The following is a 144,179-nucleotide window of genomic DNA, read 5'->3' as shown; positions in this document are numbered from 1 at the left end:
ATTTTTTTTAAACCTCAATTCATGCCAGAACAGAGCAAATTTCTTTCTGTATTCTTGAAATGGAACATTGCTTTAAGGAATACACAGGAGTGTCCACTTCTTTGTAACAAAGTAATGTTGATGCTCTATTAGGGAATGCTAACAAGGTTTTCTTTCTGGAGATTCTATAGAGGGAACATATTCTATAAAATTAATAATGTTGTGATATTTATTGGGACCTGTCCAAATCTAACCCTTTTACATTGTACTTAAACCTTTAAAGATGTTTGAATGATTTTGTTCATTTCTGGGAATTACAATTACACAAAGATTTATCACTAAAAAAATTAATAATGTTCTCTAGACTATTTGACATGTTTTTCTTGGAAGATTTTTGGAATGGTTGAATGCCAGGGTAGTGGTAATTTCTTCCTAAGTAGGTTTCCCAGGAAGTGTCTGACAGTTCTCAGATGTTACCTTACATTAAATGACCCTTTATTAGAGGTCATTTATATAATTTAATATCGGCACCCAGAAACTAGGGATTTAAAGAGCCAACATTAGAAATCAATTAACAAGAGATAATATAAGACAAAACCACAACAGTATGATTTCTGATAGGAAATCCCTCAGAACTAAATTAGGAAAGTAACAAAAGCCCTATTTTATGGAGGAAATAAAAGTATTAAAAAATTGGAACACAGTTGGAAACTGGGACATTTCATCAGCTTTATTTCTGATGCTTTTAAAATGGTTTATGTTTATTTCACTTAAGTTATATCAAGCATTTTTCTTTGTAATTAAAATGTCACAGAATAGCATTAAGGAATGTGCAGTTTCCTATCTAGATGGCCACAGTTACAACAAATTATTCCTCTAAAGCTGAACATCAGACTATTTCTGCTATGTTTGTCCTTATTACGTGCCAGTGAATGTCTGTGCATGAATCTTTGTCCTGTTGTGACTTTAAGATGGATTCCTTCAGAGGAAATTGGTAGGTCAAAGGCTGTGCGTATTTATGACTGTCATTACAAATGACTTCCCAGAAAGACTGTAGCTATCTGTGCTCTATCCACCTTTCGTTATGTATCTTACCCATTTTCCTCTAGGATTCTGAGATTGGGAATTGGTTCACAAACTGATTGACAGCTCTGTTTCCTGGCAGCCATGATATGAACTGTTCTATTGTACCCTGCGCTCCTTACCATGATGGATTGAAACCTCTGTATCCTACTTAAAGGCGGGAAGGCCTTCCCACTTCCAGCTCTCACCGCTACACACATTTCTGTGAAGATGGACGAGGAGTTTCTGAAGATTCAATTTAGAAGTGTTTGCACTTGAAGATTTGTCTTCCTCTGTTACTGACTCAAGTAAAGAACTTTATTGGAAGCTCATTCCTACAAAGTAGCAGTGATACATTAACTTTTTAAACAATTGAAGTAACTCAATGATTATTAAGTAAGTCAATGATTATTGTAAAAATTCAAACATGTGTCCCTCCATGAAAAATGTTGCATGATTCTTTTAAATTGTCACCAAATATATAACACCACCACTTACAAACATAGTGAGTCATCAATGGCTATATTCCAGTAATCTTCTTCAAGTTTTAAAAGCATTTCTTTCACAGAACTGTAGTGTAAGCTTGATAATTATTTATGTTAATTTACATTGAAGGTGGTTTATTCCAAGTCTTGCAATTTATTTCCTAATCTCATAATACTTTAAAAATACTTCTGCTGTTATTTTGCCTTGGGAGTTATTTATGTATAAATCATTCTCTTTTCCCTAAGCTGTAATTTCAAATGCAATAACTATCCTATTTCTTTTTCTGTGTCTTCAGCTACATTATGCATAGAAATTTAACTTCTCTATATTAAACTTTTGATTTTAAGATAGTTTTGATTTGAGATAATTGTGTTAGATTTGCATCTAGGTCAACACATAGTTAAGAGAAAGTTCATACACCTATTGCCAGTTTTTTCCCCACACCAGTAACAACTTGAAAAATGATAGTGTAAAATTATAACCCAGATACTGACATTGATTCCAGCAACAGGAAGATCATGTCTTGCATGGGATCCATCTTGATGCTCTTTTGGAGCCATACCCTCCCTCTCTTGACCCATACTTTCTTAGCCCTTGTCAATCATCAATTTGTTCTCCATTTCTGTAAATATATCATTTCAAGGATGTTATGGAAATGGACCCATGCAATATGCAACCTTTGGGATTACATTTTTTTTGTCACTCACATGAAGCTCTGTAGATTGTTGTATAAATCATAGTTCATTCCTTTTTATTGCTGAATAGTATTCCATAACACAGCAAAACATAGCCTAACATAGCGTAACTGTTCACCATTTACAGTTCTGGGAAGTTGCAATTAAAGTTACTATGAGCAGTTTTTTCGCAAAGGTAAAGCAAACATATGCACAAGCAAGCACACCTCCCCCAATAACTTTAAAAAGAAGTCAACATTTGCGTGTAAGATAAAATTGTTGTGTCACAGAAGGTTGAGAAATTAAAAATAAAACTTTCTGTCATACATTTTTGTGAAGTCCATTGCTCCTGTGTGGAAGGAATCATTGTGCTGGGCAGTGGGCAGAGGTCAAGGGATTCATTGGCAGGGATATCATCAGTTTAAAATTTGTGAACACCTCCTTTCTGTTTATATAAGACTATACTAGGGGATGATGCAAAGTGTTTACTTACAGGGCTTGTATCCCAGGGCCCAATTCATCAACAGGGAAGAATTCTGTAAACATAAGTGCACTCAACAGCAATCTCTAGGAACTGTTTGGTGTTTCTGGGGAAGGATGGATCAGGACACCCAGCCAGGCAGGAAGAAAGGCTAGCTTGTGGTCATCCCAGGACACTTGGTAAAGGCTCATTAATCTATGAATAGCAAGCATTTGAAAAAGGTGATGCTATCTATCCAGTGAAATCAGATATAGAAAAGGTTTGAAGTACAGCTAATAGTTTAAAACTTTGATGTAGACATGGGAGAAGGGGCTACTCTGTTTTCCACATAAGTGTGACATTAAAGATACTTTGTTAGCTTAGGTTTTGTTTTGTTTTATTTTTTGTAGTGCCATTCCTTGTGGATAGTAGGCAAGAAATCTATCATGGGGACACACCCTCAGCTCAAGAAAAAAGCTTAATTAAAAACATTTTTTTAACTCAAAATCCTCCTGCCTCAGACACCAGAGTACTGGAATTATAGGCATGCACTGCAAGGACAAGAAATTTAAAAATTTAAAATATGAGACAAGCTGGGCACTGGTGGCTCACACTGTAATCCTAGCTACTCAGGAGGCTGAGCTCTGAGAATTGAGGGAAACCAGAAATAGAGTTGTGGCTCAATGTGTAGAGTACTATTGCTATTATTGCACTCAGTATTTTATATACGTTACATAAATTGCATATAATAGTATGTGATTCCAATAGTATATACACATATAATGAGTGTATCTATCCAAACACACACATATATCCATCCTCATACCTGTCTATGCTATTTTTTCTTCTGAATTTCTTTGTTTTGAAGACATTTTGTAATATTTTGTACATACAGAGGAATATGTAACAATATTTTTGTACAGTATGATGAATGTTTATATAAAGTAAATGTGTATCGTACAAAATTAAAAAGCACAGGGAAGAGGTGGGTAGGGGAGGAATGGGTAAGAATGTTGAAAAGGGTGACATTGATCAAGATATACTGTATTCATCAACTGCTTTGTTAATTGACAACTCATTTGTACAGCTAAAGATAATTGTTGAAAATAACTACAAAACAAACTAAGCATTTGTATTTATTCATGTTGTCTATATGAAATTGTTTTTCATAAAACATCTATTATTTATGCAAGATGAGGACTGCTGGAGATTTGTATGACATAGTGCTTAGTATTTATGTTAATAATATGGTTCTGTGCACTTTTACATATATTTACAGTATAGATCTCATGTTATATATTCTTACTATCAAAACAAAATACAAATATTATGAGGAAGCTTTTGGAAGTGAAGGATATGCTTCCGATCTTGATTGTATGGTGGTGTTGCAGTCTATACTTCTGCCCCAATTTATCACCAAATATGTATAGTTATACCTTAATAATGCTTAAAATGAAGAAACTTAAACATCAGGCAACGAAATGAAGATCGTTTCACTTCACTCATCCTTATAATATTTTGTGTGTGCGCACATGCATGCGTGTGTGTGTGTGTGTGTGTGTGTGTGTGTGTGTATGGAACCCAGGCTTTGTTCAGTCAAGACAAGTTCTTTATCCTATCAAAGATTCTTCTTTATTCAAGACAGGTCATTCCTTATAAGAGTAGAAGTACATATGTTGTTTACCTTGGCTATGTGTCACAAAGTTACACCATAATTCTAGCTATTCGGGAGTCTGAGATCTTAATCTTGAACTTCTAGTTTTAGTGGGGTCAGATGTAGCATTATGCTATCTGGTCTGTGGTACTAGTTGTTTGTTTGTTTGTTTCTTTTATTTTTTGGAGACAAGGACTTGCTGTATAATAGCCATGTTGGTTTTAAACTCACGATCCTCTTGGCTCCGGAGTATTGGGATTACAGGTGTGCACTACTATGTATAGCTTAGTCAGTGGTATTGTTTGGGCACCTGTGGCTGACCAATTTACACCTATCTATTCATCACTATGCTAATCTATAGTGACTCCTTTTGGAGATCTTGGGACATATTTAATTTTTATCACTAATATCAGTGCTATTGAAAGTTTCTTTCCATTGCCCATGTTTACACAGAAATATTGGGAAAGAATGATCCATTTGGCCTCCTATCAATCTCCTCGGAAACTACATTTCCTGTGGCTTCTCTCATGTTATTATGTACTATTTCATTTCTTCCTTGATAGCAATAGCTTTTATGTCATCTGTCCAATGGACCTGTAGCTTGCATGCAGCAGGTGATTATATTCTATAAATCCTGTCCTGAACAAGGCTGGTGCTTAAAAAAAAAGTTAAGTGGTTAGTTGATTGACTTAAATCTTCAGACTGCATTTGGGAACACAGTGACCTTGATTGTTTGTTTACCAGATTTACTTATAAATTCAGAGTTCATGAAGAAGAGAGGGGGACTCGTGGCCTTCTTTCAGAAAATGTGAATTTCAAGATAGGGACACAAACATCTTTTTTCTTTCTTGCTATTGTTTCTAACGTATGTATAATGTAGCATGTGATTTTTTTCTTTGTTTATTTGTATGTTCCTCCCCCACGGTATAACCCCTTCTTTCACTGTATTTGATGTCTGTGCCCTGCATCTTGTGTATACACTTCTCTAATTTGGGGAGGGGAAGGGAAAAAACAAAATGCTTAAATAAAGATACAGGTTGACCCATTGTAACAATGAGATGTACAAGACACTATGTTGAAAATGAACTTTACAACTTCGGCTGGGGGAGAAGGGGAGAAGGGTTAGTTGTGGAGGTTAAGAGGGAAGGGATGGTAGGGAGAAAACAAAGGAGGAGGCAACAATGCTCAATAGGAAATGTACTCATTACCTTGCTCATGTAATTGTAACCCCTCTGCACAGCATTTTTACAATAAAAAAAGCACACAAAAAAAGAGAATGTGAATTTCAGGAGTCCCTGGTTCTGAGACATGATATTCTGGCCTGTTGTTTTCCTCTGGGATCCAGAGGTAGATGTAGACAAACAGCAGGTGAAGAGGAAGAAGCCAGTGGAGCAGGCCACAGAGTTGTAAGCAACAGCTGCCTTGCTGTAAACAATGGAGCTATATTAAGAAAAGCATCTGCAGCATCTATTTCCGTCCTGCCGCCTAGTGGCCTTACTCCTGAACTTTCGCTGGACAGTGATGTGACATGATGTAAAACAGACATGAGTTCTTAGACATATTACTGTGCAGTTTCTCATGGTCTTATTGTGACATGTGAAATGATTTCAAATGGCTCAGAAGATGATATTAAAAGAGGTGAGTACCCATCAACACAAATGGACAAATACTGACACTGAACATTATTTCCAAAATTCTCTGAATCTTTTTAAGTTGGGATGGAGAAAGTATCTGTGGCCTTTGGTGGGCATTTCTGTGTATGATCCACAGCCTTTCCTTTTAACAGAGAACATACTTCTCTTCTGCACTGTATGTCTGCTGCTACCATTTGATTTTCTATTAAAGTCTTTCTTAAATTAGGGTCTTTCTTTTCTCAAAATGGGTCCCTTTAAGAAAAGATAGTATGGGAAGTAGCACTGTGGCTCAAGTGGTAAGCACTAGCCTTGAGCTGAAGAGCTGAGGGACAGCGCTTAGGCCCAGAGTTCAAGTCCCATGACTGACAAAACAAAAAAAAAAAAGAGAAGCAGAACAAAATTAACCAGCAAGAAAAGATAGTACAGTTGATATTTGAATAAAGAGAAATCTGGGGAAGGTGGTACCTAGAGGGATACAGTGCCTACTTCAAACTGTCTCCACTGGTTTTACATAGAAGAAACTGAGGCCCTTTAGGGAATGTTGTGCTGAGAGGCTGAGTTGTGAGACTTGGAACACTGACTAGTGACAATCTTAAATGACCTGGAAGGGAGCAGCTGTTCCAGAGACTGACCCCATCTCCCTCAGAAGTGGCTGCCCCAGAGAGATGATCTATTCTACAGTCACAATGATGCCTGATGTACAGGGAGGGTCTCTGATGTGTTATCCTTTTTGTGGTGAACAGAAGGCAACACGAAGAGCAGTATGCATTGGAGAACTGGGAGTGTGGCCTCCAGGACATTGATTGGAGGGTATAGGGAGCAAGATACTTTCAGTCACATCAAAGACAACCTGTCAGAAGAGAATAAAGCTTGACTGGGATCTCCCCCTTTTTAAATGCCATTATTATTATTATTATTATTGGTGGCACTGGGGTCTGGAGTGAGGGTCCCCACACACTTGCTTTGATCACTTGGCTGACACACTATCATTTGAGTCATACCTCTAACCTAAGTTTTTGCTGGTTAATTTGTTTTGTTTTTGTTTTTGTCAGTCAAGGGGCTTGAACTTAGGTCCTGCACTCTGTCTCTGAGTATTTCTGCTCAAGGCTAGTGCTCTATCACTTTGAGCCACAACTCTATTCTGGTTTTCAGGTGGTTCATCAGAGATAAGAATTTCATGGCCTTTCCTGCCTGGACTGGTTTTGAACTGCAATCCTCAGATCTCAGCTTGCTGAGTAGCTAGGATTAGTGATGTAAGCCACTAATGTGTAGCTACTGGTTAAATTTTGAAGGTGGAATCTTTCTGACTTTTCTGCCTGGGCTAACTTTGAATATCACTGCTCTGGATCTTAGGTTCATACTGAATAGCAAGGATTTCTGATATGAACTACTGGCTTCTGCCTAGATCGTTTTCTTGAAATCAATCAAATTACTATTGTTACATGTATTATATACCTTTAGAAAAATAGAATAAATTCTTGTCCCGTATCTATGGGGACTGATTTCACATACACCCTTACAGACACCAAAATGCATAGATACTCAAATCTCTTATATTGAATGGTGTAATATTTGCTCACAACCCAGTTTACCCTCCTATGTATTTTAAATTCTCCCTGTTTACTTATAATCCCCAATACAGTGTAAGTTTTATGTAAATAGTTGTTGCAGTGTATTGTTCAGGGAATAATGACAAGAAACGAAAGTCTGTACATGTTCAGTATAGACATGTGAATTTCAAGATAGGGACACAAACATCTTTTTTCTTTCTTGCTATTGTTTCTAACGTATGTATAAGGTAGCATGTGATTTTTTCATAAAACATCTATTATTTATGCAAGATGAGGACTGCTGGAGATTTGTATGACATAGTGCTTAGTATTTATGTTAATAATATGGTTCTGTGCACTTTTACATATACGTTTTTTTTTTCCCCTCCTGATTATATTTGTTCTGTGGTTGGTTGAATCCTGGGATGCAGAGGCTGTGGAATTGTAGCCAGACTGCATGTGAAATTCACAGACAAAGCAGTGAAAATAAGCGAGTTTCTTCATTTTCACGAGCCAGCAGACTCTATTAGGAACCATCGCTGAACTTGAGAGCAAGAGAATTAATCTAATCAACACCCAGTTTTCTCTGTCATTTCAGATTAATCATTCCTGGAGTTTCCTTTCCCCTTTCTCTCCCTCCTAGGGGCTCTTTCACTTCTATGTTACAGCTGGAAGATTGCAGGTGGGGCCTTGTCTGGCTGTGGGAGCTTAGGTATGGTCCGGATCATACTTCAGTCCCTGTGGGCATCTCTCTTTTTCATGACTGCATCTCTGCCTCTTTCTCCCTGTGTCTTGTGAGGTAAGGTTTACTCTCACCTTTCTGCTTCCTCTTCACCATTCCAGTATCAGAGGGTACTCTGTGGAGTGGGCTGTCTCTATTCTGTTAAACCTGATCTTCACCTGTGGCAATACCTGTGATGAAGGCCTCATGCTAGAGCAGAACTGTGGGATTTTCCTCACTTTCCAGACTCCAGCTTTTCTATCCTCAGGTTCCTAAACTGCTTGAGAAGAGCTCGATGGTAGCCTTGTACTGTTTTCCTACATTGTGCTGCTCCAACAAAATATCATAGATGGTATAGCTTAAAAAGAACAGGTATTTCTTTCTCCTCCTGTTCAGGAGGCCAAGAAATCCAAGTTCAAGCTGCTGGTATCTGGTGAGGGCCTTTGTACTGTGATAGAATGTCATAGAAGGCAACAACATGGGAGAACATGAAGAGGCTGAACTTGCTTTCATAGCACACCACTCTCATGATAAGGAAGACCCTTCCAGGAAAACGATAATTCACTTATAGCTACATATGGTGGCTAACACCTGTAATCTCAGATATGTGGGAGTTGTAGGTAGGCGGATTGCCAGCTCTGGGCAAAAAGTCTAATATCCTATCTGAAAATGAATCTAAAAGCAAAAAAAAATTGGAAGTGTAGATCCAGTGGTGGAGTGAGCATTCGTGATGCCCTGAGTTTGAACCCTAGTATTAGACACCCCCCCCATTCATTCGTGAAGGCAGAGCTCCTATGACTTAATGTCTGAATTTTTTGTTCTGTTTTTGTGAGATAGGGTCTTCCTATGTAGCCCATATAAGTCTCAAACTTGTGAACCTCCCGACTCAGAGTGTTGCGATTACAATACTCAGCCAAATTTTCTCTTAAATGCATCACCACTTAACTCAGTTGCATTGGACAAATATTTTCTAACTCATGAAGCCTTAGGGACAGCACAGGGCTGAGCACAGGGTCCCTTTCCACCAACACTGCTCTGGTCTGGCTTCTCTCCTTTCCTCCATTTTTCCTTCCAAGACCCTTCTCCATTCCCCAGGAAGACTTCATTTCTACAACTTGGAATGGGATGGTTTGATTTTGCCCAAATTTATTATTTATGGGATGCACTAAATTCATAAAGCACAGGCTAAGGCAAATCAAAATTTCTTTCACGTTTATTTTCTGAGTAATGAGTTTCAACACGCTAAATTAGAAGCTGATATAAACATTAGTATACAAGTTTTTGTGGTGACACAGCTCTCATTTTTCTGGGATAAATGTGTAGTAGTTCAATTACAGGGTCATATGGTACTTAGATGTATAGAATTCTCTGTAAACAGACTTTAAGAGAGAACAGTTTCAAGTTAGCAAAGAAATGGAGAAGACTGTCCTGAGAATTCTCACATACGCTCCACTTATCTCCTTCTCTTGCAAACATCTTATGAAACATTCACACAATTCATAAACCAACTTTCCTTTAGTCATCCTTTTAGGATGAGAACTGTAAGCTGAATAATGGACCTGAGTGATATCAGGTCCCAATCTCTGGGACTAGAAAATGTTACTGTTATAGTAGATAGAGATTTTGCAGATCTGAACTACTTACAGATTTCATTATGGCTGTATTATCTTGGATCAACCAGATGGACCCTAAAATTTCAGCCATGATAAGAGAGAAGGAATCTAAATGCTGGTGGCTCATGCCTACCAGCTCATACCTACTCAGGAAGCTGAGATCTGAGAATTGCGGTTTGAATCTAGCCCAAGCAGGAAAGCCCATGAGACTCTTATCTCCAACAACAAAAAAACTGGAAGTGGAGATGTGACTCAAGTGGTAGAGTTTCAACCTTGAGCAAAAGAAGCGAAGGGACAGTACCCAATCCCTGAGTTCAAGCCCTAATACCAGCACAACAAACGAACAAAGGCAATGTCTTCTTGGAATAAGGTTATCAGTCTGATGGAACAGAATGTAATTCTGTAGGCTTGTGTAACTCTATAGGCTCAAGAAGTAAAGATTTAAAGGCTAAAGGCATGGCTCAAGTGGTAGAGTGTTTGTCTACCCAGTGCAAGGTCTGAATTCAAACTCTAGCACCCTCCCCCACCTCCAAATAGAAGAATTTAGTTCTGCCCACGAACCTTCCAAAATTTAAAAGATGCCTGAGGAAGCTCAGAGCTTCACTCTATCCAGTTCTATTCCTAAAGGCATCCAGCATTACAAGGTTTTCACATACCTTTTTAGTGAGGCTTGATCAAGCAAGAGCAAGCAACTATATCTTTATGTATTTCCTTCTTTTCACAGAAATGATATTAAAAACAGAAGATCCTGGGTAGGCAAGCAAAATAAGGACCCACCCTGCCTCCCTTAGTAATCCTGTATTTGTTATGTCATAGCCTTGATATGTCCTGAATTAGAGCCTCTGGGCATCATCATGTCATGGCCAATTTCCCTGGGACTTGCAAATGTACAATGGACTTTTTGGATTCCAGAGGTGGGCAAAATATGGGCATCCAGTCAGAGGGGCTAAACAGTGCACAGATAGCTTGTGCTTGAGCCTCTGATTGGGTCTGGGGAGTGATATGACTCATGGGCAGTCCACTGGCCTTGAGCCACATAGCTTTCTCCTAGACACAACTTGTAAACCCTAATACAATCTACTACAGGCAAGGCACTTGCTTGGGACCCCTCTTTTCTAACAGAAGCTCTACTTAATCTTTTTCTTCAATAAATCTTAGTCATTTTGCTTCTCTTTGTCCTAGGATACATCCTTAGAGGTCATCCAGATGAAAAAATTTCAGTATTGACATTGTCTTGTATCCTGCTTTTCTCTCATTAGCAATAACTCTTGAAGATTGCTCTACATTGTTTTCCTTTTTTTTGATAAGGTTTTTGTTTTATTTCATTGAAAGGATGGATTTGAATCCGTTTATCCAATAACAGCCTGGGATTTACTGAGTAAGACTGTGTATATGTAATTTTGTTTGTATTTGATCTGAGTATTCTTAGTGTAATTTAGTAATCACACAAGTGTAGTGTAGGCAGTAAGTGGAACTCTTTGACTTTCATAACAGACTTTAATATCAGATTTCATTGGATCCCAGAGTTTCAACGTTATTCCGTTGTTGTTATCTTCCTACAAATAATGAATGTGGGCATTGAACTTTGTCTCCTCAAAATTTACATTTTGAAGCTCCAATCTTTATTGTGACTGTATGGGAAAGCAAAATCTAGATGATGTTAAATGAAGTCAAATGGAGTAGGCTTTGACCCAGCAGACTTGTTGTCTTTATAAGAAGATACACCAGCAAAGAATGTGCATAAAGGAAAGATCATACACAGACACGGAGAGAAGGCAGCCAGCAACACGGCGATGAGAATTTGGCTCACTAAAACCAGTCCTGATGTGGGGCACTGGTAGATCATAGCTATAATCCTAGCTACTCTGGAGGCAGAGACATGGAAGGTGATGGTTTGAAGCTAGCCTTGACAAAAAAATGTCCATGAGACTCCAACTCCAAAATAATCAGTGAAAATGCTGGCCTGGAGGCATGGCTCAAGTGGTATGAGCATCAGCCAAGCAAACAAGTTGAGAGAGATAGAAAGGGAGGAGAAAGAGAGAGAGAGAGAAAGGGAGAAAGAGAGAGAGAGAGAGAGAGAGAGAGAGAGAGAGAGAGAGAGAGAGAGAGAGGAGAGAGAGAGAGAGAGAAAGAGAGAGAGATCCCTGAGGCCAAACCTTGGTATCATTAAAAAAAAATAACCAAACAACTCCCCTAAAAAAAACCCCAAAACAAGGCTGAAGCCCAATCCTACTATTACCTTTATCTTGTATTTTAGTTGTTAGAACTGTGAGAAAACATATGTCTGTTATTTTAGCCACTTAGTTGGTGTATTTTGTTATGGATATCCTAGAAGACTAATAATAAACAATTTTGACAACTGTTGGAAAATTGCTGTCCAAACAAAATTGGAACATTTTGTTTTTTTTCTTCAAGCCACTGATCTTCTATGAATGGATTTGTAATGTTTTGTTTTTGTCCTGGGCTTGATCTGGGTGCTGTCCCTGAGCCTCTTTGTGCTTAAGGCTACTGCTCTACCATTTGAACCATAGCGCTACTTCTGGCTTTTTGAGTAGTTTATTGGGGATAACAGTCTCATGGATGTTTCTGCTTGGGCTGGCTTCAAACTGTGATCCTCAGATCTCAGCCTTCTGAGTAGCTAGAATTACAGGCATGAGGCACCAGCTCCCAGCTGTAAGTTATTTTTGACTGTTAACAACAGTGTGTCAACAAACTTTTAAAATCAGAATTTTAGTTTTGCTTTCCAATTAGCAGTTATATACATGATCAAAATGTACTTTCCAACTAATAGTTGTACACACAATAGCAAAATATAAACCCAACAAGATATCCACTGTAACCAGAATTTGCTTTAAATTTGACTTATGCTAAAAAAAAGATAAACTTATGCAGAGCAACCGAAGATACTTTAAATGTACTGTGGGTTGAAATTTTCCTTATGATGTTATTCCACATTTTCCAGAAGAATCATAAGGGCAGAAGAAAGGATCTTTGCATATTGTATCCAGAACTTGCTATGATTTTGAAGGATAGAAAGCCAAATTCAACCCAATGTGAACAGTAAATGGAACTCCTGGGCTTTTATAACTAAGAAGTCTGTAAGGTTGGAGTTAATTTCAGGCATAATTGGATTCAAGAGTTTACAGATTGTCTCTTTCTTCCCTTCTTTTCCTTCTCTTGTCTAGCTTCATTTTATTCTCATCCCCCCTTCCCCATTAGTTTCTAGTATTAGAAGCCTTTTTTGGAATGCAATAGTAGAGACAATAGAGTCTCCTCTCCCCTCTGAACTCTCCTCCTTTCTTCCTTTCCTCCTCCCTCTTCCATTGGTTCTGTTTTTTATGGAAACCTTTGGCTAATGCCCAGTGTCTGCTGTGCTATGCAGAGAGAGCTCAGCAAGAGGGTGCACATCTGGACCTCCCTAGGCTCATCAGAGAGGCCCGTGTGGCTGCAGTGGGGTTGGAGTCAGAGATGTAACATTCCTTTCTGGCCTTTGGCTGTTGCTTAACCAAGATGGAGAACCAGAAAGGGCTTTGACCCCACAGAAGTTGAATAAAATCGGAACCTGTTGACTGACTGTATGTAAGGATTTAGAGAGTAGAATAAAGGACCCTATGACTTTTCCTTGAAGTATGGAGTTGTCATCACACAGTCTGAAAAAGACTGCAAAAGGAGTGTGTTTTGGATGAGTCTCAGGGGTTTTTGAGGCAGTGCTGTGCCTTAACTACTTTAATTACCCTAAGAGGGTTACCAAAGCTAGTGTGATTCCCACTTCCAATAAAGAAATGGAATCAGTGAGTTTACAGAACATTTTTTTTTAATGTCACACCGGTTGTAAGTGATGGAAAATAACTTAAACTGAATGCACTCACCTCTCCCTCCTCTCCCCCTTGACAGCCATAGCTTAGAAATGTCCTTGTTTACCATCCGGCTGTATTATCTCCCCTCTGTCTCCCCTGAGCACACATAGCCTGCGAGCTTGGAAGAGAGCTTGAGACCAAGGCTATGTCTCATGCTCACATCCCTGATGAACACAGATGTTGTTGAAACCTTGAAACTCCTCAGTCAAAACAACATTGCTCTCCTTCCCTGCCTCCATCTCACCCCGCTTCCATCTGTCCTCCCTCCTCTGACTCATGTTTTCCTAATAGTTACAGGAACCCTAGTCGTAAGGAGGGTGGACCATTTCCCCTTTAGCCGGGCTGAAGGACACTCAGCTGACTTTCCCAGGTTTTCCTCCCTCAATAAAACCTGTTGGACTGCAAAGTTCCTTCTGCTCTTTTTCTTTCCTTATAGTAAGAGGTGGGGCTAGAATTTAACCCAGGGATTATATTACCTCCAGAGTCTGGGTTTTGAACCAGTAGACTATACCGCAACCTAACATTAGATAGGCCAGGACAGCCACACCTGCTCATTAAGGCTGAAGATCAGTGAGTATTCTCCAATATGATTCTCTGCTTCCTTGATGGATGCATAAAGACAACACCTAAGACAGCTGTATTAGCTCCAGCTGACATAATAAAGGATAATGCACCTAGCAGCTCAAACAACAGAGACTTATTCTCTCACAGGGCTGGAAGCACAAGGTCAAGTATCAGAAGGTTGGCTTTTCTTTAAAGCCTCTCCTCTCAGTGTGCAGATAGCTGCTATCTCTCTGTAGCCTCACTTTGTCTTCCCTCAGTACATGCACACCCTTGTTTTCTAGCTCTGTGCATCCAAATTGCCTTACCTTAGGAGAACACCAGTGGGCCAGCCGCTGGTGACTCACACCTGTAATCTTAGCTACTCAGGAAGCTGAGATCTGAGAATGGGGGATCAAAGCCAGCCCAGGCAGGAAAGTCCATGAGACTCTTATCTCCAAAAAACTACTCTGCAAAAACTGGAAGTGGCACTGTGGCTCATCTGGTAGAGTGCTAGCCTTGAGCAAAAACAGTTCAGGGATAGCACCCAGGCCCTGAGTTCAAGCCTCAGGATCAACAAAAACAAACAAAATACCAGTGAGACTGAATGAAGGCCTCCTTAATGGGCTTATCTGAGCTGAGTCACCCCTGTGGAAGCTTATGATGGTTAACTTTATGTGTTAATGTAATTGGGCTATGAGATCCTCAGGTAGCTAATGAAACAGTATGGGCTTGTATGTGAGAATATTTCTGGAGGCACTTAGCACTTGAATCAGTAGACTAAACAAAGGTCACCTTGATCATGGCGGGTGGCCACCATCTATCTCCTGTCCTTGGATGTTGGTGTTCCAATGTTCCTGGTTTTCTACATTTTGGGCTAAGATTGAGTTATGCCATTGTCTCTTCTTGCTCCCTAGCTTGCTAGCCATCGTCCATTCTCTCTGTCTCTGTCCCTGTTTCTGTTTCTGTCTGTCTGTCTGTCTGTCTCTTTTTCTTCTTTGGGGAACTCTGATGAATTTAAGGTTCTATCTCCAAATATCATCACATTCTGAGGCTTTGGGTACTAAGGTTCAAGATACATATTTTGAGGAAATACGAGTCTGCATGTAACACTCACCTTTAGGTTAATATGCATAAAACATAAATTATTTCAACATTATACTATTATTTATCATTACTAATGAGAAATGTCTTTGTTAGAAGAAGGAGGTTCAAAGCCAGCCCAGGCAAGAACATCTGTGAGACGCTTATCTCCAATAAACCACTCAGAAAACTGGAAGTGATGATGTGGCTCAAGTGGTAGAGCACTAGCCTTGAGCTGAAGAGCTCAGGGACAGCACCCAGGCCCAGAGTTCAAACCCCACAACCCAAAAACCCCCACCAAAAACACAAAAAAACCTTAAGTGCTCCCAAACCTAGTAAACCTGGAGCCCATTCTGGTGTCTTATACCAGGGTCTCTATATGATGGTGATGACAAATGACAAACAGAGGCCACAAAGAGGTTCAGCAGGTCTGAAGACTCTTCATACTGTCTTGTCACCTTAGTGTATTCCTTTCCTGGCATTAGAAATGTAATATCTTGTATGTATCAGTGTTTTATATCTATAACAAAACACTCGAGGCAGACTAGTTAACAAAGATAAAAGGTTGATTCTGGCTCATAGCTCTGGATATGCAACTTCAATGTGTTGGGTGATTTCTTGCTGGCTTAGTCCTGCAGATGTACAGAACAGCTCATTGCAGGAGACAGTAATGTGTGTCTACTTGTGTGTGCCTGGTCTCTCCCACTTTTCATAAAGCCACCGGGATTCGATCACGTGGACGCCATCTTAATGACTTATCTGATTTTAATCACTTCCTAAAGGCCTCAGCTCTAAGTACATAATTGGGTTACGTTTCTGTCCCCTTAATGCTCCACAATGAAAGTTAAGTTTCAGCTCTTGAGGTCTTGAGGGCATTCCAGTAATATCCAAATTGTATCAGGGTGCTAATAATTAATGATGACCTTGTGTTTTTATTGTAGGTGGTGACTGAGTTGGGATGAGGGAACATGGGAGGGACTGGAAAGATTCAGAAGAGTGTGAGGCAAAGGTTCATGAAGGTAATTCCTTTTTTTTTGCCAGTCCCAGGGCTTGAACTCAGGGCTTGGGCACTGTCCCTGCACTTCTGTTTTGCTCAAGGCTAGCACTCTACCAGTTGGGCCACAGTGCCACTTCCAGCTTTTTCTGTGTATGTGATACTGAGGAATTGAACCTAGGGCTTCATGCATGCTAGGCTAATACTTCACCACTAAGCTACATTCCCAGCCCAAGAAAACTCCTTTTAATAGAAGCATAAAACAACAACAAAATATCCCTATGCCCAACTCAACTAGTACCTCTTCATTCATCATAAAGTAATGTTACCTTTTAAAAGGCTGATATGTAAATGGAAATGAAATATGTAAATGGACCTTTAAGTATATGATACAATAAAAGGAAGCATTACAGGGCTGGGAAGGTGGTTCAGTGGTAGAGCACTTGCCTTGCATGCCTGAGGCCCTGGGTTCGATTCCTCAGCATCACATAAGCAAAAAAAAAAAAAAAAAAAAAAAAAAAAAAGCCGGAAGTGGCACTGTAGCTCAAGTGGTAGAGCGCTAGCCTTGAGCTGAAGAGCTGAGGGACAGTGCCCAGGCCCAGAGTTCAGGCCCCACGACGGACCCTCGACTCCCAAAAAAGGAAGCATTACAGATTGAATACCCCTTATCCAAAATATTTCAGCTTCTGGAAATATTTTCATATGCATAGTAAAATGTCTTGGAGATATTTCATACATGCATTGGAACTTATACTGGTAGGTAATTTCATACAATGTTTGTGGAAATTTTGAACATGAGACAAAGCTTCATGGTTGCAGTATTTTACACACAGTACTATGTTAATACTTCAAATAATTTGGATTTTGGAATATTCTAGATTTCTGATGTTTGGATTTGTGATGCTCCACCTGTAGTCTATTCATTTTCTGGGACCAGTCAAAGGTAGCAAAACAGCAAAGTTGGGGTTTCATGTTGGACCTGTGACTTTATTGGTGTGGGATCTTTAGGAAGTTTACTTTGACCTTTGGAGTTTTTGGTGTTGTTTCTCAGCTTATTCAGGAATCATGGGGGATTCTGATTAAGACAGACAGTGTTAAAACAAAAAAGACAGACAGACAGTGTTGAAAGGATAGGTAGAGGGACCAGAAGTTGAGATATGAGGAGGAGAGAAAGGAGAGAGAGAGGATAAAGAGAAGAGAAGGAAAAAGAATGGAGGGAAAGGAAAGGGAAGGGGAGAATAGGAGAGAGAGAGAACAGAGGAGATAAGAAGAAGGGAAAGGAGGGGAGGGCAGGATGAGGAGGAGAGAAAGGAGAGAAAGAGGATAGAGAGGAGAGAATGGAAGGAACAGGACGGGAAAGGAAGTAAACACATGATTCCTTCTCTTAAAGGCTAATTTTAATTATGTTCTTAGGTTCTTAATCTTTGGTATTTTAAGTACGATAGTCATATTCCAGTTAGTAATTAAGAAGAATTCAACAATTTCTAACCAATCCAAGAGTTCAATAGCATTTTTTTTTTTTTTTGCTGACATTTTCCAATTATCCAAAGATGAGAACTTCTTTATTTTGCCCACACGGTGGCACTAGTTGTTTGGAAAACAGTCTGCCTATTGCAGAAAACCCTCTGAGGCTCTCCTGAATGTGCGGAAATGAGCGGCAGTTGATGTTTACAGTAATTAATAACGCATTAGAAAATTTACTAACAGGGATAATCCACGTCGAGTTAATTAGAAAGCAATTGGAAGGCTAGAAAAGTAGGGGAGAAATGAGCCAGTGGAGATATTGACTCTTCTGTCTAGATGGTGTGGGGATTTTGCAAGATCAACCCAGGCAATGGCTTGGGGAATCTCTGCTCCATTCCCAACTCAAGTTCCTTTCCAGGCAAAGTGCGGCAAGATGGCCTTGGGGATCTGGGTAGGAGAGGAAGAGATGGCTCCTTTGTGAAATAGTACAAAAATTCATGTGTGTGTGCATGTGTGTATGTGCATGCGTGAGTGCGAGTGTGTCTGTGCATGCACGTGCACCAGTCCTGGAGCTTGAACTCGGGATCTGGATACTGTCCCTCATCTCTACCACTCTATCACTTGAGCCACAGCTCTACTTCTGGTTTTTGGGTTGTTAACTGAAGAGTCTCAGGAACTTGCCTGTCTGGGCTGACTTTGAATTGTGATCCTAAGATCTTTGCCTCCTTGAATAGCTAGGACTATGGTGTATGTGGGGGGGAGGGAGGGGGGATTCCAAGTGTGTGGCAGCAGAGAGACTCTTACTCTGGGACTGCAGAGATAGTGTTTAACATGTTGTCACTGCAACTCATTCCCACCTGTGACACTGAATGGGACACTTTGCCCTTCAGGTACCTTTTGGCACTTGGAAAATGCATGCTCTGGGCCAGATAACCTCCAAGTGCATTTTTAACTCTGGCTTTCGATTTGGGGGATGTTAGAAGACAAGAGTCTTGCTAGTTGGAGATGTATAGATACATGCTTGTGTATGTAATCACAGCGTTGGCCACCACATCTGCTGGATTATGATAAGAGTGCCAAAAGCAATGTTCACACACTCAGACCAGGGCTACAGGAGGAGATTTTGATTGATATCAGCAACTGGAGTTTCATTGCTGTTTGGGAAGAAATTGAATTTGAAAAGGTCTTTTATGAGGGCCTTTGGGGAGACACACGGAATAAGTGTACACAACATGCTAAGAAGAAATTGGGTCTTGGATGGAGAGGTGAGTGAAAAGGACAGCAGGAGCTAGTGCCTGGAGGATCCCGGACACGGAAGGGCCTGTGGACATTTTCAGGATTAGCCACAGCTAATCAATCACTCAGCCAGCCAGGCTGTACTGAATGAAGGCTGGAACCGGCAGGGAATTGTCCAGGCTCTCGTTTGCCCTTTTCATTGCTTTGCCTCCTACAAAATGTGTCCAACGCCTGTCAGCAGTGCTTTACTTGTAATTTGCTTGACACAACACCAGAGCCTAGGCAGCTTGGACTTAGCGATTTTCATGATGAACGTCAAGGATTGCTCCAGGTGGGAATGTTGCATGGAAAATATTTGAAAGGATCTTGGGTGGAATTTCTGTTCCTATGCAACAAACAAACAAACAAAGTAAGGTCAATGGCTCAGCTTGTTTTCTCAGGTGGTCTAAATAAAGTCCCAGCTCAGCAGGGTCAAGTTAGGATTTAAATTCAAGATAGGATTTAAATTCAAATGCTGGTGAGAGGCTGTGGGGTGACACAGGGAAGTAGGTAGGAAGTACCGGTGACCCTTCCCTTCAGTACCTGACATATACAAATCCAGACTTCCAAAGAACAACACAGTCATGAATTTATCCTTGTGTATACAAAACATTCTTCTTCTACTCACTTTTCTCCATTTGCAGATCAATGTGAATACTTTTATTTGTAATTTAAGATGTTTTTTCCCTACATTTATAAAAATGAGACCTGTCTGATAACTTACTCAAGACAGAGATCAATGGTAAACATGGTGCAGAGATGGGCTAAAGAGAGAGAGAGAGAGAGAGATCTTCCAAAGTTCAGTACTGACCCTCCCATTTCCACATCCTCCATCTTCCAAGGGCATGGTGCATGCTTTGGTGGTTCTGTTTGGCCAGGTAACTTTCCCCCCAAGAAAAACTTAAAAGGATTCTGCTTATAAATATCTGAGCTAGAGGCTGGGAAGGTGGCTCAGTGGTAGAGCGCTTGCCTTGCATGCCTGAGGCCCTGGGTTCGATTCCTCAGCCCCACATAAGCAAACAGAAAAAAGCCAGAAGTGGCACTGTGGCTCAAGTGGTAGAGCGCTAGCTTTGAGCTGAAGAGCTGAGGGACAGCGCCCAGGCCCAGAGTTCAGGCGCCATGACCGGACCCCAAAAAATAAATAAGTAAATAAATATCTGAGCTCAACTTTTCTCATTCTGATTTGGAGTCCAATGGTGATCAACTAACCCTGCCTTGGACTCTCAATGCTAAGCCCAGGTGAGCCCAGGGCCAGCAGGATGGTTTAGTCACACCAGGTTCAGTTACTCTCCAAGTGAACAGAAAGAACTGAATGAAACCTGATCCTAGGGGATTTGAGATCTTCCTCCTTCCTCCTCCTCCTCCTCTTCCTCCTCCTCCTCCTCCTCCTCCTCCTCCTCCTTCCTCCTTCCTCCTCCTCCTCCTCCTCCTCCTCCTCCTCCTCCTCCTCCTCCTTTTCCGTGAGATAGTATTTTCTTTATCTTACAAGGTAAAGCATGAATATCTGATCCTTTCTGGGCCCAGTGGAAATCAAGGTTCTGAAGAGTAGGAGGATGGCTGGGCAGCAGTTTCCATGTGAGTCATGCTGTGACTCCTCTGTCTTTGACCCCATTATAGGGGAACATAAAAGCTAGAAAGCGCCATACAGGTTGAACATGCACATCATCTTCAGGAAGTGCTCAGCTATGGCCTTTCCAGTTTTACAATGTCATCTCAACTATTGGCCACGGTTTAAGGCTCCATCCCCTTGGGCATAAACACACTGAAGTTTCCAGAGGCCATGGGTCAATTTGGCCTCTCTCCCAACACTGTACTGCCGTGATTTTTTAAGCCACATCTCTAACACGGCAAGCAGAGCTCTATCTCCAGGATGGTTGTGTGGTCAGGCAGGTGCAACTGCAAAAGATCCCAGGATATGAGAGGATGTTAAACAAGGGCAGCATAGAACAAAGAAATCCTTGCACCTGTCTGCCTGGCAGTTTTTGCTGAGGATCAAACAAACAAAAAGCAATTTCTCATTGTACTAGTACAGAGGTACTTTGAGAATAAAGCTGGTCTAAGACCTTTAAAAGAGATTTGAAACAGCCTGTACAAGATACATAATGCCCAAGCCGTCCTCAGGTTGTTACTGCCAAGTAGTTTTCATTATTCTCCGTTTTCAGCAGGGGAGTGAACTAAGAACGCAGGTTTGCCATCTCGTGCTAGCTTCCCTATTTGATGGCTGTGACCATGTGCCGGTTCCTCCAATACTTGGAAATTCTGTTGCTTCCCTTTAGATATAATACCAAGTGCATATGATTATTGCGAGAGTTGAAGAGTACAGAAATCACTTAGACGCCTGCTTCATTATGTTTAATAGTAGAAATTGGTATTATCAATTTTAGACTGATGATGAGATAGAAACTCATAAAGTTTGAGTAATGGATGACAGACAGGTCTGAATCAAAATTAAAATCCAGGTCTGTTGTTCTCAAAACTCTAGTTCATCGTTCAACTTAGTTTAATCTCAAGGAGGATCAACCTTTCCTGGCTAAGAGTTAAACAGGTAGAAAAGTTCTGGAAATGTTTACATAGTAGTTCAAAATAATAACAAAAATTCATAGCATTGTTTTTATTTGGTAAGTGTTTAAGAGCCAGGTTCACAGTCCAAGAATTTTTCTGTCATAATTCTCACTGTATAAACTCACTGATTCTTTGACCTTTAAAGGCATTTCCCTCTTATAGATGCAGACATAGAGGCAAAGAATTGTGCTAAGAATTCAGGCAGGCATCAGAAACTATATTGGCAAGATCATAAGATCATTTCCCACCCAATCATCTGGGAGACTAAAACACGTAGCCAGTGCTCCAGCACATAGCCATGCATGGTTGCATGCTCAAATCCCCCAGCTGAGCTTCCTGAAGGGCCAGGTGCCATCTGGAGTTAGGGGGCTTCTGGCCTGTGATTGGCTATCACCATTTGTGGTTAGCCCCTTGTGGTGAAGTAGGCTGGGAAGGACAGTAGGGGCTGATAAATAACCCAGCAGTATGCACTGACAGACAAGAGAGCAAGGAGGGGGCAAACACACTTTGCTTTCTCTCTGGTATCGAGTGATATCAAGCAAATTGCAGACATCCCAAGTCTTTGGCCAGGCAGCCTGCGGAGCAAGGTAATGCTTGTACTTCTCATGCCTTGAGCCAAAATATTTATTACATTTTTATGTTTCTAATCAAAACGACTTGAACTTTATTTTCTTTCCCCTAGCAGGCAATGAGGGGAGGGAATGAGGAAAGTTGGCATCAATTTTATTTCTCTTTCTAAATAGAAAAAGATATCGGAGGCCATCTATAAAGGCTCAAAGAAAAGATGCAACATATTTAAGTTAGCATAAACAAATGTTATTGCAGAAGGGAAGTTAAAGGAGAGTTTCTTAAAGGAATAGGTAAGTGAATCATCAGAGGGAATGATGTAAGACTTAGGGGAGAAATACTGGTAATCAGGAGCAAAGAAATTTCAGGGAGAGAGCAAAAGCATGGTTTGTTGGGCAGTGCCAATATTGTCAAGCATTCCCTGAATTTTGGTAGACCGTGGAGGAAATCTGTGTTTCTGTAAATGTTACTTGTGTGCCATTACACCAGGGTCACTACAATTCTTGTTTTTTAAAAAAGGCAATTTCTGGACTCCATCTCACTCAACCAGTCTCTCTGAGAGCTGATGACCTGCATTGTGCAAAACAATTTCTCTAGCGCTTCTGGTTTGTGCTAATTTTTAGAATTGCCGTGGAAGGGAGTCTGATTGCAGTTACATTCTTGAGTTGGAATGTCTGATCCCAGTGTGACTGTACATTTCTTTCTAAAGTGATTCAAGGAAGAATTTGTGTGGGAGAAAGGCAACAATCTTAGGTGATTTTGTGGATGCCTGAGACTTGCATTAAAAAAAAAAGGACTTTGATACCATCTACATTTTGATGTGGTAAAATAGTAGACAATAGGATTTTTGAAGTGAATCTTGGCACTCCACAAATCTTTGTAGACTGTGGCATTTGGGTTCAATCTGGTTTCTCAGAAGTCATGTAATACTTATGACAAAGTTAAGAGAGGGATGGTGAGCCAAGGACTAGGAGAATGTGTATGTCAGGAGGTGGGAAGCTGGGATGGGGGAATGGCAGTGGTGCTGCTTTCGTGGTGTAGCCTCCTGACATAATGATCATACTTAACTGCAGAGCTGTCCAAGCCAACCCAGGCTAGTGTGTCAACACGAGCCCGTGTCTTGTGGAGCAAGGGACCCTTCAGCCATGAGAGAAAAGGCAATGCTGAGATGATAGTTTCCATGGGATAAGACTGAGCCAGCAGTCCTAGATTCTGAGGTTGGCCTTTGTTACAAGAGAAGAGAGAGAGAGAGACTGAGAGAGACACAGAGAGACAGAGACAGAGACACACAGAGAAAGAGAGGGAGAGAGAGAAGGAGAGAGAGAAGGAGAGAGAGGGAGTAAAAGAGACACAGAGAGACAGAGACACAGAGAGAGAGACAGAGAGACACAGGGAGAGACAGACAGACAAAGAGACAGGGAGAGTGAGTGCAGTTGCAGAGGGTCCAAGCCAGATCACTCTTGCATAACCTTATATTCCTGCTAACTACAGGTTGATAGTTCAGTTCCCCTTCTACATATTAACAGAAAAGGAAGATTAGAAACTTAACCAGGTCTTTTTTACTGTTCTGGGGAAAACTTAAATGATGGAAAAATGACTTCTATTTCAAACAGTTTTATCCAAAATGAATTGATCACAAAATTTGAAAATGCACATGTACTGTGAAAAATCCAAATAAAATAAAATAAAATATTTTATTCCACTTACCGTTAATTCTATGTCTTTCCATATGGGTGTTTTTCTGTGTGGGCAAAGCATATATAAATCTAACTTTCTATGTAATTTTTCTTTGTATATCTGGACTGCAGTTTATTTAATAGTATTCTATTGCTAATTATATTTTCCCTGTTTTTTCTTATTTTTCAAAGTGACAAACAACTTTCCAGCTAAATCTATCTCCACATAAATATCAGTCTATAATCATGGGACTATGTCTATAGGATAACTATAGAATATCTACTCAAAGGAAGTGTATGGCACTAACGAATGTAATTTAACCTTTAAAATATGTATCAAAGCATCGACAATTTATAACAATTAATACTCCTCCCAGGACTCTAGAAGGGTATCTTAATTTTCTCATGCCTTCACTAATACTGAGAAGCATCAATAGTTTTAATCTTTGTTAATGGGATTGAGTAAAATGTCTCACTAAATCCCCAAAAGTAATATATATTCATTTTAAAGAATGAAGGTCATACATAGGGATGAAAGTATGAACCATTCTGCATCTTCCATGAATAGCTACCATCATTATATTCTCGTGTGTTTTCCCCTAACTTATCCTTGCCTTTATCTTCTTGTTTTTAGTTTGCATAAAATTTTGCCAGTTGAGAAATAAAATCTGCATGCGGTAGATGTCATCAGTTAATAACTACTTGGTGATGACACTCTTTTCTTTCCGTGAGAGTATTTAAATGAACATATCTTGGTAATTTTTTCATAATGTACAGTTAGTGGAGAAAGTATAGAGGACCTGCCCACAGGGTTGACTTACTCATTGTGAAAGGTCATTATTTAACTTGATGAGTTCCACAAATGACCATACACATTTTTTAAAGTAACTACTCAAAATATGATTTTAGAATGTCAAAGACAGTGCTTTAGTAAAAAGGCTAGGCAGTGAATGCTAAATAGGAAAAAAAGGCATTTGGGATGGAGTTTAAGCAGAAGAAGGGAAGACAGGGAACAGCCTACCACCTGCCAGAGGAGAGAACTAGGAAACAACATAAATAAACCATAAACAATGTTGAGGTATTTTTTGGGTTACATTTGAAGTACTTTTGAAGTCTCTGAGACCCTTGAAGTGGTTTTTCCGGTTCTTTAACTCTCATATAGCATAGTGAACAGCTCTGCTGGCTTCCCCTTCAATCAAGTCTTAGAGATTTGCTTTTAATTTTTAATAAGAAACACTAGGCATAGTGCACATAAGGTAGAATAGGTTAGATCATCGAAAGGGAAGATTTTTTGTTGTTGGTAGTGGTGGTCATGGGGCTTGAACTCAAGCCTGGGCACTGTCCTTGAGCTATTTTGCTGAAGGCTACAGCTCCACTTCCAGTTTTCTGGTGGTTAATTGGAGATAAGAGTCTCACAGATTTTCCTGCCTAGGCTGGCTTTGAACTGTGATCTTTAGATCTCAGCCTCCTAAGTAGCTAGGATTAGCATGAGCCACCAGCGTCTGGCTTAAAGGGAAGATTTACAAAGGAACTTTGGTAACAGGAGCCAGGACTAGACCTGGCCCTTCTCCCTCCTCAGAGCCCAAGTCCCATCCCTGGTCAAAGTATATTCTTTCAAGTTTCTCTCCATTACTATTAAAAGTAATTAAATTATTAAATTAAACTATTAAATTATTATTAAAAGTAATTTCATCTACCCTGTTAATTAATTGAGAGGACAACCAATGATGCTTGAAATAGCTAGTAGGTCAAAAGAGTTATCTGAGGAAAGTTTGGGAAATGTGGTTAGTATGGTATACTGAAAATACAGTGCTGTCTTTCCAATGTAATGAAGAGTTTTGCAAAGATGAATCTAACTAGGGCTGGAGAATACTCAGATGTCACTGTTAGATCTGCTCCCCTCCCCATCTATTTTTTTTTTGGTTGGTTGCGGGGCTTGAACTTGGGGTCTGGGCTCTGTCCCTGAGTGCTTTCACTTAAGGTTAGTGCTCTATCATTTTGAGCAACAGTGCCACTTCTGGTTTTCTGGTGGTTAACTGGAGATGATTCTGAGCCTTTCTTGCCTGGGCTGGCTTTGAACTATGAGCCTCAGTTCTCAGCCTCCTGAGTAGCTAGGATTAGAGGCATCAGCCACCAGCCCTTGCCCACAGCCCCCATTTTTGCTGACATGTATAAAACAACACAATTTGATTGGTTTTACTTGTGTATATAATTTTTATTACCAGAAGAAAACCATTCTCCCTTTTTTAAAAATTGAAAATGGTATTGCTAATGGCCAATGACTTTCAGAATGACCCCTGCAAGTTTTTATCCAAAGCCACTTGAATTTTTTGTTTAAAAGTCTTTTAGCATCTGAGTATGTGCAGACTCTGGCTTGTTGCAGGTTTCAAGAGCTCTGTGGTCTTTGTTTCTAATGTAGATACAGCCTTATAATTTACAGCAGCTCTCACTAATTAAAATTGTAAGCATAATTACTATCCATGATACTTATTATTAGGTTGCATCCATAAAGCTCAAAATTCACTTCATCCTTTCAAGTAGTGAGTAATTAGTTTCTTTGGGTTTGTAGCTTTATCATCTCTTTATGACCCATTGGGAGGAAATAAACAACCAACCTCCCAAAAGACTGTTTTAAAAAGCCAGAAATATATTGTCCAGCTCGTTCAATGAGGCTAATACAATGTGGAAAATATTGCTTTCCTTTGCTTTAGTAGCTACTTTATCTTCACATTTACTAAAAAATAATTACTGAGCATGCAATCCTAATATGCAATATTAGGAAGATAAGATCAATCACTCAAATATTCTGTCTTAAATGACATTAAAGTCTTTCTAGAAGAATTATATCACACACACAATTTTAAATTATACATCTACATGATATAAATGATCCTAACCATTTGTCAGGACAGGGAATGACTTTTTTTTTTTTTTTTTTTTTGCTGTATGATCAACATCTAATTCCCAATAGTATATTAAAACAAGAGATCTAGCTAAGTTACAGAAATGGCCCAGATGCCCTACAATGGATGAGTGGATCAAGAAAATGTGGTATGGCTCTTTCCCTCTGACGAGGTGAAGGCCACGGCAGCTACTTGCAGTTATGGCTGAGATTCAAGCTTGGGATCTGCGCGGCAAGAAGGAGGAGGAGCTGCTGAAGCAGTTTGGACCACCTGAAGATGGAGCTGTCCCAGCTGCCATCGCTAAAGTGATGGGTGGCGCACTGTCCAAACTGTCCAAAATACAGTGGTACAATTTTGAATTCCTTTGAGAACTTCTGTGACTCAGAATCTTCTTGGAAACAAAGGGCAACCTCAAATAAAAGCTTGGATACAATAGGATACAATAGGAAACAGAACAAGGAAAGTGAAGGAGTGAAAAGTTAAAAAGCCAGCCAGGTTATGGGTGGTTCATGCCTGTAATCCCAGTCCTAAGGAGATTGAAATTTGAGGATCTAGGTTTGAAACCAAACCCGGGGAAGAAAAGTCCATGAGATTCTTATCTCCACTAACTACTAGAAAACTGGAAGTGACACTGTGCCTTGAAGTTGCTAGTCTTGAGCAAAATAGCTCGAGGACAGCACTCAGGCCCTGAGTTCAAGCCCCACGACCAAAAGAAAATAGTAAATATTACTCATATTGGATGGAGAGAGGAGGAAGACCTTGAGAAAAGGATGCCAGGCATAATGCCCAGCACAAAGGAGGTAGGGCGATACTTGCAAGTGGTGAAAAGTTTGTCACAGGAACTTGGTGGAGCCTCTGACTTGGGCTGAGATCCACACATGTCTGGTCTTGGCAGTGACAGAGCTCACATAAGTTGATGCTTGGAGGGGCCTTCTGTTCTGTTTGCACAGATAAAGCATTTTCTGTGGTGGATGTTGTTGAAAAATGAGTCTTAGTAAGTTGTTCCAGACTCAGAGGGTTAACTGTGCCTTGAATCAGGGTTGGATGCTGAGCCTGAAATCTGTATGGCTGTGGAAGTGTCACCTCAGTGAGCTTTGGAGGAAGAGTTCTAATATTCTTCAGGATGGCACCAGGTACAGTCTTTGTATTTGTTGACAATGGCTGATAGCCTGATGTTGGAGGTTTAGCATCAGGCTCCAACTGTGGTTGTGGGGGCTGAGTTGGGTCTTCCATGGAGGCTGAGTTAGAGTCTTCCAGTTAGGCTGACTTAATGGCTTCAAAAAAGGTTGAGTTGAGGTCTTCTGCCAAGGCTGAGTTGAAGTCTTCAGCTGAGGTACAGTTGGGATCTCCTGCAGATGCTGAGTTGGGATCTCTTGCACAGGCTGTGCTGAAGTTTCCTGCTGAGCCTGTATTGCAGTGTCCTGCTAAGGCTGTGCTGGAAGCTCATACAGAGGTTGTGTTAGACTTTCCTGCAGAGGCTGTGCTGGAGTCTGTGTTAAGTTCTCCTGTGGCGAATGAGTGGAGATCTGTAGAAACTGAGTTAACGAGTCTCCTGCAGGGGATGAGTTGGGATCCCCGGCAGAGTTTGTGCCGGTGTCTCATGTACAAGTTTTGCTGGAGTCTCATGCAGAACCTGAGTTGGAATCTGCTGCAGTGTCTGTGGTGGGGTCTTTTGCAGAGGTTGTGCTGTTTTGGTCTCATGCAGAGCTTCGATGGGGGTCTCCTGCAGACACTCAGTTGGGACTGTCTGCATATTTGAAGAAACTAATAGGTTGCTGATCTTGAAGTGGATTTGTTAATTGTGGAGGAACTGTGGTCTTCTTCAAGGATGGAGAATTTTCACTCTGTAGTAGGTCCTGAAGTTGTGGAAAGCAGTAGGCATTGGTTGAGATGTGACCTTGTGTGTCATTGGAGTCCAGGTTGGAGTCAGACCTGTGATGGAAAATGGGGCTTGGGTTGGAGAATCCCTGGGTGGTGCTGAAAGGTCAGTTAAAGTCTCCTGTATGGTTGGAGACAGTGCTACCTCCATATTGGATTCTGGAGTGAAGGTAATTTCCACATCAAAAGGATGAACTGTGACTTCAGTCAGATGGGGATGCTGAGACTGAATCTTATCTGGGGGTAGAAAGGTTACCTCAGGTTCTTCTGGAGAAGTTGTTGTCATCTTCAGAGCTGAAAAATGTTCATGCTCTATGGTGGAGTCTGGAGTTTCTGTAACTGCCAGGTCAAATTGTTGAAATATTACATTGGGCAATGCTGAATGCTGTTTCATTCTGACCTGTGATGAGAACTGTCACCCCCTGATTTTCTTCAGATTGCCCCACAACCTCCATAGGTGGCTTTGTAGGCAGACCTGGGGCCTCATCTACTGTTGGAGGAAGTTCATCTTCAACAACAGCTTGCACAGTTACAGTCCGTTGGATGTGTACAGGTTGAAGTGTTATCCAAGGGCACTTTTTTAGGTCCTTAGAATGTTTGGCTGTAGTAGAGATTTCTGGAGTGTGAGTTTCAGGTCCACAGGTTGAGATGTGACACTGGGCAATACTAGATTCTGAGTTACATCTTGATTTGGAGTGGGAACTGTCATCTCATAATGCACTGGAGGTTGCACTGCCATCTCATGAGGTGGCACTGGAAGCTGAGCTGGATCTTCATCCTGAGTTGAGGGAAGTTCTATGTCCACCGGAAGTACTGGAACTACTCCACCTTCTCAGGGAGTTGAGCAGGCAGAGATGAAGCCATTAGAGAAGTTGTAGAAGCAGTTTGCTGCTTGTGAGAATTCGGAGTCTGAGTTGTAGTCTCTTGATGGACTGAGGAAGATCCAACATTTTCAGGGCCTTGAAGAGTCTGGGAAGGGAGACCAGACTGGGTTGGAGAAAATTCAACTGGCTCATTAGTCTGTGGAGTTATGGTCATCTCCAGATCCACATGTTTCACTGTGGTTTTAGGCAATGCTAGTTCATTAGATCTAAAGGTGACAATCCCCAGCTATCTGACAGCGGAGGAATACAATAATCCATACTGGGTATTGGTGATAAAACTGGAAGTCCTTGCTGGCTGGCTGGAAACTCAGTACTTTCGGAGGGCTTGGGGGAGCAGAGAAGTGCTCTATTGTTGGCTTGGAGAAGATTCTTCAGGAAGCTCTTGGCATGGTGAGCTTGGACCTCTCGTAGAGATTGAGCTGTCAGCTCATGGTTTGGGAGACTTGCGTCTATGTTCTCCATTGGGGCCTCTGGAGCTTGAACAGGAGCCTTCTGCTCACCTGGAGGTGTGACTCCCTCAAAAGGTTTTTCAGGTTGAGCTGGGATTCTAGATGGCTTTCAGAAGCTTATCCAAACTCTGGGAGCTCTGAAGGTGGAGCTCACACCTCTTGTTTGGTAGGTGACAATTCTTCCTCCAGAGGTCTCCCTGGAGGATGGGCTGCAGTCTGTTGGTGACAGGGAGTAGTGAAGGTAATCTGCACATCTGCAGGATGAACTGTGGCATTTGGCAATGTTGAAAATTGAGTTTTATTTTGCGAATCATTGACTAAGGGGAGACCATGAAGATACCTTCTGGAAGTGATAAAGTGTGTTCTGTACCTTTGAGTGCTGTCTACACAAACCAACATTTTTCATTGAGATAAAAATACTTAGGATTTGCATACCCTGTTGTATATTTGTTACTTCTCAATGAAAAGCTTTTTTTCTAAATTATCATTCCTAGGTTGGAATAAAGAGGAAACAAATACACAATAGTAGGAAATTCTAAAATAAACATCTGGATACGTTAAAAAAAGAAAATGTGGTACGCATATACAATGGAAATTTACTAATTCATTTAGAACGAATAATACTATTTCATTTGCAGGGAAATGGATGAGCCTGGCAAAAATCATGTTACATGGAGTAAGCCAGGCTCAGAGAGACAGATGGAGCATGTTTTCTCTCAGATGTGCAAGCTAGATCTAAAACACAAATATGAACGATAATATACACAGGCTTAATACATTATACACAGAAACAAACTGATTAAAGGATGATTAGTTTGAGAAAGAATCAGAAGGTGTAATTCCTCAGAACAACTAATGTAGTGTTTATCAAAATGACTATCAAGAAGTGGAAACAGATTTTTCGTGGGTGAGAGAAGGTCAAAAAGGGGGGACACATGAATGGAAGGAGGCAGGGTGAGCAAACACAGCCATTATATTCGATGTACATTATGTAAAGCATGAACTATGTAACTTGAGGGTAGGAATAAGAGAGGGGAAATTCAGGAGAACAAAGGAAGTTGACACTGACCAAGAAGCACTGTACTTGTAACCTGACTTCTGGAATTGTAACCCCCTTTTACAACTCCTTATTAATAATAAAAAATGAAAAAAAAATGAAAAAAGATAATAAAAAGCACTGGCAGAGCACGTCAAACATGTATAAAAAAGGGATGAGTGAGTAATTAAATGTTGCATTTGCTTTCTTTGTATGACTCTCAATTGCATCTGTAGAATATTGACGTGTTTCCTGACCTGGCTTGTTTTCACTATCCCAGGCACCTCCATCAGCATGGCTGCCTCCTTGCCACCCACCTTGGGATTCAGTTCTGCTCCTGATGAAATTCAACATCCACATATTAAATTCGCAGAGTGGAAATTTAAGCTATTCAGGGTGAGATCTTTTGAAAAGGCACCGGAGGAAGCCCAAAAGGAAAAAAAGGAGGAGGCATCTGAGGGGAACCCTGCTTTAGAGCAATCGCCATCAGTCCCGGAAAAGGCTGGAGTTCAGAAGGCAGTCCTGATTCAACCAGCCTTGAAGGGCCACCCTAAGTTTTCAAAGAAAGTCCACGATGATGAGAAAATAAGAGCCAAAGCCATCCACCAAGCCAACCTCCGACGCTTCTGCCGCATCTGCGGGAATTCTTTTCAAACTGATAAACACCGGAGGAGATACCCTGTCCATGGGCCGGTGGATGCGAAAACCCAAAGCCTGTTACGGAAGAAGGAAAAGAGAGCCACTTCCTGGCCTGACCTCATCGCCAGGGTTTTCCGGATTGATGTGAAAGCAGATGTCGACTCGATCCACCCCACTGAATTCTGCCACAATTGCTGGAGCATTATGCACCGCAGATTTAGCAGTGCTCCTCGTGAGGTTTACTTCCCCAGGAACACAACCATGGAGTGGCACCCCCACTCACCATCCTGTGATGTCTGCCACTCTACCCGGCAGGGGCTCAGGAGGAGGAGACATCACACCCATGGGCAGCTCAGCAAAAGAATCAAAATGATGCTTGATCGAGCCAGACAAGTCCGGCAGCGCAAGAGAAGAGCTCGGGCAAAGGTCAGCAGCAAGGCAGTCATGAAGCAGATTGCCAGCTGCAGTAAGATACATCTCAGCACCCAGCTCCTGGCGGTGGACTTCCCCGCCTACTTCCTGAAATCCATCTCCTGCCAGATTTGTGAACACATTCTGGCAGACCCGGTGGAGACCAGCTGCAAGCACGTCTTTTGCAGGGTCTGTATCTTCAGATGTCTCAAAGTCATGGGGAGCTATTGCCCCTCGTGTCGCTATCCCTGTTTCCCTACTGACTTGGAGAGTCCAGGGAAATCCTTTCTGAGCATCCTGAACTCTCTCCTAGTCAAATGCCCCGCCAAAGAGTGCAACGAGGAGGTCAGCTTGGAAAAATACAACCACCACGTCTCAAGCCACAAGGAGTCGAAAGAGACGTTGGTGCACATCAATAAAGGAGGGCGACCCCGGCAGCATCTCCTGTCCCTGACCCGCAGGGCTCAGAAGCACCGACTGAGGGAGCTCAAGCTGCAAGTGAAGGCGTTTGCCGACAAAGAGGAAGGTGGAGACGTAAAATCCGTGTGCCTGACCTTGTTCTTGCTGGCGCTGAGGGCGAGAAACGAACACAGACAAGCCGACGAGCTGGAAGCCATCATGCAAGGCCGGGGCTCGGGCCTGCAGCCGGCCGTTTGCTTGGCTATCCGGGTCAACACCTTCCTCAGCTGCAGCCAGTACCACAAGATGTACAGGACCGTGAAAGCCATCACGGGCAGGCAGATCTTCCAGCCGCTCCACGCCCTGCGCAATGCCGAGAAGGTCCTCCTGCCGGGCCACCACCCTTTCGAGTGGCAGCCACCTCTGAAGCAGGTGTCATCCCGCACCGACGTTGGCATCATCGACGGTCTGTCGGGGCTGTCCACCTCGGTGGATGATTACCCGGTGGACACCATTGCCAAGCGGTTCCGCTACGACGCGGCCTTGGTGTCAGCCCTGATGGACATGGAAGAAGAGATCTTGGAAGGCCTGCGATCCCAGGATCTCGAGGACTACCTGAGCGGGCCGTTCACCGTGGTGGTGAAGGAGTCTTGCGACGGCATGGGGGACGTGAGTGAGAAGCATGGGTCGGGACCAGCCGTCCCGGAAAAGGCCGTTCGCTTCTCCTTCACCATCATGAGGATCAGCGTGGCCCAGGGCGCACGCGCGGCGAAGGTGTTCAAGGAAGCCAAGCCCAACTCGGAGCTGTGCTGCAAGCCCCTGTGCCTGATGCTGGCGGATGAGTCTGACCACGAGACCCTGACGGCCATCCTCAGCCCTCTCATCGCCGAGAGGGAGGCCATGAAGAGCAGCGAGTTGAGGCTGGACATGGGAGGGATCCTCCGGACTTTCAGGTTTATCTTCAGGGGCACCGGGTACGATGAGAAACTGGTCCGGGAAGTGGAAGGCCTGGAGGCTTCGGGCTCCGTCTACATCTGTACCCTGTGTGATGCCACCCGCCTGGAGGCCTCCCAGAATCTCGTTTTGCATTCGATCACCAGGAGCCACGCGGAGAACTTGGAGCGCTACGAGGTCTGGCGTTCCAACCCCTACCACGAATCGGTGGAAGAGCTGCGGGATCGCGTGAAAGGCGTCTCCGCCAAGCCTTTCATCGAGACCGTCCCTTCCATCGACGCCCTCCACTGTGACATTGGCAACGCCGCGGAGTTCTACAAGATCTTCCAGCTGGAGATCGGAGAGGTGTATAAACACCCCGGGGCTTCCAAAGAGGAAAGGAAACGCTGGCAGGCCACGCTGGACAAGCATCTGCGGAAGAAGATGAACCTCAAGCCCATCATGAGGATGAATGGCAACTTTGCCAGGAGGCTCATGACCAAAGAGACGGTGGAGGCGGTCTGCGAATTAATCCCCTCCCAGGAGAGGCACGAAGCTCTCAGGGAGCTCATGGACCTTTACCTGAAAATGAAGCCCGTGTGGCGCTCCTCATGTCCAGCTAAAGAGTGCCCAGAGGCCCTCTGCCAGTATAGTTTCAACTCGCAGCGCTTTGCCGAGCTGCTGTCTACCAAGTTCAAGTATAGGTATGAGGGCAAAATCACCAATTACTTTCACAAGACCTTGGCACACGTCCCTGAAATTATTGAGAGGGATGGCTCTATTGGGGCTTGGGCTAGTGAAGGAAACGAATCTGGGAACAAACTGTTCAGACGTTTCCGGAAAATGAACGCCAGGCAGTCCAAGTGTTATGAAATGGAAGATGTTTTGAAGCATCACTGGCTGTATACGTCCAAATATCTCCAGAAGTTTATGAATGCTCACAAAGCATTAAAAGACTGTGGGTTTACCATAGATTCTAAGGTAACCGTCGGGGACACGTCAACCCCAGAAGACTATCTGGAAAGCCAAGATTCAATGGAGTTTTGAGTAGGAAAATCCCTCAGGAGTTGGTATTTTTTATCTTGTTTGGGAGGGCAGCTCAATCTTCCTTTGGGTTGCAAGGAGGCCTTCTAGCATCCTTTACTTCGGTGTGTGTGTGTGGAGGAATCACCACCCCAGAAGTTGGAGTGAGAGGCCACAGGTGCTGTAACCAAGGTCAGGCACGGATAACAGATGAGCCGATTGCCCGAGCCACTTTAGTAAGCTCAGAAAAGCAACAGGAGAAATCAGTTATTTGAAAGCTCAATAGCTCAGCGCAGAACTAACTGCAGGGGACCCGAGATGAACAAAGGTGTGTGCGTGTGAAGCTTGAGCATCCTGGAAATCAAAGCCAAGGTTGTCAAAGAGCAGCCAGCAAGGCCAGGAAAGGAATTTGTCTTGTTGTCTTTTTATTTAAGTCTCAATTTAGTATTTTTTTTGTATTGAGAGAAATGTTTTTTTTCTATTTCATTTTTTGGTAAAATTCTTTATTTTATACATTTCGAACATCTTGATTTATTCTATAAGATTAAAACGCGCTTTGAAGGTTCCTTTGACAATAGCTCACATTTTGAATGGTGCAAATGACACCTACAGAATGCTCTCTCAGGGCATTTTTTTTTTCATTCATTACATATATGCAGAAATAACTTACATTCAGAAAAGTTTCAGGAAATCAGCACTTTTCTGAGTTGAAGTGGTATTTCTATTGCCACCTTTGGAGTTTAAGAGGTCATCTACTGCTGTCCTGAATTTTTCAATAATGAAGTTAGACAATACATTTCTTCCCCAAATACCTGTTTCATTAGCTATCAGTAGTCAAGTTTGATTGTGTTTCCTCTTGGATTTCAAGTAATTTAGAGTCTAAGATTTTTTTCCCCATACAGTCACTAGGTTATAGAGTCTTTTTTTTTTAAAGTTTGCTCAGTGTCTAAAATCACATTTAATGTCATACTGAAATTTTCTGCTAGATTTTTCTCTATATAAAATTTGGGACAATTTTAGTAAAATATAGGTTTCATAGGGTCTTCCCCCTTTGTTATGTGTTATTCCTTCAGTTATGATCAGTTAAGTTTCAGTATATTGAAATTTTCATAGCCATATTAACTGCACTTTTCTCCCTTGTTGAGTTTAGCTGACTACTCATAATGCAGTGGAAGAATTAATATTTGTATATTGTTTATTTTTTCCATGTTGCTATTCTTTTTTATACTTATTTTGCCTCACAAGAATTCTATGGTGTAGGCAGTATATTGTATTGGATGGAAAGTTCAATAATTTTCCTGAAGTTACAGGGATGATCAATACCTGATCTTGAATTTGAACTTATTCTTTTTGTTTCTAATTTTCTTGGTTTTGGTTTTGTACCACTAAAATTAATCACTAGTTTGGTTTATAAATCAGCATCAGAATCAGGAGCCACAACTGTCATTACAGTTTATAACTCTGAGATGACATCTTTCAGTGGCAGGAGTGAGTAAATTGTGTGTGTGTGTGTGTGTGTGTGTGTGTGTGTGTGTGTGTGTGTACTGGTACTTGAATTCAGGGCCTCCAGATCTTTGATTAGCTTTTTTACTCAAGACTTGGCATTCTACCACTTGAGCCACAGCTCCACATCTGGCATTCTGCTGGTTAATTGTGGATAAGTTTTATGGACCTTCTTGCCTTGGCTGATTTCAAACCTCTCAGTTCTCAGATCTTAGCCAGCAGAGTAGCTATGATTACAGATGTGATATACCAGTGCCTAGCTTAGAACTGGGTGAATTAAAAAAATTATTGTAAAGGCGATGTACAGAGGGGTTACAGTTACATGATTCATATAATGAGTACATTTCCTTCTGAATAGTGTCAACCCCTCCCTTAATCTTTCCCAGTTTTTCCCATCCCCCCCCCCCAAGTTGTATAGTTCATTTCCAACATAGTGTGTCTAGTGGGTTTCACTGCTGAATTAGTTCACCCTTTGTCCCACCATTTCTGTGTTTGCCCTTCCCTTCCCCAAATCAGATAAACTTATATATAATGCATTTGTATGTATTGAACTTTCTGACAGAAGAAAGTAATGCTATACATCTAAAGAGTCAGTGAGAATCTCTTCTGGCTCCAGTAATTTGAAAACCATTGTCTGCATCCTTAGGAATTTGGGATTTTCCAGTTGCTAGCAATTAAGAGCAAGCATGGAATTTTATGTTTTAGTGAGTCATAATGATATGTTAGTGTTAATTAGTTTTTTTCTTCCTTTGATTTTATTGGCCATAATTGCCACTCTTTATGCACAGTATATCAAAGAGCTTTGTAATTTAGTTGTCAAACATGCATCAGTGACATTATCTTAAATGGTATGCATTTGGTGCTTTTTACAGGGATTGAACTCAGTGTCTTCCATTAAAAATGCATCAGTTTTCCTTGCTTTTTACATGGAGAATATCAAAGACATTCATAACTTAGTTGTCAAAACATGTACATATGTTAATATTGCTTTTTTCTGGCTAACTCTTCATTTTGCATTTTGGAAATAAATGGGCTTTCCAAGACACCACTCCCTTCCTTCCCTTCATCCTGACTTATCCATACAGCATGTCTGTGCACTAATAAGCCACTAAATTCATATAATCATCCTGCTCCTTGAAGCATGCTGTTTTGTAGACACCCAGCCTCTTGTTTCTATCTGTTACTCAACTGGTGGCACTGTAAATACTTTCCAATATTAAATCCCCGTTTTCTAGCATTGTAGGAACTATTTCCAATGCATGTGACTAAGAACATGATTTATAGGACAACCTTTCCACTGGTTCCTTAATCAGATCACATTTTTGAGAAACCTCAAGAACATCTGGCCACAGGAATTTCAATATGAATAAATGACTCCTATCGTTATATATCCTAAACCCTGGGTTTATATTTGAGTTTTATTTTTTAACAATGTTCATTGTAAGTGCAGTCACATGCTTCAGGGAAATTCACCACAGTGAATGGAGTATTATTTTTTGAAGTATAGACTGGGACTTCTGAAGTGCAATGTGTTCTGTTTTTCTTTTTCTTTCTCCTGTGAAACATGCTTCTGCAAGTTTCCCTGCCAACCCACTGAGGTGCACTGCAGGGACCAGTGAGAGTTGCTGATGAAAATTGATGAATAGTTGGTATGAGGTTAAGAAGAGCTTTGGGACTAATACACACGCTCACAGATGCCAGAGCAGTAGGGAAAGATGTCTTTTTCTTCCAAGTGAACTGGAATTTTGCTTTGCCTGAATTTGTTTTCACAGAATATGGATGGAGATAAAGATTTGCTTGGCTAACAGTGGGGGACTCATTTACATCAAAGAGAATTCAAATTTCATAAGCCAGAAGGCAGGATTTGTAGGTACCACTGCTGGTTTTTGATTATAAATGTTTGTATCGTTAGTTGTTGTATGACTGATGTTTTATTCTTTCTATGCTAAGAGATTTTTAAATGAAAGTAGACATTTTGTACCCATCTCACCTTTCCCCCATCAACTACAGGAATCTACTATAAGTACACTTCAGAATTAATTTTTTATGAGAGTTTTCTTCTGATGGAATCACACTTCATTTTACTTTCTTGCAAATAATCATACATTTTGTTTAATGATTTCCAAGAGTTTTTTTTTAATTCTTTTTAAGGAAATTTTGAGTACCAGAATGCAATGGTTTTATTTCATGTATAGAACCTGTTAATTGTTATTGTTAATTGTTTTCAAATTAAAAGGATTGACTTTCAACTTATTGTTTTGATATTTTCATTCATTAATAATGTCATTATTGTTCAGTTTTGAAGTTGTGTTTGAAATAAAAGCTTAATATTTGAAAAGAACTTTGATTTATATTGTCATTACATTTTTGCATTTTAGTAGCATTGAGTACAATACTTAAAACACCTTTGCCTTGAAAGAAATACAAATATATTTGTTATTCTTTGAAGTAAAGAATATTAGCATACTCATAAAGAGCATAATTTATCCTAAAGTCAGAGGAGGTAATTTGTTTCCAGATTTAAATAATAAACCTTTCATTTGTTTTTCAATTTTTTCCAAACCTGGTGAAGATATAAAATCTTCTCCAGCAAATTATCTTTTGAAAGTCTAAGATTTTACGTGTTTATAAATAAATTATTGGACACAAAGATAGTTGGCCCAACTACATCACAAAACCACAAACTCAAGATATGCAAATTGCATTTTATTAATCAAACAATCTTCACATAGAACTTCAGGTGAAGTTGAGAGAACAATGTGCTTATAAGGTTGCTTTATAGATGAGCATTGTGTTTACAAAATGCACCAAATGCCAGAGCTTTTGGGATATTGTTTCTTTTCATATACATAATGCAAAGTCTGGATGCTGAGATTCTGACATCACCTGCAATCTTTCTATTTATGTAATGCAAACAACTTTCAAATATTTCAAGTGGGAGACCTTCTATATTATGTCCTATCCTCGATCTATTTCTCAATCTTGGACTTTTAATAAATGCTTATTGCTAGATACTGTCCAAAACACTACTGAAAGAAGAATTGAACTGTAGATTCAGCTCCCAAACTACACTTACTGATCAACCTTCAAAAGGCATATGATTATACCTTTCCTCCTTATTCAAGTTAATTGAATACATGTTTGTTAGAGTGATGTTTGGAGACAGGATGAAGAATTACTTCTCTTAGAAGTGACTGTGCCATGTTAGATTCTTCTTGACAGAATTAGGTTTGGGAAAAGATGGTGTCTTTTATGGTAAATTCCAAGTCAAACAGCAATTTCCATACTAGTGTGAAGTCGGATAGCGTATAAGTAGTTTGGAATTCTTGTCACTGGGGATTATAATGGCTGTCTGTTCTTTCTAAATTTACCATGATAACTATTCTATATCATCTGCTTCCTTTCAAGTAGAAAAATAATAAATTTAACTCAGGACCTAATTTTCTTCTGTGAGTTTTGCTGTACTTTTGTTTTCCGAGTTCCGAGGTATTATGATTGATCAAAGTATTACTTAGAACAATGAATTTATCTTGACAGTCCATCATGCATTTATCAGAGTCATAAAAATCACAAGACAACCTCAGAAGTGGCTTCCTTTCTGTCTATATATAATGAACACAATTCAAGCCAATGAACATTTATTGAACAATTATAATGAACCTCAAATTATGCTTTCTGTTGGGCATATAAAATTAAGAAAGAAACTGTGGTTTCTTTATAGAATCCCACTGCCAGAAAAGACAGATAGATAAATAATTGCTATGTAAGTTGATTGACACTATAAAGAGAGATAGTTTGGGTGAAAAGGTGAGTGTTAGAATCTTTTAGGCTAAAGTCTTCCTGGAGAACATCATTATTGAATAAAGCTTGAAATGGATGATAGGGGAAGGATTTTTCCATTTGGAGGATATGCAGCATTGATGGGGATCAGGTATAGAGTATAGGAAAGGGGAAGGATGGCTCTGAAGAATCATGCCATGCTATAATAAAGCATTTGGATTTTAACCCAAAGAAAATGAAGATTTTTTTAGGTACTGTGCTTTGAACTCAGGCCCTGAACTTTTTTTGCTCAAGGCTAGTTCTCTGCCGTTTTAGCAACAACTCTACTTCTTTTTAAATTTGATTTTATTGCAAAGGTGATGTACAGAGAGGTTACAGTTACAGAAGTAAGGTAAGGAGTACATTTCTTTTCAGTGTTACCCCTTCCCTTATTTTCTCCTGCTTTCCCTCCCCCTGACTTCCCTTCCCCCAGGTTGTAAAGTTAATTTCTTGCATAGTGTCTAGTGAGTATCACTGTTGTATTGGCTCATCATTTGCCACACTGTTATGTAACAAGACTTAGTAAGAGATTATACTAGAGTTGTTTAGAGAAACACAAAATAGACTGTTTAAAATTGTGAGTGGACTTAGATTTGGTCACATACACACAGCACTGAATAGAGAGTAACCAGGGCTAGGATGTAAAAAATAAAACAAAACAAAAACCCCACACAAACTAGTAGCTGTTTAGTTCAAGAAGCTGGACACCTGAGAACATGAGAACACCATCTGCTCCACAGGAAAATGTCTCATGTTTGACCTTGGACACAGGCTGCCTAATAGGCCTCTCTCACATTCTCAGCTTTTTTTTTTTGATGGTGAATTGGTGATAACAGTCGCTCAGACTTCCCTCCGGGGAAGACTTCAAATTGTGATGCTCAGATTTCAGTCTCGGGTGTGACTGACCAAAACTTTGTAAAGTTAATTTCTTGCATAGTGTCTAGTGAGTATCACTGTTGTATTGGCTCATCATTTGCCACACTGTTATGTAACAAGACTTAGTAAGAGATTATACTAGAGTTGTTTAGAGAAACACAAAATAGACTGTTTAAAATTGTGAGTGGACTTAGATTTGGTCACATACACACAGCACTGAATAGAGAGTAACCAGGGCTAGGATGTAAAAAATAAAACAAAACAAAAAAGTTTTGGCTGATGGTTGTATTTTCAGAAAAGTCAGAGGTGTAGGAGGATGGAGGAGGTTGGGATACCAGTTGAGAGCTGCTTAACATAGTGTAAGCGAAAGGTAGTAAGAGAATGAGTAGCTTTTCTTAGTTCAACACAGTTACACTGGTACTGGTTATTACTACTTCAAGGTAAATAGCTCTACCTCTCTGGGGTGGTTAGATATACTCTGCACTGTAGCTGCTGCTGGCTAAATGCATGCATCCATTTCTCCTTTTTGGGCATACAATTAAGCTCCATTCCAACTTACCCTCTCAATGGTGAGGAGGCAACTCAAACTCTGGTGATGAGGATTTGCCAATGGTGAATCATTTTCAGATTGTAATATTTGGTTGGGCATACTTTCTCCATGTTTTGTTTTTCTTATCATTGTCTCTGAACTCTTGAGGACATAAGATGATAAAGATAGAAGACTTACTGAACAGAAAAAGCCTGACAAGCCTGAAATGGATTTTGGAAGAGAGCCACTCAGGAGAATAACTTGATATTTGCATAGGCAAGAAATATAATTTAATTGTGCAAATTCATTGGATTATTTTGGACTGTTTTGGTTTATTGCTTATTATGCTAAGACTTATTTTTCAAACTTCACCTGTGCAGTCAGTCAGAGGTTAATTGGTTTCATCTTTAGTTTACTCTCTCTCTCTCTTAGTAGATACTGAAGAGTCAATAACAAACTAATAATATTTCATGGTGGAATTGAGTCTACATGAGGAAAAACATAAGCAATAAATAATTATTATAAAATAAATTTTACTTGCTCACCCACAATGGAAGGTAGATGAAATTCATTCAAGCATTTGGTTCAATGGAGTCCAACAATGTGCCAGGCATTAAGTATCTAGAAATTACAAGGACTTTCTTCTAGTCCTGGGAGAACTTATAGCTGGTTGGAAAAGTCAGATATTCACCATAGTTACCATCCGGTATTTTGTTGGTTTAGACACAGTGGCAGAAGTCATTAAAAGGCAACATGGGCAGTGACAGTGCTTATATTAAATAGGTGGTTTTGCACGGGCTGAAGCATGTTGGACTTTGAATGCTAGAATCTTGGAATACAACACCAGACTCGTTTTCCTCCTAGTTCTTCCTTTTATTCTAACATGGGGGGACAGAAAACTACTGAAGCCATTAGTGCTATACTTTGAAGAATATCTAATAATTTTTGATGGATTATCCCTTCAGTTATTCATCCTTCATTCATTCTCTATTTATTTTGTCTTACATGACTAAGAACTGTTTCCGTGATGACATAAAAGATTTCTGTAGGGAAAGTTAGAAAGAAAGATGGAATGAGCAGACATTGGGAGTTTCAGTACAAGGAGTTTTTGTGCCCTGTGCTGCAGAATTCAGGAGGACATTAGACACTTCAAGTAAGTTTACAGGAGTCAGGAACAAGGGGGATGTGTATCTGTTCCATGGCAGAACTCCGGGAGACAGGGATGAACTAATAGTGACATCTGTTTAACTGAACAACAGTGAGATTTTATTTTTGCTTTTTGTTTTTATTTTATTTACATATTTTTTAGTGACAATCAGGAAGACCAGCAAGAGGTATCTGAGAAAATTAGTATGGAAAGAGACAACATCTAGATGATTGCAAGGAAGGCATGCTGTTTAGCTTGGGGAGAAAGGGACAGAATTATTTCTTTATGTTCAGGTGAACTCACCAGGGGTCTGGAAGCAGCGAAAAGAGAGAGGGAGAGACAGACAGACAGACAGACAGACACACACACACACACACACACACACACACACACACACACGCAGAGAGAGAGAGAGAGAGAGAGAGAGAGAGAGAGAGAGACCTAGTGAAGTCTGGGGATTAATACATCTTCAAAGACTGATAACAGCGAGGCAGGAAGAAATGCAGACATTATAGCAGAATGTAGTATAGAAGGGTGATGGCACAATATATATGATGTTTTCTAGAAGTCATAGAAGAGTCATTCTGAAAATATTCAAACTTCACCTTTATTTGGGTAATTATAAATGGTAATAATCTGAACAAATCCATACAAATAGAAGACATTTTTTACATTTTATTATTTTACACACATAATAGACATAAAAGTCTATACACCCACTTTCCCCAAAGAAACATTTATCAAGCAATATTATCAAAAGAGAATACAATTTTGTTCATCAAAGTTATTCCAGAATCAGGAGTTTATCTCCAGGGTAGAGTTCAATTTATTAATATTACCTTATTTTTAGCTGAGTGAGCTTCTATAGCTAAACATAAGGAAGTACTTCAGGAGGCAGGATGTTTGTTTCTAAATTTGTCTAGTAATCAAATGATGACTTGTAGCTTCAGTATTTTCTTTAAACATGATCCAGCAAGTATCTAGTTGAATCTTGGCAGGTTCACTGATTTTATAATATTTAGCAATAACAAACTCTACATGTTAACCAGAAAAATACCCATTCATATACATTTCTCCCCAACTTCAACCTCCTGCTTGCTAAATTTGAAACCTATTATTTTGGCAAATAACATAATTCTTTTCCATTAAGTTTATTTGGTGCTAATTTCTCAGCATAAGCTCATTTCCCTATTTTTCTAGAATTCTATATTGCAATGATTTCTGTTGTCTTATGAATACTCACTCACATGATTAACACATCATCAGGGTATCATGTCATAGAAAGAGGGGAGTTTTGAAGGAAATACATGATGCATTAAATTAAATGGTACTAAATTTAATGTCTAGTCTTCCATCATGTTAGAGGAAATCATACATACATATGTATAATTATATATATGTATATATATGTATAATTTGTTCTTTTCATATGGGTATAAGCCAAGAGATTGCCAAAAGTTATAAAAACACTAGAGTGAGATATATACAGTTAATCATTTTTAATTTTCAGCCAAACTGCTATGTTGAGCAAAACAATTTGACTTCTTTGTGTATTAGTTTTTTTTGTGTGCTAAATTTGCATTACCTATTCTACAGGTTCTTACCAAAATTGATATAAGGGCTACACATGCACTTTAATTATTATTACATCTTTCCTGAGTGAAAAACAATCAGATAAAAATTCTCCTTTAAAACTTCTCTGAGTAAAATACTTAAAAAATGTATCTGACGGTAGTTAGCTTGCATTAAAACACTAGCACTTAATTCACATAACCAAAATAAGAATTTTAAATAAAAACCAGAATTTAATTTTATTATTGTTATGATTTTCAAAAATAGGCCTAAAACAATTAAGGTTGAATATGAAAGGTTTTTCGCAAAACTAATCAAACAACCTCCTAACGAAGGATTTCTTGGCAGGAGTCAAGAGTTTCCCAGATCCTTTTTTGCGGTGAGCTTTCATTGGAGGCCGTTTTAAGGGTAAGACTCGTTTGGGAGTTTGTAATGCTCGTGCTATCTCCACATGCTCATTGCAATAATACTTGTTGCTTCCTTCTGACAAGTTTATGAGTGTGTGTTCTGCCAGATCCATGCACTGGGCGTGGACCCAGTGTCCATCTCCGTGAGAACAATAGATCATGGCAGGCTTGTTGAGCTCAGTTGAATAAAATGGTACCCATGTGTTGATATCTACATCACAAGTAGGGCAGCACGTTATCCAGTAGCCTGTCACAGATTCATCTTCTTCGTCCTCTTCATTATAGGTGTCAAATTCATCATCGCCATCAAAATTATTTGCTTCTGCACTGAAACAAAATTCTTCTGAATCCTCAAAGGGAGTAGAGTCCCCTGGATCTTCTGTTGAAGTCTGACTGTTTGTGAGTATTTTCTGATCTTCATTCACAACATCTTCAGAGCACTTCAACATATAGAAATAGAAAGCATCTGAAGTAGCCTGCTTATTATCTCCTGGGATGCCAAGGAAAATAGTTCCATTTCCCATGTTACTTCCAAACCATATCTTGCTATGCTTAATGTCTGGTGTCCAATCGGGAGTTTCCATCTCATGAATTTCTATCTTGTTGTCCTCTAAAGAGACAATGTTGCAGACCATTCTTTTTTGATTTTCAAGCTGATAGCCACCAAAAATAACAAACTCATCACTGTTTGTTTGAGTTAGTATTGCACTGGAGACAGAGATTCCTCCAGGCAAGACTGTGCAATTCACAGCTGGGCTACCCAAAGGGAGGTCAACCTTTATTCTGTATAGGTTGGCAGGTCGAGTATTAGTGGCAAGGGAATGTCCTCCTAAAATATAAACAGTATCATTTCTGGCAAGAGAGACATGGAAAGACAGTCCATCCTGAAGTTCAGGGAGAATGTATGATGTAGTACACCCAAATTCAAAATCCATCAAGAAAACATAAGGCAGACAATCAGCTACACTGTTCCATTTTTCTGTGGTTCTTTGAGTAAAAGGTATATATGACCTCCCTCCAAACAGAACACCCATGCTTTTCCCTCGACTATATACCACATCAATGGAATGGCCATATCTGGCTTCAGGAACATCTCCTACTAAGTCTTTCTCAGTGCACTGGAAAGTCACTTTTTTGTTGTTCTTGCAAATAAGAGACATACTGTAAAACTTATCTGAAAGTTCATTGTTTGGTGTTTTTCCTCCATGAATGATATATTGATACTTTTCAGAGTCAAAGCCACTTTTAAATGAACAGATGGCTGGGTACCGAAGAGGAGGTAGGTAGCAGGAATCTTTGGAGAAAACAGCAGGTTTCAGTTTGAGACAGTTATGTTTTACATCAAAGTGGAAAACTCCGGTGGGGCAGGACCTCTTTGGCCAACCTTTTTGGCCAAAGAAAAAAACTTGCCCATCAAAATTCATCAGTGAGAAGCCTGGTTGAATTAAGGCTATGTTATTGCTGACTGTTACCATTTGCAGTGACATATTTTCTGACTGAGAGCAGATCTTCTAGCTGAAAGAATTACAAATTACATGATTTAGAATATTTCTTTATGTAAATCGCTATACTTAAAGACTCTTTTTTTTTAATCTTGAGCATTTGGGGAGCATTTGGTCAAATTATATTTTATGCACGTATAGCAATACTACAATGAAATCTTACTATACAATTAATATATCCTCAAACTAACAACAAACAAACAAGCAAGCAAACAAAAAGAACAAGTTCAGGCATTTGGCCAAGCAATAAGCAGCAAAACCTTCCCACTGGACACAATCTGAGCAGCCGGGACGTGTTTTCGAGCTGTACCGTCTTTCCTTTAGACTTCTGGGAGTTGTAGTCCAGTTTTCCTAAAGCGTCCTCACAGGTCGGCCAAAAGAACTACACTTCCCAGGAATCCGTTCTCGGCGGGAAGTGCATCTAGGATAATTTGCCTTTGTTGCTCTTGGAGATGAGACTTCTAGGATGTCTGTCTGAATGAGGGCGCCAAAAGTGTGAAGTGACTAGATGGGAGCCGAAACAGACAACTAGGGAGTAGGAGGTGAGAGCTGGCTGACACAGACCCAAGGTTGGGGTAGGGACAGGCTTTAGTGGCCGGAAGGATGCCTGGCAAGGCCTGGAATTGCCAGATCCTCCTGGGATGACTCTAACAGGTGCGCCGGTAGTAGTGGACCTAAGTGTGCAGTTGCCTGGCAACCGCGGTCGGAAGGACGTCAGGGCTCGGAGTGCCTGTGCGGATGGCTGCGTGGACTTTGTAGCTCCATTCAATTGCACCCTTGAAGATCCGTGGGTTGCTGGGCGATGGGGGTGGGGTGGGAGTGGGGACGGGGCGTAACTAAGGAGCGGGTGAAGTTACCCCAGCAGTGACTGACTAAAGCAAAAGTTCTGTGAATTGCCTGATAATGTTACCACTCCTGTATTTAGTAATGATGGAGATACAGTAACTTTAGACGTTTGAAACTGCTGGTGTAAAGCCTCTCTCCCGCCCCCTTTTTATTCCTTAGCTGCTTTTCGTGCTGTTTTTAGGAAGCACAGACGTTCTTTCTCTCCCGGCCTAGGAGAATAGTTATTTCAGATCTCTTTCCAGCCCACCATTCGAGGTAATTCTTTAACGATTCTGTACTAATCAGGACCTAAGAGGTTCCGGATTTTCAGCGTTTTATATGAGTTAAACAGTTATTTACCAGATAATGTAAGCGTGCTAGATTTTTATTGTTACCCACCTTAGTGAGATTCAAAATAGAACTGTTCCCCATTTACAGAATGACGTTTTAGGCACTAAACGTTAGAAGAAACAAGACAAATACATTGACTTTTTCCTTTTTTTTCTTTTTTGGTGCCAGCATTGGGGCTTGAATTCAGGAGCCTAGGCACTGTCTCTTAGCTTTGTCACTGAAGACTAGTTCTCTACCACTGGAGGGACAGCTCCACTTCTGGCTTTTTGCTGCTTAAGTGGAAATAAGAATCTCATGAACGCTTCTGCGTTCTGGGATCTTAGATCTCAGCCTACTGAGTAGCAGATTTATTGACTTTTAAAAGAGTAAATTGTTAATCTACTTAAAGACATAGTAGAGTGGCAGCTAAGAGTATGGACTCTTAGTGCTGTATGGTTAGATTAGAGCCTGGCACTGTCCCTTAGAAGGTACATGCCTTTAGGCAAGCTATTTAATATGTCTGTGCTCCAGTTACCTTATCAGTAAAAGCAGATAAATTTATTTATATCTTGTGTTGATGTCAATTATGAAAACACTTAGAACACACAATAAATCACGGTTATTAGGATTGTCCTAAAATTTATCAAAAGTAAGATTATTAGTGTATAATTATCTACTAGTAATGAGAGCAGGTATTTATAATGAATATTGGAGATGATTGGGAGGGCTTTAGGACATTGGAGTCTGGACCATGAATACAGAATATTTTAAAATTAAGAATTATATATACACACAATCACACATTTATGCATGCATATTTTATATATTTATATACTTGTTTATAATATATTTCATATACAAAATGGAGATAATATTAGTGCTTATTTATTTGATTATTTGGAAAAATTAGTGAGATGACACAGGTAAGTCACATTTTATGTGTCTGACATATAATAAGTAGTCAACAAATGTTAGTTGATATTATAATTTATTTTTACTCCCCCATGTAAAATTTCCTGGGACCGTGTAGAGTCTTGCCACTCTAATAAGATGTTTTATTTGAAGCACTTCTGTAGATACGTGTCACCTATCTCCAAACATTATCTTGTGCTTTTAATTTTTTTGTATAGTAGGGAGAATCTTTAAAGCATGATCTTTCAATAATCCACTGTGAGTTATTAATGAAATGAGGAAGAAATGGTGCTTGAGAATGACTTTTAGCAAAGTTGTGTTTGCAAGCCTCTCTCTTCCTCCGATCACAGTGGGGTGTAGTTCAATAATTTGCCTTGCTCATAAAATAACCTGGGCAAATGTCCTATGGGCTGTCCAAATATGCAATAGATAAGACAATTAAGACAATCTTATCTATAGGATGTAGAAGAAAATATCTTTGACCCTCACTTCAGTCAATAACAGCCATAGATTAGTACATTCATGACAAGGAGTGATTGTTCTAAGAGAGTTTTCCCATTTTGGGTAGAGAGAACACCCAAGACAAAGCTTACTTATTTCACTCATGAAAACTGATGCTGGGATATAAAGAAAGCCATAGAGGGATAGTAGCTTCTAGATTGAAAGAAATTTTCAAAAAAATGATTACTTTTAAAAAACAAATTTAAAAAATGTTGTCACTGTAGCCTGTCAGCTTCATCTTGAGATTTTCAGAGGTTTTGGCTTCATAAACTAAGTCAGGATTATTGTGGAATAAATAGAGACATTATCTTGGGCAAGATGTAGGGAACATTGTTCGTTTTTAAAATATCTTTGTTCAGATTGTTAAAAACAGGGGTAAAATTTATTCTTGTGAATACTTATCTCTTATAATCGTCAAGTATTTCTGTATTTGATTTGTAGATTAGCCATTTTAATCTGATGACTTTTGTATTTAAAGAATAAACAAAACATTTAAAATATTTTTGACTTTTTTGTCACACTGACTTTTTGATAATTTGGTGAGTTGGTTTTGACTTCACTGGAGTAGACTATTGTACATCTCCGATGGCTTTCATATGATTATATTAGTCATATCTTAGTTTTAAAAAACTTTTTAAAAGTTTTTTTTCCTACCAGATCCAAAATAACCTACTGAAGGAGTTTTCTTTAAATAGACTAGACAAAAACAGGTAGATTTTTAAAAAAGAGAGTCACAATTATTTAATGAAGGGAAATTTCAAAGTCAACACATTAAAGAATCTTTTTTTAAAGGCAGAAAATACAGGAACGATACACTTATACAATTTTTCCAGCCCCATGATAGCATTTCTCAGCAGGGAGATTTTCATTTATTCACTTTGAAGCAGGGCATAGTTGAGTATCAAAAGAGGACTAATGGTATGCGGTCCGGGTTTGTAGTTTCCTGAGTGTGAACTGACTTATTTCTCTTTCCAAAGAAAGCTAGTGTACTCTGAAGCATGACATCTTAATGACTAGTGCTGCGCAGGCTTCCTGATTTCTCCAAAATAACAAGTAAACTCATGTAACTCCAGCCACTTAGTACAAATTAACACTCTTTTTAACCACGGTGGAGGCATACATTATTAGGGTTTTGCTGGCAGTAAAACCAGGAGTTAAGGGTTTCTTATTCTTGTGTCAGAGAAGAATTTGTGTGCTAAGGTGAATAATAATGCTTTGGCAGCATAGAAATTATTTATTATCAGAGCCTGAGAACAGGAAGGCCCATTTCCCAAATTCTGCATCACCCAGTCACCATCTGAATACCTCATTGATCTGTAATTAACACACTGCTGAAGTGTGGCATGGTTATTCCCTTAAAGTTTGCAGACATAGGTTCCCATTTTTTAGCTTTGGTAAAAATGAAGGTATATTGGACCTACCTGAAGGCCAGAGGGGCTTGTTCACCCTTCTCTGAATCTTTGCCGCTAAGCCAGGTACTAAAATCAGCACTTGGGGGAAGAGTCACTGACTGCCTACTATGAGTGGCAAGCCGAAGCTGGTGCTTCAAGAGTGAGTATATGCCTGCAGATGTTCTAATAAACACTCATCTAAGGGGAGCAACTGACTGTGACCTTCTTCTTCTTTTTTCTCTTTGATGATCGAGGGAGATATCTAGCAAGGTTTACCTTCAAGATTTAACCCTTTTGTTACTAACAATAAGGGAAGCACAAGTCCACCACTGGCTTCCCAAACAGAAACAGAGTTTACAGAATTTGATTAAAACTTTTTTTTTTTTTTTTTTATGCTGGTCCTGCCAATTGAACTCAGGGCCTGGGCACTGTCCCTGAGCTCTTTTGCTGAAGTTAGTGCTCTTCCACTTGAGCCACAGCTCCACTTCCATCTTTGTGATGTTTAATTGGAGATCAGAGTCTCACAGACTTTCCTGCCTGGGTTGGCTTTGAACTGTGATCCTCAGTTCCCAGCGTCCTGAGTAGCTAGGATTACAAGAATGAGACACTGGTGCCCAGCTAAAAACATTTTAGAAAAAAAACAGAAGAAATTGAATGTAATTATTCTGGCTTAAATAAATACTGCTGTGAGTGAAAAGGGAAATGATTTTTTTCTGAAACAGACCAGAATTGCTTTTCTATGGTCTCATATTCTTTTTTTTTCTGGCCGGTCATGGCCTTGAACTCTGGGCCTAGGCACTGTCCCTCAACTCTTCAGCTAAAGACTAGCGCTCTACCACTTGAGCCACAGCACCACTTCTGGCTTTTTCTGCTTATGTGGTGCTGAGGACTCGAACCCAGGGCATCATGCATGCAAGGCAAGCACTCTACCACTGAGCCACCTTCCCAGCCCGGTCTCATATTCTTTAATACAGTCTCAGAGGAAGGAGTTCTAATTATTGGAAGGAGTTCTACTATTGGATAATATTGTACAGTATAATGATAATAAAAATAGAGTTTGAGAGTATTAACTAAAGAATGGTATATACACAAGAGAATTCTAAAAAAAGACTTACAGAGTATAACATAGTGAATACCAGAAAGATAGAACTTGAAGGATCTGGGACAAGGGTTTGAGGTCAAGAGGAGGAAGGTAGATCAATGAAGAGAAGGGTGGGAGAAGACAGTCATAATATTCATTGCATATATGTGAAAATGGCACTAGGAAAATGAAAGGGATGTTGGGGTTGGGAGAGATAAGAGAATGATAAAAGGGGTGACGTTGATTATGATGCATTGTATTCATAAACTGACATGTTGAATTGAAACCCCTTTGTTCAACTACTTGAAGATAATAAAAATAAAGAAAGTAAAATTACAAAATACAGTGTTTGAGCTAAGCTGACCTGTTTTTTTTTTCTGCTAGATCTGCCATTTCTTTAGGTTGAGTCATTTTAACTCTCAAGCCTATTTCTCCATATATGAAATGAAATAATAGAAATAGACTATTTCTTAGCCTTTTGGCTGAGATTAAGTATAAAAATGTATCAAAGAACTGTTGAGAAAAGAGTAAATAATGAAATAATATATGTAAGGCCTTCATCTTAGGAAGATGTCAGAAATTCACCATGGCCTTACTAACAAAACTACCTTTATAATTTTTAATATTGCATAGAATTCCACTAAGTGAATATAACATTGACTTAGTCACCCACTTTTGTTTGTCATTTAGTCCATTATGACGTAGCTTTGCTGATAGTCTACGGTGATCAGAATTAGATAAATCTGGATTTGAGTTTTAGTTCTGCCAGTTGAGTAACCTAGCTTCACTTTTCTTTTCTGGAAAATGGAGATGATACCTGCCTTACTGTAATGACTAAGATACAGTGTCTGGTATATATCCTGAACACATACTTTCTTGATAGTTCTTCGAAGTTCATCAAGAAATCACAGTTGTAGGCCACTCAGCCCATTGTTAAATCTCAAGGCAGAATCAAATCCTATTTGAACATATTGGTGATCTTTCTTTAAATAAATAGCAGTGAACTAAAGAACACAAGTCAATATAATTACAGGATAAAATGCCTTTATTTTATAGGAGACATAATAGTATATGTTGGTATAGTAATTGGGAAAAAAGTTGAAAGACAGCTTCACACCCATATAATCCTAATGATGATGGTATTATAGATATATATGTGCATAAGCAGCTGCTTATTTTCTTGTTCTTTTTTTTTCAAAATTTTAAGATTAAGTTTTTTTAGGTTTGCCTTCTTTTTGGTGCTGGTCCTGGGGCTTGAACTTGGAGCATGGGTGCTATTCCTGAGCTTTTTTTTTTTTTTTTGCTTAAGTCTAGCACTGTACCACTTGAGCTTTTTTGGTGGTTAATTGCAGGGAAGAGTTCCATGAACTTTTCTGCCTGGCTTGGCCTCAAACCACGATCATCAGTTCTCAGTCTCCTGAGTAGCTAGATTACAGACATGGACCACCAGGATTGGCTAGGATTGACTTCTTTTTAAATGTGTAACTCAGTTGCTTGCTTGGTTCTTATAATTTGACATGTTGTCCAACTTTTTTTTTTAAAAAAGTATCATTTCTTTTAATAACTTCCATGATTTTTTTTTGTCTGCCAAAGAACATTTGATTATTTATATAACCCGTTAATGGTATTATGTCATGGTAATGATTTTCAAAAGAGTAATGATTTTCTCAAAGAGTTGATACATTTGATATCTCTGTAATCTATACTTAATAGAATGCATGGGTAGGTTTAGGCAAGTGTTTTAGACTGGGGTAACTAACGTCATAAAACAGGTAATTTTAGCACAAGAATGTGTTGCTTAATTGGTTAGTTGTTTCTGGAGGCGACTAGAGATTATATAGCAATCCTTTTTTAAATCTCTGGTCTTTACATTCCTTGGTTTCAGTTATCTGTGGTTAACTGTGGTCTGAGAATATAAAATGGGAAATCCATAAATATATATATTGTAAGTTTTAATTTGCATGTGGTTTTTTAATAGCATGATAGAATCTGTTTTCCATCCTGTCCAGGACTTGAATTGCTTTTTTCCAGTGTATTTATGTTGTGTGAACTACCCACTTTTTAGTTGCTTATTTTGACCTTCAGATTGACTGTCTTTGGCCTTATTTTACTTAATAATGGCTCAAAGCACAAATGTTATGATATTGGCATTTCAAATACAACAAAGAGAAGCCATAAATGCTTCCTTTCATGACAAATCATCACAATAAGAGTGAGTACAGTAAAAGAAACTATTTTGAGAGATACAGAGACTACATTTATATAACTTTTATTACAGTATTTAGAAGTTCTATATTATTATTTTTATTGTTAACATTCTTATTGTGCCTAATTGCTAATTAAGCTTTATCATATGTATATCTGCATAGAAAACAAAAACTTACTATGTGTAGAATTTAGTACTTTTCGTAAATTTAGGTATCCCCTCCCCTGCCAGATCAGATTATTAACTCATGTGTATTAAATATTAAATAAATAATGATGAGATAAAGAACTCAAGTCAAACTAATTACAAAATAAAATATCTCATGGGAGAGATAAAAGACTTAGTGACCAAATATAGTAATTGGAGCAAAAGGGGAGTATAATTGGAAAAATGAGGACAGACTACTTCAAGCACATATAAGCCTTTATTTTCACATTCAGCCACAGGATAGAAAGTTAAATAACTTGCCAAGAGTAACACAGGCATTGATGTACATATGAGCTGGGGAAGGGATGGAGAAGCACTGTTTTAGAGCTCTTGAATATGCTTTGAAAAATGCAATGTGCCCTTCAAGCATTTCTGTTCCCTTTTTGTAACTAGAGGAACAACTTAAACTGTACTTTTGCTTCCTGAAGTTAGAAGTGTTGAAATCAGATCAGCATCAGCTTCTCAGTGTTAGGAAAGGCACAGGTGATAATCAGTTATCAGGCACAGATAGTCAGTTCCCTGACTATTTGTCAGGGAAGTAATATAAATAGTATTAGAAAGGGAGGTGTTTAGCCTGTTGGATGGATGCCTCATTAGGAGCCACAACTGAAACTGGTGAAGAGAAAAGAGGAGGACAAAGGAAATGCAGAGGCGGAAGCAATCTATAGTTATTGTAATGGATTGTCAAGAGCAGAACATGACAAGTGACTTGTCATTTTTATTTACAGTAATTAAATATGGTCACCTGGCCAGAATAACTGGTGGTTTCCTATAAAAGTTTCATGTGCTCTGATTTAAGGTGGACTGTTTGCTTTAAAAGAAAGAGGAGAGAAATGTCAGAGGAGTTTTGCAAGGTTATGATAGAAAAAAAAATCACTAAAATTTTTATTTTCAGAGAGATAGGGAGTTTTTATTCTTCACTTTCTTCCTTTCCAGAATAGAAATGATATTGGCAAAAGGAACTTTATTTATATGTATAGGTGTATGTTATGTTGTTTATATTGAAAGAAAATGACAGCTACAATTCTGAGAAATTGGAAGCTTGGGAAGCATTGTATTATTTCTTAAAACCCACTTATTATTCCATAGCCATGTGAATTTAGAATTAAAAATACCCAAGGAGCACATCTCCGAAATCTTACTTCTTTTAAGAGAATGCCAAATGAAAAGGTCGATTTTATTTGCAAGCTCTGGCATTTTGAAACACTTAGAAATGCATTCCCACAGGCCATGTTGATTTAGTTCAGTTGGTTTCCACCTGCTCCTAGCCAACTGTGTGGGTTTTGCTTTTAAGTAGGCTTTTTGCTATTGTAAAAGTGCTGTGCATTATGCAGGTGTCTGACAGGCTCAGGAAGTTGGAGAGAAAGGGATAACTTTAATTAATCCTGGAGACTTTGTATTGTAGTTCTTATGCAAAACAGATAGAATAGGCATTAATGGGACATTGCATAGCGTGTGAGGGAGGAATTATACTTGAGCTAGTAAATCTTTTATGATTGAAACATTAGTGCCTGATTATAAAGTTATATAGTTAACTCAGAAACTGTAGTACCTTATGGATTAACGGCTTTATCCAGGGCCCTGAGAAAACATTCACACTGTCACCATCCCCAAGCTATTGATGTGGTTGATAACATTTCTGAGACATAGAGATCAGTTCTGAACACTGTTGAAATGTAAGGCAATGTTTTCCTTGATAAGCAGACTAGTCGAGAGGTTAGAATGCAAGTAAGATTTTTTGTTAGCCAGTCAAAGGGTCAGGTGTTTATTTGTGATTATACACAGTTGTGGAATTTTCAGCAGGGGTAGGTGGATGAGTTATGGAAGAGGCAAATCTAATCAAGTTCCTTGTATGAACATATGGATATATCAAAATGAGCCCTCTTTGTACAACGAATTGATGCTAATAAAAATGTGGACAGAAACAGTAATGAAAGTGAAAGACAGTTTTATTGGATGTGTCTTATCCATATCTCCAACTGATTCCCTGTACTTTTTTTTTTTTTTTTTTTTGTCATGGGGATTGAACTTGGGGCCTGGAAACTGTCCCTGAGCTCTTTTGCTCAAGGCTCTTACCACTTTGAGCTACAGAGCCACCTCTGTATTTTGAGTGGTTAATTGAAGAGAAAAGTCTTGGGACTTTTCTGCCACACTGGCTTTGCACCAGAATCCTCACATCTTAGCCTCCTGAGTAGCCACTGGTGCCTGGCTTCCCTGTACACTTTTAATCTGTTCCTTTGTTAAATGATAAGAAAGGAATGGGAAGAGAAAGTTCAAATACTCAACTGTCTGCATTTTTATTTAATGGAATTGATAATTGTGAATTAAAAGCAGCTTAATACGTATCTGACCTGCGTCAGTGATACAATGCTGACATTTGTGGACTGACTTAAGTGGCTGGGAAGAAGAGCATATTTTGGGGAGATAAACTTGCTTTTATATAATCTGCTGATAAACAGAATGGCTTATAAATGATAGGCTCAAGAAACCTCATTATAGTAGCTTGGATGGATGAACAGGAAAGGGAAGCAGGATTTTCAAGAGAAAAGTTTCTGATTAAGCATGTAATTTTATAGATTAGTGTTATTTCCTTGGGCCTTATGCAGGAGGAAAACAATCAACATACCTGAGTTCCAGCACTTCTTTGTAAAATAAAAAAGTGGTATTTTCCTGTTCCTAAATTGCCTTTATCTTAATTGATATATATCTATATCTATAGATATAGATACATATACATACATATGTATGTCTATATATATATATATATATATATATATATATATATATATATATGTAGTCTTGTTGTGTTATGGATCTGTGGCCCAGTTTTATCACATTCAGTCCTTGATAACCACACTGTGTGAAGACAGATGTACTCAGACCACATTACCCCTTGAGATCCATCACTAGCCCCCCCTCTCCTCCCTCACCCCTGCAGCCTTTAGTGTTTTCTCCATTGATATAATTACATTATTTCACAAATTTTATGTAAGTGGAATCTTAGGATGTATACATAGCCTTTTAAGGTTGCTTTGATTTTAGTCAGCCAAATTTCATTTGAGCCTTGCTGAAGTTGTCATGGGTATTGCTAATCATTCTTTTAGAACTCAGTGGTGAACATGTAACCATTCACCAGTTAAAGGGCATTTGGATAGTTTCCAGGTTTTTTTTTTTTTTTCTTCTGGAAATAGATCTGCTGCTATGAGTGATTTTGTACAAGTTCCTGAATGAAAATGTTTTTCTTTCTCTGGGATTAAAAAAAGCCCAAGAGTGAAATGTCTGGTTGTGTGGGATGCTCATTTTTAGTGTTGAAAGGAACCTCCAAACTGTTTTCTGGCGTGGCTGAATCAGTTTATGTCACCATCAGCAATGTGTGATGTATGTAGTCCCTCTGGATCCTGGACACTGGGTGTTGTCATGATTATTCAGTTTAGCCTGTTCAATGAGTGTGTAGTGCTATCTGAGTGATGTTTTAATTTGTATTTCTTTAGTGACTAGTGAATTATATTGAACATCCTTCTATGTGATTATTTGCTGTTTCTATAGCCCCTTCGGCTAATGTCTGTGCGTGTCTTTTGTCCTTTTTAAGTTCGACTTAATGTTGAGTTTTATATTATGTGTACATTTTAGTGTTAGTCTTCTGTTGGATATATGATTTATTAATATTTTCTCCTAGTATGGGTCATTTTATTTATATATATGTTTTTATTGTAAAATTACTGTACAGAGGGGTTACAGTTACATGAGTAAGGTAATGAGTACATTTCCTATTGAGCTTGTTACCTCTTCCTTTGTTTTTTTCACTTACCATCCCTTCCCTCCCCACCTCCCCAACTACCCCTCCCCCTGCAAAGTTGTAAAGTTTGTTTTCAACATAGCGTCTTGTACATCTCATTGTTACAATGGATCAACCTGTATCCTTATTTCAGCATTTTGTTATTTCCCTTCCCCTCCCCAAATTAGAAAGATGTATATACAAGTTGCAGGGCACCAAAATCAAATACAGTGAAAACAGGAGTTATAAGGTGGGGTAAGAACATGCAAAAAGAAACAAAAAAAATCACATAGTACATAATAAATACATTAAAAACAATAGGAAATGCCCCTCAGTAGATGAATGGATCAAGAAGATGTGGTATATATACACAATGGAATTCTATGCCTCCATCAGAAAGAATGACATTGCCCCATTTGTTAGGAAATGGAAAGGGTTGGAAAAAATTATATTAAGTGAAGTAAGCCAGGCCCAAAGAAACATAGGTCCCATGGTTTCCCTTATTTGCAATATCTAGTATAGGTATGAGTCAAGCGGAAAAAGTCAGAGAATGTGATGTTAGGAAAACGAACCCTCAAATATGTATTTTAATGTTTTTGTTTCTTTCATGCATGTGTTTCTAACGCATTTATAAGATTATTTCTTTGTTGCTTTGTATGTCCCTCCCCCACAGTGTAACCCCTGCTTTCACTATATTTGATGTCAGTATAACATGTGGAGGAGATGGGGACAAACAAGTCGTTTAAGGATTCAGGTGGACCTGTTGCAACAATGAGAAGTACAAAATGTCATGTCAAAACCAGCTTTACAATGTCGGTGGGGGGGGGGGAGGGGGGGTATGATTGGGTAGGGGGGAGGGGGGAGGCTGGGAAGGGAGGTGAAGGGTAAACAAAGGAGGAGGCTGCAATGCTTGGTAAGAAATGTACTCATTATCCTGCCCATGTAATTGTAACCCCTCTGTACAGTATGTTCTCAAATAAAATAAAATAAAATTAAAAAAAAAAAAAACAAAAACAATAGGAAGCAAGAAAAAAACCACTTGGGTCCCTATCTTGGGCTTCATTTCGCTTAACATTATCTTCTGTGGTCATATGTACATAGCTTTTGAACTTTTCTGCTTGTCCTAGACATGTACTAGTTATTGCAAATAAGGGAATCCATGGGACCTATGTTTCTTTGGGCCTGGCTTACTTTACTTAAGATAATTTTTTCCAAATCTTTCAATTTCCTAACATATGGGGAAATGCCATTCTTTCTGATGGAGGCATAGAATTCCATTGTGTATATACACCACATTTTCTTGATCCATTCATCTACTGAGGGGCATCTGGGTTGGTTCCATATCTTAGCTATGGTAAATAATGCTGCGATAAACATAGTTGTAGTTTTAGTATAGCCTTGTTTGTGATCATTTGGGTAAAAGCCCAAAAGTGGGATTGCTGGGTCATAGGGGAGCTCTATGTGGAGTCTTTTGAGAAACCTCCATACTGCTTTCCAAAGTGGCTGAAAAGTTTATACTCCCACCAACAATGCAGTAGGGTTTCCTTCTGTCCATATCCCCTCCAGCATCTGTTGTTATTAGAGTTCTTGATTATAGCCATTCTAACTGGGGTGAGGTAGAATCTCAATGTTGTTTTGATTTGCATTTCTTTTATGGCTAGAGAGATTGAGCATTTCTTCATGTGTCTATTGGCCATTCTTAATTTCTCTTCAGAGAAGTTTCTCTGTAAGTCTTTAGCCCACTTATTTATTGGGCAGTTGTTTCTTTGAGGATTTGTTGTTGGGGGATTTAATTTTTTGAGTTCCAAGTATATTTTAGATATGAGACCCTTGTCATTGTATGGCTAGTGAAGATTTTCTCCCAATCCATGGGCTTTCTATTGATCTTGCTAGCTATGTCGTTTGCCATGCAGAAGCTTTGCAGTTTCATGCAATTAATGAGTCATTTTAATATTGATAAAGTTAGTTTATCAATTTTTTTTCCATATGGATCCTACTTTTGGGGTCTAAGGACTATTTGCTTTGTCCTGTATCATAAAGATTGTCTTTTTTCCCTTCTGTTTCCTTTATACAGCCAGTTACCTTGATATGTTTTCAGTTTTCTTATTCATATAACTTTCTTCATTTTAAAATGCTTCCCCTCTGGTTCTTATTGCTTTAATTTAATGTGATTCCGAAAGGTTCAGCAGAGTTGTTCCTGCTACTGAAGTGAGTCATGTTTAGAATGTGTAAATTATACCTGCTCAGGGAGGGAACTAGACTTGTGTTTGTTTCGGCAGTCATTATAATATTGATGTTTACCACAGGCATCTACTGAACCCACATGTTTTAAATTGCGTGTTTTTTAAAATATGGTTGTATCCTTTTTCTCCTTTCCTGAAGGTGAGATTTTTGTTAAGGAAAACTGTATAGTTATTATGACATATCTACTCCTGAGACCTCTGCATAGAAGACAATTCATTTGTCTTCTACAGCTTTGTAGTCAACAATAATCGCAAACCTTTTCTACTTTCCTCCAGATACCTCTTTTAGTATATGCTGAAGAGCATTGTGTATTGGAGAATTTATGTAGAAACATAGATGCTTTTATTATCAACTGTTTTGGTAGTAATAAAGAGTTCTATATGATTTTTATGAGTTAGGCTGTTGCCGGGATTGTGTGTATTTAAAAAATTATCTTGATAACTTTGTATGCTTTTTTATTAATCCTGGTGTAAAATTTTAGGTTCTTTTCCATTGTATGGAATAGATTTATATTTTTGCTTTTCCCTCATAGATATCTAAAATAATGGCATATGTACACACTTAGCCTTAATACATTTTGTATATTGTTAGGGTTTAGAATGTAGTTGGAGGCCTGAGTACACCTATCCAGGGTGAATTTGTTGCAGTGTCTGAGTTCCTCCTGGCTTCATGTATAGCTTAAAGTTCATTCACTCATAGTTTAAGGTCCATGATTATGAGATCTCATTACTGTATATGAAATGAGACTCACCTATTACAGTTCACCAGTAGAGTCATAGTTGTCAAAAACCATGTTCATGTGAATTTTGTTTTCAAGAGCCATTAGTTTTATTCTCTAGGATTAGATTAGATAAACTACAGGTTGCTCTCAATTCAGAGAATATGAATTTCTGTCTTTTTAATTTATAAAAGACATAAAAAAATCAGAAGCGGCAGAATCATTGGAGTTCATTGGAAATCAGGTCTGGCCTGACCTCTTTTTTTAATCATATAAGTAAATCTGTTTCATTTTCAGTATAATTTTGATCTTTTGAAAGTTTAACCATTTATACAAATCTGAAAGAACATCCATTCTGTGAAGTGCTAAGGTTGATGTTTCCATTTTCTGAGACAAGGTAAATTAGTTTGATTAACCCCCTCATCTCCCATTTAGAATATCAATAGACTTCTTGTTCCGACAATTGTAAAATTGGAGAGAGTACACTTTAGACAGAAGACTTTAAAATTGTGTTAACAAACCTTAGTTTTTCTGAAACAAAAAAATCTCTTTTGTAGACATACAGTCTCTGTACCTTTAAAAAGTACCAGTATCTTTTGAGAGAAGAAGACTAATTCTTAATGTTTACCACTGCTGTTGTATTTTGAGTAAATTCATTAAGCAGGGATTTGAAGATGTAAGCATCAAGGACATGTTAAGTCAGTGGTGATAATTCCACATACCGTATTTCATAATAATATTCTTTCAGAGTGTGTAAACATGAAATAGCTTAGATGATTGTTGGTATCATTATAACAGAGAACAAGACTTCTGGGAAATTGTGTGACTTTTCTCCCCAGTTCTCAGTGACAGGGTAAGAAGAGAGTCTAGTTCTTAACGAGGCTTGTGATCTCCCAGTGAGCAGAGTCACCATGCTCTCTGTGTTGCCTTCTGGGAGGCTGCGATTGTGAAAGGGCAGCATATGACTTACCAGCAGATATTTATACACATCTATTTATCATCACAGTATGTTTTAGGTCTTTCATGTGGCACTCAAAGTCTTACAGCAAAATCCAAACCTAACGAAAACAAGGACTCTTATTATCAGCAAATGTATGTCTTTTTCTTTTAGAAAAAATACTTCATGATAAAAACAGAAAAGTTGTGTGAATGCTAACTGAAAAAAAGTATTACTTCCTTCTAGAAAACCACTGTGATTTGCATAAACCACTGGCCTGTCTGGTAATTGAAGATTTGCTTTGTCAGTCCCTAGAGATAATAGGTTCTAAATTTGAAGGTGGATGGTGGTTACACTCTTCAATTTGTGAAATGATATCCTGAAGGATTTTTTTTAAAATTAATCAATTACCTGTATTATTATAATTACAGAAAATTAAAAGCTATGTTGTGCTATGAATTGCCTGTTGTTTTCTTTTGGTACCACTGAGATGTGTTAAGAGTGAGTACTCAACATATACCATTTTGAGCATTGGAAAAGATGTTTAAAGGAATTACTCTTAAGACTCTTAAAATATCCCCAAGAAGATATCTACAGAATAGAAATCATAACCTGGCAGCTTCTGTTAGGTACTTGTATTCATTGAAATAAATCAACAGGGATGACTTGAGGAAGATAATTGGTATAATACGTTGTTGGAATTTTTCTTGGCTAAAATTCTGGAAAAATAGATTGATATTGGAATTCTTGTAATTAAGTATATGCCTTAGTAATAATGAAATAATGGTCACTGTTCAGGTTATTTATCCACATTTGTTATTTAGCATCTAAAAGCACAAGAACTTGTCACTGATTAATGTGTATAAACTGATTTTTTTCTACACATCCAAAATTTCAGGTACAAATAGTTTGAAAAGTTTCTCCCATTTTAAGTTGTTAACCAGATACATACTTCCTTTTTTATTGTAAAATAAAGGTGGTATACAATCACATATGTCAGGTAATGAATACATTTCTTTTTGAACGGTGTCATCTCTTCTCATTTTCTCCCATGCTTTCCCCTCCTGGCCTCCCTTCCCCAACAAGTTGTATAGTTCGTTTTCAACATAGTATCTAGTGAGTATCACTGCTCAATTACTTCACCCTTTGTCCCACCTGTTTCTGTGCTTCTCTTACATACAAAACAAAAAGTACAGAAATCAAAAACAGCGACAAAAGGAGAAAAACAAAAACAACTAAAACCCCCACAAAAACCCCACAAAAAATAAAACAATAAAAACTTGTGTCTCCTACTTCTTTTTTTTGGGGGGGAGGGGGGTCCGGTTGTGGGGCCTGAACTCTGGGCCTGGGCGCTGCCCTCAGCTCTTCAGCTCAAGGCTAGCACTCTACCACTTGAGCCACAGCGCCACTTCCGGCTTTTTTCTTTTTGCTTATGTGGTGCTGAGGAATCGAACCTAGGGCCTCAGGCATGCAAGGCAAGCGCTCTACCACTGAGCCAACTTCCCAGCCCATCCTACTTCTTGAAGTTCACTTCAATAAATATCATTTTATATGATCATATGCACATAGCGATTGAGCCTTCGTGATCCTCTTAGGATATTCTCCTAAGAATATCCTCCTTTGGTCTCACTATGTGAATGCTTAGAGTCCTGTTTAATTTGTCATGTCCAAGTGTAGTTTTTTGTCTTTTACCACCCATTGTATTTACTTGTAGATTTATAGGCACATTCTAGTGACTACAAATGGGGGACAGCATGCAACCTATGTTTCTTTGGGTCTGGCTTACTTCACTTAATGTACTTCACCCCCCAAATCTTTCCATTTTGTTACGAATGTTGCAATATCATTCTTTCTAATGGAAGCAGAGAATTCCATTGCAGATATTTCTATTCACATTGTACACATTCAGATTTTTAGAGCACCATGTTTTATATGGGGTTGTGATATACCAGGAGTGATCATGATTTATCTTAGATATCATTAGTGTGCTCAAAGAGTGGCTATAGTCCTAGGAGATCTTTGTATAGGCATAGGGCAGAATAATGAGATGGATCCCCGTTTCCACTGTCATCACCATTATCTTCATCATAGTAGTCCTGTGAGGTACATGCAGCTACACAACTCCATACTTAAGTTTAGATGTCTTTCAGAATTCAGATGTTTTTGGAGTCGAGAGAGGTAATTGGTGAATATGGCATATATCACAAATATCCAGTGGGGTCTGGGAAACTACCTCGTGTTCAGGTCTATTAGTGTTTTTGCAGGGAAACATGAATAGTCATACTGAATAGAACAAATAAAAGCCATAAATGCTCTCACATTAATTCAGATCAGGTCTCCCCTAAAAGAGTCAGAACTTCATCTTAAGAACACCCCCCTGTTTTTTTTCTCTCCCTGAGCTTTTTGCAGTTGAGTATTTGGGGACTGAAGTTAAGGAAATAATAAGGCTTCACTATTGTAATATTTTATAGATGAGAGGAAACTGAGGTCCAAAGAAGTCAAGCATCTTGTCCAGTGACACATAGAAAGAGGCAGAGCTGGTCTGTGATGATGTAGCAGTTTGAAGGAAAGTAAATACAAAAGTAGTGACATATCCATAATAATTAGTTAGATTGAAAAGCTATTCAATTTCTAACTCCCCTACAGGAAAAACACCCACTTGAAAAAAATAACACATATTGTCATCCCATTTGGGACAATTTTTTAAAAATTCCCTATGCACATTATAGAGAAAGATTTAGAAATATATTCACTAGGCTCTTGACAGAGTTGATTTCTGGTGGATGGGACTGGCAACTAACCAAGAGGATCATTAAATGTTTACCTAAGTATATCGGTGTCTTTTGTGGCTTGAAATGGTGGGCAATTCTATATAGGAAAAGTTATTACTCTTGCTTCAGAAAAATAGAAGTTTGGTGCTCACTCTCTGTCCTGTGGTATGGAGACCCTTTCCTTCTTGTTGTCCCACGTTGTGTTACACGGGCTACTTAGGCAGTAACTCCTGTTTTCTTTAGTCAGTTTCCTCAAAGCTGTGTAAGAATAATCTTTTCTACAGAGTGAATAGAGTTTCATAAGATGAAATATCACAAGTGAAGGTGAAGTTGAAGCTGTGCAACAACTGAGGCATTGTGCCTTGGCTGTCAGACAGCTAGATAAACAGTGTGCTAAGTAAATTGACCACCGGAAGGGGCCACAGAAATGTGGCATATAATGAAACTACAATATTTACACTGTGAGAATTAGTTAAACCTCTCCATGGCCAGCTCATCTAAGTCATTTTGTGTTTGGCTTTGGATGTCATCTTTGAAAGGGATGCAGGCAGTATAATATCTTTTCCAGGTAAATTGATCAGACCAGAAACGATGTCAGTCAGTACAGGCAAAGGCAAAGTCAAATTTGTGTTTCACAGGCTTATAGCCGTGTTTGACTGTTGTGCCTGCTCAAGGGAGTAAGTTTAGTTCAGTCTTGATAGACTACCAGCTCTGCACTACATCCTGAGTGTTTAGAATACACAGATAAAAAAATGTATACTCTGTCTTTTGCAGCTCTGACTATAGCACAGGACAGGGAAATGCACATATACACCTTCAGTGTGCTAAAATTAACACTACTCAGCGTAGAGGCAGCACAGAAAATGTATAGCTAACTTTTCCTGCAATGAGTGATCAGAGGTAGGGCTGAGGGTGGTGGGTTAGGCTTTCAGAGAGAATCTCAACTCTTGAGTTTGGTTTTGAGGGAAAAATAGCACATCAGTGAATGGAATGAGAAGGTTGGAGAACCGCGTGCTCCTTTTGGAGGATTTGAAAAGGTAACAGGCACAGGAAGAGTATTTGGTACACTCGCATGGGCCCAGGGACCTGGGAAACAGACTTAGACTGTTTGTGTAAGTTTTTAATAGAGTGTCCAAAGGCTTGGGAATGCCTCCAGGTGAGTTAAAACACAGTGAAGTCAGTGGTGTCAGTCACAGTACAGAAGAATGGGTTGCACAGTGGATAGAGTGACGACACATCATGTAGTTCTTGAGGGCTTGAGTTCTAGGACAGGGTCACAACTTGCCAGCCCTGTGACTTTGGCTAAGCTTAGGGGGCATTATAATGGTCAGAACAGCACCCTGTGCACATTTAAGTGTTAAATGATCCACTAATAAATGTTAATTATTATTATTATTATTGTGTCTACTTGGGTGTTAGTGTACTCTTAAAGAGCCTCTCAGCTTGACAGACTGAGTTGCTAATTGAATATTACAACAATATTCTTGTGACGTAAGATGGTGATAACAAAGAAACGAATGCAAACCGTTAACCGTTAATAACTCAGCAGCAACAATAGGAGCAAAACTTCAATCTGAGCTAGAGATTCCCTGTTCTCCGAAATGTCTTCATCTTCTACCACCTATCCTGGGTATTTTTCTGGGGAGGCTGGGATTGTGATAGCACTGTAGTTGATGGGTTTTTCTTTGTCTCATAGATAAAGTGGCCTGGAAAATAGGAATGCCTGCCCAAGTGTTGAAATTGAGGATAATGGATGAAGATCAATTATTTGAAGAAGTCCTGGATAAGTTTATTAATTGTCATGAGCAAACATATGAAGAATTTCTGAGCACTTTTACTCATCTTTCAAAAGGTAAAATGGAAAGAAAAGTAAACTCTATTGTAGTAGAGATAAAGGATTTTATTTTAAGTTTATGTCTGCTGTCTTTTTCAGAAGACCTAAGTTATTTAATTCCTTTGACCAGGCAGTTCTTACTAGTGCATTCATGATGGATGCATGTAAATCTCAAAGTCTTTATACATCCAAGAGTTGTATCATAGAGACATTTGATTTGATAGCCCAAAATGACCTGAAAAGGTGACTGAATTCATCCTCTTCATTTTACCTTATTTTAATAATAATTATTATTGTTTTTTGTGCCAGTCCTCCTGAGGCTTACACTCAGGGCCTGGACAATGTCCCTAAGCTATTTTGTTCAATGCTAGCCACAGTTCCACTTCTGGCATTTTTGCTAGTTAGTTGTAGATAAGAATCTCATGGACTTTCATGCCTGGGCTGGCTTTGAATTGTGACCTCAGATCTCAGCTTCCTGAGTAGTTAGGGATTTCAGGTGTGAGCCACTGGTGTCTAACTTCTTGTGTGTGTGTGTGTGTGTGTTTTAAGAAATGCAAATTATGCAAAGAGTGGAAGTGATGAAAAGCATATTTAAAATTTAAAAACACTTTACGTTTTTAGGTTCTGACATCACTACCTGGTCAAAATGGCCATGCATTAAAATCATTGTATAAAGTTACTTTCAGGTGTCTATGAAACGTAAGTGAATTCAATGTTCTACATAAGTCCTATCCTCAAGATATATCATTTTGTATATGCATCTATCCCAAAATCTGGGGAAAAAGTATCCAAAATTTGGAATATATTTGATTCCAAGCATTTTAGGTAAGGAATCACTTAACCTATAGAATAACATCAGTATATATGATGTTTATGCTTAAACTAAGCTTATGGACTGTGAATTTTGCTCGGACTTATGGGAAATAGAGAAATTAGGAATAGCAAATTAATTTCAGTACTGTCTGTGCATGATCTTTTTTTTTTTTTTTCTTTTTGTTGGTCATGGGGCTTGAACTTTGGGCCTGGGTGCTGGGACTCAGCTCTTCAGCTCAAGGCTAGTGCTTTACCACTTGAGCCACAGTGCCACTTCTGGTGTTCTGGTGGTTTATTGGAGATAAGACTCTCATGGAGTTTCCTGCCTAGGCTGGCTTTGAACTGTGGTTCTCAGATCTCAGCCTTCTGAGTAGCTAGGATTACAGGCGTGAGCCACGGGCTCACATGAATGTGGATCAAATTAATCTTGAGAATGGCAAAATGGCTTTTTAGTCTATAAACTTAGGTCTAGGAAGATGCTAACTTTCTCTGAACTTAATGATATAATTCTTACTTTTGAGGCTTGAGCATGGTAGAAACAGGATTAAAACAGACAGAATTTATACATTTTGGATCCAAATTATTTTGGAAGTTATTGATATGGCTGGCTTTTTGGTTGTACCTTTTTGCAAGGAATTTGGTGTTTTTAATTTAATTTTATTGTAAGGGTGATGTCAGAGGGGTTACAGTTACTTAAGTAAGGTAATGAGTACATTTCTTTCCAACATTGTTCCCCTCCCATGTTTTCTCCCACTTTCGCTGGCTCCTCTCTCCTGCAAGTTGTAAAGTTCAACATGGTGTCTTGTGAGTATTGCTGTTTCATTAGTTCACCCTTTGTCCTTTGTCTCTCACCATTTTGTTATGCCCCTTCTTTTCCCCAAGTCAGATAAACATATATACAAGACACACGGTAACAAAATCAAAAGCAGTAATAACAGGGGATAAACCAAAGGTGGGGAAAAGGGAAGAAAAAAGAAATAACTTTTCATAGTACATAAATAAACAAGAATGACATTGCCCCATTTGTAAGGAAATGAAAAAAACTTGGAAAAAATCGTATCACATGAAGTAAGCCAGACCCAGAGAATCCTAGCCTCCATGGTTTCCCTCATTTGTAATAATTAGTGTATGTCCTAGCAGAGGGTCACAATAGCTCAATAGCTATGTACATATGACTATATAAAATGATGCTAGTTGAAATGAACTCTAAGATATTGGAACAAGAGGGTTTTTTGTTTCCTTGTTTTTTTTTTTTTTTTTAAATGTACTATGTGGAAGTCAAGTTGTAGTTTTTGGCTCTGATTTGGGCACTGCATATGGAAAAACTGTGTGAATGTGGTGACTTGGTTTTAAGTTCACTTTGGGGCCCCAAAATGAGCTGAAAGAAACAATGATTGGAGTTACATAAACTGCGTCTCCAAGTACACTTTTTTCTTCTTTTAAAATATCCCTAGGTGCCAGTTCACATTATAAACTAATGACCTGAAAAATTTCCTCTTGAGGCACAAAGAGGTCTGAGGGCTAATTATTAAATCAAGACATGGTTTTTTTTTTCCTCTGAAATATTTAAATATCTTTTGAAAAACCAAACAAGTCTTAGGATGAACCTTGAAGTAGTAGCCTGGAAAATTTGATCTTGAATTAGGAGTAGAGAAATTTTTTTTCTGTCAAGAGCCATTTGGATGTTTATAACATTGCCTCACAGATCTGATTTACCCCTTTCTTTCTAGGCCCTTCATTTGTCTCAATGTGTTTGGTTGTTTTGCTCTTATGTCATGTATCCTTTTCTCTGCTAAAGTGGTTATCACTATGCAGACTTGTGTACATTTCCTTAGTAAGTTCCTTTCTCAAGTCCATTACCGTTTCTACTGATTGAATGTTCTATTTACTTTTATAATAGCTATATGCCAGAGTGCTTATGAAATTCATTTTCTTTCCAAGTGTGTTAAAAGGGTCAGTAATCCTATTAAAAACATTTCTTTGGAAAAATTAAATTATAGCCTTATTGGAAGAAATTCACATTACTGCTTTAGACTCTTAGAAAACAGTTGGAAATTGTTAATATTGTAACATAATTCTCACTACCTATAATATATTTAAGCTTGATCATAATTTGGAGTTTTTTTTCTTTTCTTTTTTAAACTGACTCTAGATTTTTAACCCATAGGCACATATTTTATAACACATATAATGCTCTTTTAATCAGACAGTTATAATTGAATTCTTAAGAGTGTCTTCAAGAATACAAATTAAGTCACAAGGTATGTGTTGGAATCACTATGTAAATTTTATTTTTTCATTGTTAGTAGAGGAGAGATAGGAGAATTACAAAAGGGGTAAGGGTGAATCAAGATGTATTGTACTCATAAGCTGACATGTCGAAATGACACCTGTTTCATTCCAAAGCTGCCAAAGCAAGCAGAAAGAAACCCCTTGACACAACTACTCAAAGATAATAAATATAGTTTTAAAAAGCTGAAAAAAAGACACGGATTGTTGAAATTGTGGATAAAAATAACCATCAAGTAGCAGTCTGATTTATCTCAGTTTATTTGTGAACAGAGGTTATACAACATTCTAGAATATATGTCAGGAGGAAAAGATCTTTGTTTTTGTCACATTTCTGGCATTTTTAAGGTTTTTTAAAAGGTGAGAATGCTTATATTTGGTTTTTGTTAGGGTTAATGCATTCATTAATTTATGCATTCATTAATTCAGTATCTTTTAATGGCTTAGATATTTTTTAGCTGCTGGGAACTCAGAATTAAATAAGGGATAGTTTCTGTTTGTAAGCACTCAGTAGCCTAGAGAGAGCTGAACAATCAAATGGGAAATTATACTACTGCATAAATAGCATCTGTGAAGAGAGGCCCTGAGTGCTTGGAAAACTTACAGCCTCCCACCCAGCCTGTAGGAGAGGGACTTCAAGGTTAAGGCTCTCCATCAGAAGCCATGCCTGAGGTGAATTTGAGATGCCAACTGAACCAAAACTTGCCTTTTCCTGACAGAAATGTTTGAATGGGAAGAACAGAAATCCACATGTTAAAATGCCTCTGTTGGTGATGATCGTTTGATTCCATTGGTTTTTAGCATATTTGTCATCTGTTTGTCTTTTCATCTGTTTATCATTTATCTATTTTAGTACTAGTTATATACTATTATATCTGCATATATACACTATTAATTTGTAGCACTAAATATATAGCACTAAATATTATATATATGTTAAATATATATGTTTAATTAGCTTATAGTTATTTGTATGTACTTATATATGGCAAGAACATCTTATTTGTGGATTTATTTTATGTATCTTTGATGAAGGCAAGTAAAAAATTAAATCAAAATTGTTGGGTGCTGGTGGATCTCTTCTATAAATCTAGCTACTCAGGAGGTTGAAATCTGCGAATCATGGTTCGAAGCCAAGCCAGCTAGGTAGGTAGGAAAGTTTGTGAGACTCTTCTCTCCAATTAACTATCAAAAAAAAAATCCAAAAGTGGAGCTGTGGGCTCAAGTTATAGAGTGCTAACCTTGAGTGAAAAAGCTCAGTGACAGTGCCCAGGCCCTGAGTTCAAGCCTTAGAACAGGGAAAGAAAAGAAAAGAAAGAGAAGGAAGGAAAGAAGGAGGAAATGAAAAGAGGGAGGGAAGGAAGAAGGAAGGAAGGAAGAACATTTCAAATATAAAAGCACATAATTCCTGTGTGCATATTACACAGCTCAGTTGAGGTGGAGAAGCGCTCAGTCAGTCTGGGTTATCCTCAGTTTTGTTTAAATCATTGTGTAATCTGCTCAGTGTTTCTCTGCCCTTAATTTTTACTAGACAGGCGCTTTAACCAGCTAAGCTACGGAGCCAGCACTCTCTGCCCTTAATTTTTGTGAAGATGTGCCTCCCAAAGCAAATACTACCAACAAAGTAAAGTGACAGTTAAAGTGCTTAATTGAAGTGGTAAGGTGAAAATTTTAGATTTGTCAGAAGGCAGCATATCTTTAGCAGAAGTTGGGTGGTGTTATGGGAAAAATGAATCAAGCTTACTTTGCTTAGTATAATTTTTTTCCTAGTCTTTTTCCTTACAACTGGGGAGATAGTCTTTCTGACAGAAGCATAGAATTCCATTGTGTATATGTACCATATTTTCTTGGTCCATTCGTCCACTGAGGAACATCTGAGTTGATTCCATATCTTGGCTATGGTGAACAATACTGCAATGAACATGGTTGTGCAGTGCAGGTAACATTAGGGTGGCCTGGTTTGTGGTCTATTGGATAAATACCCAGGAGTGGAATTATTAGGTTATAGGGAAGCACTATGTTTAGTTTAGTTTTTTTTTTTTTTTGGGTCCGGTCGTGGGGCCTGAACTCTGGGCTTGGGCGCTGTCCCTCAGCTCTTCAGCTCAAGGCTAGCGCTCTACCACTCGAGCCACAGCACCACTTCCAGCTTTTTTTCTTTTTGCTTATGTGGAGCTGAGGAATTGAACCCAGGGCCTCAGGCATGCAAGGCAAGCGCTCTACCACTGAGTCACCTTCCCAGCCCTATGTTTAGTTTTTTGAAGAGCCTCCACACTGCTTTCCAGAGTAGTTGAACAAGTTTATATTTCCACCAACGGTGTACTAGTGTTCTCTTTTGGCAACATCCCTGCCCACATCTGTTATTATTAGTTTTTCTCAATAATGGCCATTCTAACTGAGGTGAGATGGAATCTCTATGTTGTTTTTATTTGTGATTTTTTTTTTTATGGCCAGAGATGTTGAACATCCCTTCATGTATCTATTGGAGAAGTAAGCCAGATCCAAAGAAACATAGGTTGCATGGTTTCCCTCATTTGTAGTCATTAAAATGTGCCTATAAATGTACAAATAAACACATGGATGGTAAAAGACTTGCACACTTGGAGATGATACATTAAACAGGACTCTAAGCATTCACCCAGTGAGACCAAAGGAGGATATCCTTAAGAGAGGACCACAAAGGCTCAATAGCTATGTGCATGTGATCACATAAATGATGATTATTGAAATGAACTCCAAGAAATGGAAATAAGAGTTTTTTCTATTTTGTGGATTTTTTAAATTTGTTTTTGTTTTTCCCCTTTAGTTGCTGTTTTTGATTTCGGTATTTTTTGTCTTTTTTGCAAGTTCATCTGTTTTGGGGAGGGTAAAGAGAACCACAGAAAAGGTGGGACAAAGGGCAAACTAATTCAGCAGTGACAGTAGACAGTATGTTGAAAATGAACCATATAACGTGGTAGAGGTAGAGGGAGGTCAGGAGGAAATGAGGAAAGAGGTGACACTGTTCAAAAAGAAATCTAGTCATTACCTTAACTATGTACCTGTAACCCCTCTGTATATCACCTCTACAATACAAATAAATAAAAAAATGAATCAAGCATTTTCAGTGTGGAACCATAGATCTGCAAATGGTAGGGTCTACTCTGTGTATGCACATACATTAGCATGTGAATAACAATGTTTATATCTTAAGAATATCTGTATATATGCATATATGTGTACACATACTTTTATAAAATTAACACATTTAAAATTAGCTTTCCACATAGACTTGCTTTAGTTAAAGTTTTGGACTTTAAGCTGCTGAAATCTAAAGGTAATTTCTTCTGTGCCAGGGTTACCACATATCCTGATTTTACAAGCATTTGCTCCCCATTTTGGAGTGATGGTTTCACATATATTGCTGTCACACAATAAATCGTGTTGTTGAGGGCTGGAGGAGTAGGTCAAAATGTGAGAGTCAGTCCTTCAGCCTTTATACAATTATGCTACCAAGCAAATGTCAAGGCCTTGTGTTCAAATTGTCAAAAAAAAAAATTGTAAAGAAGCCAATGGCTTAGAAATTGACATTAAATCTTTTCAACATTGGGGGAAGGATACCTGATTAGAATGTGTTCCATAAGTTAGGTTCATGCATTGAGGGCTTGGTTCCCAGTTCAGCAGTACCGAAGTGGATGGGACCTGTAAGGAAGGGCCTCAGGTGAGGCAGTGAGGTTATTGTGCCCTCAGAAGGAATTCATGCTGGGCCTGCGGAGTAAGTTCCTGTAAGGTAGTTCCTGGCCCCACTCTGGTCTTTGGTTGTCTGTTGTGCAATGCATTCTCTCTGCTGCACACATTCCCCCCAGGATTCCATCTGCCACAAGACCCTCAGCAGATCACCAGCCTCCCCTCAGCAGGGTAGCACTTGAAAGTTTAAGAGCTGGAACTTTCAGAAGGATGAGCTCTAAAGAAATATCTTTTTCCAAACTTAGGAGTCATATTTTAATTGTGCCTTCTATGTACTGAAAATGCACATGAATCCAAAAGTTTTATAAAAAAACAAAAGTTTTATATTTGCTACAACATCTTTGTGAAGTTTGAACTTAAGGCTTTCTTAGCAGATGATCTGTCACTTGAGACACATTCCCAGTTCTTTTTGCTTTAGGGTATTGTTTTCTTTAACCATTCAACAAAACAGTGTGAATACGATATGTCTTGATCAGAAATGTCTTTTAATAGAGTGTATACCTTCAGGTATTTTGTTAGAGCAACAGAAAACAGACAAATATCTCTATTTACATTACAGTAATTACCAATTCTCCATTTCTTGCTCACTCTGAGTTTATTTTCTTTTTCTCCTCCTCCCCCCAACTCACACACATCATTGTTCTGATTTTGTGTTTCAGTTGACTGATTAATTTCTGTGAAAGTTGCCTGTATTATCATCTATTCTACTTTAAGTCATTTGGAAATTGAAATGAATCTACTGTGGTCCTGTGATTAACTGAAATATGTCTGTCAGTTTTATTCTATTATTTCTTTCTTAAAATCCTAGAACTCAATCTCCCAAGTGATTGTTCTAGTTTCTCTATTAGCATGTAACAACAGCTTTCTATTCACAGTCACATTTGTCTACTTTCACCTGTTTTATTATGTATAGATCAAAGTTTTTTTTGCTTTCAGATTTTGATGTATAATTTATTTCTAGTTTTTGTGTTTTGCTCATTTCATTTGAAATACTTTAGGCTCTTAGCATTCCATTGTTCTTTAAATACCCTGTTTGAAGAAATTTCCTGTCAACTCAACCCCCATTTTTCTCCCTTTATACTTGTTATTATTTGAATTAAATTCTCCATTAGGGAGAACATTTTGTGTCAGAATGTTCAGAACAAATGGCCACGCCCATAAGTATATTAGCTGGCAGTGTTGTGGCTTTGGATAGGTTCAAAAAGAATCTTAAGTTTTTTTTGAACACTAACTAGATAGGTTCCATCTTTTCTTATGCTTTAATAATCTTAGAGTCAGTTTTCTTAGGTATTTTAGATTTTAATAATATTGTATAGTCATTTTAATCTGTATTCCTTTAATGCATACCTGGCAATGTAAGAAGCTATGCTAATGTATCACTTTATTTCACATTTCAGTTACCATGGTACCACAGTAATCATATAGTTTGTGCTTGTATAGGCCTGCCTGTCCAACACAAATACCAGCTACATGTGGCTATTGTATACTTAAGTTGTGGCTAGTCCTACTCAGAATCTGGTTTTTAAATTTTATTTTCTCTTAATTAATGTAAATGTAAATTTAATAAATGATAGTTCATTTAGAAAAAAACTGAAAGATCTTTATAACAACGTGTACGTGAGTCTGTTTTTTAAATATAAAATTTTTGAAGCTTAAATAGAATCAAACATTTCTGATAAAAATTGGGAAGGTCACAACTATAAAATTTACAGTGGATTTTTGAAAATTCAGCATAAAAATAGAATGTAAAGTATCTTAGTGATATTTCTATATTGATTGTATTTGATATGATCATTTGTTGGAAAATTGTTTCACTGGAACATACTATTAACATCAACACCACTTTCTACTTAAATACCTTGAAAATTTGAAACTATGGATGTTGCTTATGTTATATTTCTAATGGGTATCTCTGCCACATACAGACCAAATAGTTTTCAAACGGCTTTTGTAATGGCAAACTTTTTATAAAAATAGGCTTCCAGGTCTATTTGTGGCTTATAAAATGAGTTTATAGTGAAGAGTCTAGGAATCTTTATGTTCATAAGAGTCTCTAGGTGATTCTGGTATGCTACTTGTTTTGAGAAGCACTAGTTTAGTTGATAACCTTTCATGTTGTAGTCCTTTTAAAAGTTAGGACTGTCTGTCAGATACCAAGTAATTAATAAAGCTTGTTTTTATTTAAATAGTAGGGTTGGAAGAGATAGCCTACTGCGCTTTGTTTTCGATTCATTTGTTGATGTATGCACCCAACATTTGTCTTGAGTAACTTATTTAATTGTCATAATTGTGCAAAGACAAAGCCTGCCCTATTTCCTTTAAGGTTCAGGGAACTAAAGCTCATTGTACATTAGAGTCTTGCTTGATGTCAGGCTAATATTCATGCTCCAGGAAGCTGACCCGCTGTATCACCTTGCTTCTTCTTCAGAGACATCTGGTGATTTGAGATTAGGAGAAGCTTCATGTGTTTCTATTGCTTTCAGTACCTAACAGTTTTTAGGAACTAAGTATTACTCTTCGTGCTTAATGTGGTTCATCTCAATTATTCTTCATAAGAGGTTATTTTTAAACATTAAAAATTTTAATTTACAGGGGCTGGGAAGGTGGCTCAGTGGTAGAGTGCTTGCCTTGCATGCCTGAGGCCCTGGGTTCGATTCCTCAGCACCACATAAGCAAAAAGAAAAAAGCCAGAAGTGGCGCTGTGGCTCAAGTGGTAGAGCATTAGCCTTGAGCTGAAGAGCTGAGGGACAGCGCCCAGGCCCAGAGTTCAGGCCCCATGACCGGACCCAAAAGAAAAAAAAAAAAATCTGAAATAAGATTTGAACACTGGAGTATGGAACTAGACACCCTCCAAGAACAGATTTAAAAAAACAAGAAACAGTCTGAAAATACACTATTCTAATCATTCAGAATATTGTTCTTTTTCTTATAGAGTATTTGTTCAATATAAATAATAATAAATTGTATATTATATTATTTATTATTACAAATAATATTCTAAATATTTATTGGTACTATGTAATTAATATTGATTAATCATCTCTAATGATACAATCTATAAATTATAAACATATAAATTGCTACTGTCTTCATAGCCCTAGAGGACCTTTATAAGCTGATAGAAATATATAATAACACATCTGCCACAAGTTCCATTAGAGTACAAGCTCTGTTTCATTCATCTCTGTATTCCTAGATATTAGCTCAATGCATACAACCTATCTAGACAGCCAACACTATGAAAATGACCAAAACACTATGGAAATTACCAAAAACTGGACTAACTGTAATTAGAAATTAAACTCAGAATTAGTTGATTGGGGTTCCATCCCTTTTTACTAATCAGTGGCACAAAAGACACTACAAACCTGCCACAAAAGACAAGCTCAGACCAAGCTCAGAAAAGCCATAAGAATGATAAAATCATTCAAGAAGAACTAGTTTTAAATTAAGAAACCAAGTTTTAAATTAAGTAGCCGTCATGAACTGTTCAGCCCTCAAATTTATCTGTTGAAGTTCTAACCCTAATTGTGAATTGCTTTTGAAGATAAACCCTTTAAATTAGATTTAATGAGGTCTAACCTAAAGTGATTGGTATCATGAAAGAGAAAGAAGAGAGGAATGAGGAGAGAGAGGGGAAGGAAGGAAGGGAAGGGCAGAGGAGGGGACAAGAGGAAGGATAGATATCAGGGAGGCATAAGGCAAAGTGAGAAGGTGGCCTGCACTTTCATCGTGGACTTCCAGACTTTACTACTGGGAGAAAATGCATTTCTACTGTACCTAGACTGGCATTTTGTTATGGCAGCCCAGGCAGACATGCTGAAGGTCATATAACAAGTTGGTGATAAAGTTGGGTTATTAGCTTAGCCAGTATAACTTCAAACCCTGCAACCTGAACCATTTTGTCTTCTGCCTTTCTTACATGAGCTGGGCATTTCTTCTCAGTCTCTGAGAGGTCCTGACCTGTGGACAATATGAGCCATAGCAATGGATACCTTACCTTAAAACATATTGATTTGGATTTAATCTGTCTCCTGTAAAGTACAAACCATGGGGTTGCCTTCTGGTAGGCTTTGTGTCCAAAAGTCTAGGATCTAAAATGATGCCTGGGAATGTGGAATGAATGAATTTGCAATGAAAATTTGTTGCCTGAAGTAAAAAGAAAATAGGAGAAGACAGAATAGAATGGCAGACACACAGGGGGCCTCAGGTCCCTTCAGTTTTAAGAATACCCACTTTGAATGGATAGACCTGGGAAGGAGAACCTTCACAAGAGACTGTGGTGATACTCCCAAGTTTGATTTGTTATACTGGGTAACAGAGAGACAGTACAACTTACAAACTAACAGCACTGTCACACAGTAAGAAGCAAAAATAAGTAAAGAGAGGAGTATCTAGCAGACTAGCTAGACACTTCTAGCTAGTGCAGAAGTACAGAGGTAGAGGTGTGGGCTAAGGCAGTGGATGCAGAGCAAAAGGTCTTTGGGATGCCACAAGCAAAAGCATGACAGACAGCTGTCACAGGTAACTGACAGGATCAGGGAGAAGAAAGTCAAGGATGAGCACACAGTGTTTTGCTCGGGAGAGGCTGAGGTCCACCGAGGCTGAGTTGACTGGTTCAAAGCTGCACAGTTCTCCCTTGAGGAGTCTTTTGTTTATTTATGTTCTTATTGAGCGTATGCTCTGTCAGAAGCTTAGAATCATGGGTTGGAATTTAGTTTACACTTCTGGTCTGATAAATTTTGACTTGTCAGTTCAGCCAAAGGAATATCATTACTACCTCATACTTGACAACTTCTAAAAAAAAATGTAATTAAAAATGAAACTGGTGACAGCACATAAAGCAACACATTTCTGAAGTGACACATTTTGGTCCCCAAAGCTATTTTGAGTTTGAATGTTAGAAATGCATCTTTAAACTTCCACAGAGGTACAAAGAGATGCCTTTCCCAGTCTGAGGAATAAAATTTAAAACCTGCTGTAGAAAAATACCACAGAGAAAAATATAGAAAAGCAGCTGGCCCTCTTACCAATTTCAGAGCAGGGGAGGAATTTCAGTAGAGCATAAAAACAGCTTTCTCTCATAAAAGAAAACACAACAAGAAAAATAATCCTGGCCGAATAGCCTTGTGCAGTTATTTTCTGTCGAGTATTAGATAGAGACCAGAGGGCTTTACATTGTTTTGATACCCCTGCAAGTGGCAGATTGCCTGCCCGAGGAAGTTGGAAACAAACTGGCTGGCCATACGCTTCCAGGTGGCTCTTACAGGCCACGTTTCCTGTGCTGCTGTTATCAGTCATTCAACTCCCTACTGAATACCAAGAGGTGTTTTTAGTTCACAACTTATTTGCAATGTCTTTCTGTTTCCTTTTGTTCGTTAGCCACAAGAAAATAAGAAAGAAAGAGAGAGAGAGAGAGAGAGAGAGAGAGAGAGAGAAAGGAAAAGGAAGGAAGAAAAAAAAAGAAAGGGAGAAAGAGAAAGAAAGCAAAGAAAATCAACCCAGGAAGCATTATTGTAAGTGTGAATTTAGCAGTAAAGAACACAGTCACCAAAACAAAGGCAAATAGTAATAAACTGCGTTAAGACATAGGCCATTAAGGGTATTGTTACCCTTCAAGAGAATTAGGGATAGTGTCTTACGAGGACTTGCTAATAAAAGTAACTAGGCAATTAAAAAAACCAGTTTACTTAATCTGGTATCCCAGGGGAGAGAATAGGAAGCACAATTGTTTCAAAGATTTTTACATTTTGTATTGGAAAAAAAAATTGAAAGGGCAAAAAATTTTTATAGCAAAAAAGTTTTATAGCAATCATAAATTCAATAGCTATGCGTATGAGACTTGTTTATCATAAGGTTAACATCAAACATCATATAGAACACTAAAGGAAGAAAAAAATGTATTGAACAAAGTGAGCTAATTTCTTGCAGACTCCTAAGGAAGAATTGTCAGCATTTGCAGCATTAACCTGTTTTTCTCTTTGGGGGGAACATCTGCAGACTGTAATTAAGCAACTTTCACTTGTTTCTCTACTCCTTTTGTCATCACTAAATCACTACACCAAGGGAACAAATTGACAAATTATGAAACAGAAAACTGCTCGTTCGGTTGCAGGAGGAAATCTCCCTTCTCAAACGGTGACAGATTTTGAGCTGATGGAACCATTTTGTTTTAGATATATTAGCCTCCATCTTCAGCTGAGGTTGCTACAGTGCACGTTCCTTCCAAGCATGCATATTTGGTCCGCAGATAATCATTAGCTTTCCACATCTGTTATAGTTTAGACATAATGAGGAAACAATGTATTTAAATACGTACAACATTTCTAATTATAATCATAAATTTATTTTTGATATATTTTTGCATATTGTTGTGTTACAATAAATACCTTTTCTTGGTTTGCTTTCTTAGTCAAGTAAGATAATATAAAAATTACTTGTTTACAAATAAATGAATCATTTTCCTTGAGTTTCTATTTTTTTCAATTTTTATATGTTGTATGGAGTATATTTTGTGTGTGCATAAAAATGAACTGCATCTCATAGGCAAATGGAATTTAATTTAATTTTTAAAATTAAGAATATTAGTACAGGAAGAGTCCATTGTAAAAACTCCATAAATGTATGAAGTATTCTTTGAACAAGTTTTTTCTGCTAATGTATTATTTTATCCACTTCATTTCCTCCCCAACCTTTCAAAGGTATTTGGTGGGTTTCATTATGTGATATTCAACATATATAAATATATATGTATATCTATATATGTATGTATGCATATCCACACATGCATCATTTATGTATATATACACATTTACGTTTATAAATGTCTGTTTATCTGTTTATATATGTACTATACTTGATCCTCTTCACTTCCCGGAAACTTCCTCCTCCTTCCCCTCCTGTTTACTATCCCACAGTCCCCCTTTTACACTGTCTCATTGTTACTATCACCATAGACTTATATTCTACATATGAATAATACCATGATACTTGGCTTGTTGAACTTGGCTTATTTTGCTCAATATGATATCTCTATGAAGTCCCATCCATTTTTCTATCACTTTGTTCTTTATGTCTGTCAAATGAGATTTTAAAGTTTTACAAACCACAGAGAACTACTAATAGCTAATTAACTTTTAAATTAAAAAATTTATAGTCAAATAAAATTGTAATAGTTAAGTTAAACAATGTTGAATGGACACATACTTGTTTCACATGTATTTCTCTTTAACAGGAGTCATTATTTTCACTCATTGTTAAATGTATTGTTCCTTGAAGGTAAAGGGTAGATTGCCCTACTTGAAACCAAGGTATTTGTAAGACTTTGTTCTTTGATTCAATTGAATGAGCATGTATTCAAATTGGAATGGTTTTAGCAAAATGTTCTCCCAGCCATGAAACAATAATATTTTCTTTGAAATGGTTGACTAAGCCCAAACGGATACAAACAGGAAACTTTCTTTTAACCAAACTCCTACCTGCTTTATATAAAAATCAAACCACAGTCTGGCTAGTAGATTATTTTTATGTCTTTGGTTTTCTACTTGGGTTTGTTCCAGATGAGATAGGTTTAAATGATACCAGCTAGCTAGTTCTTCTTGAATGATTTTATCATTCTTATGGCTTTTCTGAGCTTGGTCTGAGCTTGTCTTTTGTGGCAGGTTTGTAGTGTCTTTTGTGCCACTGATTAGTAAAAGGGATGGAACCCCAATCAACTAATTCTGAGTTTAATTTCTAATTACAGTTAGTCCAGTTTTTGGTAATTTCCATAGTGTTTTGGTCATTTTCATAGTGTTGGCTGTCTAGATAGGTTGTATGCATTGAGCTAATATCTAGGAATACAGAGATGAATGAAACAGAGCTTGTACTCTAATGGAACTTGTGGCAAATGTGTTATTATATATTTCTATCAGCTTATAAAGGTCCTCTAGGGCTATGAAGACAGTAGCAATTTATATGTTTATAATTTATAGATTGTATCATTAGAGATGATTAATCAATATTAATTACATAGTACCAATAAATATTTAGAATATTATTTGTAATAATAAATAATATAATATACAATTTATTATTATTTATATTGAACAAATACTCTATAAGAAAAAGAACAATATTCTGAATGATTAGAATAGTGTATTTTCAGACTGCTTCTTGTTTTTTTTAAATCTGTTCTTGGAGGGTGTCTAGTTCCATACTCCAGTGTTCAAATCTTATTTCAGATTTTTTTTTTTTTTCTTTTGGGACCGGTCATGGGGCCTGAACTCTGGGCCTGGGCGCTGTCCCTCAGCTCTTCAGCTCAAGGCTAGCACTCTACCACTTGAGCCACAGCACCACTTCCGGCTTTTTTCTTTTTGCTTATGTGGTGCTGAGGAATCGAACCCAGGGCCTCAGGCATGCAAGGCAAGCGCTCTACCACTGAGCCACCTTCCCAGCCCTTATTTCAGATTTTTGCAGAATGAATTATCCTACCTTTGAAAATTTGGTGATTTCTAAAGAGGATTTATTTATTTGTAAAGAAGAGGGAAAATTACTCTATCTAGCCTAGATGAGTTAAAGATTATTTTAAAGTGTGTATACATTTATGCAAATAGGCAAAAGGGCATGATCTAAAGGTAAAGGAAGATTTTTCTTCTTTTTAGGTTGAAAATATCCTGAGCTTATATTTCTCATTTTGTTATAGGCAGGGCAAGTGCAATGGAAAGGGTATGTTTTGGGGCTGGGAAGATGGCTCAGTGGTAGAGTGCTTGCTTTGCATGCATGAGGCCCTGGGTTCGATTCCTCAGCACCACATAAGCAGAAAAAGCAAGAAGTGGTGCTGTGGCTTACGTGGTAGGGTGCTAGCCTTGAGCTGAGGAATTGGGGGACAGTGCCAAGGCCCAGAGTTCAGGCACCATGACTGCCCCTCCCCCCCAAAAGAAGGTTACTGTTTTATCTTTGGTTAGTAAATTCTGAGTACTAGTCCAGGTATTTAATTCCTTGAGATTGAAGGTCTACCACATGTTTTCTGAATCTATAAGCATAGTAAAACAACCTGTTGAGTATGTAGTGTTGAGTATATACCTGTTGAGTTGTAGTGAGGATCAGATGAATTATACATGAAGAAAATACTGGTAAGTTTTCAAAGTTTACTCAAATATGAACTTTTATGGTTGGGTGACTATGATATAAAAAGTCACAACAAGGTTAGACGTTAAAGAAATATTGAATGCATAGTATCAGAATATACAACACTAGCCACAGTGTTAATTTATACCCTGTCCCTTGAAGCACTTAAGACCAACTGTGTATAGCTCATATTGTGTAGAGAGTATGTATGTGGTCTATGATATAGCACACAACTGTGAAACTCGGAATGGTCCCACACTGGCCTCTGCTGGATGGAATAAGTACTGAGTTTACTCAGAACCAGATTTAACACACTCGGTGTCAGATTCATCATTTTAATTATCACGACACTTTTATTTGAAAATCCTGTCTTATGTGTATGGAGGTGTTTACTGACGTGTCTGTTTTTAGAAATCCGTCCCCAAGCTCAGACTGGCTAGTTTAATGTGCAATCCAGGAACCTTGACTTTAAGACAAACTTTGAAATGAGAGGGAGGAGAGGTAAAGAGACATGAATCCTTTAAAATTGCAGGCTCATTTTGGTATCATACATTACATTTTTTGTAAAAATAAATCGGATAGCTTTTATGAAATTGTAGCACCAGGTCAAGAATAATTATATTGCTTTAAATATAACTTTTGTTTAATATCAACATTTTATATTATTTTGAAGTCATATTTATCAGTGAAAAGTGTGACAGGGATAACTTCACTTTGGTCTTGCTGACCTCCAATTCAGAGCTGAAACAATAGCTTACAGAATTTTAGAGTAGGCTCTGGTTCAGTAGACATTCTATCCCAACTCTGCAAGATAGTTGTGCCTGTGTCTGTGGTCCTTGCCACTTCGGTCTGGTTTGCTAGAATGGTATTCTTAGTGAGCATTTTACCACTAGTAGGTACACAGGCAGGAGATGGGAGCTACTCCCCAGAGGCTATGGAGGTATCTTGTTGCCCTTATATCTAGGAAATCCTGCTCGAATAATCTTGCTGTTTCTGGTAGCTTTTCTGCTGCTTATTTCATCCATGAAGGTGCTTGGAACACTATAAAGTGTATTCAAGTGTCGGGGATTATGACTAGTAACTGATTTAAAAGAGGGACATCAAAATTAAGTATGAAATTAGGTTTGGAAGGAATATCTCAACTCCTTCAATATTAACTATGTAGACCCCTATAATATTTTATATATATATATATATATATATATATATATATATATATAAAGGATTTTTTTGGAAGAAAGAAGATACCTGTAGATATTGTTTCTAAACTGAGAATTAGAAGAAGCTAGATTGGACAAGATACTTTGCACTTCTGCAGATAAATGCTCATTTTAATTGCTTGATTCATGGTATGGTAGAAAAATTACTAAGTACTTAAAGGAGACACACAGGCAGGCAGCAGAACACAAGAGTGTTCCTCTTTCTGCAGCAGTCAAACTCTTAGCCTTTCTACTTCCATCGCCACTAGGGTAAAGATTACATGTCTTAATCTTCCTTTAGCCGAGTACAGCCATTTGACTAAGTGCCAGTGGGATGGGAAGGGTAGCTGACAAGTACAACTCCTGATTACAGCCTTAAGAATATGCTCTGCATTCTTTTTTTAAAATGTATGGTCCTGTGGGCTGGAAATTGACATTACTAACAATTCCCTTCGACCCAGAAATGGAAGTCATGTGCTCAGATGGCAGCGGAGTCCAGCAGCCTGGATCCCTGAATCATCTCAGGGAGCAGAGCCTACCCATCTGTCACTAACTGTCGCGTGAGGCAGAAAATAAAATTCTTGTTCCAGTAGCTCTGTTTTGGTGCTTTTTTTTTTTTTAACTTGGTACCTTAAACTGTGCCTTCAGTAGTAATAAGTGATGTATGTATCTTCATCATCCTTTCATTCCTAGACATGAGCATGCTGATTGAGAGACATGTAATGCATACCTTAGAGCACATAAAAGTTTTCAAGGAATAAATTATATCTCTCTCTCTATATGTTATGGGTAGAAGCAATGTCACATAACCTTTGTAACTCTCCTCCTGTTCTCTGTCCTAGCAGAGGGCTGAGCAGAGGGTGTACGTACACTCAGTGCAGAATTGTTGGTGGGAAGGTGAGGAGCAGTCTACATTTCTATCTTAACAGTTTTCTGAGTATTTTACTTTACAGGAGATAAGAGGATGCTCCTGGCACAGCTCCTGGCTTCTTCACTTTGTATGTTAGTGGGAAGACATAGTGACTGATTTTACAGAAAGGAATTTCAAGTCATTTTATATAATTTGAAGAAAACATGGCTAGGTGACAGAGACTGGTCCTGTCCTTCTGCTATTAGGAGATGGGGCACTGGAGAGCTGGAGCCTCTGGCAGCATGTGCATCCCTCTTCATGGATGTGAAGAGAAGCTGAATAGTGGTTATGTGCTGGTTTGATTTCATCATGGGTGGCACTGCATGGAGCTGGATTAGTGATGATGGTGATGGTCCTTGGATCAAACTCAGTATCATACTCAAGTTGGGGGTGGGTGTTATAAAATGTGGAGGCAATCCCAATGGCTTTCAGCTGGTGGAAGGGAAAAAGAAAATACAGTCCTTTTCACTCTGTGCAGCATCATTTGACAATGAATTAGGGAAGCACCAGTGCAAACTATAATATAATGAATTATTAGTAATATTACGCTAAGTGGAAGAAGTCAGGTCTTGACTTCATGTTAAGAGTCCACTTATATGGTATGTCTAACAAAGATGAACCTGTAGTAACAAAAACCAGATTAGTGGTGGCCCGCAGTTGGGGGCAGGGATGAGAATTTGCCAATGGGTGCCAGGCACCATTTTGGGGTGGTTGAAATGATCTCAAAGTTCAATGGTGGCGATTATAATGCAACTCTGTGTGTTTACTAAAAAATCATTGACTAGTATGCTACAAATGAGTGCAATTACGGCATATAAATATGTAAAACGAAGTTGTAGAGAGGTAGAGGTGTTGCTCACGGACACTTAGATCTATATCCTGAATTCTTTACAAGATCACTGTGTGGTGGTGTTCCTCAGTGTTTAGCTAGGAACCAAGAGGTTTCTCGTTGTGTGTAAATACTTCCTTTCAGGAAAAGAAATTATGCATTAATTTGCAAGTTTTAAGTAGAGAAGGGCTGTGTGCAGAAAGAAATGAACTTCCTGGGTGCTCTGTCAGTTGTCACTCTGCTGTACATTCTGTAGTGTAAGGCAGCCATGTTCAGACAGGTCGAGTCTGCTCCCACTTTGGGCTTCTCATTCTGTGACTTGCATGCCAAACTGTAGTTCACCTGACAGGTTCCCAGCATGCTATATTATCTATTTCATTTATCACAGAGACTGCTAAAGTTTCTTAAACATGCCAGTTTAAATGTGAAACAATGGTATGGTTTACAGTGAAAAAGGTAGGATTAGATTCTGTGATATCTAGAAGAAACACCTCCAGTGGAAGATAATGTCTTCATTTCTGTTCAAGAAATGCAAAAAGAACTCGTGCTGCAAGCTCTTTTGTTCTTTGTTCTGTCTCTACACCATCACTTCAGCCGTGGCTTCCCCTACTTCCCATCTGGATTACAGCAGCTCCATGCTTGCTGCCTCCAGGACTGAGCTACCTTTCTCTGTGCTGTCCATTTCACTTTCTGAGCACCGCTCTGTGGTGACTGGCTCCCCAGCTCAAGTGCACAGTTTGGGTTAGGCCTTCCAAATGTACCCTGCCACGTGTCACTGAGTGTGTGCTCCAATCTTCCTGCATCCCGCGGGGACCTTGTGTCTGTCTGTGCTGAGAGCTTCGTTCAGGAAATCTTCCTTGTATGGAATAATCTTGAAATTTTAGCTGTCTTTCACCTTGGATGCCTCAATCCTATTGAAGCCCTCCGAAACCAGTTGTGATTTTACCAATTGTTTAATTGTATTGACCGCCACCGGCATCTACTGTTTTTGCAGTTTGTAGATATTATTTAACTTCTTTGTTTGTAGACTGTGAGAGTGGGCAAGCCTTACTCATCTTTGTCATCTTGATGACAAAGAATGAACTGTATAATTCAGCTATCACATAGATTTACCTCTGAAAAGTAAACTTACAGCAACTTTACCCTTTCTCCATGTGTGTTTTTCTCTGGAAGCGATAAAACTGGACATTTCAAAAATTTCATCATCTTGCAATATTGTGGCCCTCATTTAAGGCTTTTGACATACATTTTTTTTTTTATTTTTCCAGGCTAGGCTTGTGCATTTGTGCCTTGGCAGGTTGATGGCTATGACTGTGAATAATGAGTCAATTATCATCCAGCCTAAGGGAAAGCACAATTATTCCTGACTGGCCAGGCTGAGGTAATCCTCTCCTCCCTGCGCCCTTTCAAATGGAGAACATAAAACAGTTGGAATTCAGAGCACTGCATAGGGTATTTAGACAAAACATTTGTGTGCTGAGTTTAGCTTCTTTGGATTTATTCTGATTTATGATTGATTGGTTTTTAAATTGCTTATTTAATCCTAACGACTATGGCTCCAGGGGAGGCCAGATACCAAGAAGCATGTGATCAAGAAGCAGTGGAGTGAAGTAGTGCGGCTGGACAAATCAAGAGCAAATATTATTGTCCTGAGAAACATTGCTCTAGGCTAGAAGTATAATGTGAAAATCACCCCCTGACTTTCAGAGTACCCAACCTTGTTATAAGCATGATTGCTTATTCCTTATTCTCTTTGCAGAAGGCTTTTTGCAACTGCTTGGTGTTGCACAGAATATTCCTCCCCCCACCCCCATGAATTTTTCTTTCCTTCTAGCAATATATTCAGTATCTCATTGTGACTGAGAACATGCACTTGATTTATATGGCTATTGACCATAGTGCTGAAGAAAAGACACTTCGAGGTTGCTAGCAGGATTTGATCATGAATTCTTATGCTGTGTGTGCAGATCTACAGAAGTGACCAAATGTGTCAATGCATTCCTGCGCATGGACACTAGTCTGGTTTTTGTGTGGATGCATTTGAATTTTTAAAGAAGTTTCAAAATCGAGTTCTCCAAAAATAATCACTTTCACCTGGAAGCTATATAATCAATATGTGGCTAGGGGTCTAATTTACCAAGGCATCAAAAGTTTCCACCTTTTCAAGGCATGTGACCTTTCTCTTTGGTCTGAAATTAGATGCTGAATGCATAGCAATGGCCTTGTCAGCCTGATCTGTTGGATGCTTGTCTGTTTGGTATCAAAAGGAAATTGAAATTCCATTGCTTCAGAATAATAAAAACCTCTGAAAACCTTTGGGGGGGGGGGAGAAAAAACAAAAAAACTTTTGTCTCATCTGTATTGAAGTTTTGACTCAGAAATGCCCAAAGAAATGCTCTTTCAGGTCTCAATAACTTACTTGTTCTCCGAAGAATTGCTGTTAGATTTCCAAACTGTATTATGCCTGACACGTATTTCAAAGCATGAAATATTAGGGATAACATGAAAGGATGGATGAAAACCAGAAACAGAAGAGGACGAGACGAACAGTTGGGTGGCACGTGTGGACTGCCACCAGGGTCGCTCTGGGGAGCAGCATCTGGTCTCGAATCACATCCAAGTGAGACCGGGGCCAGCATCTGCCATTCTGCCATTATCATATTGAAGAAGAACTTATTTTCTGTCTCACTCAGCCAAGGGATTCATTATTAAGTAGGTTTAGAAAAGCGATCAAAGCCTTTTTAAGGAACACTTTTAAGTCTTCAGAAAAACATTGTATGTATTCTTGTGAATCAAGTTTTAAGGTTTAGGAAGAAGCCTCACATTGTAGGTTTAATCAGAAAGAGAAAAGAAGCTCTTTTCTGAATCTTCTCACGTTTCAAAAGTGAAAATTCTTATTTTTACAAAGTGGGATTTTTTTTTTTTGGTCGGTGGTGGGGCTTGAACTCTGGGCTTGGGCGCTGTCCCTGGGCTCTTCAGCTCAAGGTGAGTGCTCTACAGCTCGAGCCACAGCTCTACTTCCGATTTTCTAGTGGTTTATTGGAGATAAGAGTCTCACAGAGTTTTTTGCCCAGGCTGGCTTTGAACCACGATCCTCAGATATCAGCCTCCTGAGTAGCTAGGATTATAGGTGTGAGCCAACATTGCCTGGCTACAAAATGGGATTTTTAAGAGTAAACAAGGATGTTTTTAGATTTGAGGCTATACTTACAATGTATATCACCATGAGTAGCTTGAACTTCATTACATTTTACTCTTTATTTCAAAGGAGTTTTATCTGGCTACCTGTCAAGTAACTTGAAATGTAGAGGAGTATGTTGAATATCATAAGAACAAACAGAGTTTGTTTTTATAAAATATTTTCAGACATTGCCGTGCTTTTCAGCTATTAAAATAGTGTTGTGCTGGGAACATGACATTAGTAAGCGTTAGATTTAGATTGAAAGCAAAGCATTATATTTAAATTGTGTTTGACTTAAAGGATATACAGAGAGGAAGGACCCTCTTCTACCTTGATAAGAAATGTACTTATTATCTTGATCATGTAACTGTATGTAATCCCTCTGTATAGTATTTTTACAACAAAAAACTTACTTAAAAACAAACAAAAGACAGTGCACCAAGGAGTGGCAGTAGCCATAGGAAGTCATTTTCTCTTCTAAGCTTGTTGAAGTTTGAGGAACCTTTTCTTTCTTTTTTTTAAAAAAATTATTTACTTATTTATTTACTTTGCCAGTCCTGGGGCCTGAACTCAGGACCTGGGCACTGTCCCTGAGCTTCTTTTGTTCAAGGCTAGCACTCTACCAACTTGAACCACAGCACCACTTCCAGCTTTTTCTGTTTATGTGGTACTGAAGAATCGAACCCAGGGCTTCATGCATGCTAAGCAAGCACTTTACCACTAAGCCACATTTCCAGCCAGAACTTTTTCATCCTTCAACTAACTCTTCCTATTTCCAGTGTCTCCATGCCTGTCTTCATCCACCCTGCCACCTCTCTTCTTTTTTCAGTCTGATTCAGGACATCTCTGTGGCTATAACAGAGGAAGATGTTTGAGAGACTCTAAGACCCTTATGAAAGATCATTTCCCACTTGGAGTTTTAGCAACCCTCTCAGCACCTTACTCAGCCCTCCAACCCCCCACCCCTTGGACACAAGGTTTATTGTGCTTCACACTGGAATTTCTACACCTTTATTAGGGTGAAAGATCATCTTTCCCAGTAATAGCTTCTCAGGAGTCACTGATGTGGTACAGTAGGCAGTAGGGGTGAGCTGATCTGAGTGTTTTATTTATGGATATAGCCTTTGTAAAGGAAAATGACACATTGGATATTTATGTTTTCCCATTCTAGCTTATTAGTGACATATTGATTATAGGCTGTTCATGTCATGAGGCCATCTCTACAAGCCTTAATTCTATCAATGATAGACTACTCAGAAACAAACAAGCAGTCCAGCTGGACTTGTACGAGGCTGTGATCTTCACAAGAGTCTCACTGGCTTTGTTATCACGCAAATGTCAGCTCAAGAAATAGTAAAAAGAGGGGCTGGGAAGGTGGCTCAGTGGTAGAGTGCTTGCCTTGCATGCATGAGGCCCTGGGTTCCATTCCTCAATACCACATAAGCAGAAAAAGCCGGAATTGGTGCTGTGGCTCAAGTGGTAGAGAGCTAGCCTTGAGCTGAAGAGCTGAGGAACAGAACCCAGGCCCAGAGTTCAGGCCCATGACCGAAAAAAAAAAAAAAAAAGAATAGTAAAAAGAGATTTAAAAAGAAAGGCATTGGAAATAATTTGTTGTGGTTATTCTGGTATGTAGGGTTATGAGTAATTTTCATATTTTACTTTTTGTCTCACATACATTTTCTAAAATCATTCATAGATTTTTTTCCAAGTAGGGAGAAAACCTCCCAAATTAAAGAAAAATGAGGTAAGTAATGTCTAAAAGTCCTGTAAATGTACTTTATTGATGGAGAACATGGTAGGTGCTCCATAAATTGGTGTTGAATGTTGAATAAAATAGTGTTATTTTCCTTTGCACTTTAAGAAATAATGACATATTCAAAAGTACTTAAAGCCTCAAGAATTCCATTTGTTGAGTTCTTTAAAAAGATTTTTATTTTTTGTCAGGTATGGGGCTTGAACTCTGGGCCTGGGTGCTGTCTCTCAGCTCTTCAGCTCAAGGCTAGTGCTCTGCCACTTGAGCCACAGCTCCACTTCTGGTTTTCTGGTGGTTTATGGAGATGAGTCACGGTTCATTTTCAACATAGTGTCTTGTACATCTTACTGTTACAATGGGTCATCCTGTATCCTTATTACAGCATTTTGTTATTTTCCTTCCCCTCCCTGAAGGAGGAGTTAGGGAGGTGGGCAGAAAGGGATGTAGGGGAAAAACAAAGGAAGGTAACAATGCTCCATAGGAAATGGACTCATTACCTTGCTCATGTAACTGTAACCCCTCTGTACAATATGTTTACAATAAAAAACATATATTTAAAAAAAGGTTCTGGGAAAATAGCTGGTTTAAGGAGTTCCTATAGTTTCTTAAGATGATTTCTCCTTTAGTATGTTTGCTTATGAAATACTTAAGTGGTCAAAATTAGCCTATACTCTCAGTTGTGAAAATGGCGTCCTTTTCAGAACAACCCTTGTTTAATTTTTTTCTTAAATCTTTTATTGGCACTATTTTTGTATCTTTCAACCTATAACATTTTTAATGTAGTTTTCAATCAAAAAAAGAAAAGAATAAAAAACAAAACCAAACAACAACAATAACAAAAAGAGTGTCACGGACTTTCCTACCCTTGCTGGCTTTGAACCATGATTTTCAGAACTCAGCCACCTGAGTAGCTAAGATTACAGGCATGAGCCACCAGGACCTGGCCTAAAAAAGATTTTTTTGAAGAAAGTTTTTCAGTAAACAGACAGTAAACCAAACTCTGTGTGTGATGTTTTCTAATACTATGCAACTATCTAATACTATATAACTGTATCATTTCAGAGGATAATGGGACCAAAAACGGAGCACTTGGAACTGGTTCTTCAAAAACCATAGCTACTTCTGTCAAATTTACTCATAAAAATGAACAAAATGACCACCATCTTAGAAAGACAGCCATCTTTCCTCATACTGCATCACAGCGTTCAGAAGAAGAAGAACAGGTAATACCATAGTGCAGTTACAAAAATGGTTTGAGGACTCCTCCCCCACCCCCCAAAAAGACAAAACGTTCCTGAATTAAAAAGAAGAGAGACCATAAAAAACGTGGGACAGTTAGGAGACTGGTAACTTCTCATTCTCATTCTCAAGTACCTGTTGGGGTCCTGGGTTGAAAATCATCATTACCTCAGTAGTTCAACAGCCACCATTAATGACAGACAGCAACTTGGTTTTCCTCAATTTTCATTTAAAAGCTTTGTAAGGAGGGACTGTCTATAAATTCTCCTGGAAATTATCAGTATCTTTTGTTTATAACATTAGTTTGTTTTTATAGTTCTCTGTGTAAAATGGGATTAAAAAAATTACCAGTCCTATAGTAAGCTCCTTCAAACTACAGTAGAAACTCTTATCTAAGGTTTTCTGGGACTTTCTAAATCTCTGAGTTAGAAATGTGTGTAGGATCAAAGTTACCTCACTAGTTTAAGGATATTTCCCAGTGATGATTGTGAGATGTAATTTTTCTTTTTCCTACGAGATTCACACTTTACTTGCAATTATTGATCATTAGGAATATGTCACATATTGAGTCTTTGGCCACTATATAAGAGGCAAGAATTGCTGAATTACATTGTTTTCTAAAACGTTATAGTAGCATTCTCTGGTTTTTCCACCAGTGATTCATTGCAATGGGACAGAAGGTGTGGAGTGTTCCTATTTTACACATAAGAACACTGGAGTTAACTTGATTGTAAGTTACATGGTAAGTGAGTCTAGAGGCCAGTGGTAGAAGTTACGACTCCTGAAACCCATTTTCTGATGCCTCCTATGGTTCAGAAACTCTGGTCTTTCATGTATAGCTAATTAACAAAACCCAGACAGGCTACAAGATCCGTTCTTTTATTTTTGGTGGTTTTAATTTCCCATCGGTATGTCCTCATTATATTTTCAGATAGTGATAGATGAAGGCCTGAAAGTCAGCAGCTCCTTTCAAGGTGATCTGAAGTTGGCTGGAAAGGTGAAGGTAAGGCATGACTTAGTTTTTTGTTTTTGTTTTTCTTCATGGCAAGAAAACAAGCAAATAAACAAAATCATAATATTTATGATTGTTTTCTTTTATATAAAGTAGGGAATTCACTAGATTTTTTGTCGTTGAGATTTTTGTACATTTTAAAAAATATTAAGCAGCTGTACAAATAGGTTACAATTCCAAATTGTGGATACAATGAGTCTTATCAACGTCACTTCTTCCATTGTTTCCCCCCGTATTTTCCCCTCCCCTCCCTACCCCCACGTTATGTTGTTCAATGTTTATATAATGTACATTGAATGTACTGACTGTATGTGCTCACCTTTTCTCCCTGCATTCCTTAGGACCCCTCCCACATTCCGCTCCTTGCCCCAAAGGCGTTTGCTGGTGCCGGTAGGTGCTATCCCCTTAGCTTTTTTTACTCAAGGCTGGCACTCTACCACTTGAGCCATGGCTTTACCTCTGGGTTTTTGGTGATTAACTGGAAATAAGAGTCTCATGGACTTTCTTGCCTAGGGTGACTTTGAACCATGATCCTCAGATCTCAGTCTCCTGGGTAGCTAGGATTACAGGCATGAGCCACTGGAGCCCAGTTGCTTTTTAACTGGTGATTGAATATCTTAGCTATATTCTAGATCATTTTTCTTTCTTTCTTTAAGCCTTAATGAATAGGGAATGCCTTAAGAGAGAAATGTGACCCACATCTCCTTTAGCATATCTGATCAAGAAAAAAAATAGCACTATAATATACAAAATTCCACATTTTAGTATTGAAACTACCACACAGCAGATAATTTTTTTTTTTTTTTTTGGGTCCGGTCGTGGGGCCTGAACTCTGGGCCTGAGCGCGGTCCCTCAGCTCTTCAGCTCAAGGCTAGCACTCTACCACTTGAGCCACAGCGCCACTTCTGGCTTTTTTCTTTTTGCTTATGTGGTGCTGAGGACACGAACCCAGGGCCTCAGGCATGCAAGGCAAGCCCTCTACCACTGAGCCAACTTCCCAGCCCAGCAGATAATTTTTTTTTTGCCAGATACGACATAATGATTGTAGTTGTGTACTTAGATGCAATGAAAATTACTATTTTAAATTCCTATGGAATAGCCATGGTCTGCCTATTGCAAGTAGAGCTAGGGGAGGACAGAATTTATTCTTTGAATTGCAATTATAAAATCTAATTTGTAATTTTAAGGCCTTTTGTTACATACAAGTTTAGGTCATGGGCATAAGAAGCATAGCAACCTCACATTTTACTACTTGTCATCAGTGCCAGTGGAGAAATCATTTTCTTATTTACACTCTCTGGTATTGCTCTGAGGTGAATTAGTTGATGTCTGAAATGTTACCATTTTGTTAATCTAAAACGTCTCATTGTCAGCTGGCAGTAGAAAGCAGTATTCCATGAGGAATAGTTTTTCGTTGAAATGCTGCTATTGTGTCTGTAAAGGTCACCTGCTCTCCTTTTTACCTTTGAAGTAATTTTCAGTTTTATTTGCTAAAAAGAGAGAACACTTGATTTTTTGCCCTGCTCACCTCTCTTGTGATTTACCTAGGGCCAGATGATTTTGTTTTGAATGAACCTTTCTCTCTTTACTTTCTTTAGTCTCTTCTCTCTGGCTCTTCAGAGTGCTGCAAGAAAGCACACTGTTATGATAACAGCCAAACTATCACTGCCATTTTTTTCTGAAAACACAGTCATAAAATCCAGTACACAGTCTAAAAATCAAGAAAATTGAGGGAAGGGGAAAGGTTGGGAGGGATGGGAGAGAATAATGAAAGGAGTGACATTGATCAAGATTCCTTGTATTCATCTACTACTTGAATGGTAACTCCTTTATGCAACTATTTAAAGATTAAAAACTACAATTAAAAAACAAAGTGGTTATATATATATTCTGGGTAAGAATGCGGAACGAAGTCCCTTTTTCAAAATTCTTTCCTATTATTCCTTTTCAGTGTAGAGAGCTGACTAAGGTGTCTATAAAACTTCGGCCACCTTCCAGATGAACTGCTTCTCAGAAGGGAATGCACATGAACACAAAGGCTTTGAGCTGAGACTCAATAGTTAATGGGCAAAGTGGACTCAGCCACTTGGTTGAATGGGATTCAAGTGGATTCATAGACTTCATTGCAACTTTAAGTCTGCCTGACATGCATACAGTGATGTTAATTTTTTTTCTAGGTGGACAACTTCCTCAGTTTAGAAGATGTGGACATAGATGAAGAGACTGATCCCCAAATGAGGAAGGGTATGCTTTCTCTTTACTTTCTATGCTGGGTGAATTCTCTCTACAAACTACAAATGATGATTTAGGCAGCTTTCTTTTGGGGGAAGTGCTACTTCCCACCTGCCTGCCATGGGAACACTGATGTTGTGAACTTATTTTAATTTCATACCAAACAAAGATGATTTTATTCTAGATTGGTCAAACTGTCTTGATGATTGTTTAACTTTTGGTTTTAAGCAAAAGAAAGCTGTTCCTTCTATCTTACCCCCTCGATTTAACAGAAGATTAATTCTAAAATAATTTCCTTACAATAGATCTCTTATCATGTTAGCTCCTTATTTCCAGAAGTAGTGTTGTAAATTGAGGTAATTTTTGAGGGACACCAAATGATCATAAATATCATAGAATATCACAATTGATTACAAAAGTAACGAGTAAGAAAAGCTAATTTCTTTTTGCTTTTAAATGTATTTATAAAAATTAAACGGGAAGTATGGCTCAAGTGGTAGAGTACCTACCTGTCTGGTAAGTACAAAGCCCTGAGTTCAAATGTCATTACTGCCCAAAAAACACTTAATACTGAAGATATATTGTAAATACTTCTTTTGGTGCATTTTTTCACATGGGCTAGACTGGAAGAGGCTTTTTGCTGGTTCATTGATGTTTATGTAGAAGATTATTTTTTAAAATTTCCTTATTTACATTTCTGTAGCATCTATTCTTCACTTAATAAGCAAGGGTAAAATCACATATTACAAAGAAAGGGAACCACATACAGGCAAGAGTCAGGTGAAGAGTTAAGAGCTTCATATTAGTTCATTTTTCTTGTTGCAATGACAGAATGCCTGATTTAAGACACTTAAAAGGAGGAAAGAATGATATAAACCCTGTTTTCACTATATTTGATTCCCGTTCCTTGCATCTTGTATATACATTTTTCTAATTTGGGGAGGGGAAGGGAAATAACAAAATGCTGAAATAATGATACAGGTTGACCCATTGTAACAATGAGATGTACAAGACACTATGTTGAAAATTAACTTTGCAACTTGGGGATGGGGGGAGGAAGGAGTTAGGGAACTGGGGAGAGAAGGGATGGTAGGGGGGAAAAAAGCAGGAGGTCACAATGCTCAATAGGAAATGTACTCATTATTCTTAGTTATGTAACTGTAACCCTCTGTACATTATTTTTACAATAAAAACATATATTAAAAAAGTATTTCAAAGTCAGTGTTCAATTTTAAACGAAGGGCAATTTCTATGAGGGTTTGCTTCTTGGCCTCTGTTTCCTGTCTTTTGGTAGCATAAATAAGAATAGTTTATGGGAGCAGGCAGTTTGTTTATAATCAGGCAGGAATTAAGGTGGTTGGGTAAGGTTGGTTTGGGGATGGAGACAATCTGTAAATTGATTGTATTAGCCCTTGTTCGGTCTAGCTTCTTTTACTGCTTGAATTGGCAAGGCTTTGGTAATGAAAAGCAATTAACATTTTTATTCTGCTTCCAAACATCAAACTATTCCACTGATGGGGTTGTTTCTCAAACACTTTATTAAGCAGTAGTCTTTGAAGACTTTTAAGTTTCTTATTTGATGTCAGGGATCTAAATGAATCTCATTGTCCAGAGAGGGTTCACTGGCTTTACACTCTAGTGACTGGATTTTTATCAGAGCAGCTTTGGGACTTTGACTGGACTTGAGGGAGAGCATGGATTTTCAGGAAGCTGTGTTGGTAGAAATGCAGATTCCTACATCCTGCACCCATTCAGGTCTTCAGGGACACTGAATTTTTAGTTAGTACCCCAGTGATTCTGATATAGTTTGAGGTTGACAATTGGAGACTAATGTTTCTAGTCTGCATGTAATACAATATAAAATCAATTTTATAGGAAAGCAGGAAAAAAACCAGTGTTGGGCATTTCTGGGGTGGTTTAAATTTCTCAACCTTCTCCCACCAATATAGCCAACAAGTTTGGTTTTTGTTGTGTCTATCTTTTAAGTTGTCTTTTTATCCTTTGCTATTATTTTCACATTCTTTTCTCTAAACAGTTTGCAAGTTCCCTCTTTTAGTTTGTGGAAAAATGAATATAACATCTCACTAATATGATTTTTCAAGGAATCAAATAACAGGCAGTTTTGCATTTGGGTATACATGATTATTGAGGCTGAACCAAGTCTCAGTGGACTTGAATGAACTAGTCAAACCTTCCCACATGGAAAATAATGTGCAGACCCTCTGCTGATAGCTGATCTGGGTTTCAGTGGTCTGTTCTAATTACAGAAAAGATCACCAGGGCTTCCCATTTTTATAAATGCACAATTTGGGTCACTTGAAAGGAAAAAAGAAATTTAATAGTCTGTGCCAAGGTGAATTCTACTTTGGGCCTAATTTGTATTACACTTTAGGAATAGGAGCAGAAGGCAAATATTTATATCAGATGGGAAAATTGACATTTTAAACAGGCAAGTTGCTTGTATAATTTTGGCAGCTGAGAAGTTTACTGATTAGATTCTGTTGTTATTGTTTAAGCAACAGATTTGCCTGCGGCTGCAAGGAAGTAGGTTTTGTATTGTTTTCCTGCCATTGATTTTATTTGAACACCTTATTCACTCTCATAAATATTCTCTAAGAATTGGGCGTATGATTCTTTCCATGATGTTTACTTTGGCAGCCTAGGTGGGAGAGTAGAGACTATATTCAGTGGTATTGAAGAACTTTCTTTTTTTTAAAATTTTATTTATTTTTTATTGTGAAAATACTGTACAGAGGGGTTACAATTACATGGGCAAGATAATGAGTACATTTCTTATCAAGCATTGTAGCCTCCTCCTTTGTTTCCCCTTCCCATCCCTTCCCATCCTCCCCCTTGCCCCCCCACCTAATCCTCCCCCCCCCCACCAAAGTAGTAAAGTTCGTTTTCGACATGACAACTTGTACTTCTCATTGTTGCAACGGGTCCACCTATATCCTTATTTAAGCGACTTGTTTGTCCCCTTCCCCTCCACAAATTATACCGACATCAAATACAGTGAAAGCAGGGGTTATACTGTGGGGGAGGGACATACAAAGCAACAAAGAAATAATCTTATAAATGCGTTAGAAACAATCACATGAAAGAAAAAAAACATTTGAATACATATCTTAGGGCTCATTTCCCTAACCTCACCTTATCTGACCTTTTCTGCTTGACTCATACATATACTAGATATTGCAAATAAGGGAAACCATAGGACCTATGTTTCTTTGGGCTTGGCTTACTTCACTTAATATAATTTTTTCCAAGCCTTTCCATTTCCTAACAAATGGGGCAATGTCATTCTTTCTGATGGAGGCATAGAATTCCATTGTGTATATATACCACATTTTCTTAATCCATTCATTTACTGAGGGGCATCTAGGTTGGTTCCATATCTTAGCTATGGTAAATAATGCTGCAATAAACATAGTTGTGCTGGTAGCTTTAGTGTGGTCTTGTTTGTGAACATTTGGGTAAATGCCCAAAAGTGGGATTGCTGGGTTATAGGGGAGCTCTATGTGGAGTCTTTTGAGGAACCTCCATACTACTTTCTAAAGTGGTTGAACAAGTTTACACTCCCACCAACAATGCAGTAAGGTTCCCTTCTGTCCACATCCCCTCCAGCATCTGTTGTTATTAAAATTCTTGATTTTTGCCATTCTAACTGGGGTGAGGTGGTATCTTAATGTTGTTTTGATTTGCATTTCTTTTATGGCTAGGGAGGTTGAGCATTTCTTCATGTGTCTATTGGCCATCCTTCTTTCCTCTATTGAAGAACTTTCTGAAGATAATGTTTTCCAGGAAGTTTGGTGTCCTGTGTTGATTTCATATCAACTTATAAACCTTTCCTTTCTCTGATTTGGAATAAGACAGTTAACTTGAAAACTGTTATGTTTTCAGACAAGATGGCTCAAATTGTTATCCAGCAAAATTGCAATTTGGGTTAACTAGTTGCTATTATTCTAGGGCCATCAGCATAAGAAGAATCTTCATTTTATTATATTTTTTACCTCCTTAATTGGCCTACTCTCGTCTCTGGCTTAATGAAACTAGCTAAAGAGATTTTTTTTAGGTCTAGTTCTCAGAATTATACTGCCTGGACAGGTCTTTTGACCAGTGGATGTACTTACGCTATGGTTAATTGTGTTAAATGACAGTGGGTCCTGGTTCCTACTCAACAATTGGCAGCCCTCTTCAATTTTTTATTTTCAACTTTTCCAGTACTTTGAATCATTTGTAGCTAGGAAGAGGCAAGTGCCTACAAATGAGGGATCAGTTATTTCTCCTTTAAAAAAATATGATTTAATTCTTTGGTTATCCGCATCTTTGAGCAGCTTTAAGTAGTCTGTGAATGGCCAGGGATTCATACTTAACAAATGTTTAACACCTGTGGCTGGTACTGTGACTATAATGAAGAAAAAAATAGACCATGTTTCTGTATTCATACAATTCATAAATTATTAGAAGAGTTTCAGGTATAATGATATAATCACAAACATGTCATTATAAATTATTCAGGATCTCTCGAAAGCATTGGAAGGGGAACTTAAATTTGTCTGTGGGATCAGAGAAACCTCTTTAAAGAGTGCTGGGCGCCAGTGGCTCATGCCTGTAACCTTAGCTACTCAGGAGTCTAACATCTGAGGATTGCAGTTAGAAGCCAGCTTGGACAGGAAAGTCCATGAGCCTCTTTATCTCCAGTTAGCTACCAGGAAACCATAACTAGAACTGTGGCTCAAAGTGGTAAAGCACTAACCTTGGGAGAAAAAACTCAGTCGGCGCTCAGGCCCTGACTTCAAGCTCCTCGACAGACTTAATAAACAAACAAACAAACAAATAAATAAAGTGCTTTAAGAGCCCCAGACCCAAAGGGTAAATAACCACGAACTGCTGAAGGGGTGAGGGAGAAGGGCAGATAGGAGAGTATAGGACAGCATAAGAATGGCATATATAGAGGTGATGGTTTAAGAAAAAAATGATACATTTCAAGCAACTTGAAATGTAGATACCTTGTTTTATACTTAGGATATTAATATCTTCTTCCATGGCTTCATTTATCATTGAAAACATCAAGAGGGAGAAAATACACAAGGACCTGTTTTACAGTGGTCCTCTATTCCTACTTCTCCAAGTTTTACGTAGGCAAACATATACCCATCTCTGAAGGTCTATTCATGTTAACCATGAAGGAAAGCAAAGGCTTTTGCCCTGTCCTTATTACATCAAGAAATTTTCATTCTGTTCTTGAGAAGAGAAGAGAATTGAGTGGATAATTCTCTTCTTATCCCACTGAGAGAAGAAAAGATTTATTTAATCAATCCCTTCATTTTGCTTCGGGGGTCATGCTGTTTGGAAGCTGTATGTCTTTTCTTCTAGTCCTGGAGCTTCCCTTTCCCCAGGTGAGTTACAGCTGAGCATCATCTCTTGATGGAAGGCTGAGGGACTCTCTCTGGGTCTCCTAAGGGCATCCGTAGAGGTGGTTTTCATTACCCCTGGTTCGGTGTCATTTGTCAGATGTTCTCCCGGGTGGATAGTCTAACCTTTCTGTCTGGAAGGATGCCCAGTTGTGGCTGTGAAACAAGCCTTACTTCCAAATTTAACTACACTAGGCATAAAGCTCCTACTTAGATTTCCACCATTCTGATTCCTAGACACATTTCTCATTTATTTTTGTACAATTGCCCTATCCACGAAGTAACTTTCCCCTAATCTTCCTTGCCATTTCTTGGATGGGCAGTAATCATTCTCTTTCTACACTTCCACATTTTTTCCTTTATTTTATTTGCAGAGTATTTGTTAGATCACAGATCACTTGCAAGTAGCGTATCACTTATGTATACATATGTATGTGTTCATGTGCATATATATATAACTGTAAACATACATCTATGTTTACAGTTATAAACTGTATCATTTATGTCTGATCATTTATGTCTAATTCCCCCTTACATTTTTTGCCTATTGTGGAATAACTAAGAATTATTTAAGGCCTATTTTAGTACATTTTACAGTTATTTTCTTCCAGTGTTTTAAAGATATTCTAGGGTTTTTTTTTTTGGTGTTTATTGTTGAAGGTGGCTCAGTGGTAGAGCGCTTGCCTTGCATGCCTGAGGCCCTGGGTTCGATTCCTCAGCACCACATAAGCAAAAAGAAAAAAGCCGGAAGTGGTGTGGTGGCTCAAGTGGTAGAGCGTTAGCCTTGAGTTGAAGAGCTGAGGGACAGCGCCCAGGCCCAGAGTTCAGGCCCCACGACCGGACCCCCTCACCCCCAAAAAAGAAAGATACTAAAAATCATCTGTCAGTCTGATTGCTGTCCTATGAAGTTAATGTTCTCTCCCCTCATTTGACTTTTTTTTTTTCCTTTTCTTTTCTTCAGTAATTTTACTATGTTTATGTTGTTTTGTTTGTATTTGTTTTGCTTGGGGGTGGTGGAGATTCTTGTGCTAGGAAATTCTCTGCTGTTATCTCCTTAAATATTACCCATGATCCTATCATTTTTCCAAAATCCCTATGTCCCTTTTGCTCTTTTCTGTATTTTTCATCATTAAAGAATTTTGTCTTTCTTGGGCTGGGAAGGTGGCTCAGTGGTAGAGCGCTTGCCTTGCATGCCTGAGGCCCTGGGTTCGATTCCTGAGCACCACATAAGCTAAAAGAAAAAAGCTGGGAGTGGCGCTCTGGCTCAAGTGGTAGAGCGCTAGCCTTGAGCTGAAGAGCTGAGGGACAGCGCCCAGGCCCAGAGTTCAGGCCCCACGACCGGACCCAAAAAGACAAAAAAAAAAAAAAAAGAATTTTGTCTTTCTTGCTTCAGTCTAAATATTTTCCACTATATTCTAGCTCATTAATCCTTTCCTGACATATCTGAGTTATAAAAATCATCGATATTTCAGTGTTGGAATACATATCTATTTTTATTTGTCTTCACTAATGTTGCAAAAGCAATGATGGTTCTATGCTGGTGCGTTTGTGTGAACCAACATAGTGGCACTAACTATACTAGCAGTTATCATCTTCTTTGCTGTGAAATTCACAACCAATATAAATGCAAGTTTCTGCTGAAAATGTCCTTGATAAAGTTGTAAAAATGATTGATTTTTACTAATTCCTGATATGCTGACCACAACTTTTTTTTTTGTCGGTCATGGGGCTTGAACTCTGGGCCTGGGCACTGTCTCTGAGCTCTTCAGCTCAAGGCTAGCACTCTACAACTTGAGCAACAGTGCCACTTTTGGTTTTCTGGTGGTTAATTGGAGATGAGAGTCACGGACTTTCCTGCTCTGGCTGGCTTTGAACGAGATCCTCAGAGCTCAGCTTCCTGAGTAGCTAGGATTGCAGGCATAAGCCACCGGCACCTGGCGACCACAACTCTTTTAACGATCTGTATGTTGAAATAGTATATACCCAACAAGGCACTTCTGCTACATATGGACATACAATTAGTTATGTGGAAAAATATGTGTGAGAGAGAGTGTGTGAGAGAGAGTGAGAGTGTGTTTAACTGTGTTTTTTCTCTTTTCTGAATCACAGTCTCTTTGAAAGGATGACTGACAAACTATAATTTTAAGAAAGTATCAAACAAACTCTTCCACAATTAATAGTACTCATCGCCAGTAATAAAACTGATACTCAAACAAGTGAAAATTAGAATTTTAGGAAACCTGGTAAAATTGGTGATATTGACTAATGTGGGCTTTATTCTGCATAATGCAACATGTCAATATTTGGAAGAGCTACCTAACAGTGTGAGTCAATATTTTCCAAATAAACAATTATAGTATAAAACTATGGATTGAAGAAATATCCATTCAACTTGAAAGTTAGGAGAGTGACTTTTAATATAACAATGTGAAACATTCAATAGTATGGTTTCAGCTTACTTACTGAAACTAACCTTTAAAAAACTATCATTTGTCACGTTTTGGTGTGGTATCTAAAAAAATACCTGCAATCCTATGAAAAGACAAAATAATTTTCACCTTTTCAGCTATTTACCTGTTTTAGATTTTCCTTATATCAACTAAAAAAGCATAATTCAAAAATCAAATGCAGAAACAAAGAATCAAACTTTCTTCTATTAAGCCAGACATTAAAATAGGTTCGAAAAGATGTAAACCTGTACTTCTCACTGATTCCTTTGATTTTCGGAAATGGATTATTCATAAAACATTTTAAAATTGAATTAATTTTAATGATTCTATAAATAACATTAGAATATTTGTTTTTTTAATTTCAATATGATAAATGTTAATAGATATAACCCACGTAAGTAAGAGATCTTTGTGATCTTTAGTAACTTTTTTCTTATTTAAAATTTTATTATTTTATTTTATTGTAAAGCTGATGTACAGAAGGGTTAGTTACATAAGTAAATCATATTAAGTGAAGTAAGCCAGACCCAAAGAACACAGGCTACCTGGTTTTCCTCATTTGTAATATTAGTATATGCTTAAGGTAGTCCTAGAGGATCACAATATCTTGATAACTATGTACATATGACCATATAAAATGTAGCTTATTGGAGCTGGGAATGTGGAACAGTGGTAGAGCACTTGAAGACCTGGGTTCGATTCTTCAGTACCACATAAACAGAAAAAGCTGGAAGTGGTGCTATTGCTTAAGTGGTAGAGTACTAGCCTTGAGCAAAAGACAGTGCCCAGGCCTTGAGTTCAAGCCCAGGATTGGGGGAAAAAAATTCCATGATATAGAAACAAGAGGTTTCTTCCTTCTCCTCCTTATGCTCCTCCTCCTCTTTTTTTAGTGTTTCATTTTGTTCCTCTGTTTTATTCCCTGTGGTCACTGTTTCTGAGTACCCTTTGTCTTTTATACAAATTTATCTGATTTGGAGAAGTGATGGGGAATTGGAAAAACAGTGGGACAATGGGTGAAATAATGCAACAGGGATTCTCACTAGACACTATGTTGGAACTGAACTTTACAATGTGGAGGGGAGGAGAGTCGGGGAGTGAGAGAAAATGAGGGAGGGGGTAACACTGAAAAGAAATGTACTCATTACTTGGGTAACTTTTAAGAATAAGAACCACTAAACTAGCCTGGCATGGTTAACTCATCCCTAGAATACGAGCTACTCAGGAGGCTAAAATCTGGAGGATCATGATTTGAAACCAGTCCAGGCAAAATGTCTCAGAGACTCCGTCTCCATTTAACCTGAACAAAGCTCCACTGGAGGCATGGATCAAAGTGGTACAGTGCTAGCTATGAGCAGCCAGCAAAACAAAACAAAACAAAATTCACCAAGCTGGACTTTTATAGATAGTGGCTGTGTTGCGGAGACTGGAAAGCTAAAACATTTCTCATTATACTTTTCTTGGACATAGAAGCCCAAATGTTGAGGAAACGTGGTCACTTTACATGATGACACACAAATCGGTTGGCTAATTTTTATAACTATGCCAGGCAGATTAAATATTATTATATTCTAAATTATCAGGTAACAGGTAGGTTGCTTGCAAAAAAATGTATTAGATGACACGAGGACAGCTTTTGATTTGCTCATTATTGGCTCAGTACAGAAAGCTGAACAGCATATGTAGATCATTTGTAAATATTAGAAATTGGAACATGTAGTTGATAAGGAGAGATTAAAGTATTCCCATCAGTCTTGTCATTCAACCTCAAGAGTCAATATGGAAATTGCTCTGTTTCTACAATGTACATCAGCTGATACAGTGACATTTAATTAAGATAAAAACAAAGCCTTTGGTTGTTTTAAAAATAATGTGGTCATCTTAAGCCCCTGAAAGCACTGGAGTTTTAGAAAGTTTTACAGGGTACTTCAGAAATTCTTTTCACTGTCATCAACAAATACAATAATTATTTTTCCCTGGAGAAGATAAGTATGTGTACAAATAACAAATCCATATTGGCTAAAAGATGGTAATTTTCCTTATAACATGTATCCTATCGGTCTTTTCTCATCTACATTAATTTGCCCTTTCATAAGCCCATTGTATTTGGAGTCAATCACCTTTGTTCTTATTATTTAGTTAATTTCTGTGTGAAAGACACATCACTTCAACCATATTCTGTTTTTGAGAGTAATGATGATACTTCTTTTACATCATGCACAGAGTCGTATTGGCAAGTAGGTTCTCAACACCTGCTATTCAGTTTAAAAGACATGGTGCAGGAAATTCATTTTCTGTCTCCAACTGGCTGAGAATCACTACACATGCAGGGACTCTATTAGGCCCCAGCAGACATGCTGGGGTGAGTTTTGCTTTTACACTGAAGAAAAGAAATGTCAATACATGTTAGTTAAAATACAGAGGATGAGTCTTCTTGCTTTTGAAAGAATTGTATCCATGGCAGTGGAATTATTAGGAAAGAAAGAATTTTTGTTGAAATTTCTAACTTTTTCTTTGCAAACAGATTAGAAAAGTGTAGAGTCAGAGTGAAGGAACTGCAAACTGGCTATACCATTTGTCAGTCAGAACAATGATCTGCAGTAGCCCTTAAAGCAGAATTGATTTTCATTTCACATTTGAGCCTGTTATTTCCTCTGGCAGCCAGAGGGTCTGGGGTATATTGGTTTTCACATTCAGAGGTCTGAACCTTTCTTTTGCTGCCTTGTTAGCAGCCCTGGCCAGCCATAGGTCAGTCCTAGTCAGTTACATGAAGGAGCTCCATGAGGGAGCTGGCGTTGAACTCACAAATAGATACATTAGAAAGCCAAGTTTCTTGGATTTAAGCATGCTACTTCTGTTGGCCAAAAAAAAGTGTGGGAAGTGTACTTTATGCTGCCCAACCATGCTAATGTTTACTATAGTGACACTTCCAGCACTTGAGTTTGGATGCATAATTGAATCAAGTTAAATAAGACACATAATGAAAAGTCTGCTTTAAAAAGTGATATGGGAAATTTGATCTCTGAACTCAATACCAATTCACAAATAATGAGACCAGGGTTTTGGAGAAAAGGAAATAAAAGGCTTATTAATTTTGTCAGGCAAAAGGAGGACATTGCATTGTTATCTCAGAAAGAACCACAGTCCTGCCTTCTGGAGAGGTTTTTACAGCCAAGCCCAGGAGCCTGGGCTTCTGGATGTATGTAAAGAGGCATGACTTAGGGCTGGATGGTGGTCTTGGGCTCTCTGACCTCTAGGTGTATCTCTAGAGCTGTCGTTCCTTGCTGCCCAGCTCTGCAGGATAAGAAGAGGAGCATGGTCATGTCTGGAGCTGAGAATATGTACTTCAGTTCCCTCCCATGGGGACATAGGGACATAATAGGGGAAGAGGTAGAAGAGTGAGAAAGAAAAAAACTTATGTGAGATAGCATCTGGCTGTTGAGCTAAACCTATAGTTGTGACATATTTGGATATCTATTCCTGTTTACAAAATAAGTTCATGATGTGACATTGTAGGCTAAGATACAGGGCTTGGTGGATGGATTGCCCAGCCCTGCTCTTCTGTGGGATTGGTTCTAAGTGATTAGGAATCTGAGTTTATTCTCACTGTTTATCACCCAAGAAATAATAGAACTCTTGGAAGGATTAGCTGTGCTGATGCTTGTAAAATGCTGGACATAAAGTAAATGTTGGCTAACATTAGTTTTTCTTTATGCTAAATAGTAAGACCATATTCTAAGACTTTAATAATTGGTCATGACAGAACTATGTTTGTAGTTCTACCAAACTGTTCTACCAGATTGATGATGAAGGCCTAACTTAAAGAATAGTGATTCTATTTTTTTTATTTTTATGAGAGTTGTTGTCTACATTGGTGAACCATGCATTTCAAAAGGGTTTCAGCTTTTGTATGTCAATACCAGCTTCAGTTATCTCGATATCTATCTATCTATCTATCTATCTATCTATCTATCTATCTATCTATCTATCTATCTATCTATCTATCTATGCTGCCATTGGCAACAGCCCAGGCATGCCTGTTGCTAATTAACCACTGAGAACTTAATTAGTGGCTTAATGAGGATCATTGTAGAGTAGCAGGCAGCATCTTCCTGAGCCAGCTGCAAGTTCCTGGCTAGCATCAGCTAGTCCTAGTCCTTCTGGTCCTTTGGAAACTCCTATGCTTCTGTTTGTCCTCCATAAAAATCACTGGTTGTCTGTTAGGCAGTCATTAACTGTCACACCTGTAAGGAAGGAACAGATACATTTGTGTTGAATGGATCAGAAAATCAAGATTGGTTGTTGAATTCTTGTGATTGTGCTAGTACAGGAAACATGTTATTGTTTGCAAGTGTTGAAAAAGAAAATGTGTATTCTGTGACAAAGTATTTCATTTTTCTGAAAGTTAAAGTGCTTTTCTTCTGGCATTGTGTATATATATGTGTATATATATGTGAAATATTGCTACACTATTACTAGATGAAATAAGTACTCTATTTTCTTTCTCTGTACTCCCTCGGGAAAATATGGCAAAATGAGGCAAAATTAGCATCGTCTTCCTGCCTTAGTCTCCTGTAGAAGTAGAAATTTCTTTCAGATTTCAAGGCAAAATTGAGTTACTCACCAAACAGCATTTCTCCCATTCTCTCTTTTGGATAGACTGTGACTGCAACAGTAAGATAAAAACAAATGTACCAATCGCTTCTTCTTTAGAGAAAGGGATTTCTTTGAGTCAAGTTCCCAAAATGAGGACATGCATTGTAGAATGAACCTACTTTGCATGAACATATTTTCTGGTTTCCTTCTTTTTTCTTTCTTCCTTCCTTCCTTCCTTCTTTCCTTCCTTCCTTCCTTCCTTCCTTCCTTCCTTCCTTCCTTCCTTCCTTCCTTCCTTCCTTCCTTCCTTCCTTCCTTCCTTCCTTCCTTCCTTCCTTCTTCCTTTCTCTTTCTCTCTTTCCTCCTCCTCCTCTTCTTAATCTTCATCTTTATCTTTTTTTTTTTTTTGCCAGTCTTGGGGCTTGAACTCAGGGCCTGGGCACTGTCCTTGAGCTTCTTTTGCTCAAGGCTAGCATTCTGCCACTTGAGCCACAGTGCCACTTTCAGGTTTTTTCTGTTTATGTGATACTGAGGAATCGACCCCAGAGCTTCATGCATGCTAGGCAAGCACTCTATCACTAAGCCACCTTCCCAGCCCAATGCATGAGCATGTTTTTATCCTTCCTTTGGCTGTTAGATCACTGGTGCTAAGTGTTGAACCTGGCAAAAGATCAATTGAAATATTTTGTAATCAACAGATAGGATGCTGCTTCCAGGAGAAGTGGAACAGGAATTAAGCACCTATGTTCCTTCTTACACTCCTGTGGACCGGCCTCCCATCAATGAAGAGAAGCTGAAGCCTACTGTAAAAAGGACCATGGAGCAAGTGTCTGAGGTACTCCCCAGAGAATGCAGTGCCTAGATTTTCTAGTTTGTCCTTTTAGGGAAATGTGCTCTCGTTCTGTGCTTTCTTTTTCCTTAGACATGGGGAAATTTAGAACTTGTTATTTAATTGGTTCCTCTCCTATTGATTTTTTAAAAAATATCATTTGCTTTATTATTATAAAGTGACGTACAGAGGGATTACAATGACATGAATAAGGTAATGAGTGCATTTCCTTTCATACAGTGTCCTCTGTTCCCTCACTCTCTCCCAGTCCCTCCCCCATGAGTTGTCTAGTTCACTTTCATCAGTGTCCAGTGAGCTCCACTGCTGCACTGTTTCACCCATTTCCCTTGAGTTCTGTACCCTCCCCCAACCCTCCTGCAGATATACAAGTGAATATATCATGCATAAAGAAAAGTCAGACTCATCAAAAAATAAAATTTTAATAAAAAGAAAGAAAACAAAGAGATCTCTTATTTCCATATCTTGGAGTTCATTTAGATATATATTATTTATATGAATATGGGTCTTTAATGATTATACTCCTTTTAAGCACATAGAGAAATTACGTTTTTATGTGGGAACTCTCTCAGCTTTATGATGTATGTCATACTGAAGAATAAGCAATAGAAAGAAGGGACAGTTTTCTTATCTCTTTTGGCCTGAACTGGCTGTGGTTCTTATCATTTCTAAGGTCTTACAAATTTTTGATATTAGTGAAGATAGGACCACACTGCTGTAACAAAATCTTGATAATAATTCCAAGGCTGAAGGATGTAGAAGTCTGTTTCTCTTACTTAGCAGTCTAGAGAGAGGTCTTAAAGTGAGTAGGTCAGTTCCCTAGGGTCATCGGCGACTAAAGGCTCCTTGAGTCACTGTCCCCAGCTGAACATTCCAAGTCAGATTACCACCATATTTAGAGGGGCAGGGACAGGAGCTTAGGGGTAAGCATGCCACTGCAAGGCCTAGGACTTTGGGTCCTTCATTGCTGCTCACGTCCCATTGACAACCACTTAAGTCATGTTTTCCTAGCTAGCCACAATAGAGAATGTGCACAATAGCAGGAGAGAATAGACTCTCTGTTAACACCTTTACCCTCTCAGACATAGAACCTGAAAGCCACTTTAGTTATCATTTTGCTATTCTATATATACTTGGCAAATGGGCACTAACAGAGGCTGCTGGTGGTGCTGGAAAGTGACCCTTGTGATCTTCCTTATTTTAGTATAAAGGGGATCAGCCCCAATAAGTTGTTAAGGGCTTTTAGTTAAATCTGTGGATTTCTAATGAACTCCTCAAGGTCTCTCTTGGCTAGTATAATCATTCAGGTACTAGTCTTGTAACTGGAATTTAATTCTATTTGTAGAATCAGTTGGAATTATGACATTCAAAAGTAATGCAGTGGAATTCTAAGCTGCCATGTTCCATGTTTAGTATTTTTAAAAACATTAAAATATCAAAAACATATATCCAAGGTGCTTACAAGTTTATATTAAACTCCCAAATTGGCTACCAGACAAATAGATCAGGACAGCTACTTTCTAATATGCTTTTTGAATTATAAATTACATTCTTGGATTTATAAAAAACTAAAATTGCAATACTATTCTTAGCAGGAGTCAGTTTCTTTTTAAGGCTCATTTGTATTCTTGACTATTGGAAGTTGGTCTTAGAAGTTGTGCTAGCCATTGAATATGGCATCTAGTACCTTTTAAAAACACAATTACACTTAAGTATATAAGTATTCTAGGACAATAGAGGAAAAAAGTGGTTTCAGTTATGGGTTAAAAAAATTCTGAATGATCTCGAATCTGTTGAATAGTAAAACACAAAACTGTATGATTGCATTAAACATTTTGATTTCTCAATTTCACAGGATTTTTGAGCATTTTTCAATGTTGGAATCAAAATAATATAAATGAATTTTGTATTTCTCAACTCATAAGCCATTCATGAATAACTCGTGTTGTTTTGTAAATATCCTGACCAATATTTTGTTTGAGATCTTTCTTTATTCTTCTTTTTCCCTTACCCTTTCTCCTCTCCGCCTCATCCTTCTTTTTTTCCTCTTCTTCCTTTCCTCCTCCTTCTCCTCCTCTTCCCTCCTTTCTTCTTTCTGCTCTCCTTTCCCCTTTCTTTATTCTTTTCTATTTTGAGACAGAGTCTTACTATGCAATTCAGTCTAGCCTTAAAGTTTATATGTAGTCCAATTTGGCCTAAAACTTGTGATCCTCTTGCCTCAGCCTTCCAGCTGCTGGGATTCTAGGTATATGTACCATGATATCTGGCTTAGGATTTTTATTTCTAACTATTATCTGTAAGAGACTGTCTAGAATCACAACATTGTAACATCTCTGTCTTGGTTTGATACCATTAAGCTTATCTCAAGCCTTTATTATAATGTCACCAAAAAAACATAATCATCAGTTTCCAGCAGATGTCCTAAAAGTGCTCACCAAATGCCATTTGGAGAGCAGGGACAGCAATTGATTTTCTGCTGTCAGTGTGAAAGGTGAAAATGTGATCTGCCTGTCTTGACTTTCTCTTAATTTTCTCTTAAGAACTATTGATCCACTTTCTGATATTTTGGGCCTATTTGATTTTTTTTCTTAATACATGTGAATTTTTTAGCCTTAGAGTTAAACCTTTTTCTAAGAACCTTCAATGTTGTATTTGTAAATAACTTGCTTTTTTTCCTGGCTACTCTATTTTGAGAAATTTGGGAAGTTTTGAACAGCTTTATAGAGTTTAGGTTAGGAAGATGAAAAGTTGTTACTTGTTATCAAAACCATAAAAGAGGTCAGTAGACAAAAAAACTTGATGTTTTAATGGGAGAGCTGCTTTTACAGTTCATAATAGGATTCTAAAAAATGGCCAGCTATAAAAGACAGTTTATTTACTGTATTACTTTGTATGCTAGCTTACAGCTATATGTTACCATTATTGATTTGAGCGTTAGTTCTTTTTTCTTTAATTTGCCTATGTGGTACCATGAATGAAAATGATGCCTCTTTTAACAGTGTCTCTGGTAGAATAAGTCACATGAGCAATTTTAAGGAAAAGCAAAGTTTTCTAAGTGTAACAAATTGTATTCCCTGAGAGGCCACAAAAAGATTTCAATTAGATTTGAAATTAGACACCTGAAATCCACACATATTTCTCTCAGCTCCTTAGGCAAAAACAACAAGTTAATAACTTAATTCACAGTTGTTGTTTTTTTGTTTAGTAGCAGGGGATTTGGTGTTCGATTGCACAAATTTTTGCCTGAAATAAATCAGAATTTCAGATTGTAATTTAAAGCCTTGCAGTCTTATAGTTTAGAACCCTGAAATAAACCAAATTTGAAAGAAGAGAATTCCCAGTCTGCTACAACAGTCAATAGCCTGAAAGGCAGAACAGAAATGTAACCTTCCTATACTGTAAAAGCCATCCTCTAGTAGGCCACAGTGATGTTTTACTGAATGACAGTGGACACCTCGTCTCACTTTGAATTATGTGTCTATTACCTGTTTTGGGAGAATCCAATTCATTCCTCTCCTGCTTATCCTCATAAGCTTGTTTAGTTCAAATGTAAGATGTGGCTCAGTTCCATACATACAGTAGCCATGTAATAAACCATTGTTGAATGCACAAATATCTACACACATCCTCACTACTTACTGGCAACAATTTTCTGACACAACACAGTTTGGGGGGAGGGAGTCATTGTGTCTTTTCTTTTCTCTTGGTTAATTCCCCTCAACGTATAAACACATTCAGATCTCTCTGATCCTTAAGAAAATGAGACAAAACAAGAAAAGAAAAACCTGCCCTTTGTTTTGGATCCCTCTTTGGCTACTGACTATTCCTTTTCCGTAGTTTGTTTTCCCCCAGCCTTCAGAAGTCACTAGACTCTACTAGTTGATTCTGTTTCCTTTCCACTCAGCCCCCTTTCAGAATACCACAAAATGTCCTAGGCCTCCGTCGCTTGCCTGCATGTGTTCAGAATGAAGGCACTAACTACTTTATAGTGGCTCAATCCAGCCAATAAGAGATGAGTGGTTATCTCTTGCTACCCTCTCCCTTACACTCAGAGACAGCAAATTGGGAATCTTATTTCTATGACGTATTCATGACGGCCCCCCTCTCTGCAAAGCTGTTCTTCCCTCAGCCTTGTTTACTGATACACTTTAAAGATCCTCTTAGTTATTACCCTGGGCAGCTCTGAATCCTCCCAGGCCCATCCAGTCTGGTCTGGAATAGGCATCCTTTCTCTGCTCCTGTCATCCCTTTAGCTGCACCATTTGTGTTTACTGTATGGTATTATGCTTTGTTTCTAGGTTTATCTCACTTGTGATTTTCCTACAGGTCTTTATCTTTGCATTCCCTGACACCTTACACTGACATTTTGACTCATGGTTGTGCTGATCACATTGCATTATATTCCCCAAACAGTCTGAAATATTTTGAGACTCATTGTTTGGCCTTGCAAGTAGTTTTGGTTTATTTGCTTTTCTAGTTCAGCATTTAACTGCCAAAGAAGATAATCTGACAAAGCTACTGTTAATAACTCAGTTTCTAAAAGGGAAGAAATCTATCTGTTTAAGTGTATAAATATACCCTTACATTTATTATAAATGAGTAATCCTTAACATTATTATATTTATTAACTTTCTGAAATTTCTTGTTCTTGCTTTGGTTAATATAAAATGACTGAAGAAGATCATGTGTCATAATGAAGAATTTAAGCATATGAAAAACAACTTACAGGCAAATGCTATTTTTAAGAAATTTCTCTAACTGAGCTACCATAATTTGAGATGTTATAGTCTCAAGAGATACTGGGATCTGTGTGAAAAGAGAGGGATAAGATGATAGTGGGCTGGGTCTGAAACTAACTTGGCTATGGGAGTTAGTCCTCATTTGAGATTCAGAAATCCAAAATGCAAGCCCTGCATTCTCAGGGCTGCTAAGACAAGTTGAGTAAAAAGTATGGTGATATGGGGGCTCGTAGGGTTTTCTTCAGGGTGACAGTACTTGATTGAGAGGAAATGAAGCTTTTTCATTTTTCACTCCTGTGCTTTCCTTTCCCTTCTTGCAATTCTATCAGTGAGCATGGCCTGTAATACGAATATCAGTCATTTATTTCTGTCTCCTTGAAGTTCTTATGAAACCTCATAGACTCAGGTTTTGCTAGATTTATTTTGTGCTCTCAATATCTAATACAAGTTTTTGAGTAAACAAGCCAGGTGGGGGAAGTTGGGAATCTGAGGACCATTTCTGTTGGATAGAAGGAATGTGAACTCACAGCATGGTACCGCCGTGCTTTTTAGCACAGCAGAGCAATTTGTGTAATTTAAAAGTGTGTAATTTAAAATCTTACATGAGAAGTGAACAAAGCAAAATGACTTCACGTGGTGAGGATGGCTGTCTACAGAGGCCACACAGTGCAGATCTGAGTCACAATGCAGTGAGCACAGGCAGAATGAGCTTGGCATCATTCATGAGGGCATGCGTTTAGACCAGGCATAAGAGAGCAGAAAATGCCGTCAGATTGGATGTGTTGTCTTCTTCACACGTACTGCTAGGTTCAGGGTAGACTCGGTCATCCTCCATCAGGATGGGATAGGGCTGAAGTCTGCAGGCCTCAATACTGAGTGGAGTTGGAGATGGTGTCCTCGTCTTGGGTTATTGTGTGTTCTTTGAGTTTGTTGTAGCAATGTTATCCCTCTGTCATTTCAGCTGTGGTGAGGATTAATTCATTCTCGGAATGTGATAGAAACAGATGGGTTCATCATTCTGCTCTGTAGAAGATTTGCTTCCAATCTGGGTTGAATACAGGAAATAAGCTTCAGTTTCCTGGTGGCCTTGAGAACATTATCTATGGTCGTTTGTGGGAACTGCTTAGCTTCCTCAGGAATTTTGAGTTGGTTGATTCAGTTTTGGCTTGGTTGATTCTTACTGATGTTTATTGAGCAGGTTCAGTTTTATTCAAAGCAGAAGGCCCTGGATTCAAATGATGCTTTTCTCTCTTATTAATTGTGTAGCCTTACCCAAGTTCCATAGCCTTTAGGAGTTTCGTAAGATGGGATAACAGTGAATTGTGGAAGGGTTGTTTGAAGTCTGTGCTGCTGTCTACATGGCTCCAGGTCTTAGGGCTGGCATGTGGTGGGAACTCAGTGGCAGCTCTTTACCATTACTCTTGTCATAACTTTCTAATAGAAACAAAATACTTGCATCTGTAAAATGTGTTTCCTTGCTAGTTTACTAAGGAAGAATGATAGATCCCTGGGTGTTAGTTACTGATACCACACACCTAAGTGTAGGATATGACTGCCCAACAAGTAGGAGAGATCTATTCCTGGTGGCTTATTTTCCACCGTTAGTAGCAACACACTTTCTGAGCAATATGCTCCACTTCATAGACAATGAGATCATCTTCCATGTAAAACTATTTAAAGCTAATGATTGTTTCTTCATTCCTGGATAAACCATACTTTTCAATTATTTTGACCTTACCATATGGTAGAGCTGGATGGATTTCATTATATGACACACCATTTACTTTTGGAGAAGCTTTTTAGGGGATGGCATCGTGAGATTTTTTTTTTTAAATATGCTTTTTATTTACTGTCCTTTAGTAAATGTTCAAAACTCACACATTTGAATGAATATGTACAAAATGATTACCTTTCCTTGCAGCTACTCACTTTACATAAACTGGAATATTTTGAAATTAATTGGTAAGAAAACAGGGATCCTGGACTTTTAAGATGAAACTTTGTGTTTTAATTCCTTCCTTTTTAATTACTTTTGTCTTTAAGTAGTTCTACAAAGGAGTTGCTAATCAACAAAGCAGTTTATGAATCAATGCACCATGATCAGTGTTACTTCTCTCATCATTCTCTCCCATTCCTCCTACCCTTATCCTTTCCCTCAGTTTTCTTAATTTTGTTGAATATGTATTGAATTTTATAATTCTTTATGTTATTGGACAGAACATATTGATATTATCCAAAGAAGTATAGAAAATGTAGGATACTTTTTAATCATTGGAAATTATATTTTATTAATACAAGTGTTTTTTTGTAAATGGTGGAAAAACATTTACAGTTGATCAAAACTCTTAAGTTATATTTTCTCACATTTTAATACAATGCCTATGTTTTCTATATCACTGCTACTACACACAAATGCTAAAGAATGCAGTGAACGTGTGCATGGGAAACTTTCTGGTCCTTGCCTTGGGCAGAATTAAGCTAATGATATTCATTCACATGCAGTATGGTACAAATGAGGCATATTAAGAGGTTTAAATTAGGTCAAATTGAATAATTGAATTTATTTCTTTACTTAAAAACAGCTTAATCAGCTGAGAGTGCTGAAGTCTAAAAAAGTTTAATTAAATATTAATGGGCAGTTTATGTTTCAACTTTATCCTTGTTTACTATGATTGTATGTTTTTTTCTTCCTTTGTCACATTTTTAGATACTTGGGGATGAAGTTCAGCCCTTCTCACTTGATGAAGAATTTGATTATGACAATGTGACTCTAACCCCCAAGTACACTCCTGAAGATATAGACACCATCAAAGAACTGTTGAAGCAAGGGAGAAAGAACACCAGCACCAACACACAACAGTAGCAGTCAGTGAGAACCCCCGTGACTGACACCTAAAGCTTCATTTTTATTTTATTAAAGCAATAAAAATAAAAGATAAAAGGAATTAAAAATAAATCAACCATATTCTCTCTGTGGAAATTTACATGTGTGGTTTAATTGACCAATTATCTATCATTATGGAGGAAGAGGAACTAACAAGACCTAAGAGAGGCTTGCTTTACAGAATTCTTTCCGGTCACATTACTAGTACGTCCTGAGATTGGTCGGGGAAATGTGAGTGGGAAGTGGGACAGGAAGCAATGCCTGCCGAAGTAATTGTTGGATTTGAGCAGGCTGTATGTGCAGTGTCATGAAGACTGGACACATGTTTCCATGTTCTTGGGGGTAAGTGACAATGTGAGGGACATATAAAACACGCATCGAGGAAAAAGTGCTCAGGTGAGCAGGGGACTGGTTCCAGCTGTTGGGAGATAATAGTATCAGTGTGATTGTTTAGAGATTAGCATTGATTGACAAAGGGCTTCTCTGAAAGACATCTGAGAGATGATTACAGATCATCTATGGAAGTCATGGAGTTCGTCGTCGTTATGAAACCATATGAGAAACAGAGTACAAGGAATAGGTCCTGTCATCACAAGTTCAAAATACAGTTTGAAAAGGCAAGCCGACAAGAGAATGTAAAAACATAAGATGGGATATAACTTATGTAGGAAACCCTTAAAGGAATGAGGAAAGGGCTGAAGACACAGAATAATGCGATGAAGTAATTATTTAGTAATGAAGCAATCAGTAAGAAGTTCAATATACTTAGTCTTTACTGGTTTTTATTTTCTCTTTTGAATATTTTTTTAGAGCAGTTTTAGCTTCACAGCAAAACTGAGAAAGAGAATTCCCAAATATTCTTTGCTGCCTGCCACTGCCCTCCCCTCCTATACCCATCCCACACCAGAGACTACATTTATTTTGGTTTTGTTTTGGGTTTTCTATTACTTTCCTTCTCTCTATTGTCATCATCTTTGGTAAAAACATGTAACATGAGATCTACCTTGAGAGGAAGATGGAGAAAAAAAGAAACAAGAAAAGAAGACAATGAAAGAGAAAAGTGGGTAACCGGAGTTCAATATTATGATTATATGGGCAACATTCTACAGCAACTCTTTAGCACTCATTTATGTATAAGGGAAAGTTTGCATACCTTGAACAACTCCCATCTCCCCTTCCCTCCCTCAGCTCCTGATTATGAGTTGAACTATTAGAGATAGCCCGTGGGAATGGATGCGCGGTATTTATCTTCTTTAACTGGCTTATTTCACTTACTCTGGTGTCTTTCAGGTTCATCCAGGTTGTGGGTGGCACAATATTCCATTGTGATACATATACTACATTTTCTTTATTCATCAGCAAATTGACAGGTGGTTCTCAAATCTCCGCTATGGTGTCTAATGCCATGTTCATATGCCTATCATATGCATATCCATGTGTTTATGATTGGGCAAGGATGAAGACTGTCCTTACAATCTTTGCAGAAGATTTCTCTCAGTCTCACTGGGGGTGCAGCAGTAGAAGACAATCTACATCAGAAGAGTGATGTGCATGTGCTAAGAGTTTCTAAGGTCGAGGAAGTTGGCATAATAACGCCTTGGGCAGCATAAAGCCTCACAGAGGAAAAGTGGGCAGGAATTTCCCAGCCGGTGAAGTGGAGAGGGAATTACAGTCAGAAGGAATGCCATGGCATAATGATGTGTGACGAGCTGTGGCTTGTTTGAAGAAAATCCATCATTTTCCCTGGTGAGTGTAAGGGAACTTGATGAAGTGCAGGGGAGGAGGTTGGAAATGTAGGCTGAGGCCTATTCTGAAAGCCTTATGTGCTGTCACCTCTGTTCTCTAGTTGATGGGAAGCTTCGTGAGATGTTTAAGCAGAGGAATAATAATAGCCAAACTATTTCAGAAAGATAACTGTGTGTGTATGTAAGGTAAAGTGAGCAGAGGTGACACTAAATCAGGGAGACAAGTTTGAAGAGTAGTTTGTGTGGGAGATGATAAGAGCTGGAATTAAGGCTGCGTGGGCTGCAGAAGAGGGCAGGGATTTGATGAGCAATGTGCAGTGGAACTGGCAAGGAGAGCTGGCTGGATCAGTGTGGGGATGCAAGGACTAAGGTGGGGTTAAGACAAAATTTTAATAAGCGATCCAGGCATACCTTGACAACCTTACAGTGTGATAACTCACAGGGGGCAGAGAATCTCTACTTGTGCAGCATTTTTTTTTTTTTGGGTATTTTAAATAAAGAGAAGATGTCACCATTTTTAAGACATGCTTCTCCTGTGGATTTCATTTTATGATAGAAGAAACCAAACCATCTTTTCCAGTGTTTATAAAGGCTGAATTTTGGTGGAGTATTTCATTGTTTAAACAGGCAAAAAAAAAAAAACAACCCCCAAAAACGGAGAATGTAACTAGGCAACTTCTCTTGGTTGGTATAATGTCATGTTGCAGGCTTTCATTCCTCCTGGCATTTTTAATTCCTGCATTGTTTTGGAGGCAAAATTGTGCATTACAGCAAAAGTAACCAGGGAAAATGAGTCCCTTAAAGCCTTTAAATGAAATTGTTTTGTCTCCATTTCTTCCTACCCTGATGAACAAGTACTTCTCATGGTTGCCATTCAGATTGAGAGGTTCCTTACATGGAAGGAAGTGGTTGGGTTTTCATTAACTGGCAAGTAAGCCTGTGCTTACATTGATGGATAATACTTCACTGAGTGAGGTAGTAGCAATATAAGTATGATTAGAAAAATGTAGCAAGGAAGGAAAAGCATGTGGGAACATACATTAAAACTGGGAAAGAAGAATACGGAAAAGTTTTAAAGTATCTTGAAATATTGTGGTGGTTACAACCCCAGTGAGATCTTAACTGCTTTCATCATTGACGCAAGGTGGGTAGCACAGGGGAGAGAATGAGTCAGCCATGATGCTAAACTTCCCTGACTTGTCAGGAGTCTTCTTTGCTTTTCCCACAAGTGAAATACGACCGTGTCTCATTTAGAAAAGAAGCTATCCTAGCAAACTGGTTGAAGTAAAATACAAAACAAATAACAAAAAACTAAAGCAATGAAAGAGTATTTACTTGCTCCTTAGAAGTTGATGGTAAGGTGGATATAGTAACATGACACAAAAAGGAGATAATCTTACTGAGAATTTTCTAGAATAATATTTCTCCATTTATAGATGAGATCCTACTTCTTGCCATGGCTCCAACCTTTTCAAAATACAGCTCCCCACTTGCCTCTCATATCTCGTCTTGAACCATTCTACTTATTTATTATTATCTGGTTTGTTTTTATTTTTTTATTGTAAAAATACTGTACAGAGTGGCTACAATTACATGGGCAAGATAATGAGTACATTTCTTATCAAGCATTGTTGCCTCCTCCTTTGTTTCCCCTTCCCATCCCTTCCCATTACCCCACCCCCCACACACACACCCCTACCAGATCCTCCCCCTCACCAAAGTTGTAAAGTTCGTTTTTCGACATAATGACTTGTACATCTCATTGTTGCAATGGGCCTGTTTCTGCTTTAGGATCTTTCCCATCTTCTTCCTTCTGCTTGGTCTGCCCTGGTTGTATGTCTGGATCCTTATTATTCAGGTCTCAGATGAGACATAACTTCCTGGGATCTCTGACAACCTTATTTATTCTCTACCTCAGCAGCCTTCATCCCTCTTCCCATGCTTTCTGTTATCCTACTTTGTCTCTTTTATTATCCAACTTCTGTATGTATGTAGTCTACAAGAGGGCACAATTTCAGTCTACCTTCTCACTGCTGTATCCTTTGTTCCTGAAAAGGACCCAGAGTGAAGCAGGAATTCAATAAATATTTATGGAATGAATCAAACCTAAAACTATAAGCTTATTAACTTGAAGAGCGTGAAAGTCTATTCCATCAATTCAATTTGGTTAGATGTATGTTGAGCATCTTATATTCAGGGTATTACTTTTTAGACTGATGGTAATCTGTTGGTCAGTGTGAAGCTTGGAAGCCTCACTTATAGGGATAGAACTGTCTCCCATTCAGTACATTCCTTCTTCTTATCCATGGAGGATTGAAAGAAGCTGGTTCTTGTGGAAACTTTACTCACTTCTCAGTTTCTTTTTCTTAAATGGTATGTGTGTGTGTGCATGCATGTGTGTGTGTGTGTGTGTGTGTGTGTGTGTGTGTGTGTGTGTGTGTGTGTATGAGAGAGAGAGAGAGAGAGAGAGAGAGAGAGAGAAACGAGTGGGGGAAGAGAGACAGAGAGAGTCATGGTGCTTGAACTTAGGCACTGACCCTGAGCTCTTTTGCTCAAGGCTAAAGCTCTACCACCTTGAATTACAGCTCTACTTCCGGATTTCTGGTGGTTAATTGGAGAGGAGATAAGAGTCTCACAGACTTTCCTGCCCTGGCTGGCTTTGAACTGAGATCCTTAGATGTCAAGCCTCCTGAGTAGCTAGGATTACAGGTGTGAACCACCCGTGCCCAGCTTGTTATGATTTTTTTTTTTTTTACATTAAAAGTCCTTTTTCAGGACTAGGTTTGGTGGTACACAATCTGAAATCCCTGATAAACCCCAGCTAATCTAAATCCCAGCAATGGAGATTGTGATTCAAAGTTAGTCCAGAAAAGTTAGCACCTATTTGGAAAAAGCAAAGAATCAGAAGTACTGGGGTTATGGCTCAAATAGAGCACTTGGGATCCTCATATCAGTTCCTCCTACTGAAAAAATAAGCCCTTTCACAAAAAATTCATGTGACACAACTTGGATATTGCTAGTTTCTGTGTGAAAAAAGTATGAACCAATGCCTAGGAAAACAGAAAGGGGCAGGAAAAGAAACAATGAAGTAGGTAGAAAAAGGTCTACTTGTATAGCTGTCTGTACAGCAGAATCTTTGCTATTCCTTCAAAATGTTAATGCTCGTAGAGCCATTGAACCTGAAAGATGCACTTAATGCCTGTTTTCCTTCCTTCCTTTATACCTCGTCAGCTCTGTGTGAAGTCTAAGTCTTGAGCAGTTTTTCAACAGAGGAGACATATGTTTTGGCTCACAGTTGAGGGGGGATGGCTGGAAGGGCAGCTGAGCTGTGCTGGGTTGGGAAGCGGTGAAGCTGAGGGATTGCGAAGGCCTTATTGTTTGTTTCGTCTCTGGAAGTTTCTGTGATTTCATAGTCTAGGTTTTTGAAACTTTATGGTGATACGTGCTGGCATTGGTCTGTTATCTTCCTTTGTGGAACTTATATATTTTTCAGTTTGTGAAAAATTTTCTCAAAATACTGTTTTTTTCTTTTTTGTTTTTGTTTTGGTCAGTCGTGGAGCCTGAACTCTGGGCCTGAGTGCTATCCCTCAAGGCTGGCACTCTACCACTTGAACCACAGTGCCACTTCCGGCTTTTTCTGCTTATGTGGTGCTGAGAAATCAAACCCAGGGCCTCATGCATGCGAGGCAAGCATTCTACCACTGAGCCACCTTCCCAGACCAAAATATTGTTTTCTTATTTTCTTTACTTTTTGCTTTCTTCTGCAGCATCCCCTTTTTGGAGATTGAATTTCTTAGTTTTGTACTGTCATATATTTTAAAAAAAAAATCTCTGCTTTCTGCATCTTCTGATTCCCTCAACTTTTTCGCAGTTGCATATTGTTTAGTTTTTTGAGTTTCCCCTTACTTCAAAGTCTACAGTTTTATAGAAAGACAAATACCAAAGAAACATATCCTTCTCTGCCATTCTCTGCCAGAGTTGGGTTATCGGAAGTGTGGAGGTAACATGGTGCCCTGTCCTTTATCCTGTTGAACATTGTGTCTCTTGATGGAAGCTCTGGGTTGATGCTCAAGGTATGAGCAGTAGGAAAGGGAATGGGATAAGGAAGAGGGTTATGGCGATCCCTGTCATGTTGGAGACGCCGTCCAGTGTGACTTAGCTGTAGCTAGATAAACTGTTGGAGGGTTGACAGTGGAAGAGAGAAGAATGCATCAGGGTGTGGTCCATCCCTAGGTAGGCCTGCTTTTGGCGGTGTAAGGCACTGGAGTGTGAAATTGCCATTCTCGAAAGCAGGTCTTCTTTCTCTTCCTGACATTCCTCCTCCTGTTTGTGTATCACATCAGTGGCCAGACTGTTTATTTTGTGGACCACATTGGTTCTCAGGAGTATTTATTTTGCCTCTGTATTGCATTTGGATTCAAGTTTCTCTGCATCTTCCTGCAGTTAGTCAAGCCTTCATTTTTAGGTTTTTTTTTTTCCTTCTTCTGGAGTCCTCACTCACTAGCTGCTGAATGCCTCGATTCTTGTAATTCTAATTTGTCTTACACATTGCTTTCATGCGAATTTTCTTGTCGCTCTCTTGTTTTAAAACTACCGCTAGCTGCCTGTGGTCTACTGAACATGTCTCAATTCAACATTGAGAGCGTTCTTTTTTCTCCCCACAAACTCCATAATGCAGACAAAACGGGCTACACCACGGTTTCTGCATGCATTCTTCCACTTGCATGCATTTGTTGTTACTGTTCTATCTGGCTGATCACACCTCATTTCTGCCCAGTGAATTTCTGTTCATCCTTTAAGATGCATCCCAGGGGTCACCTCCTTCATGATACCTTTCTGATTCCTTCACCCAGGCATAATTTCATCTTCACTAGGATCTTGATATGATTTTGTAACACTTCTACGTGTCACATCTTCCTTAGAGTTACTTGATACACATTTGCCCCCGTTCTCAGATCAAGAATCGAATCTCATTCTTCCTAGTGTCTTCATTGAACATTGTCTCTTGTGCATTGTGGTTCTTATCACTGGCTTGCTGAATTCAAGTGGAGTGCCACAAAAATGGATCATGTGATGATTTATTCATTCCGTGAATATTTGTTTAGTATTTGGTTTCTTTGTTACATTTGGTTATAGAAATAAAGAATGTTGTGGTTTATCAATCATTGAATTTATGACAAAGAAACTACTGAAAACAATGCTCACAGATGTACCAACACAATCATAGTCAGAAAAAGTTATTCTGAAGACAGAAGAGGGTAGAATAAAAGACCAAACATGACAAGTCTAATGTAAGTAAATTTAGCATGAAAAGAGTATAAAAAGACAATTCCAAAATAATGACAAATCTGTGATAAAAGTTATGGTACATGATACTTAGCTATAATATTTTTTCTACCTATAAAAACGTCCCATCTTTCTTTTTTTTTTTTTTGTTGATCTACCACTTGAGCCACAGCACCACTTCTGGCTTTTTCTGCTTATGTGGTGCTGAGGAAGCACTCTACCAACTGAGTCACCTTCCCAGCCCTAAAAATGTCCCATCATTTTAAAAAGCTTATTGGTTGGTTCCACTTCAGATGGTCGTAGATTGTATTCCTATGATAGGCACTTAGAATATTGACATCCCTATTAAGATTTAAAACATCTGATGACTTTACAAATTATGTTCATTTTGGCTGTATTCTTAGAAAGAAATTAGCATCAATTTTCATTTAGATTGAATGTCTTTTCAAAGGACGGCTTCTGTGCACATGGTGGTAGTGGTGCTTGAAGTAATTAGGATATTTAGTAACCAGGCTAGCTCCTCCTATACTCCCCCCTCCCACTAATTATTCTCATCTTCCTCCCCTCCCCACAAGGATGGGAAGCTCTGGAAAGGATTTGAATCATATGCAGACTGAGAATTTAAAAGAATTACAGTATTGGTTATCATTGCAAACATGTTTTCCTAAGTCCTTTAACTTTAAAAGAGGTGGTGTTTGGGACTGGTAGAAGAATTATCTTTGGAAAATGAAGGGTAGCTAATTCCAGAAGAGCTTTTAAGTTCTTCAAGAATACTTCTGAATGTTTTAGTTATCATGTCATCTGTTACTGGTGCATTGACTAGTGACTTCTGATGATTCAGTGTTTTTAAATTTACATAAACATATACTATATAGGCAATATGTGTATACATGCATATATATATATTTGCAGTAAATCCAACTTACTTTCAAATGGCAGTTAAGCTGTACATATTGTTCTGTGTTGCCTTTTAGTCTTTCTGAAATTGGGTTTTCTGACATTTCTCGGGGAAAACATGCAGCATGTGTCTTTACTCAGCTCATTCTTCCTTTCTCTTTTTTTCTGGCCCATGGACTGTGCTTCAGCATCTGCTTTGCTCCCCGCAGCTCCCCAATGTGAATGTCATACATAGAGATACGTGATGGGGAGGGGTCTAGCACGTTTTGTGTTTAAGTGGCTAAACACCTGGTTGTGTGCAGGTGCACATAACTCTGGAGAGGGGTCTACTCAAAAACAAACAGAAGTAAGAATACATGCAGGTCACAGATGGCTTGGGTGTGGGACTAGCAATACTTCTATGTTCATAAACAAGGGAGGATGTGTGAGTCAGGAACAGAGTGAAGTGCTGGTCATAGTATTGTTTTCTAAAAAGAATGTCTTCACTGACATAATAGCTTCTTCATTTGCCAGCCTAAATGAGTCTACTATATCTTATTTAGATGTTGTCCTCAATTTGCAAGAATCACAAAGAGTTTTACACAGATGGCACCCAAAGTGATCACTTTGAAATGCTCTGTAATTAAGCTCTAATATGCTGCATATCAAACAAATAACTGGCTCAATGCTATCACCAGAGAAGTAGAGAGGGAGTAGACATCACAAAACTTAGCACCCACATGTCCATTTTCTTCAAATAGGTAGGAAAACCATTACATTTTAAAGCAACAACTGATCAAAATAGAAAATATTAAGACTATAGAACCAAATGTGTACCACATGTTCCAAATAACCTTTGTGAGATGTGGAAGAAGGAAGAAGAGGTGAATAAGTGCTTTATTACATTACAGAGAGGCAACTTTTGGCACAGAGAGGAGAGGTCAGTGCAATTATTTTTGGGAACCTACTGGTAAATTAGGAATATATTAGCTTGATCCATTGCCTCAGATGAAGTATTTATTTTTTTTTATAGCTGAGAGGAAAAGTAAGCAGACATTCTTTATGCCTGCCAGAAGTTGAGCTTAATGTTCTTTTGGCATATGAGGTGGCTCATTTCAAGCATTATAACCTCAGTGGTAAATACCTGAATGTGTATTCCTTGACTTGCCCTGCTCCCCTGCATGCTTTGCCACACCACAGATGGCACATGCTCATCTTGTGGTGTCGAATTGTTGACATCAAAGGCCAAGAAGCCCTTGAAACCTACACCTTGCAGCCCACAAGAGCAGTGTGTCTCTCCCACAGCGATGAAAGCTGGAGATAGCGGGGGCATTCCCACCGCTGTGCTCTCTCTTGTGGGCAGCCGACAGTTAACACAGGTGGGCGTAAAGAGTTGCCCAGCTTTTGAAGGTTGTCTGTTGAAGGGGACTGCCACCTCTCTGGGATTCGTCTCCTGTGGTGGGCCACGGAGCTGCTACTTCTGAGAAGTAACCAGGTGGTAAACACCTGCCAGGCTTTTCAGAAAAATCAGAGGTGGCTGTCAAGAAAGATCCCATTATTGTTCCACGGCTGCCAGGCAAGGTGGCTAGCCCTTGCAATGCAATGCCTGGCCGTTTGGGAAGCCACCTTGTTTCTCCTGTTCTTCAGGGGCCAAATTAGATTGTTGAGCAGCTGGCTTCATCGGCCTCCTCCTATGAGCTATGGGAGGGAAGCTGGGTCTGTTCAGCTGGGAAGTATACACAGCTAAAGTGCATAAGGAGAGAAGCAAGTGTTAAATGAGTCTGCCATTCACCAAGCAAACATCATTTTGTTTAAATTACACTGTGCTATTTTATCTTGACCTGCAACCAAATGGAACTCATTGTAATACATTATCACATACAAGATAGTTGGCTCATTAATAAAACCCTAGGAAGGAGACAGGGGTAAACAATGAAAACTCCCACACATTAGCACCATAATGTACTACAACATTTTCTCCTTCTTCTCATCAAAATTCTCCACATAATTAAATCCTAGGAAAGTCAGCAAACAAATCCACAGCATCTTTTATGGTGTCCTTTTTTTTTGGTCTAAAGTGAATTAGTTATTTTTCATGCTGCTCAGCAGCAACTAAGTACAAACTCCTGCATTGTTGAACATTTCCCGTATAGACAGGAAATACATTTTGAATGTTGATGATATGCCAGAAACTGGCCCTCAGGAATTACAGCAGTGAATATTAGTTGCTATGGTAAATAGCAACCTGGATGAAGTAAAGAAGGCATTTGGATAGTAAGAGATAGCCACATTAAGGAGGCTACATGTAAACCGAGGCTAGATTGCCAAGATGGAGCCATATCTACCAATGTTCCAGTTGAGCTGATACTTTAAGAAGAGACCCTAAAATGGGAACAGGCTTGATGAACATACAGGAAGAACTGTTTGGTTGGAGTAGACTATAGAAAGGCATAAATTTTTGGAAACAGGGGAGAGAAGATCAGGAATCTATATGATAATATAGGCTATGGTGAGGAGCTGTATCCATGGTATGGGAAGTCATTGGGTTAAACATTTGATCTACTTTATATTTTAAGAGATAAACTCTGCTTGATGAGGGTTGAGATGGAGTTCAGAGAAGAAGCAAGGAAATGCTCAGAGGCAGGTATTGTAGCAACTTGGGTGAGGTGGTACAAGTGTGGCTGGAATGTCATGGGGGAGGTGGAAGCAGTCATGGATCAGGAGCTGCTCTAGAGAAGGAGCTAATGATATTTAGTGAGAGACTAGATATGAGGAGAAGGAGGGTATGAGAATGCACAAGGCCAGGATTCCCTCCCAACCTCTAGGGCTTAACTCAGGGGTAAAGAAAACCATGTTTTTGGTGCTTATTTGGGGATTTCCAAAGATGAGACTGTATAGAATCATAAGGCTTCGTCCTTTAGTAAACATTATGTTCTCTAGGGTCTTTTGGTCCAAGTGCTACTTTCCCTCTTTTCAAGTTAAAAACCTATAGATTATTAAATAATACAATTATTCTGCAATTTTCCCAGACTTTCTTAGAGAGATTTCAAGTAATTCATCTAAATATCACTGATTCCTTAGTACCTAGAGCAAACACAGAGATTGCCTAATAGATGTCCGCAATTGAATGGAATAAGGATTTAGGGTAACAACGTTCAGTGATATGTGGTTTTTGGTCCTATGCGGTTCTGTGACTTGTCACAAACTATTTGCTACTGATCCATTGCAAGGTAAGTTCATAAATTAAATGTAAACTTCATTTGGATGGAAGGGATAGTAAGGATACTTTAGAAATTTCTAGAGCAATTTGAAATTGTTATGTTACCCAAATAATACTTCATTCTTCTCATAATTTACTTTTTTTCAATAAAACATCAGAGATGGAACAGAAATTCATACCAAGACACAACAAAATGGGCCTTTCATGCCAGATAGTTTGAGAAACACAAGTTGAGGGCATGAACAAAATCATTGCCTTTCCAAATTATATGTAGGGCTATCCTGTGGCAGGCTGAGGCTAAAGATATTTGGGGGACAGGTATTGTTCCCTGCTCATTTCTTCTTTGGCCTATTCCAATCCCAAGTGGGGTACAGATTATCTAGGGCTCTTATTGTCTATATAGCCTTTCCAAGTGTCTGAAAAGTAGAAAGAAGTGAGTGGAGAAAGTCCAGAAATAGAGGTATGGGAAAGGGCATAACAGAGCTTGAATGACAATAAAGAATTTATGTCTGGAGAGAACCAGTTTTATCCATGTCTTCTTCCAGAGAACATTCTGGAAGTCATCCCAAACAGACAAATCTAAAATTCTTGTTACCATTTCAGCAGCCATAGAATTTGGAGTTGGAGGCTGCTTGCAGGACTGTTCAGCTCCAGTGCCTCATTTTACAGATGAAGGAACTGATATCCTGGAGATACATTCCGAGCCCCTGATCTCTTTCTAGTGAAGGTCATTGGTCATTTGCCAGTGATGTTTATCAACCAATCCACATCTCTGTGAAACTGGATCTAGTGAGTCCATTTTCATCAGATTGTTTTGACAGAAACCAAAGTCCCTTTTCATTGCAAACTTGGAGAAATCTAGTTACATGTCTTCCCTGTATGAACATCTGCGGTTGGAAATAATTTGCCAAGAAGCCTTCATGTGGAGCTTTTCGTGAGGAAACCGAGCAACAGGTGTGATTGCTCTACGTATCCCTCTTCTACTTCCAAGAAGATTTTTCTGAGAATTTAATTGTTTTACTGAGTGTTCCAAGGCCATGGAAGAGGATGAAATTTGAGGTCCAGAGAATTGTTGAATTTGAGTTCAGCATGCATTATTTGACAATAGTATAGGAATGTAATCTCAGTGAGCTTAATTTACGCACCAGCAAGTGGAGGTAGGATTTCAGACTTTGCATGATTGTTGGGAGAGTGACAAGGGATGAGAGTGCAAGCATGATGCATGACATAAAATAAGTTCTCACTTGAGAGCTGACAGATGTCCTCTGTCATGAAGGGGATGCGAAGACCAAGTGGCAAGAAAGGTTGTCAAGTCTAGTTGAGGATGATCTGTTGCTCAGAGAAGCGGAGATGACTGAACACTGAATAGAGAGAGCAAGGGCTCTGAACAGTGGGATGAATTTCCATCTATGCAAGGAACTGGAAGAGGCAACACAACCCATCCCCAAACATGAAGCCCAAAGCCTTAAGGCTGTGGGTGTCCCCGGAGGAAAGTCATTTGTGAGAAAGAAGAGGTTAGAGGTCCTTTTGAAAATCAGCCAGAGATGAGGACCAGGAGCAAAGCAGAGCTGTCAAAGACAAGCAAATGAGATGAGAGATGTGAATTTGAAATGGAGGCAGAGGCTAGGCCATTCACTAACAGAGACAAAGTTGGTCTCTGAGACAGTGAAAGCTGGATGGCCAGGATTTGGATCTGGGTTGTGGCTCTTGGTTTCTTACCTCTGTGCCACAGCATTTGATACGTCATTCACGGGAGCTGGGTGAGCATGTCAGCATCAGTAAAATGTGTGATGTTGAGCAACTTTTGTATTCCTCTGTGCCACAAGGTATAAAATGGAATTGTAAGACTATTATGAAAGAATAGTGTCTGGTCCAACATAGTGTCTGGTATGTGTGTGATGGCTGAAACAATGTTAGTACTTTTATTTAAGAAAGATGGATGCATGACCTTCCCCTCAAAGCCCTAGTAAATAGAATAATTTACTCAGATTAGCATTCCCAAAGGTGAGTTCCTTAGAAGGTTAAGGCCAGGAAATAGTCTAGAAGAAAAAGTTTCTGTGGTCAAATATTTGAAATATCTCCTTTTGGAAAACAGATATTTGAACATTAAATGCTCTAAGAAGTTTTGTAGTAAGACCTTTAGGTTTAACCCAGAATGAAGTATTTGCAAGGGTAATGGTTTCTTTTTTTTTTCTTCCCTCCTTTCCTTACTTCCCTACCTTCTCCTTCCTTCCCCCTTCCTTTCTTTTCTTCCAAATTATCAGAGTACGCTAAGGTTTTGCTGTATTTGTCTAAGGAACATTGGAGCCTACTTTGCATACCTGAATAATCCAATTCCAGAGGTATAGCTAATGAAATTTCCATAGTCTTCAACATATTTAAATAAAATAAAGCATTGCCTGGATAAGAATGTCCAACTTTAGTTTCTGTCAGTTCCTGTGGAAAATAGCTTTCTCTTTAGTGGATTAGCTCAAGCCTGATCGGACTTTCTAGAGCACTATTTCTCAAACTTTTATGCTTGTGTAAGTCCTCTAGGGAACTTTTTATAATGGATTCTTATTCAACAAGTATAGTATAGGGTGGGAGATTATTCTAACAAGTTTCTTGGTGATGCTTGTTGGAAAAGCAGACTCTCAGATTTCACTCTGGATTTAGTGAGTCAAAATGATCAACTTCACTCTCTCAGATGAACCCTATGCTTCTCCTGTAAGAAGCATTGTTTAGATCAGAGTTTCTCAATGGACATTGGGGCCTTATTACAATGATAATCAGATCATAATATTATTACTATTACCATTATTATTTTGCAGTACTAGGTGTTGAACCTAAGGCCTTGTGCTGCAAGTGGCAGGGGTATACCATCAATCATGCCCTCAGCCCTTTACTCAGTTTGGCCTTAGTTTCTGCCTCTTAACTAGCTGAGATTATAGGCATATGCCCGCCACACTAGCTCTGGTAATTCTTTCTTATCTTGTACATAAGATATTTAGAAGCATCTCTGTTTTTTACTTACAAGATGCCAGCAATTGACTGATGATCAGAAAAATTTCCAGAAATCAACAAGCATGCCCTGAGGGACAAAATTGACCACTGGTCTAAACTCATCCAATGCTTTCCTCTTTCTGTTCTGAGCTATTTGGAAGCATTTTGAATACCATAATCAAATGACTATTGACCTTTATAGCATCAAGAAACACATCTAGGGAGATGTACAAATTATTATGGCTTATTGGGTTTGGGAAGAAATTTAGGAACCCAAATTTGTCTTGATCAGTTATGTGGTGTGTGTGTGTGTGTGTGTGTGTGTGTGTGTGTGTGTGTGTGTGTGTGTGTGTGTGTGTGTGTGTGTGTGTGTGTGTGTGTGTGTGTGTGTGTGTGTATGGTGATGGCAGTCAATCCCAGGCCTCATGTTTGCTAAGTAAGGGCTCTAAATCCCTAGTTTAAACCTGTATTCTTTGGAAATGAAGCTAGTAGTATCAACTTGTGTATGACACTTTAAGAGGGCAGTACTAGGCTTTTGAATTTGTGCCTCATGCTTGTTAAACAAGTACTCTACCATGTGAGCCACACTTCCATTTCTTTATGCATTTTTAGAAATTTTCAGGCAGGTGCTCACTTTTACCAAGTGCCAACTTTAGGCTGTAATCCTTTCACTTATGTCTCCTATATAGCTGGGATTATAGTTGTGAATAGTAAGGCCCAATTTTTTGTATGAGATGTATTATCACCAATTTTTTGGCTGGGTTGACCCTCCTGAGCTTCAATAGCTCAGATTATCGGCATAATGAGACACCAGATCCTGTTTAGACACTGTTCTAGGAGATTCATTCTTATAAGGCAGGCATTATTTATTTTACAGATGTAAGACTGATCTGATCTGCAGAGTGCTTTTTTTTTTTTTTTTTTTTTTTGGTAGTAGGGCTTGAACTCAGAGCCTGAGAGCTATCTCTGAGAGATTTTTCTTCAAGTCTACCAATCTGTCATTTTGAGTCACAGTGCTACTTCTGGTTTTCTGGTGTAGTTAGTTGGAGATAAGAGTCTTATGAACTTTCCTGCCCAGGTGGGCTTTGAAACTCGATCCTCAGATTTCAGCCTCTTGAGTAGCTAGGATTACAGGTGTGAGCTACCAGCACCCAACATTACCTTCTTAACTCTAAGGTAGTGTTTTGTCCAGCGGAGTGTCTGTCTTCATCTCCAGCCCTCGGAAACAGTGTCACAGTACTGTTGACCCCGAGGGGTTCCACATATGAAAGCCCTGTAGTTCAATTCTCTCACCTTCCCAATCATTATCCACTTCAGTACTAGGAAAGATTAGACTGCTGTCATTTTCTGAGCTGAATCCTTATGTTCAGATGACTGCATTCTTTATTTCATCAGGGCATAGTAATAAACAGTTTGCCATTTAAGGCAAAATCTGATAGAATCAGTTGACCTCTCTTGCCACTTTATTACTTCCCTTCCTCAAAGCGCTTGGCTTCAATCCACTACATTGTTCTATGTGGTGTGTGCAAAGCATATAGCACATGGAAACAATGTGTATACATTCCCTGTGAAAAAGTCATTTTAAAAGACACAGGGCTGAAATGATTCTCGTTAGTGTCTCTGAATCTTCAGTCTGGAATGGACAATTGCCATTTATTATCCCAAGGCCTGGTGAAGACTTGATAGCATTAAAATTATGGTCAATGAGAATTGAATTGTGGTCCATGTGAAAACTGATGGGAAAAAAGTATACTGATGTATGGTCTTTCACTTAGGTTCCAAACACTTAAAGGGACATCCTCCAATGTTTCTATGGAGGTTTCCTGGAATTGTTTTCAGCATTGAAGCTGCTCTAAATCATAAGAGCTAGCTAGCATAAAGGGTCATTTACTATATGTCAGGCGTGATTATAAGTTCTTTGTATCTGCTCATTTAGTCTCCCTTCAGTGACCCTATAGAGTAAGTACCATGATTTTTCATTCTTACTCATGAGAAAATTGAGATAGGGAGAGGCTGTGTAACTTGTTCAAAGTCACACAGGAGGAGTGGCAAGAGGTGGAATTCCAACTGACTTTGGTAAGAGATTCTGTCGTCCTGTGCTGACCAGAACTTAATTGGACATTTTCTATGCCCTACATTAATTTTTAAAACACAGAACAAAGGAGTTTCCAAGCATCATTTGTTTTATGGGTAGAATCTTTCCGACCATGGACTCCATGGAGTTATGGGGTAAGAAAGCATGTGCTAATAACCACACTTAACTTTGAAAGCTTTTGGGCAAAATATGGGTGATGATACTGCTCACGATATCCTGGAGTTGCTTTCTTCCGTGTTTTCCATATCAGAGAGGGGTCCCTGCAGTGCATCAGGAGGAAATTTAAGGGGTCAGGGAAGTGCCCAAGGAGAGATGCAGGACCAGAGAAACCTTTTCAGGATCCCCATTCATGACTAATGTCTGTTGCCTACATGAGGTGGACTCTCTTAGCCGAGGGTGCCTGTTGAAAGTAAACATTGTCATCAAACACTTTTGCCCTGAAAGTTGAAAGCTATCATATACAATCAGGTCTTCCTATTCGTCTCAGATCCATGAATAATCTGTCTTTACGTGGATTGATTAAAAAATCCATAGCTCCAAGCTTATGGAGAGAATGAGCATGCCCCATCATTACTGCTGCCCTCTTCTGAGCACTCAGGAGGAGTTTTCAACCATGGATTTCAGGAACCCTGAATGCTGCTGCTGCTGCTGGCAGTCTCACATTAAAACTCCTCACTTAGGCATCCCAGAGTCCCCTGCAGCCTGTGGGCTCTCACACACATGCACGTACACGTGCACACGTGTGTGTGTGTGTGTGTGTGTGTGTGTGTGTGTCTGTGTGTGTGTGTATGGATGTGACTGTGTGTGTCTGTGTGTCTGTGTGACTGTGTGTCTGTGTCTGTGTGATTTCCTCTAAGGAAGTATTTTTTTAACTTTTGAAACTGTTGATTTGAGATATTTTGGAAAACCCAGTCTTTCAGAATTCTCATTTAAACTTGAAAAAAAAGATATGAAAATCAATTAACTTCACACATGAAAAAATTCCTCATATGGTTAATCTTCCTTTACATAATTTCTTGATTATGTTTGGAAGTAAATTGCCTTGATTATACCTTGGATGGAAAGGAATGTCTTTTAATTAATTTGAAACACGCTGTAGTGATGCTGATTTCTACCATGGAATGATAAATTGGTTTGAAAGCAAATAAGTCTGTCTGAAAGAAATGAGCTGCAGTTGGATTTTCATTTGCTGGACTTAGAACCTAACATTCTTAAAGGAACAAACCAAGGAAGTTGTGCCTTATTTGAAAGTCAGGCTGAGTGTTATTAGCTTTTGGTTACATGATAATCTGTGGGATTATTTGCCATCCTCTCCTGTTTGTCCCCCTCCCTTTCTTCCTTCTGATTTTCAAAATCATAAACAAAGACTTTGGTAACAAACAATGCTAAGAACTCTGCTGTATTTGGAGCTGGATAAAACAATCCTATAACATTATCTAGTGGCTATTCTTTTTAAAATTTTTGGTGCCAGTCCTGGGGCTTGAACTCAAGACATAGGCAACTATTTCTGAGCTTTGTTGCTCAAGGCCAGTACTCTACCACTGGAGCCACAACTCCACTTTAGCTTTTGGTGGCTAACTGGAGATAAGAATCATACAGACTTTTCTGCCCAGGCTGGCTTTGAACTTTGATTCTCAGATCTCAGGTCCCCCTAAGTAGCTAGGATTACAGGCATGCACCATTGGTGCTTGGCAATTTATTTATTTTTAAAAATTTAGTAGCATCTATTTTACATACAGAAGATTGCACAGGAACAAATGATTTTTTCTCACAATATTTATTTATACATTTATATTTATTTGTTTATTTTTATTTATTTATTTATTTATTTTTATTGTAAAGATACTGTTCAGAGGCATTACAGTTACATGAACAAGGTAAGGAGTCCATTTCCTATCAAGCAAAGTTGTAAAGTTCATTTCAATATAGTGTCTTGTACATCTCATTGTTACAATGAGTCAACCTGTATCCTTATTTCAGCATTTTGTGATTTCCCTTCTCCTCCCCAAATTAGAAAAATGTATATACAAGATGCAGGACACTGGAATCAAGTACAGTGACATCAGGGGTTGTACCATGGGGGAAGAACATACAAAGAAACAAAAAAAATCACATAGTACATTATAAGTATATCAAAAGAACAACAAGAAAGATAAAATATCTTGTATCCCTATTAGGGTTCATTTTACTTAGCATCAGGTTGTATGGTCATATGTATATAGCTTCTGACCTCTTCTGCTTGTCCTAGACATATGCTAGTCATTGCAGATAAGAGAAACCATGGGACCTATGTTTCTTTGAGTCTGGCTTACTTCACTTAATATAATTTTTTCCAAGTCTTTCCATTTCCTAACAAATGGGGCAGTGTCATTCTTTCTGATGGAGGCATAGAATTCATATATATATATGTATATATATACATATATATATATATATGTATATATATACATATATGAGGACATCTGGGTTGGTTCCATATCTTAGCTATGGTGAATAAAGTTGTGATACACATAGTTGTGCTGGTAGCTTTAGTATGGCCTTGTTTGTGATTGTTTGGGTAAATGCCTAAAAGTCCTCACAAAATTTAATTAGTGGATGTTTTCTCAGTAAAACCTTATGTGACCCATGAAGTAATGGAAATGATTATGGGCACAAATTGCAAATGCAAAACGGAGAGCCTGTAGGTGTCCTCATCAAATCCCTGGGGAGTTGCTTCTTTCTGACAATGAGATTGTCTGCAACCAAGAGTGCTCAGTGTTGCTTTTTCTGTGTGTCAGTACTTCCCTTTAAAGCACCAGAGAGATGAAATGAACTTCCTAACAGCAGAGGAGGATGGGAAATCAAGATATGGCAGAGTGTCGTTTGAACTACCCACTCACTAGAGCATTGTCTTCACTTATATGAGCAAGTTGGAGCTTCTTGCCTTTTTTTATTCAGAAGCAGTCTTTGTCCCCACTACACTGAAGCTTTTTTGAGGGTAAGGGCCTCATCATGTCTGTCCTGTGTATCCAGTGGTCTGCACTCTGATGGTGAGGCTGAAGTGGGTGTCATAAGGATCTAGACAATTTAGTTGAAGAGCTGAGATAGGGCAATAGGGTGGTATACACTTGAGTGTTGCATTCCCTTTCCCCTTCCCCCAGTCTTCTCTCTTATTTGTAGCATCCTCTTACCACTTAGGATGGTGGCAAGAAGGATACAAGGAGAAAGTTGATATTCCAATTTACACATTTAAAGTAGACATTTTTTTTTCCAATTTTGCCTCTGTAGCAAAATGTGTTAGGAGGAAAATGTGTTAGGAGGCAATCTTAAGAGCATTCAAGCATGAGTGCTTTCCAGGAGCAGAGCTCCCGCCTCAAGCTGGGACCAGGAGGGACAAGGCTTGATGCCCAAGAGAGCATCATTTGCAGAGGAAGCAAAATATCCAGGCTGCTACTCTGACATGGGAGGACCCCAAAGCTGGGTGCAGGGAGACAAAGAAGGAGTAAAATCACGGGTTTTGATTCTTGCAGATGGGCAGTATGGATGCATGTGTGTGTGGCTTCGTTTCACACATTGCTCTTGTAGCATCCTGTAGATGCATTCATCTAAGGATGCTGCTCAGCATGGCCTGGTTAAGCTTTAGGAGGGTCTGGCTTTGGCTCTCTCAAATATCCCTAAATTGCCAATTGATTGAAAGAGATAAAAATTTTGCAGACCCTAGCAGGGGAGGTCAGAAGAAAGGCTTTTCTTCAGTGGATAAAGAATCTATGTTGCTGAGAACAACAGGAAGGAGATTCCTGGCTAGGCCTTGGGCGTGTCTACTCTGCCAGCAAAAGCTGATGTTAAGTCTATCCAACAGACCCTGAGATGCTGGTCAATTTTTTTCTAGACACAAGTAGTACGTTCAAGTCACACGCTCTTAGCCCAGTGGCCTTCGAGAGTCAGCCCAGCCTGAGCCATCTGTAGCCATCTCAATTTACATTTCAAGGACCCCTGAGGCTAGCTCTCTCCTCTGCTCCAAGAGGTCAAGTGCCACACACTGCTTCCCATATTCCAAGAAGCCATCTTGGGAGTGAAGTAGGGAAAGACTACGTCTAGGTAAGTCATTTTGTTTTCACAGCCATCTTGGGTCTTAACCAGCTGATGGGGACTGTGCACCCAGCTTCCAAGACCTAGAGGGAGACAAGCCATCCTTTCGATTGCAGATACATCAGGTGTTTAGATCCAGAGAGGATATATAAATACATCATGTTTTTTGGCCCCAGGGAATTCCCATCTCCCAAGTGATGGGCATCTCGTGAGTGCTTGAATCCCAAGAAGCAGGGTTTGGAGTCCTGTGTCTTGAACTCAGGAAACTGGTGAGTTTTCTGTGACCCTGTCCCCAGAGCTGACTGGATTTTAGGGTTAGACCAACACAGATGCCATGATGGCAGGCCTCCTGTGCTGTGCGTCTCTGCTCAGGTCATCAGGTCATCCCACTTCAGCTCTCCATTGGGGTTGATTGGGGTTGTTGGTATTATTTTTCTGCTCTTTCTTTCCTCTCCTGCGCTCATGGCTCAGTTGTCTACCATCATTGAGTGTATTCTTGAGGATGTAGGTCTTTGTGACAATAGTCTGCTTGCAGATGCCAGGTTTCTAATAAAGACTCCCAATTCGACCTCTCAAAATGTGGCTTCTCTGTATCGCACTGACTGGATTCACCTTACAACAGGAGGAACAGGGGAAATGGGATGGATTCCTTGTGATACATGGAGGGTTTGTACAGAACCTCCAAGCAGAGCTGCAATACCTGTGAAGACTAAATTATACTAGATTAGACAATTCCTTTCTAAAATAACTTCCTCCCGCCATCCATTAGGTGGCAACTGAGAAAACCAGGTCACCGTACATCTGAGTATAGTATAAGGGAGCATTGATCCAGTTAGTGTGTGCATTAAAAAAATATATATTTTCTAAAATTCTGCAGGAGTGAACACTTCTTTTTCAAGTTCTCAGTTAGATCCCAGTTTACAGTGGTATCAGCAGGAGGCGGTGCCTGTTAACGTGGAGGAAGTGTGGCTGATTCTTTCTCTCTCTTTTTGTTGAAGGTCAGTCTATCTTGTGGCTTTTAGTTTATTTTTTAAATGTTGTCGTCCAATGGTTGTACAAAGGGGTTTCAATTTAACACGTCAATTGATGTGTACAATGCAATTTGACTCATTGTCCCTTCCATCATTCCCTTTTCTCCCATCTCTGCCATCTCACCCACTTGTCTCTTCAAGTTTTCTAGTTTTCAAGTATGTACACTGAGTATCATGACTGCATTTGTCCTCCGCTCCTCTTTTCATTCATCTTCCCCCATCCTCTTAAATCCCAACTCCCTCTCCCCTCAGGCAAGACATGCTTCAGCGTCCTGGTATTTGTGTTGTTGAATTGCCTGATGATTGTTCAATGTGTTTCCCATGGAACCTCATTCCTACATATACCACCCTTTAGTCAATTTGATCATACATATATGTGTTAGGCCCAGAATATATTTTCAAGTATGTTTATATTTTAGGCCTAGCTTCTATATATGAGAGAAAATGTATACTCTCCGTTTCTCTGAACCTGGCTTACTTCACTTATATGATTTTCCAGGTCCATCTATTTTCCTGCAAATGACAAGATTATTCTTCCTAATGGATGAATAAGATAACATTGTATGTATGTATGTATGTATGCATGTAAGCATATATACACTGTAATTTTACGTGCATATATATGTATATATATATATATATATATATATCACATTTTTTGGATCTATTCATCTGTTTGTAGGGCAACTGAGCTGTTTCCATGATTTGGCTATGGTGAATAATGCTGCAGTAAATATGGGTGGGCAGATTGTTTTTTAAATTTGTATCTTGTCTTGAAATCTTGCCTAAGAGTGATATCACTGGATCATAGAATAGTTATATTGTTAGGTTTTTGAGGAATGTCTATACTGCTTTCCACAGTGGTTGTACTAGTTTACATTCCTTTATTGTTGGGGTGTTTCAATTGGGGTGTACTTTCTCCCTGTGTGCTCACCAACATTTGTTGTTCATATTCTTGAGGATGGCTGTTTTGACCTGAGTCAGATGGAACCTCAATATTGTTTTGATTTGTATTTCCTTTATGGCCAGCGATGTTCAGCATTTGTTCATGTCTTTATTGGCCTTTTCTACTTCTTCCTCTGAGATGGGTGCTGAGATTAGAATTCAAACCTCGATCTGACATATTATTCAACTCTGTTGTTCCTGGGAGAGGTGAGAAAAATCTCCCACAGGATCTGCCTGACAGATCTGACAGGTCTCACTCACATTTTTTTTAAAATTAAATATCCATCATCTCTCTCTTAGTGAGCAACACCATGAACATGTCTGTTGCATTTATTATCTTCTCCAAAACACATGATGTGATGCTAGGCACATAGTATATGCGTGAGTTTTTCATGGGTGATGGTAAGTGACCACATTGCAGTTGGAACTTTGAAGCTACCTCGGTGCGAAGTTTGGGGAAGGTACATTGAAGATAAACCATTTACTAGTGTGGCTTAAAAAAAACTGTCAAAATTTTATGACTTTTAACTTATTATCTTTAAATAGTTGCACAAAGGAGTTTTCCATTTAACAAAGCCTTAGTGTAACTTTTATCCATTTAGAAATCACTCCTCTTTCCTAAAGTTCTAAGTGTCCTATTGGGATGCTTTGGTATTCACACTCAAAACACGTGCATAATCAATTAAGGCATTTCAAACAGCTATAGCATTCATTTCTAGAAATGTGTAAAGTATTCTCTCTTAAATGGCCAACAGCTGAGGTTCAGGAATTAACCCAAAGTCATGTAACATCTACTAACAAAAAGGGAATAATGTGGTAGAGAAGAGCAACATGGATGGAATGAGAGCTGAAAAATGGAACACTAAGACAGAAACCTTACTCAGGTACTGCCTGATTAACGTCATGTGTCTGTCTGTAAACACATCCTCTCCTCTGGATGTGCTGGTTTGTAAGCTAAAAATGCAAAGGTGAAATATATTAAGGAGGCCTGGCAAGAAGGGCATCTAATTGAATGAGGATGGATTTCTTCTGCCTCAGCCATTTTCAGCTAACAACCGCTTGGTGGCAATGTTGCATCATTTCTCATAAGACCTTTACCCACAGCCTTAACTCCAGGTAAATTCAATTGCTGAACAATAAATTGGGAGATTCAGGATTGTATTGGTTTAACCAGAGAACATTACATTTGTATTTGGTACCATGGATGGTGTTTTTCCATAATAAAATATAGCATACTCCAGGAAAAGTAATATGATTTCACCCCCTTGTTAGAACACTCTCATAATTGGAGAAAATAAAACCTGGACACAGTCTGAAGTTCAGCCTTATGAGCCTGGTTTTCCTTAACACTACACTAATTAGTTCTGTTCCATCCAGCCAACACCTGCTTGAAAAAAACCCTTTGGTGCCATATGATAAACCACCCACCAAGAAATAAGGAAACTGAAAAGCCTACATTCCAACACCATGTTGTCAAGTCTGACTCCCAAATGAAGCCTTACAACCTACCTGAGTGGGTTCTCTTTGAGGAAATTCTTCTTTTTAAATATATCTCTATTTTTTAAAAATATGAACTTCTCTGAAAAAAAAAAAGAGCTTCTCTTTTGGAGTGGTGAAATGTTTCAACACAAATATTGCTGGGAATCTTCACTCCTTCTTCAGAGTCCACTGCTGAGGATGAGATTAAATTTGGTTCCTTTGGTTTCTACTCATGCTTTTTGGGGAGAAAAGACAGACATGAAATTTGGTGGTGTAATTAAATGCCATTTGATGCCTTGTTGAGGATGACGGGCTCAGATTAGATGCCAAATATTTTTCAATGGCTTTTAAGATTAGATTGCAGGTATTAGTCATTCTCCTCAGGTGTAAATGCTGGGTGTGTGTGTGTGTGTGTGTGTGTGTGTGTGTGTGTGTGTGTGTGTGTGTGTGTGTGTGTGTGTGTGTGTGTGTGTGTGTGTGAGATTTTGGCAGATAATCAGTACCACCTGGAGGAACTGTTAAACAGGATACCATCCCCAGAATTCCAGATTCTGAGGTGGGAGTGGGTCTTTTTTTTTTTTTCAGGTAAGGGGTAGGTTTATTCAATAGACCTGCTGGGACCAGGCAAGGTTGGCACTCCATGTGGCTGAGAAAGGCCTGGGAAAGAGAGAGAGCTGGGAAAGAGAGAGGAAAGAGAGAAAAGAGCTAGAAAAGGGCTAGAAAAGAGCAGAGAGAAGGGGTGGGTCTTGAAAGTGAGCATTTCTCATCAGGTTACAGGCTCTGGGGATGATTTTGGCCTAGGGACTGTACTTTGAGAATTCCTAGACCTCTTTATCCGAAAGAATAGGTAACTGGATGATTTCTTCCTTGAAGGCTCCAAATAGAATGCCAAGACATACTAACTCAGAGGAGTGGAAGCTCATTTTAGCTTCTAGAGATGAGGATTCAAATACAGATCCCATAAATTAGAAGTTGGATTTATGAGGTCAACAACTTAAGCTCCTTCAGCCTCAATTTGTCATCTAGAAAATAGGATTGTGTTCAATCCCAGCTCTGCTGATTAATATGTGACCTTGTGCAAATTACCTAACCAGTCAGCCTGATTCTTCATGGGTATGAAGAAGGGTCATTATGTCAGAGTTTTGTTGTGGAATTGAAATACTAGATATGAAGCTGTCTCTTGCAGGATTTTCTGCTCCACCTCCCCCTTTTTTCCTTCTTCTCAATTTATGAAAATATACCTGAAACCACTCTATAAAATATAAAACATGAGTTAATATTTTACAGAGAAATTGCATTAGGAACAGACTTCCTGGATCGATTAGATAGTGTGTGTTCATAGACCAGATGAGCCTATATAAATTGGCTATTTCTCTCTCCATGATATCACTATTATTTGATTGAAATCATTGGGAAAATTCCACATCCACATAAGGAGTAAGCACAGAAAAACTTCTAGAACCTTCTCCAGATGGGGATAGTTAGCTCTTTTCTCCTTAGCTTCCATTTTAAAATACATTTTTGGTTCTAGGGATCAAACCTAAAGCCTGCCCCTGAGCTACACGTCCCAACTCCTAGCTCCCATTTTGAAAGAAGCAAATAAAGTTCCAAGGGGAAATGCGATTTAGTTTAGAGAATGGGGGCTGGATAGGTCGTGAGATCTTTATGGATCCTGTTCTGGGTTCCAGGAGAGGATGGTGCCCAACCAGAATTGGCAGACTAATTTCAACTTTGTGGAAAGTATCTATCTGATGTCATTTTGACTTGTCATACAAACTGATTGTATATCTGTTGGTTTGAAGACATTAAAGATCAAATTCAGTTTTTTTGTTCTCTGGTAACTACTGGTACTACCTTGGGTCAGTCACTTTAGTATTGATAGACACTGCTTATGAGTTGTATCATTAAAGGAAACTAACTTTCTAAATAACAGTGAAAGTTTACAAAAAGCCCAAAGAAAAGATGAAGCTACAGAAGGACTCACTAGTGCTATGTGTTGGCCAATATATGAATATGTCTATGTCAGAAGTGATTGAATCTGTTGCTATCTCTAGAATTCATCAAATTCTAGAGTACTCACTCAATTCATATGAGATGAATAGATAAACTAGAATGTTAATGTGATTATTTAAAATGAGAGAAGATCTCTCCCTTTCTGGGTCTTAAGCTACATTATTTGTCAGTAGATTTTTCAGTAGGGACTCAGGGGAGAGGAGCCAGATACTTTTGGGAAGTATTACCTCTGAGTAACAGTAAGGTCCCAGTTTGCAAATATCATAGCTTATGTTCTGGCAAAAAACCAAATGGATTTTGTTTTCCACCTATTAAGTAGGCGTCCTTGTCAGGAGGCATCCATCCTGATTCCTGGGTTCTTTAGGAGCATAACTCACTTTGTCCCAAGATACTGCTTTTAAAGACCACTTATTTTAGTTAGCTAGATATTCTTAACTATCACTGTGTGGTGTTCAAGTCACAATATGCCTTTCCCTGTCCTGCCCTGCTACTGGGGGTTACTGTGGGCCTAAGGATACCAACTTGAAAAGAACTCAGGCAAGGCAAAGTTTACTTTCACAGAAGAGCATGCTACCCAAATGAAGCCATGTAAGCAAGTGTTCTGGGGGAGACTTCCACCCAGGTTTTATCTCTAATGCATCTGAGTCCTTTGTTTTGATTTGTCAGAAGTTAGGATCACAATATTGTGCCACTGGATAGTTTCACAAGTGTTAAACATTTACTCAAGCAATCAGCCTACACCAGAACACCTGGCCCAAGCAGGCGCTCATCAGAAAAACAAGTTTTACTCATCTGGTGCTCTACCACTTGAGCCACACCTGCAGCTCAATAGAAAAAACAATTCTTTAAATAGGATATGGCTTAACTAAAACAAACAGCTTTTTGTAAGATGGCAGCTACCATCAAAATGGCAGGGCTTATGCCAAGCAACCACATTGACAGAGAAGATTTCAACTCCTAAAATGATGGACTGTCTCTGACTACTCAAATCATTACCTCCAGGTACTCTGTTAAGTCCCTGTGAATGCCAGAGCTCTGGGAAAACAGCTAAATTTAATCTGTCTAAGGCAGACATATTTGACTACGGTTTTCCTCTATGATCTGTACTACACGGTCTTTGCGTCTTCACAGAAAAGAAATGAAAGGAATGTAGTTCTGGGTCTAGAATTTCAGACAATAGCAAATTGGTGGACTGAGTGTTGAGGGAGAGGGAGTGGAGGATGGGAGGCTGTCCATCCTCTCTCCCATTAAACCAGTCCTTGATTTATGTTTCTGGGTCTGAATATCCCACATTTGTTCCAAACTGTGCAGTTGGTATAACTGACAGAATGGTTATTGCCACTCCTTTGAGATCAAGCATGCATTAACCTATGGGGTTGTTTGAAAGTAATTAAGTGATAAAACCTCTTCGAAGCTAGCATATGTATTGAAAGCTTTTGCCATGATTAGCAGGGATGTGAGCTCAGGATTTAATCAGCCACTGAAGTTCCTAGGTTCAAGTTGGCATCAGCACCATAGCTGCTATTCTCTATTGAAGGAAGGAAAAGAAACTTCCATCCACTGATGTGTAATATGTGTGCTGTTCTAGTCTCACTGAAATTTAGAGATTAATCTTTTTTTTCTTAATCTTAATACCCGATAGTCACAGATGTGAGGAGATGCACAGGTTTGACACAGTAGAATGTGTTTGGGATGTTGCATTATATGAGGTGTATGTGTGTGTGTGTGGGGGGGGGGGAGTTTGACATGATTCGTTTTAGATTTTAGAAGGATCTTGGCAGGCTGGAGAATGGATTGGACTGATGCCAGCAGCGAGCTGGAAGATCCACAAAAAGGCACTTAGGTTAAAAAAAAATACCATTTGTGTTGCTAGTCTGGTTTGATGACATTGTGGTTTCTGAGTTCTGGAAGTCTTTGCTCTGGGAACTAATTCCGCCGCTGAACTTCCTGTTGGTCCTTTAGTGATTCTGAATTATTTCCTTGCACTCCTATTAGGAGGGAGAGCATGTGATGAAAGCAGTACATTGGCTCTACTGTGAGAAGAAAGAAAAGGGAGGGAAGCATGGTAAACAAAAATGTGTTTCCCTGGGAACATCTGAATGAATGCTGATGAGAGAAGCTTGCTTGATGCTTTCGAGTGTCTTGATAGTGGGAGGATGAAGAGGAACACAAGATGGCTCTGAACAGTGTGTGGAAAGAAACCTCCGTATAGTTAGCCATGCTTCACACTTAAGTTAGATTTTATAATAGTGTGAGCAATAATTGCAATAATTACATACCTCTAAGAATTTAAAATATATTAGCTCATTTGACCATTAGGGCAACTCTGTGAGCAAGACTAAACCCAGAGAAGTTAAGAAAATGCTGAAGACAAAGATAGTAAATGGTAGAGCTAGAATTTTTTTAACCACAGCCAGGCTCTGGCGTATGTGCTTAAAATCACTGAGCCATCTCTCCATTTCATTGCTAAAGGAAGAGATAATTCCACAGATCCTTGAGTTACGTCTGCGTCTTTATTTCAGAAATTCTAAAGTAAGTCACTCCAATGCTTCATGTGGTTTGGAATGCAGGAGAGGGAAAGTCTTGCCCATGGTCTGTCTTTGAATTCCAGGAGAGAGTAATGAGTGAGAAGGGCAATCATTAGGAGCTGAAGGATTCTTAACCTCCAGTCTGGACCACTAGGGGATGAAGCAGGTTGCATTTGAGGGAGTGCTGCTATTTCACTTGATCTAAAGGTAAGGTTTTTGAACCTGTGTCTTTTCTCCTCAGCCTGCTCCTGGCAGTGGTAGGCAGCTAAAGCCAAGACGAAAAAGGAGGAGATGAGAGGCAACTGAGACCTAACCAAGTCATGGACCTGGCAGATGAAAAGGTGAGTCTCGTTTGAAATTACATCTCTTGAGTCCACTTCAGCACCTGGGCTTTCTGACAGAATTGTGGTGCACACACTTTTCTTTATTTTAAAAGGTAAAACATTGATTGTTCTGGAGACAAGAAACTCACCTTAGCTGTGAACTAATGTCTCAGTCGAATGTAGGGATCAGTGTCTCTATGGCTTTCTAAACCCTGGGCAATGTTTCATAGCAATTACCTGTACAACCAGTTGCTATAGTTACCTATTGTCTATGCTCCAGGAGGAGAAATATCTAGCAAGGCTAGTTAGTGGGAGAAATAAGGTACTGAGTTCTGACAAGAAAGAGTGGGATGTGCAGGAAAAATTTTTATCCACAAAGTGACAAGGTTGAGCTCAGTCATAGGCCCGTCATGATAGACCTTTACCACCATTTTCTTCATAAATCATCCTTATTTATGTGGTAGAGCCTAAAACAGCCCTGTTTAAAACAGATGACTATGTTGTATAGTAGTAACTAATTGGACCTGATTCTGGATGAGGCAGTCAGGTCTGTCCTGTGGAAATTGGAACAGAAGTTTTTCTAGACAGTCTACGGACACACGGAAGGCATTGGCTATGTCGGCTCACAGATTTGCAGACTATTTTCTACAATATAGCATATCTTGTGGCAGAGGCAGAGGGGAGAAGAAAGGCATTCTAATAGTTTTTTTGTTCAAGGCTTTTTTGTTATGCAGGATTCGGCTCCTGCTTTAGAGCCATTGCTTGCTCTTGTTCATTAGTGTTACTACTAATTTCTTTCCTCACAGGCATGGATTAGTTCCTGCCACTCCTCTCACTAGCATTTATATTTTGGTCCCATAGAGGTTATTCTCTTAAC

General features: G+C 38.7%; 3 protein-coding genes across 6 annotated transcripts; 2 read left to right on the top strand and 1 right to left on the bottom strand.

Annotated features, from left to right (window-relative positions):
* Positions 1 to 31,295: 31,295 nt before the first annotated feature.
* Positions 31,296 to 34,430, top strand: Rag1 (recombination activating 1). The gene has a single exon (XM_042691791.1). The coding sequence runs from the start codon at positions 31,296 to 31,298 to the stop codon at positions 34,428 to 34,430; it is 3,135 nt and encodes a 1,044-aa protein (XP_042547725.1).
* A 9,732-nt stretch (positions 34,431 to 44,162) lies between these two features.
* On the bottom strand, positions 44,163 to 45,746 carry Rag2 (recombination activating 2). Its single transcript, XM_042691748.1, has one exon. The coding sequence runs from the start codon at positions 45,744 to 45,746 to the stop codon at positions 44,163 to 44,165; it is 1,584 nt and encodes a 527-aa protein (XP_042547682.1).
* A 420-nt stretch (positions 45,747 to 46,166) lies between these two features.
* LOC122117715 (intraflagellar transport associated protein) lies at positions 46,167 to 114,929 on the top strand. 4 transcript variants are annotated; one of them, XM_042691504.1, is made up of 7 exons: positions 46,167 to 46,303; positions 65,356 to 65,511; positions 90,361 to 90,521; positions 91,469 to 91,540; positions 93,727 to 93,793; positions 106,940 to 107,076; positions 114,535 to 114,925. In XM_042691504.1, exons 2-7 carry the CDS (start codon positions 65,379 to 65,381, stop codon positions 114,688 to 114,690), a joined length of 726 nt encoding a protein of 241 aa, XP_042547438.1. In that variant the 5' UTR covers positions 46,167 to 46,303; positions 65,356 to 65,378; the 3' UTR covers positions 114,691 to 114,925. The 4 variants fall into 4 exon arrangements, with proteins under 4 accessions (XP_042547438.1, XP_042547441.1, XP_042547440.1 ...); XM_042691506.1 differs by lacking the exon at positions 46,167 to 46,303 and adding an exon at positions 46,501 to 46,548 and having other exon boundaries at positions 114,535 to 114,927; XM_042691505.1 differs by lacking the exon at positions 46,167 to 46,303 and adding an exon at positions 46,793 to 46,862 and having other exon boundaries at positions 114,535 to 114,927.
* The last annotated feature ends 29,250 nt before the right edge of the window (positions 114,930 to 144,179 follow it).

The sequence above is a fragment of the Dipodomys spectabilis genome, unplaced genomic scaffold (assembly GCF_019054845.1).
Source record: "Dipodomys spectabilis isolate Male_0828 unplaced genomic scaffold, ASM1905484v1 ptg000145l, whole genome shotgun sequence".
Taxonomy (NCBI): Eukaryota; Metazoa; Chordata; class Mammalia; order Rodentia; family Heteromyidae; genus Dipodomys; species Dipodomys spectabilis.
Note: the sequence above shows the minus strand (reverse complement) of the source record. Positions and strands in the feature narration are given on the sequence as shown.

Coding starts and splice junctions, on each gene's coding strand:
- Rag1 (XM_042691791.1), top strand. CDS start 31,296: ATGGCTGCCTCCTTGCCACCCACCTTGGGATTCAGTTCTGCTCCTGAT.
- Rag2 (XM_042691748.1), bottom strand. CDS start 45,746: ATGTCACTGCAAATGGTAACAGTCAGCAATAACATAGCCTTAATTCAA.
- LOC122117715 (XM_042691506.1), top strand. CDS start 65,379: ATGCCTGCCCAAGTGTTGAAATTGAGGATAATGGATGAAGATCAATTA. Junction 65,512..90,360: donor TTTTACTCATCTTTCAAAAG/GTAAAATGGAAA, acceptor GTATCATTTCAG/AGGATAATGGGACCAAAAAC. Junction 107,077..114,534: donor CCATGGAGCAAGTGTCTGAG/GTACTCCCCAGA, acceptor TCACATTTTTAG/ATACTTGGGGATGAAGTTCA.